At 32.6% G+C, this 119,324-nt stretch overlaps 13 protein-coding genes, 1 long non-coding RNA gene and 1 other non-coding gene across 16 annotated transcripts; 8 read left to right on the plus strand and 7 right to left on the minus strand.

Moving 5' to 3' along the window:
* Positions 1–13,043: 13,043 nt before the first annotated feature.
* LOC126667299 (agamous-like MADS-box protein AGL12) lies at positions 13,044–21,944 on the plus strand. Its single transcript, XM_050360269.1, has 7 exons — positions 13,044–13,415; positions 13,872–13,971; positions 15,586–15,647; positions 19,534–19,633; positions 20,474–20,515; positions 21,061–21,102; positions 21,651–21,944. Exons 1-7 carry the CDS (start codon positions 13,234–13,236, stop codon positions 21,741–21,743), a joined length of 621 nt encoding a protein of 206 aa, XP_050216226.1. The 5' UTR covers positions 13,044–13,233; the 3' UTR covers positions 21,744–21,944.
* A 1,282-nt stretch (positions 21,945–23,226) lies between these two features.
* LOC126669879 (uncharacterized) lies at positions 23,227–30,524 on the minus strand. Its single transcript, XM_050363515.2, has 3 exons — positions 30,113–30,524; positions 24,764–24,915; positions 23,227–24,123 (listed from the first exon to the last, which is right to left on the minus strand). Exons 1-3 carry the CDS (start codon positions 30,327–30,329, stop codon positions 23,455–23,457), a joined length of 1,038 nt encoding a protein of 345 aa, XP_050219472.1. The 5' UTR covers positions 30,330–30,524; the 3' UTR covers positions 23,227–23,454.
* Positions 30,525–32,666: 2,142 nt separating this feature from the next.
* On the plus strand, positions 32,667–42,318 carry LOC126667924 (rRNA (cytosine-C(5))-methyltransferase NOP2C). Of its 2 annotated transcripts, XM_050361065.2 has the most exons (12): positions 32,668–32,952; positions 33,091–33,394; positions 33,914–34,061; positions 35,839–35,976; positions 36,965–37,027; positions 37,825–37,946; positions 38,339–38,543; positions 39,742–39,953; positions 40,224–40,324; positions 40,665–40,746; positions 41,370–41,431; positions 41,813–42,318. In XM_050361065.2, the coding sequence occupies exons 1-12, from the start codon at positions 32,711–32,713 to the stop codon at positions 41,925–41,927; spliced, it is 1,794 nt and encodes a 597-aa protein (XP_050217022.1). In that variant the 5' UTR covers positions 32,668–32,710; the 3' UTR covers positions 41,928–42,318. The 2 variants fall into 2 exon arrangements, with proteins under 2 accessions (XP_050217023.1, XP_050217022.1); XM_050361066.1 differs by lacking the exons at positions 40,665–40,746; positions 41,370–41,431; positions 41,813–42,318 and adding an exon at positions 40,418–40,539 and having other exon boundaries at positions 32,667–32,952.
* A 450-nt stretch (positions 42,319–42,768) lies between these two features.
* LOC126667925 (putative methyltransferase At1g22800, mitochondrial) lies at positions 42,769–48,140 on the minus strand. Its single transcript, XM_050361068.2, has 11 exons — positions 47,803–48,140; positions 47,643–47,723; positions 47,442–47,520; positions 46,199–46,337; positions 46,027–46,096; positions 44,612–44,676; positions 44,435–44,513; positions 44,065–44,152; positions 43,607–43,671; positions 43,423–43,512; positions 42,769–43,119 (listed from the first exon to the last, which is right to left on the minus strand). The coding sequence occupies exons 1-11, from the start codon at positions 47,956–47,958 to the stop codon at positions 43,015–43,017; spliced, it is 1,017 nt and encodes a 338-aa protein (XP_050217025.1). The 5' UTR covers positions 47,959–48,140; the 3' UTR covers positions 42,769–43,014.
* A 2,656-nt stretch (positions 48,141–50,796) lies between these two features.
* Positions 50,797–52,084, minus strand: LOC126668613 (uncharacterized). The gene is made up of 3 exons (XM_050361802.2): positions 51,669–52,084; positions 51,364–51,598; positions 50,797–51,290 (listed from the first exon to the last, which is right to left on the minus strand). The coding sequence occupies exons 1-3, from the start codon at positions 51,975–51,977 to the stop codon at positions 50,797–50,799; spliced, it is 1,038 nt and encodes a 345-aa protein (XP_050217759.1). The 5' UTR covers positions 51,978–52,084.
* Positions 52,085–53,194: 1,110 nt separating this feature from the next.
* LOC126670156 (uncharacterized) lies at positions 53,195–54,717 on the minus strand. Its single transcript, XR_008790035.1, has 3 exons — positions 54,375–54,717; positions 54,192–54,267; positions 53,195–53,510 (listed from the first exon to the last, which is right to left on the minus strand). It is a non-coding gene; the product is annotated as an uncharacterized LOC126670156 (long non-coding RNA).
* Positions 54,718–56,242: 1,525 nt separating this feature from the next.
* Positions 56,243–57,004, plus strand: LOC126666813 (17.1 kDa class II heat shock protein-like). The gene has a single exon (XM_050359686.2). It carries the CDS (start codon positions 56,415–56,417, stop codon positions 56,889–56,891), a length of 477 nt encoding a protein of 158 aa, XP_050215643.1. The 5' UTR covers positions 56,243–56,414; the 3' UTR covers positions 56,892–57,004.
* A 2,845-nt stretch (positions 57,005–59,849) lies between these two features.
* LOC130014757 (17.1 kDa class II heat shock protein-like) lies at positions 59,850–60,617 on the plus strand. The gene has a single exon (XM_056104768.1). The coding sequence runs from the start codon at positions 60,014–60,016 to the stop codon at positions 60,488–60,490; it is 477 nt and encodes a 158-aa protein (XP_055960743.1). The 5' UTR covers positions 59,850–60,013; the 3' UTR covers positions 60,491–60,617.
* A 2,364-nt stretch (positions 60,618–62,981) lies between these two features.
* Positions 62,982–63,663, plus strand: LOC126666814 (17.1 kDa class II heat shock protein-like). Its single transcript, XM_050359688.2, has one exon. The coding sequence runs from the start codon at positions 63,137–63,139 to the stop codon at positions 63,611–63,613; it is 477 nt and encodes a 158-aa protein (XP_050215645.1). The 5' UTR covers positions 62,982–63,136; the 3' UTR covers positions 63,614–63,663.
* Positions 63,664–66,740: 3,077 nt separating this feature from the next.
* LOC126668614 (uncharacterized) lies at positions 66,741–70,158 on the minus strand. The gene is made up of 6 exons (XM_056104682.1): positions 70,065–70,158; positions 67,622–67,852; positions 67,471–67,535; positions 67,265–67,373; positions 67,098–67,169; positions 66,741–66,997 (listed from the first exon to the last, which is right to left on the minus strand). Exons 1-6 carry the CDS (start codon positions 70,156–70,158, stop codon positions 66,741–66,743), a joined length of 828 nt encoding a protein of 275 aa, XP_055960657.1.
* LOC126670791 (wall-associated receptor kinase 4-like) lies at positions 69,683–77,105 on the plus strand. The gene is made up of 2 exons (XM_050364617.2): positions 69,683–70,902; positions 75,723–77,105. The coding sequence occupies exons 1-2, from the start codon at positions 70,839–70,841 to the stop codon at positions 76,934–76,936; spliced, it is 1,278 nt and encodes a 425-aa protein (XP_050220574.1). The 5' UTR covers positions 69,683–70,838; the 3' UTR covers positions 76,937–77,105.
* Positions 77,106–77,586: 481 nt separating this feature from the next.
* LOC126668615 (uncharacterized) lies at positions 77,587–79,289 on the minus strand. The gene is made up of 5 exons (XM_050361804.2): positions 79,146–79,289; positions 78,733–79,107; positions 78,553–78,651; positions 78,379–78,471; positions 77,587–78,302 (listed from the first exon to the last, which is right to left on the minus strand). Exons 1-5 carry the CDS (start codon positions 79,287–79,289, stop codon positions 77,697–77,699), a joined length of 1,317 nt encoding a protein of 438 aa, XP_050217761.2. The 3' UTR covers positions 77,587–77,696.
* A 2,397-nt stretch (positions 79,290–81,686) lies between these two features.
* Positions 81,687–88,162, plus strand: LOC126670789 (wall-associated receptor kinase 2-like). Its single transcript, XM_050364616.2, has 3 exons — positions 81,687–82,192; positions 83,767–84,096; positions 88,122–88,162. Exons 1-3 carry the CDS (start codon positions 82,105–82,107, stop codon positions 88,160–88,162), a joined length of 459 nt encoding a protein of 152 aa, XP_050220573.2. The 5' UTR covers positions 81,687–82,104.
* Positions 88,163–90,086: 1,924 nt separating this feature from the next.
* On the plus strand, positions 90,087–92,630 carry LOC130015123 (wall-associated receptor kinase 5-like). Its single transcript, XM_056104683.1, has 3 exons — positions 90,087–90,096; positions 90,454–90,609; positions 91,398–92,630. Exons 1-3 carry the CDS (start codon positions 90,087–90,089, stop codon positions 92,609–92,611), a joined length of 1,380 nt encoding a protein of 459 aa, XP_055960658.1. The 3' UTR covers positions 92,612–92,630.
* A 7,852-nt stretch (positions 92,631–100,482) lies between these two features.
* Positions 100,483–100,590, minus strand: LOC126670897 (small nucleolar RNA R71). The gene has a single exon (XR_007638886.1). It is a non-coding gene; the product is annotated as a small nucleolar RNA R71 (small nucleolar RNA).
* Between the last annotated feature and the right edge of the window lie 18,734 nt (positions 100,591–119,324).

Consider the following 119,324-nt stretch of genomic DNA (forward strand, 5'->3'; position numbering starts at 1 on the left):
AGTTCGGAATTTTATAGCTGTGCAGTTTCATTTGTTTTATATATAATTTGAGGAGAGGAGAGAGCTTGTGGGAGGATTCGAACCCACGACCTAACAGTTTGTTACTTAGCGTTTATACCCTTTGAGTTATAACTTTTTTTTTTTGAGAATTCATCAAACTTCATTAATCGAATATGAAACAGTTACATTTGTAAGAAATTCGGGAAAATTCGAAAACTAAACCCGATGACCTGACATGGAACAGACAACATGCTGCCTGATTCGCAGATCTACTTACGAAAATAAAAATAAATTATCTAACTGTTTCGCCAATAAAGTACCGTTCTTCGCTCAATCTTCACCATCACCCGCAAACTGATTTATAAAATCAGAAACTACAGCCATGACATCAGATACAACCAACACATGAAAACCCTTCATAAAAAAGGAACAACAACCTTTCACATAGAAAGGACAACAACCTTTCACATAGAAAGGACAACAAACCCTTCATATAGAAAGGACAAAATAGAATTCTCAAAACAAAATACAATATTAAAACAATAAAAAAAACTACTATAGCCCATGAATAATTTCATCTTTGTTGTTGAAAGATCTCCAATTTATCTTCAGTTCAATTGAATTTGCGCTTCGTCGATAAATGTTAATCCATTAAGAAAAAAATGAAAAACATTTGGCTACTTATTATACTATATAAAATTAAAATAACATAAAAGAAAAGATGGCTACTGTCAATGGCACTACCTAAATCACTGACGGCAGCCGAAGAAGAATTGAAAAAAAAATTATGGACGGCTAGGGTTTTTTCAGAGAAAAAAGAGAGAAGAGAGGCTAGGGTTTTTGTTGAGTTATAACTTATTGGTTCATTTTTTGATCTATATGTATACCAATTTTGGTGCCACATTTTAAATGCAAAATAAAAATTAAAACATATATAATTATAAATTAAAATTTTAATAAAGGTACACAAGATAAGAGATTATTATGGGATTTATTCATACTTTATTTATGGCTGTTGAATATATAAAAATAGATTGAAATATAATTTTAAAATCTATAAATAAATTTTATTATTTAAATATTTTTATAGTTTAATAATAAAATAAAGATTATTTAAGAATAAAGTATTTTTTCATCTAAAATGTCATAATCATTTCCTTAACTTAACAATTTTTTTATAATTGTCACATAACGAGATTATTTGAATAACTGATTTTTTTTTTCAATTCTTGATGAGTTTTATCATTTATAATGTCTCAACATAATTTACCAAGTATTATAAAAAGTACATACATAAATAAAATTATTAATTAATTATTGAATACAATTTAATAAATCACTAAATAAAAGATATAAGTAACATATTAAATTTTCAATGAAATTTATAATAATTTCAACTTGTTAATTTTTAATAAAATGTAAAAAAAGAAAGAAAATTATTTCCATATTACTGTTGCTTTTTTTTTATTGTCAAAGTTGTAATTATAAATTTTAAGACATAGATGCCGGAACTCTAGATTATTAAGGTTTTGTTAATGTTTTAGTTTTGTTAAGCTCACCTATATGCATTATTATAGATAATCTTTTGTTTTAGAAAAAGGAACTCCACCCTATAAACAATGCATCTGCCACTAAGCCAACATAATTAAAGAACTTAATCAGTCCTGCTTTCTCATACTTATCGTGAGAGTAACAAATGTGTTAATCTGATTAGTGAAGGGATGATTTCATATTCTATTGTCTATTTTCAAGCAAGTTGTTTATAAGAAAATTAGTTCTGAAAAGTTAACTTTCATTTAAAATGATATAAGGGGCTGTTTGGTTGGGTAAAAAAAGGGGGGAATATAAAAAATTTAAAAAAATAATTTTATTAAATAAATAATAAATAATTTTTTTATTAAATTTACCCATTCCCATTCCTACAGTTTGAACCAAACAAAAAATAAAATCAATCATTCTCATTCCCATTCCGATTCCCATTTCCCAACCTTGAACCAAACGGCCCCTAAGTTTAATAAAAATAAATATTTAATCATTAAAAATAACTATCGAGCTATTTATAATTAAGAATCAATTACGAGAAAGTGAATCGGTGATTCTATATTCAATAAGTTTGTTTAATAACTCCAGTAATATTGATTAGTAGAATGTTTGTTGGTTATGCAAGAGTGAATTAAATGTTTAATAGTCAATGAAATTAGAATTTTACTAGTTAATGGCTTGAAAAAGAATGTAATTAATACTTTAAAATAACCTGGATCATTAAATAGTTCATAATATAGAATTTGATTAAGTATACAAAAGAATCCCTCATTGTCTTTAATATATGTTTTAAACTCTTTAATTTTTTTACTATGTTTTTTTTTTTTTGCCAGAGAATTTCTTTACTATGTTAATAATTTCAGTTTTTGCTTAAATCAAAATTAACGCTTTATTATTAAACAGACGAAAGTAAACTGAGTGATAGTTAACTAAATAGTTAATTTATCTTGGTCAATAACTATACTTTTATCTATATCACATAAGACAACTTTATATTCTTAGGAACTTTTTTCAACAAATTTTTAGCATCGTTATAGTGATTAATTTTATTTAACATCATAATTAGTTAAATTTTGTTGGATTTAGGAGTTTTCAATGTATTATGATGATCTATATGTGTATGCAAATTCAACCTTAAAAATAAAATTTTGATATCTTATGATGTTTTTTTAACTATAATTCTAACTCTATAACTCCAGGAGGAACATAAGTTGATGACTTATCGCTATACCCCTCAGAGAAAGAAATGGTCGTAGAAAACAACATGAATAGTGTGTAAAAAAAAGAGATAGAGGAAAAAAGAAGACAGATAAGAAGAAACACAAAAAAGGAAGCAAATTTACTTATCATTGATGAAGGATGAAAGCTTTGCTGGAAAAGAAAAACAAAAACAGAGTAGTAATAGATGAGAAGAAATATTTAAAACGATGAGATGCGGATAAAAGAAAAAAACAGAAGAATGCAAGTTATTTACCTCCTTTCATAACGACAAATAGCGGTTAAGCACTCGAGTGCTGGACAGCGTGGCGCAACTTTTTAGACAAAGCATTTATTACAGAAAATGAAATCTGTAACCTTTTATATTATGAGTAATTGTTAAAAAGTTTGAAATTCAAACGAGTTCAAATTTCAAAATTTGAAATTTGATGAAATTCGAAACGACGAAAGAACCGCCAAAAGTCTTTAACTAGGCCAATCTAGAAGCGCATCTAATATCGACCTAAAATTGTCTGAATCTCAGGCTTCACCCTCTAATCTGATTTACCTATAGGTCTTCAGACCGCCTTTTGTTTAGATCCTCCCCGGCTTATAGGGAGGCTTCGCCTTTTCTACCTAGACTTCGCCCGTTGGATCGAAGTTGTCACGACCGAAAATATTGAGCTGAGACCGGCGCTAGGGAACGGGAGTGGTAGCTCCGGAATCCGTAGCAAGCCTAAAACCACTATAAATTTTTCACAATATAATTCAATACATGCACCAACGGAAGCAAACATATACATACAAATATTTACACTAGTTATCTGATATCCACGTGGGCTCTAGTTACTGTACCTCGTACAAACTGGCCTCACGGGATCATATACATACTAGTGTATCAGACATATCACCGGCATCTGGTGCCGTGAACAAAACATACCATATGTAGCCTATAAAAATATATAAACAAAGACAACAAGTAAAACACATAACCAAGATGTATTGTTGTCAAGGCTACGACTCTGTCGACACAGGACCACTACTGCAGCATTATGGAAATCGAGAACCATACATGTGGGGCTGACTTCCCAAACTCCAAAAGTTGACCTCTAGCTAGGTCCAAACACTAAGTACCTGAAAGACATCAAAAGTGAGGGGTCAGTATTGGAAAAATACTGAGTGAGTTTGCATTTACTAACGGTATTATTATATAAAAACATGACATCGCATTTCAAATAAACATTAATATAAAGATACATATAAACAAGTATTTGATCCGTTCGAAACTAAAATCCTGAAACTCGACACGACTTACAAATATTCAAATCAGACTAATCCAAATGGTCCGACGGGAGTTTTCACACTCAACCACGTCAGCCGCGACCAATCTCTTAATCCCAAAGTGTGGGTCCAACCCACTAGATACGGGGCTCGGGTTACTTTAACCGAGTTCACGCTCGTATCGAATTCATATATCCAACTTCGAAATTCATATTCATATCATGCATATATATATATCAAATCATTTCTCATAGTCAGACACACTAGACTAACTCAATACTGGTGATCACACAGCCTATTGACACCCAATAGGTAGCTAGTTTCTTCGGATCGTATACTAAAATCTCAGTTCAAAACAATCATTCAAATCATCGAATCATATAAATGCGATGTATAAAATCTTAATATTAATAATATATGAAAATAACTTTTATAAATAATACGCGAAAGTAAAATTGCAACTCACAGTGACCGCTATCCAATCTATGATGAAGTCAATATGATGGTATGCTCGTACTAAACCATTTCTGCTGACCCCACCGTTTGCTGACACGTCTGATACATATATAGAGGTCAAATACATGTTTAGTACATAAACGTGAACCTTATAAACCTAAAATCCTAGGTTATAGATTAAGGTTATCACCATTTTGTTTCGTATTCGGTTTCTCAATTTCGATAACTTCTTAATCGGATTCTTACTCAATCGATATACTTATCTTCATTATTCATCATGCTAATGTTCATTTCTATAATGTCTTATTAATATTTATTTCGAGACATTACCAGAGTTCCACATCCATATCAGGCTATCGGAGGTCCTTTTGCAATCCCGGAAGTCCCCCGGAAATTGGGGTAGAGTTAGGGCACGTCGTGCCCTTCACTGGTTCACGTCGTGCATCCCCTGGTGGTGCACGTCGTGCACCCCCTAGTGGTGCACGTCGTGCACTAGCACGTCGTGCCCCTTCGGGTACGACGTTTTCGACGTCTCCGGACCATTTTCGAAGTCCCAAAACACTCAAAATCCACATTAGCATATACCCAATTCATTTTAATCCATAACTTATCATTGTATACTTCAAAAACCTCAAAAACAACTCGATTCCTAACCGTACTATTCGAACGCAACTTTCTATACAAAACAGCCCATAAAAACACCATTTCACCACCAAAACCCGAAATCATACCTTGATATGATGCTTAAGATCAGTAGAGCTTCCAATTACGAAGAGATTGCCGTAAAAATCATCCGAAACAGACTCCGAACGGCGAAACAGCGAGCAACCGAACTTGATCGATGTAAATGTGGAGTTTTGGATCCTTCTTTACCTTCTCTGATTCAATTCCTCTATTATATATAGTATGGCTAAAATGCAACTTTGATCCTTGCTTTTTTTATTTGTTACCATCCATCCTTTAAACAATTAAACTTTTCTTTAGTTCAATTTAGTCCATAACTAAATCAATTAATACTTTAATCATAACATATACGTATTATTTATATCCAATAAATAATACGACTCGAGAATTTATATTTTCCCGTCGAAACTTAAAATTTCCATTCTTGAGACGTCATTGGCTAAATTACCAATTTAGTCCCTGAACTTTATTTTGGGACTTTTGTTGACATTTTTCCTTTTAATTCCAATTCCAACTTTCTAGCTAGTAGGGGTGAGCATCGGTCGGTTCGGTCCGGTTCGGTTCCAGAATCTTCAAAACCGGTCATACCGAAGTTAGTTAATTTAGACACCGGACCGTTTGTTTTTTCACCAGACACCGAAATATTTTTTAACCGAAAATTTCGGTCGGTTCGGTTCGGTATCGGTTATTTAAAACGGTTTGGGCCATTTAAAAAGCCCATTTATTTTTTGGGCCACATTCAATAAAGCCTTAAAAAATACAAGGAAAAATTCATTCATTTCAAAAAAATTCATTTACATTGAATAATGAAACATAATTAACAATAGTTCAAAATTGAATAATGAAAAATAACATCACAATTCACAAATTCATAAGTCTACTCTTAACTGAATTAGCAAAAGGTAAAAACTAAGCAGCTAAATATTACATTCATCCAATTAACTACTGAAGTAGCAAAAATAATAATGAACAGCTAAATATTACATTCATCCAAAAATAACTTAAGTAGCAAAAACTAATGAACTATATAGATTACATTCATCCAAAAATTAAATTATATGTGAAAGTTATCAAAAAATATAACTGAACTATGCAGTATATTATGCACACTGCCGGCCTATAGCATTCAAAAATAGCCATTTCCAGCACCCAAGCAGAACAGGAGCTCAGGAATGAAGAATCACAGAATTCAGAACAAGAACATTTCCTGAATTGAGGCAATTAAAACTAATTGAAAAACTTGAAAAGAGTATATTTTATACTGAAAAAGAAGTATTTACACTTTAAAATCAGAGAAAAATGAAATTTGCTTACGTTTTTTATCAACTGGTTTACCTCCAGTAGCAGCAGGATTAGCATCTTCTTGTTGCTGCTGAGAAGGCTCAGATGAGCCCTCAGCAGCAGCAACAGGTTGCTCCTGCTGAGTTGAAGGGGGTAACTCAGGAGATGAGCCATCAACCCCCTCAACATCAACAAGAGCAACTTGCTGTTGGTCAAGGTTTGACATCTGTGTGAGCAAAGAACCACATTCAATCAATACAGAGGCATCAAGCAACCACTTATTCACTTAGATAAATAGCAAACCACTTTTTCATTTTAAGTTTTAAACATTTCATTCTTGAAAAATCACTTTTATTTAGGCACAGAAGACAACAATTGACCAAAATATAACATTGAACCAATACAGAGGCATGAGGCATCACTTAATAGCTTCCAAACCACTTTCATTTTGTATGTTTTAAACATGACAGGCTAAGATCATACAAAGTACAAACCAACAAACACACAGAAAATCATAGAATACAAACCATTAAACCAATCCACCATACAATTATAACTACTAATTAAATACATTAGAAGGAATGCACATACCCAGCAGCAGATGCAATCCAAGCAATAGGTAAGCAAATTAGGTATTAGATCAAGTGATTCAAGTCACTGAGTCTCAGATTTGGGGCCACGAATCCAACAGACAGTGAAGGGCTTCCACCACAAAAGATTCACTCATTCACTTAGTGAGTGAATCTTTTCATTTTTTGCAGACAGCCAGACATGCCATGAAGACAAAGCAAAAGACAAAATTCATTAGATTAAATCAAGACAAAGAAATAAGTAACTAGTAACTAGTTCACAAATAAAAACCCTAAAATATAATTACCTGTTCTTATAAAATCAAAGCCAAATCCGAAGGAGTTTCCAGAAATCCCCAGTTCAGAACATGGAGGAAAGAAATAAATCATATCAGTTACAGAGATAATCACAAAATCAGAACAAACAACCATATAAGAACAAGAACAAACTGAAAAATAGAGATGTATTACCTGATAATTGCATGAATCCCACGTTTTGCACATGAAAAGGAAAAAAAATAATCAAATAGGGCAGAAATCAAAACCTAAAACATAAATATTGAAACTAAACCTCTATGACAGAGGATAATCGATCATATACTCACATAATCTTTAACAAACTCAGTGAGATACTGAGACTTTCAGAGATTAGTTTAATCTCGTTTAGGATCGAATCGAAGGTTCAAACTTTTCATTTTCTTCGATTAAAAGCACAGAACAGTTGATGAATACACAAATTATGGCTAAACGAAGACTGTATCAGGGTGAGAAACTGAGAGAATCAGTGAGAAACTGAGAGAATCAGAGAGAAAATATGATTTAGGGTTAGGGTTTTCAGAGGAAAGTTCGAGAGAGAGAGGCTGTGAGTGAATCTGAAAAGAGAGGGTAAATGATTTTAGGGTTAGGGAAAATTATAAGGTGGTTTATATATGCAGGGGTAGGCGGTGTCGTTTTAGGGCAGATTAGGGAGAAATTAAAACGACGTAGTTTTGGCTTCTCGGTTTAATCGGTTTTTCGGTCGGTTCGGTTATACAAACCCTCAAACCAAATCATAAACCAAACTCCATACTTCCCTTATTTTCAAACCAAATCAGTCCCGAATCACCAAACAACCGAGCACCAAAGTCAATTTCGGTTCGGTCCGGTCCGGTTTCTCGGTTTGGTTCGGTTTATGCTCACCCCTACCAGCTAGGATATAATATTAAATACCTCGTCGTTAACTTCTCGAAACCGACCGACTTAGATTTTATTTATCTCGATTCCTCGGAAATCTTTATGATATTGCCACTCCGACAACTCAAACTGGACACGTGATCCAATTAAATAATTTAATCTTTTGGGGTATTACAGAAGTAGAGAGGTGCACCAGCCCCTCTCTTTCACTAAGCGGATTTAGCCTATTAATCACCCATGGCCCCTAACCTTTGAGGGTCCGTGCACAAAACCCCCTAATGTTTAAAAACGGGCACAAAATCCCCTGATCTTCGTGAAGGCGCTCACAAAACCCCCTGAGATCAAAAAATCGGCGATTTTTGAAAAAATGCTGACGTAGGGACGAGTTTGTTGTGTCAGATCCAACAAAAATCTGACCCATGTCAGGTGTCAGGTGACACCTCACCAAAAAATCCAAAAAAATAAGATACCGCCAAAAATTCAATTAAAAAAAAACAACCCAACCCAAATCAAATTAAATCAAACCCAATTAAATTCAACCTAACTAATACACTCCTAACCACCTATCTCCGGCACCACCGCCTCAGTGGCCATAATTTATTTATTTTGCCATCTTCTTCTTCCACATGTTCTTCATCAAAAAGAACAAACCCGATGTGGCTTTGTTCTTCTTGATGAAGAACTGGGCTGTTCTTCTTGATAAAAACAGATAATTTGTTCTTCATCAAGAAAAAGGTGAAAGAAGAAGATGGTGGCCGAAAAAAAGTTCCGGTCGTGGAGGCGGCGGGAGGGTGGTGATGACCGGAAGATGGTAGGATGGTGGGTGGTGGTTATGGGAGAGTTGTCTAGTCATGTTTAATTAGGTTTGATTTGAATGGTTCGGTTGGATTGGATTTGGGTTGGGTTGGATTTTTTTTTTAATTGAATTTTTGGGGGTATTTTTTTTTTGGATTTTTTGGTGAGGTGTCACCTAACACCTGACATGGGTCAGATTTTTGTTGGGTCTGACACAAAACACTCACCGCCACGTCAGTATTTTTTTAAAAATTGCCGATTTTTTGTTATCAGGGGATTTTGTGACCGCCGCCACTAATATCAGGGGATTTTGTGCCCGTTTTTAAACATCATGACATTTTGTGCATATACCCTTAAAAATTAGAGATCATGGGTGATTAATAGCTCGGATTTATGAGTTACCAATTAATACTAATAAACTACTCCCTCCGTCCCATTTAAACAGTTCCATATGCTTTTACACACAGATTAAGAAAACATTTATTATTATTGTCTTTTCATTTTTTTCATATTTTACCCTATTAATTGTAGTGGAATTCTTCAAATTGTTCTTTTAAGATAACTAAAAAAAGGGTAAAATAGAGTATTCAATGGAAAATATTCCAAAGATAGTAATGGGACTTTTTAAATAGGACATTGCAAAATAGAATATGAGACTTCTTAAACGGAACGGAGGGAGTACTTAAAAGAGATATTCTTACAAAAAAAATTTAAAAATGGGTTATTTTTTAGAAAAGCTCTAACAATAATATGTAAATAAACATGGCAGGCCAACCATTGGTTAATGTTTAAGGAAGAAGATGGTGTGCACGTGAAAAAGCAAAATGCCCAACGTACTAAATTTCCCAATGAAAGAGCCCATTCAGTCATGTGGGAGCACATCGAAAAGAAGAGTGCTTAGGGTTTACTCTCCACCAATGATATTGCTGCACAAGTAATACATGCATTAGTTGTACTAATAAGAATTGATGAACTACTCTCGTCCTGAAGTTGTGTTTTTTTTTTATTTATAAAATAATTTTAAAGTTATTTATGTGAACTTTAAAATTATTCAAGATTTCTCAATTTTTTTCCGAGTTTAAAATTCAAAATTTTCAAAACTACAATGAAGTATTATATTAAAATGAAATATAGATTTTTTTACATATGTAAATGATGCATGAGATTTTTTTTGTTTATTTTGTACTATTAAAATTTCCTCGTATAGTTTTTACACTATTTGTTTTATTTACTGTTCAATATATCAAATGTTAGGTAATTTAAATTTTTTGATTTTTTGATGTTTGATTTATTTTTATATATATACTTCAACTTTACCTTAACATAATTTAAGTTTTGATTTTAAAAAATAGAGACTAAAAAATTTAATCAGACCGGTCAGTTAAAATGGTTTATTGTGAATCGGACAGCTAGCCAATTTAATTTGCCCGAAAAATTGAAAATCTGGTTGAATCGAGTTAAACTGTTCGACCTTAATCGAATTGACAGTTGAATCGGTGCTTGACTCGGTTGAACCGCCAGTTCATCCAGGTAGACCTAACCCATGTCTAAAAGAAATTATACATAATTTACTCGATCGATTGAACCTGGAAACTGGTAGCTTTATTGTTCAACTGCAAGTTCGGTTTAAGACACTGTTAACAAAAAAAATTATATTTCCATATGCATATGTGAATTGGCAAGGAAGCTCTTCTGATTTAAGTAAAATCACATATTCAAACTGGCCTCATATTTAAAATTTGAGATTAAAACTTTGCCTCTTACAAAAGATTTACCCAGTTCGAGTGAAGATTAATATGGATGTGAAAGATTTGAAGGTGGCATTCTATAGTTGGAACTCATTCAAAACATCACAGTATTTTTTACCAAAAATAAAATGATTTTTATGAGTTTGTATATTATTTATTAATATAAACTAAATAAATATTAAATATATTCATATTCTATAAATTTATATATTTATATATTTTTTTTATTTATAACTTTTAACATTTAATTGATTGAATTAATAAATGAAATAGAAATCTGAGTCTCAATTAAAAATTCTCAAACAAACTAATTATTTAGTTCTATCAATATTAGAAATTTTAATATTATAAAAATCAATATGATAATTAAGAAAAATTGAGTGAATTCATCCTTTGATATATCACCATAGCTTCTTCTATGATAAAAAAAATTTAGACTCAATACTTTTTTGTGAATGAATTTGAATTAAGAACGGCCATAAAAGGTGGCAAAAACTGGATATTAAACTCCGTAGATCATTAGACTTTACTCAAATTACAGAAAGATCACTAAAAATTTTTTTGTTACAAAATGGTCATTGAACTTTACATTTTATTACAAAAATGTTTATGTTGTTACACAAACAACACTAAACTTTTCGTGAATTACAAAAATGTCACTAGATAATACCTCTTATTACAAAAAGATCACTCAACTATGTTCCTTTTTGTAATTTTGGCATGCCACGTCAGCAAAAATGTTGCGTTTTTGCTTAAAACGCAACGTTTTAGATGGCTGAACCCCTTTGTAATAAAAAGTATAGTTTAATGACTATTTTGTAACAAAAGTTTTTTTAGTGACCTTTCTGTAATTTGAGGAAAGCTTAGTGATCTACAGAGTTTAATATCCGGCAAAAACTCTACGATTCACGAGCTTATACAAAAGGCTACAATTCAGAGGTAAGAGGAAAACAGTCAACAAAATATAATATATTCTGGATTTCTAAAATAATCCGAATAAGAATACGGAAAAGAAGAATTACAAAACTTGAAAGAGTTATATATTTTTATGAAGCAGTTATCAATTAATTAAAACCTCCAAATTAATTTGTTTTATTTGATATAATTTCTTATTTTTGCAAATGCAGAAATTCCAACAACTGAGTTCCATAAACAATACCAAAGTCTCAAGTATGCTGAACCCGGAACTGAGGTTTTGCACTTAACGAAGAAATCATCAAAGGAATACGGCATGACCCGCAGCAAGCCAAACTTCAATAAAATTCTATCTCAAATTGTTTATTATTTTTTCTTTTGTTAAAAATGGTAAACGACTCTTTTAAATCTTAATTATTAGTTGTTAGTTATGGAGCCGTAGTTCGAACCCACAATCTTTTAATGCGTTTAGAGATATTTTAACCATTCAAGTTAGGCCCACATCGTCCCGATTTAGCAAAACCACAATATATAAATATATTCTTAACATATAAGGCGATAGAATCGAGGGATAATTTATATTGCCTATATATGTTTAGACCCAAACTATTATCTCCCCCATGAGTTTAAAATATTATTTATTTATCTTATATTTAGTTTTTTTTTAACTAAAATCGCCATTTATAAGAAGCTTTTAGTTATATAAAACATAAATGTGAGGAGATGGTAATTTTTTAAAATTAAAAGAAGAAACAATAGTTCAAAGTTAAATTCATGGGATAATAATAATTGTTCCTGAAATCAATTAAAGGGAAGTTTGGCAAGATACCTAAAAAACTAAAAATATTTGCAAAATTTAACTCACAAACTGAAAGTTTGCAAACGTACCTAAAAATTTAAATATTTATTTTTTTACTATGCAGTTTCAAACAGTTGCAAACAGTTTCAAAAAACACAATGTGAATACATTTCAAAAATAGTTTCGAATGCAGTTTCAAACAGTTTTAAATGGAATTTTAAACAGTTTATAACGGTTTCTTATAAAATAATTTTAAAAAACGGTTTCTATTACAGTTTCAAAAAGTTTCTAACTTTATATTTTGAAACCGTTTATAATACAGTTTAAAACAGTTTAGAAAAAACAGAGTATTTTTACAAATTTTTAGAGTAAAAAAATAAATTTTTGAAAAAAAAAAAGTAGAAAAATAAATATTCAAAAACGGAATATTTTTACAAATAATTTTAAAAAATGGAGTATTTTCTGCAATTTCTCTTAATTAAATAGAGCTAACATTAAAAACAAAGTTGGTGGAGGAGTAAAGGCAAAAGCAGTGGCCTCCTTTATTCTGATGGGGAGAGAGATGAGAAAGAATATAAAGTATATAATATATGTATATAGACTATAGTATAAGAAGCTGAAGCTGACAAACTTAGAGAAGCAAAGTCTTAAACTTCTTTGGAGATTAGGGCACCAGAATTGCATCAACCTCGAAGCTAGTTCAAACTAGTGGAAGGTTGTTTGCACCAAAGCTTGCAACAACAACAATAATTTTTTCTAAAAGAAAAACACAAAGTTTTGTTACTATTAAGCAATGGCTAGAGGAAAGGTTCAGATGAAACGGATAGAAAATCCGGTACACAGACAGGTTACGTTCTGCAAGCGCCGATCTGGTCTTCTGAAGAAGGCGAAGGAGCTCTCCGTGTTATGCGATGCTGAAATTGGAATGTTCATTTTCTCCGCTCATGGAAAGCTTTATGACCTTGCCACCACAGGGTACCACCTTTCTCCTTCTGTCTCCTTAATTATTCGTTTGTACGGAAATTTATCGAGTTTTATTCATTGATATTTCATTTTATTTTCGGAAACACTTCTCATATTTTGAAACGTTAATCTTATAAAAATATGATTGTCATTTTCCGTTTCAATATTTTCGTTTTGTGGCACACGCACTCACGAAAACATCCTTATGATAAAAATATTATTACGAAAACATAGTTTATTGTCGATAAAACTTAGTTTCAGAATAAAATATGGTGTACTCGTGACCGTCATTTAAATATATATATCTTATAAAAATGATTAAAAATAACTGCCACTAAAACTTAATTTAGTGCCGTTGAAGCAACATCTATATTACGCATAGCGTGATTTAAAATAAATCTTATAAAATATTTTAAAATACATACTATTTAGTAAGTAATAAGTTGTTATTTTATTGATTTGTTATAGAACTATGGAGGGGCTTATTGAGAAGTACATGAACGCTACTGGAAGTGGTTCATTAGTGCAGTCTGGTGAGGTGAAAAGAGCCAAAGAGATGCAGGCTATGGTAAGTAAATATCAAAACTGTAGAGTACATATATATTCTTAGAGATAGAAAAGGAATCTCCCAATCCAATATGATTATTAATTGCATATACAATACATATATTATATGTATGGGTGCAGTATCTAATGCTATTCAAAATGCTCCTCAAATGTAGTGGACTAATTACTTAATTTCTTGACACTTGTGCTATAATTATCAAACCACTGTTCTTGTTGACACTCACAATTAGTAGTATTTTTGAAGAGGGAAATTAGGGCTCTTGTCAAATAAATTTGAAAAACTAAGATACGATTCAAAGCTTGGTTTGAATGAAATTAATTGTTTGATCAAATTTCTGAATTTTAAATCCAAACGGTGATTGGTACTTATAAGAATCCTAATTTGTATGAAATAGTAGTTTTTATTAATAATATAATTTTAGCCTAATCAAACAAATACTAACCTTAATTTAATCAACTAATTATAATTAACTCTCATCCGTGGTGGATCTAGACATATAAATTTAAAAGGGGCCAATTTATAATCTTTGTAGTATGGATGCAAATACGAAAAATGACACTTAAATATACCGAAAAAGTGTTGTTTTGAGATTTTTTTTTTATGTTGAAAATGAAATTTTATATTGAAATGTTAAAATTTCAACATATGTAGGTACGGGACATTAGTTTAATTGTCTGTGCTATTTAGCTTATAACTAAAGTTTATTATAAACAAATTTTAAGATTTTTTTATAAATTAAATTTTGAATAATTTAAAAGTAATATTTTATGATACCATGTCATCATATTATAATAAAAGACTAATAACCAATTAAGTAGGTGTATACAAATTAAGGGTGTAAATGAATCGAGATGAACTCTAAATAAGTCAAATTCAAGCTCGATCTCGAATGTGTTATTTAAGCTCGAGTTTGAATGAGTTTAAATTCTTAAAATTAAGCTCAAGCTCAAATGATATATCGGCAGTTCGAGCTCGAGGTCAATTCGAGTTCAATAAAGAATAAAAATAATTTCTTAAAAATACGACATTTGATTTATATAAAAAAATAAAATCATTATAAAATTAATATGAAATTTAATCAACTAAAATGATATAATATTTAAATTTAGAGTTAGAAATAGAAAAACTCAATTTAGTAAAAGTATATAATTAAGATTTTATATGTGTAAGGAAGTTTAGGCTCGCGGGACTCACGAGTTTGTTTAATTGATATTAAAACTCTCCTCGAGTAGTTTGCGTTTGAAGTTCTTGAGTCGATCTCGAGTAAATTATGAGTAGTCCCACTTGTTTATATTCCTAATACAGTTATAATTCTTTTTTAAAAAATTAAAGTTAAAAAATAAATTTTACGTATAAACTTCTGTTTTAATTTGTTTGAAGAGGCCATATTGTCCTCTTCTGTCTTAATAAGGGTTCATACCTGACTCTCATCAATCAATAGACTATTGCTCAAATGATATATCTGGTGAAAAGCATTCTGTTAAAATCGTAAAATAGAATTTTCTAGCAAACATTAAAAATACCTCATCTCCGATAATAAAAAAAAAAGTAAACAAAAAACTCTCATCAATATCAATATGTATTGATAGTAATATATTTTGCTATTTTTCTTAGCAAGCGAAAGAAGAGACCACTATGCTAAAGCAGGAGATTGAGATGCTCCAGAAAGGGCTGAGGTATTATCAATTTCAATCATTATTTTTTTAACTAAATACGTAAGTGCCTAAATATTTGTTATTTTTTTCTTCAATTCTTGACTGATTTATCAATAAAAATAAGTTAAATGGTTAAAATATATTTTATTATTAATTAGATTTTTCATTTTTATTTACTATTTGAATATAATTATCAGAACTCTAAAATCTAATAAATCAGACAGTTGAAATTAACAATGTATTATAGCTTAAATGTACGTATAAGTGCTAAGCAGTAATCTGTTAGGTCGCGTTTCGGTTCTTCTCACAAGTGTTTTTTTTTTTAATTATTGAAAAAAGACACTCGAAATTATTTTTAATTATTTTTTTATGAGTTTAGTTATAGTTATCGAATAAATACAATTGTTTTACTATTTATCTATTGTAACGTAAAACTAAAAATGTTTATTAAATCACTTTTATCACTAAACCACGTTTACGTAATAATTTAATACAAATCTCTCTGTTATACACTTATACTTTCAGGCTGTCCGCCTTTTTGTTTTAATAATGTGATCTAACAGCCACACATTTTTGGTATAAATATTTGGCCTAATCACTCAAAAACCCCTCACCTTTAAACTTTTTTTCAATTCCATCCCGACGTTGAAAATTTGTCAATTTTACCCACTTTTGAATTTTTCATTTTCAATTGTACCCCAATATTTTAATTTTTGTTAATTTTTTTACTTAAATGATAAAATCATTCAATTAATTAAGTCTAAACATGAAATTAAATTCTTTTTTATTAAAAAAAGTACAAATAAGTTCTTTATTTTTAAAAACTAACTAAAAACCATAATCAAATTAACACTAATTTAAATTCTTAATTAATTTAACTAAATTTAAATAAATTTTAAAAATATACAATTAATATATGCGAGACATGGAGAATGTTTTAAACAAATTTCCAAACGCAAAAGACGTTAATTTAATTTTTCAGGGTACAACTGAAACACAAAAATACAAAATAGGATAAAATTGACAAATTTTCAACGTCAGAGTATGATTGAAAAGGGGCTAAAAGGTCGGGGTTTAAGACATTTGGCCTAAATATTTTATCTTTCAACTTTTGATTTCATTTTTCAAAAAATTAAACCACTACTCGAGGAGATTGTGGAAGGCAGTACCAAATATACTTTATTTTGTTTATGATTCAAGTTTTAAAAATTGTTAATATTAATCCTTTTTTAGTTTTTAGTTTTTTGAGAGAATTTTAATTGCTAATTTTAATTGTAGTTATTTAATTACATTACAGTACAACAATTCATATATATCATACATACTGATTTGTATTGTTGCAATTTACCTTTTTACCATCAATAATTTCAATTTGAAAAAAAAAACTTTTCTTAAAAAATTATAATAACAAAAAAATTTAATAGTAACACATGAATTTTTAGAACTAGATTGGTAAGCTTTTAAATTTTATTGTTATTATTATTACTATTTAATTATAGATTAATTTATCATAAAAGGGTTAACGACCAAACATATTCTATTGTTATTAATCATCTCATTCAGTTTTTTATTTGCTGTTATGATATAACTTTGAGGACTCATAAAATTAACGAAACGACTATTAAATTAAGTTTTAGGGATTTTGAATAATTTGTTTATAGCTATGGATGGAAAATAATTTAAATTTAAATCTTGAGATTTTTTAAGGACAATAACCAAACAAATCCAAATGTTTGGTAAAAAAAAATTAGTTATCTTCAAAATTTTCAGTTATATTAATTATTATCAATATTGATTTATTATATTTCAATTGTAGTTAATTTTATTCAAACATTTAAATTTATTTTGCAAATCCTAATAAATTATGAAAATTACTGATGAGCTGTATTTTTAAGTGGTATGGCGATGGGCAGAATTTTATTAAAATTTTGATTTTCTTACAAGTGCCAAAAAATTCCTTTTCCAATGATAAAAAGAGGGTGGAGATTTTTGCACTCCGGTATTTAATAATTGCACTTTATTTTTACCTTTTTAATTTAGGCTTAAATGCATAAAAAATCACCAACTTTCGCGTGTTTTTGGTATTTAACACGAACTTTTATTTTTGGCATAAAAATACACGAACTATCTGATTTTTGCAATAATAACACGAACATCATTTTGGACATAAAACGGCACCGTTTATCGTTTTTTGAAAAAAATGCAAGATTGGTCTTATATGCAAAAATTTGATAGTTCATGTATTTTTACGCCAAAATTAAAAGTTCATGTTAAATACCAAAAACACGCGAAAGTTGGTGATTTTTTGTGCATTTAAGCCTTTAATTTATACTATGTTGTCTTTAACAATTACTTATTCTTCTATTAATTTACATCTCTTTCTAACACTGTTTATTTTTTTTACTTTTTAATTTTATATAATTAATTAGATAACTAATTTTTAGTTCCAATAACTCTATTTTTTTTATTATGTGATTTTACTATCCATTTATTCTAAACTATCATTTCTAAAAAGTATTGACAATTTAATATAAAAAATTAAAAAATATACAAATTTATTTATACAAATATAGGAAAATTAAGACTAATTTATAAAATAAAATAAGTGATCAAAAGTTGAATGCGTATTTAATAATAGATATAATTTATTTTATAAAATGAAAACAATGTGATCATCTAATATTTTAAAATGTTTCTATAAATTTTATTTCAATATCAAATAATTTATATCTTTTAAGTAATTTAAATTTATAATAGTCATATAGTATTTATGGATCCTTCATTTATCTATAAATATATTATAAATATTAAAAAAACATCAAAAATATAAAATTATATGTAATTACAAATAATTATAAAATACATATATAAATTTTCAAATAAATGAAAACTCCTAAAAATTTAATTTTCCATATTGAATTATGTCTGCCATTGTTTGTTTGTGAACTTTTGGGTGTTAATATGCATACGTCAGGAATTTTGGACAAAAAATAGCAATAAAACTAGTTAAAATTAATTATAATCATGAAAACCAAAATAAATGATTCTTAATAAAGGATAATACAAACATTTACACTTAAAAAGAGTGCAATTATAAATAGTGGAGTGTAAATATCTCTACCCTAAAAAGAAGGTAAAATAAATTTATCTATCCATAACTTTATTTTTATCAAATATGTTATGATCTTTAAACTTTATCAGTTTAATTCATTATCTATTAAATTTTTATTAAATATATTCAAAACTCATTTGTAGCTGACAGGGCGGAAGGTTATATACACCACGTAAAATAATATTTGCGCATGTAGACGAATAATATTGTGCCACGTCAGCTAAAAACGAGTTTTTATCTAGACCCGGTCCATGAAAAAATTATGGACCTATCCAATGAGATTTTAAGAAAATGAGAAGAAAGAGAAAATTAGGGGATAAAAGAGAAAATCAGGTTAGATTTTCTAACACTTCATTGAATAGGTCTATGGAAAATTAATGGATCAGGTCTAGGTTAGAATTTCTCGAAATTCAAATGCATGTTCCGGCATTTTATTAGCATATATATCCCATTCTCTACAAATTAAATTTCCAAATTGTATAATTAAATTTAAAAAAATATTTTTAATGTTTGTCTCTAAAATAAATAATCTCTTTTGAATATTATATTATTAGATTTTTAAAAACGGTTCAATTTTATCTATGTGAAACATCTTGAATAGCATTTCACAAAAAAATATAATGGAACTGTTTTTAGAAATTGATGCATGAGAGACGAATAATTTAAAAGAGATTTATTTAGTTTTTTAGATGAACATTAAGGACACATTTATCCTTTTCTCTTGAGTTAATTAAGCAGACAGTTAATAAGAAATTTTTATGACAACAATAACTAATTAGTGTAAGATTTAATTAGGTACTTGCTTGGAGGAGGATCTGCAGAAATGGCATTCAATGAATTAATGATGCTTGAAAAAAATCTTGAACTTTGGATTTATCACATACGATCCACAAAGGTATATCAACATTAAATTTTCATTCTAATAATATTGATGTAGGACAGTCGTTAATTCGCATTCCTTCGGTCTTGTTTTATTTTATAGAATTTTAAATTTATTTTAACAAATAATTTTTTCTTATGATATATTTTTCAAATCTCTTTTAAGTTGTTGTTTATTGAGATACAATTTTTTTTAAATGTAAGAAGCAAAATATTTTGATAATAAAAAGTAAAATTTTTAATTTTAATTTTTAAAAAATAATAACATATAGAAGTAGTTTAGGTTTAATTGTTTTAAAAATCACAATCTTTAACGTATTTGATAACAATAAAAATATCGAATAATTATTTCTATTATTAAATATAAGTTAGATGATAAATAATAAAAATAGTATCAATATAATAGAATTTTTATAAAAATTAATACATTATTATTATTTAAAAATACAATTTAAGTAATTAATTTATAGCATATTATACAAAAAATATAAAATTAATTTAAATTTCATTATTTTTTCAATATTTTTTTATTATATATATTGAAATTCAAAAATAATATTATTTTTTATTAAAGTTATTTATTAAAAATGTATATTCTAATATTTAATGAGTAATAATTAATAAAATTTAAATTTAATTGAAATTTTTAAAAAATATTTTACATTTCTTGCATAAAAAATAAAAATCAATACAAAATTAGAAGTTTGTCATTTAATATAACAATGTGTATCGGAGTTAAACTTTAAATCTTATATTATATTTAACGTTCTGTAATATTTTGTGCTTAAAATAGTATAAGTTATGGCATATACAATGGAAATGCTATTATATGTGAACATGTTTTTATGAAACACAGATGGAGATGATGTCTAAAGAGATTCAGCTTTTGAGGAATAAGGTTTGATTTTTATAATGATGATTATGATTTTAGTATTTTTTTTATATTAATTTGTTGGCTTATAAATATCGGAATTTTGAAAATGTTGTCCATATTATAATATATTATTAAATGATATGAATAATATAATTTAATTAATTAAAAATAATTATATAATCACAATCGTTGTTATGATAAAAAAATAATTAAAGTTGTCATTTTTTATTCTAATTTATTAAGACTATATTGCTAATTTTTAAAAAGTTTAAATCTAAACTATTATTTATATTCATATTTTGTTATTCAGATAGATATGCTATCCATTAAAGATCCAAAATAATAATAAAATAATTTAACTTAATTTCTATAAAGAATTTCACTCTTATTATAAATAATCACAATTGCTATTAGTCAGTTTGTTTTAAGGATTAAGTTAAGAGTATAATAGAAAGTTAATAAAAAATTATTAACTTACTTTTTTAATTTTTATAAAAACATATTTTTCCGTGTTTATTTTTCTCAAAATTATTACTTATTTTTTCACATATATCCTTAATATTTTATAGGAAGGAATATTGAAAGCCGCAAATCAGCATCTTCAAGATAAGGTAATATATATATAGTTATCAACTGTTTTCATCACATTCTTTTATATCCCGAGAAATTTTCATATACTACTCATTTGTGGAAAATATTAACAATATAATGATATATTATTAAAATAATATCAGTAGTTTAGTTAATTAGAATATTCATGCAATTAATATTAGGCTTAAACGCATAACAAAATCATTAACTTTTGCGTGTTTTTGGTATTTGACACAAACTTTTAATTTTGGCATATAAATACACGAATTATTAATTTTTTGCATATATGACCAAATTTCCGTTTTAGGTGAAAAACGGTGCCGTTTTAAGTCAAAAACGGTGTCGTTTTATGTCAAAAAATAGTGCCCGTGTTATATATGCAAAAAATTGATAGTTCGTGTATTAATATACCAAAATTAAAAGTTCGTGTTAAATACCAAAAACACGCGAAATTTGGTGATTTTGGCGCAATTAAGCCTTAATATTATGTAGCCTTTATATATTATTATTTTTTGCTTTTTTTGTTTATATAATTTTTTTTTTTTTTTGCTTTTTTTTTTTTTTACAGATAGAAGAAAATGTTGATACTACTAACTTTGCACCAATGGCAACTAATATGACATATCCACTAACCATACTCAATGAGATATTTCAGTTTTAGCTGTATAGGATTAGTGTGGTGACCATATTTATATGCTTATAATTATATTTGTGAGACATGTTCTTAAAGAGTGTTTAGCTTCATGGTTTGTTGCCCCATCACTTCTGTTTATTAAATTGCTTCTGAGATGGGAAATTTGCTAATAATATTGTCCTTAAACCCATATGTAATTGTCTTCATCTATTATATCTTTTTTGCTTATGTTTCCTTTATTTACCCTTGTTCTTTTAATACAAAAGTTGCTTTTTGTCTTAATTTTTATTTACAATAAAAAAAACTTTTATTTGAAAGTCTAGCAAAAATCTTTAATAATCTATTATGAGCATATTTTTGTAAACAAAAACAAAAATAGATATATAATTTTATAAACAATCTCAAAGAGGTAGTCGTTGAATAAAAAAAATTAATATAAAATTTGCTTTTTGTCTTAATTTTTATTCAAAAAAAAACTTTTTTTTGAAAGTCTAGCAAAAATCTATTGATAATCTATTATGAGCGTATTTTTGTAAAAAAAAACAAAAATATATATATATAATTTTATAAGGGCTAATCCCCTGAAAAACCCCCCACCTTTCAACCCCCTTTCATTTGCACCCTCACCTTTCAAAATCTCCAATTTTACCCAAATTTCCACCTTTCATTTTCAATTGTACCCTAAAAATATTAAATTAACTCTTTTTCACTATAAAAAAGTTCAAATCGATAATTTATATTTTAATTCATATTCTAAATAGTCCTTAATGTTTAAATTTAAACAATAAAACCATATTTCCTAAAATTTTAAAAGTTAAATTTTTTATATAAAATATAAATCAATTAAAAGTATCATTAAATATGGTTTTGTTGTTGAAATTTAAACATTAAGAACTATTTAGAACATGAATTAAAATATAAAGTATTGATTTCAACTTTTTTTTAGTGACAAAAGCCCACTTTAATACTTCTAGGGTGCAATTGAAAATAAAAGGTGATAATTTGGGTAAAATTGGAGATTTTGAAAGGTGAGGGTGCAAACGAAGGGGGGTCGAAAGGTGGGGGGTTTTTCAGGGGTTAAGCCATTTTATAAACAATCTCAAAAAGGTACCCGTAGAATAAAAAAAATTGAATATTAATTTAGCCCGTGAGGAAGGCTAGACCACTCTGATGTACATACCTAAGGTTAGGAGTTCGATACTGGCCTCTATAAAAAATTCATTTAATTAAATCTATATGTGTTGCTTTTTTTTTTATTTGTTATGCATAGTTCATAGAACTGAAATAACATAGTAATGAGTATAAAACAATATTTCTGAAATAGATATAAGATAAGGAAATTCAAATTAAACCTCCTGACCTGAAAACTGATCATCAGAACACCACGTCAATAATTTAATAACAATCAAATGTTTTAACTATCAAGTTAAATAAAAAAGTCTCAAAAAAAAAAGTCTGCTGCTACTATATGCCTGTTATTTGCTCATGTCAGTAGAGAAATTTTACAAAATTAACGAGCAAAAGACAAACTTGCTTTACTTCATTAACATAGGCCGTACTATTACATACAGCAACCATTACTGCCAAGGTTATTAAGATTAAATAATAAGACAATAAAACGGAAAATCTGTTCTGTTGCGAGACTAATCCGAGACAGTGGGATAGATTCTGTACATTTTGGCTGCATAACTTCCACCTCCGTTCCTTCATTCTATCGATATTTATAACTCATTATTACCTATATGTCTTGCTTCGGCTTTCTGCTCAGTTCGGAATAATGACCGCCCATTAGCTGCAAAATCTCCTCCCACAAACTCTCTGATGAAGAATTCCCACAAATCGAGTTTAAACTACATGAAGCAACATACCAATAGTCGGATTCAATCTCCTCCCTCAATTGATCCAACTGCCAACCAGCGTAGCCGACGAAGAATCTGAAATCTTGAGGCTTCAGCAATCCTTTCTTTACAAGTACTGCTGCTTCCTCCAAACTATTTCTTGCACCGAAGCACAAGCCAGGGATCACCTCTTCAAAACCAGGAAGCTTTGCCTCTTCTCCCGTTTGTAACAAAAACATGCTCGCCTCAAGTGGTCCGCCAAAATGCAAAGAACAATCGGCAAACGTTGTTGCAAGTTTATTATTTGTGGGCTTCATGTGTTTGATCTTTTTGTTCAGTGGCCGATTAATTACAACTCCGAATGGCCCTTCCTGCGGATGTCTAGTTCCTGATCTTAGAAGGAGAACAACGGTTCTCTCAAATGTGCGAACTCCATCAAGTTTTTCTGTGGCAACTAGGACGCATCCAGTCTCAGGCACAGAGATGGGATGGGCCCATTTCAGGCCAAGTGGTCTCGCCTCTCGGGGTACCCCACCTTGGTTAGCAGCATCAATTTCTCCAGTCCCTGCCTGTTAAAACTGTAGATTTTCAGTTTTGAAGTTCTTAAGCAATCAAAAGCAAAATCTACCATAAATGGAAAAGACTATGAAATCTAACTCTTCATAAAGCAGCCAATGCACGTTGTGCACTTGGGACACCTTTTAAGGCACGGTGCTTAAAACTTCTTAAGTCGACCAAAACAGATGTCCAGCTCCAAGTCTAACAGAAAAAGACCAGACAGATCTGATGATAAGTAGGTAAGGAATACCTAGGCCAAACCAAACTTTACGTATTCCCTCTAGCTACAGGGATTATGGAGTTAGCCATTGCATTACTTTCCTATTGTTATATTAACATTAGTAGGTATTTCATTTCTACTTTCATTTGTCCAGTACCTGAGACTCCCCAACAAGGAGAAAAAATTAAAGTTTTCTCACTAAACTATAAAACAATAGCATGCTGTCCTCCAAATGCAAACCCTCCGCCACATAATAGAGGCTGGAGGATAGCAACAAATGGGCGTGATCCCTAAACCTACTTTTTAAAGATCTCACAAAAAATTAAAGAATATATAAAATTAATATAAGGGGAAGTAGGCCCTTCATTATCAAAGTTTTCATAACCAATAAAGATCATATGTATAAAACACCAACACTAAAACATATTCACCTGTTCTTGAATAACCATTTTTGCTCTGAATTCTCTCCAGTCTAAATTTACACGATGGGACTTCTGGGAAGCATTGTCATTAGACTTTTTGTTATCAGAGGAGTTGCTTCCTTTGGAACTGTCTCCTTCTGGAATAAGACAATCTCCATTTCCTGTAAAGAGTCACAAATAAACAAAATTTAGTTCTTGAAACTCAAGTGCAAGATTAAAGATCCAGTATGCTACCATTCAATCAAACTCTTGAAATTTCACTTTTTCAATTGATCATACAAGACGATGATCATTAGTGATCTCATGCAAAACAGACTAGTCCCACTTTCTGCAATTTGAGAGATTAATTCAAGTTGTGACAGATAAACTTCAAAAACTTCAGGCATCATACAACATACTAGAGGAGCTGCATTGGCAGACTGGCAATTACCCGTGGTCTTGTATCAAAAGCACTAGTCAAAGGTGCAGGCACAGATACATGGAGTTACTTGGGGACACCAAGGTAACAACCAAGCACCGAGAGATAATATGGTTAAGCTTGCTGTGGGGAGACACTTCTAGAGAATCCTACATTCGAAGCCACTGTAGTGTGGATTTATATAAAATGCACAAAGTTTATATGTTCAATATGCACTCTAAATGGTTATCTTTCCCCTTCAGGACAAGCAAGAAATTAAAACCAAAGGCATCAAGTGGCGATACAACACGCCAGAGGGAGGAGGAATTAATAAAGAAAGTACCAACTGAACACAATGTTTTTTTCCACAAACTGTTATCATTGAAGCCAAAAAGTTCTAAGAAATTCAGCAACCCACCAGCCTGCCTAAGAGCAATAATTTCTTCCTCCACACAAATGCCTATAAAGGTATTCCCTTTATATTGAATTGTAAGAGCACAGTTCCATATCGTGTTCGGTTTTTGGAATAGTGGTGAGTGGACTATCTCAAGTAACAAAGAAGTACCATCCCTGCCTTTGTAAACTATAGCATAAAGGAAGAAAAGAATGACGGAGAAAAAGATATAACATGATTCTGAAGGATACAATTACAAAGTCCTCCCAAACACCTTATAAAAAGGAGATGCACTGGTTTAACTACAATTTCGCAATTATAACACCTAGAAACCATAATTACATTTTATCTTTTCTTTAGGAAGTCATTAGTCACAAAGAAAAAAAGAGCAAACTCGCTAGTGTTCGGAGCTACTCTTGAAAACATACTACTCATTCCTACATTTTCCCTGACATGAGAAAAATAAACCTTAAACTAAAAAATTGCTTTGCTCATTCCATTTTACAGTCACTAAGGTAACTCCCATGAAATTAGCTATACTTCAATTCAACCTCATTCTCCAAGAATTTTGCAACTGGATGACATACACATTTCATATGGTGAGAGTTAACAGCATATTCAGCACTCGGCATTGCTCTTCTGTGTACTTTTCATGGTGCTATTGTAGAAGCAATTTGTAAATTGGTCATGGTGCAAACAAAAATTATGTTCGTTTAAGTCAAATACTGCTGAAGAGTTTAATTTCAAGGTAGCTGTTAATTGCTCTAACGCCAATGGGCAAAGGCCAAATTGTCTAACCCATAGACATCTCATAGAAACATATGCATTGGCTTAATCGCATATGCATGTTTCTAGTCATTTACCAAGAAATGAATGATTAATATATCGAGAATTATATTCCAAAGGTCCCCTCATGTATACTCTGCTTTACAATGTTGTCTACAAGTTAAGCATAGCGATTGACTTTAAATTAGAAACAAAGAAATGCATCAACATATAACAGCCCAAGCAAACAGTGGCATTTACAACATAATGTCACAACAATGACAGAGACCACACAGGGAGAAGGAAAACAAAAATAAAGGTAATGACTATGTAGGCAGTAGCCATATTGATAGCCTGGAGCTTTGGCTAATTGTTCACACGATGCAGACCGAAAAAAGATAGCTCCAATATCAATTTTTATGCATAAATATGCTGAAATAGAATTAGCGACAAAAAAAGAAAAGAAGATGCATGACCTGAATGCATTCAGTGGGTGACAGCCAGCACTAACAGAGAAAGGGCAAACAAATGCTGACATATTGTAAGAAGCATCTGGAATTGCAATCAACACTATCTCATTCAAATTAATGCAACACTAGGATGCCAATATAAGTAGAACACTTAAAATAAAAATAAAAATAAAAATTTATACTCCAAACAGTCGCAAACTGCAATCATTCATTAGATGGTGAAAAGTGGCATGAAAGAATTTCTGTAACCATCCCTTACTGAATAGTGCCATATCCAGGGGCTAGGCAAGGAATATTTTTAAAAGGGCGGGGGGACAAAAAATTTATACAGGTAATAAAGGTGGGCAATGTATTATATAAATAAAAATAAATATATACAAAGAAAATAAATACATAATAAAAAATCAAAAAAAAAAGTTAAAAGTGGTCAATTGAACTGTGTAAATCACAAGAACAAGAATAACAAGGATAGAGTAAAAATCATAGGGAAGAAGAAGGCAGAGAAGAAGAACTCGGAGAGGGAAAACATATTTCAATTCATATTTTGCATAGGTTAATGTAAAAAAAAATCACGAATTTTACACGTTTTCTCATTTTAATCACATAGTTTAAATTTTCTCATTTTTATGCACGAACTACCACTTTTTCTCAAATTCATGCACGGTGCTGAGGTGGCACTCATTCATTGGTATAAAATGACATCCACCTCAGCGAATTACACCAATGGAGCCGTGACACCTCAGCACTATGCATGAATTTGAGAAAAAGTGATAGTTCATACATGAAAATGAGAAAATTTAAACTACGTGATTAAAATGAGAAAACATGTAAAGTTGGTGAATTTTTATGACATTAACCCTTTTGCATACCTATATCACCATAAGAACTGGCAATTGACAGCTCATCCATTATCTAATCAGCTAGTAAGAAATAACAGCAGTAATATAAAAACACAGTAATTGTAATTTTACTCATAACATCAATTGATCACCAAAAGCACAAGGTAGCTTCGCCTATGGTCATATCATATAATTACTTCATGAGTTTGCAATAGTAGAAGAGGATTGACATCACAGCTACAAATTTTACCAAACAAAAGCAACAAAACTTGCAATTAACCACCAATCTCAAAATCGTGTGATGTAAACAATGGGGTCTGTCTGTTCATGAGAATTAAATTTCAGTATCACTGTAATAAGTATACTCTGAATTCAATATAGCAGCACGTAAACATTTGAGTGTTAGGTTTTTGTTTCATGTAGGTTTCCTTACTACAATAAGTGTGTAAAGTAGCCTTCAGCTTATATTTTGACTTGGATTACTGGATCCTGAACTGAATCGAATGTATCGTTGAGATCGAAGCTCTTAATTTTTAACAGCACTAATGTGACCATGTTGTTGTCACTTAAACCAAAAAAATGTTGCCCGAAATCAAATTTGTCAAGCACATAACTGGAAATTGAACTCTACCAATGTTGGTACAATCAGATGCACGCAATATATCATCACAAACAGAAAAGAATGTCTGCATGAAGCAAGTATAGGACAGTGGCTATCTAAATTCATCCAGGGTTACAGCTGCCACCTAAAGCTACTTCATTTATAGGGTACAAGAATGAAATATCTAATTCAAAGAATTCTGGCAACCGATGCCTTTGATTCCAGGTGTACAATCTAAATATCTAAGGTTCTCTAGGAGAATTTCTTTTCCATGCCAACAATCTGCTATTGAGCAACAAAAACTGCATTGATAAGCGGAAAATGAAGGGTGTGAAAAGTTGTTCTCATCCTCATATGAAGATAACTTACTCCAACATATCCACATGATATAAGGGCCTTGCTGAAAGAAATCACCACACTGATCCATGATCAATTAACCAAGCAAAACATAGAATTATCCAATCCAGCTCTTTCTTTTTGTGAACATCTATTCAATAGCAAACCAGCTGTGTAGAGTACGCATTTATTCCTATAAATGCAAGAGATAAAAGGCATTTGTTGAAAACTGAACTCAATCCTACAGGATACAGCTCACTTATTAGGAACTTCAGACCTATAATTGTACTTTTGTCAAATTCAAAAACAATTATCAGTAGAAAGAAAAAATGTTCTGCAAATTCTTAGGATAAAAATAAATAACAGCTTTCCAAGCTGAAGATAGTCGCAATAAAAAATTATAACCTCCAAAAATTCAGGTTATCACACTCAGACCGTCATTCAACTTCTTAGCTCGTGAAGTTTAATAAACAAGAGCATATCTTCGTAAAAGATGTCTAAACAACCAAGAATCTTTCAGAACCATAACACTTAAAAAGTTCAAAGGCTAAGCCGAGGAGATCTCTCAGTCACACATCAAAAAACCACTCCAAAATCTCAAGCTTTTATTTGATGCTATTTAAATGCAATAACGAGCCTGAAAAATGTTAATCATCCCAAAACTCGACAAAAGATGCAGTAGGAAACTCTTTCAAATAAAAGATCAATGAGTATAACCGAGAACACCTAAACAAAAGCAGGTAACTACATTTAGACCTAATAAACATGAAAATAAGAGGAAAAGGCTACTTCTTGCAGCCTCACTATAAAATTCAGGTGTGACATTAAATCAACACAAAAAGAAGATACACTACAACCACCATGACTCCTGCATCACCTTAGCAAAATGGCCATTAAGACAACATTTTCAACCCAATCTTCACTACTAATATCTCCTTAAGAATATCATAGGATCATAAATTTTCTAACACCAATTCTTGTGTATTTCTCATTATCGAGGATTATATTTCTCAAATTTTTAAAAGTAACCTTTTGGAATAAAAACAATTGTTGTTCAAAGAGATGCAAGAATTGGGTGTTTCTTTAACTATGACACGCCTTGCTTACGGTCTAAACAGGAAGATACAATCTCAAAGATCATATCTGCTATTTGCTATATGTTGGTACACTTTTCAAGTGAACATTAACATTTAATTTAAAAAGCTATTAAAGAGCAACTAAAGCTAATTCCATTATTTCTCCTCCTAAAAGTAGCACTGAATAAACATAAAAAAACATCAAGAAATTCAGACAGCAAGCAAGTAAAGTACTATGATCCAACTCAAAAACAGGTCATCCTAAATAGGCTTATTGCACGTTACATTATGCTCCTTGTCCCTCAATTATAACAGATAAATTTATAATCTTTTACCCAAATATAAAAAAATAACAAAACAAAAAAAACTTCAAATCATAAATCTTTATGTACCCATTCTAAATTCACAATTGGTCCAAAAAATAAATTCCCTGAATTCCCAATTAAAGCAGAATAATTTGAAAGACAATGAAAATGTTACCGTTGTTATTATTGTTATTCTTCTTAGACATGGCTCTGATATACCCAGGGTTGCGGCGAAAAAGCTTGATCTCCAGTAAACGAAATTTAGCTCCGAAAATAGCGGAATTGAAATGATGATGATCAGTCATCATCATTGAAGAATAATTTCTTACACATAATGGATTAAAATGATTAGTATGATTCCAATTCTTCACTCCCAGTCCCCACCTCTCCATTCTATGATATGCTGATCCAGTAAAGCTTTAACGAATTTACCCTCGGCGATGACTCAGTGAGTGACTCGGTAAAATTCTGATTTTATGGAATTGTGAGACTTTTTCTTTCTAGTTCTAATTTCTGTTTTCGACGTTAGAAACGATGATGATGATGACGATGATGACGAAAAGGAAAGAAAGGGTGAGAAATTATTGGCATTATATATTTTTCATTTTTTGAGTTTTTTTATAAATACTTTTGAGTGATAAAATTGAAAATAAATATAAAATGAACAGAAAAAGGACAATAATGAAAAGCGAGAGAGGAAAATGACAGTGACTCTAGTAAGTGAACAGAATATGCTTTCCACTAACCGAATTATTTTCTTTAATTTATATAATATCTATGTTTTATACTTATTTGGGACTTTACTCATACCCCCTAAGGTTTGGATCATGGATCAAGTAAGCGCTTAAAATTCTGTTAATGTGATCCTACATGGCAGAGATAAAAGAATCATTTATGCCCCTAAAATTTGGATCGGGATCAAATGAGCCCTGAACATTTAAAAAAGGTTCACTTATGCCCCCAACTTTTGAAAAGGTTCACTTATTCCTCCAATGTTTGAAAAATGAACAGTTAGGCCCTCAGTTTAACACTGTCGCATTGCTTCCCAGATTTCGTTAGTGTGATCTTTCGTGGCTATTTTTCACTGTCAAATTTTTCTAAGGTGATGATCTTTCTCTCATCAACAATAATTCGCCGTTGCAAAGTCATTTTATTATAAGACCGAGTTAAATCGATAGACTGTGCTTCTCCAACAATCGAATAAGAAATTCTTTTCATTAATCGGTATAATTTACGTTTCATTATTAATTACGTTTAATCGTCTTCAATGATAGCGGGCAGTTATTACCGATTAATGTTCGACGTCGGTCGCCTATGATTCGATTAATTGAAAACACTAAAAATTAGCCACGTAGGATCACACTAATGGAGTTTGGGAAGCAATAATACAGTATTAAAGTGGGGGTCTAACTGTTCATTTTTTTCAAATGTTGGGGGCATGAGTGAACCTTTTCAAACGTTAGGAGCATAAGTGAACCTTTTTCAAACGTTCAGGACTTATTTGATTCCGGATCCAAACATCAGAGACATAAATGATCCTTTTATCTCTGCCACATATGATCACACTAATGGAGTCTTAGGAGCAATAAAACGGTGTTAAACTGAGGGGTGTTGACAACTTTCCGCAAATATACGGAATCACAAGTAGTAAAGGACTATGAAGTCCGAGTTATCAATCCTACGAAGAGTGATTGAGCAATGATGATAATGAACTTAGATGTTATTCAATTCATTTAACAAAGAGATAGTCTTTGTTTGATTAACTACAATTAATTAGGCTTAATTACTTAAAAAAACTCCCACCTTATAACATTTTTTCGTGTATACCCTCACGTAGGAAAAAGTTCATTTGTACCCTTTTTTTGATTTTTCGGTTCCATCTCTACCCTAAAATTTAAATTTTTGACAATTAAATTAATTAAAGGATGAAAACATTATAAATGGTTAATAATATTAATGTTTAATTAGAATATAAGCTAAATATAAAGGATCATTTTGAATATTTTTTTTCAAATAAAAAGAGGTCAAATTAGCTCTTTAGGGTAGAGACGAAAATGAAAAATAAAAAAAAATGTACAAATGAACTTTTTCTTAGGTCAGGGTATAAACGAATAAATGTTATAAGGTGGGGTTTTTTAAATAATTAGCCCAATTAATTAAGTATTGGAAATTGATTTACCAAACTAACTAAGAATCAAGTTATTCAAAAAGCCCTAAGTTCCGCTCTTTCGAATTTAAAACTAGGAGTCGGGATTGTTGGATGGCGCCGGTTTTGGATCAAGTTATTCAAAACCCTCAAGTTCCGCTCTTTCGAGTCTAAAACTAGGAAAATTGCAATAAATTACTACTAATTGAAGGAGTGACTTTATACTATAATACAAAATTCGCTCAATAAAAAAAGGCTTTAATGCACTAAAAAAACACCAATTTTTATATGTTTTGCAAATTTTAACATAAATTTTTAATTTTGGCTAAAAAGTATATGAACTTTTTAATTTTTGTAATTAAATACCGACACTGTTTTGGATGTAAAACAATGCCATTTGAATTGTAAAAAATTAAAAAATTCATTTATGTTTTTGTCAAAATTAAAAATTTATGTTAAATATACAAAACACGTGAAAATTGATGATTTTTAACTAATGTAGAAGAATATCTTATGCTAAAAAAATTAGTAGAGTTTTGAATTTGTTAAAATCTTGTTTATTGGTACCGACGTCGAATCGAAATGGGAAACAAAGAGTGGGCAGTGACTAGTGAGCAGTGAGTTTGAATGAAGAAAGGCAGGGCGTTGCTCAACAAAACCATAATTATTCGCAGAGCCTTCTTCTCCACTTCTTCTTCCTTTTCTTCCCAACCTCAACAATCACTGTTCGACTCTTTTCTTCAGATGGACCCATCAGACTCAGACCGCTACTCTTTCAATCCCAAATTGCAATGGAACCCTCAAGTTCAAGACTACTTCTCAAAGGCTTATGGACCTGAGCAATTCTCTCACATTTCTCATGCCCTCACGTAATCTTCTCAACTTTGTAATTTTTGTTTTAGTTATCTGTTTTAGCTTCTGGGTTTTTGTTATTACTGTTTTTAACTTCTGGGTTCTCAAGCATAAGCATGGTAGTGTCTGATTTTTGTTGCTTTGCTTCTGTTTAGGCGGCCTCCCAGTTATTCTTGTGTTCGTGTGAACACACTTAAGACAACAACTGATGCTGTTGTTAAAAAGTTGATGGCTATTGTTGGCTTTGAAGATGGTAGTGATGGAAGTTGTAAGCATTTTGAGGACAATGTGCAAGCTAATCCCATTTCTAAGTGCGAAATTCCGGGGATGGATTATGTATTGTTTGTGAAGGGTTCAGGGCCGCATAAAGTTGATTATGGTTTTGTACCTGGATCACCACCTCCTAAGGAAGTCATTGTGAGTAGAAAATGTGCCGAAGCAGTTCTTCGAGGTGCTCAGGTATACAGCTCTTTTAGTATCCTTATAAACTCGGTATGCTATGTAGGTAGGCGTAAATAATCATAGAGTCACAAACACAGCTGTGGGGTCAATTGCTTTTAGTGTCCCAAATGTTAGATAAGATCATGTTGTTTACTCTCTATTTGGATATCATGTTTAAATCTAATCAGTTACTTGGTTGTTTTATGCTATCAAAATGCACGCCTTTTAATGATTTATTTTGGTTTAGTAATATCTTTGTTTAGCTTTTTGATCACTGATTATGCTTAGTTGCTATTCCTTTGTCTTTGTTTTAAAGTCACATATAGCCTAACTGCATTTTAGACCCTATTTAGAATATGCGGATTGTATATTTTTAAGCAGATTTGAGCCTTAGTGATCAAATGAAGTTGATCTTTCTGAAAACAAAACAATAATGTGACACTTTTCAAATCTTTAATTCTGCCTTTTTGTTAGAACAGGTATTCAGTAATTACTAGATCTGCTTTCTCTTGTTTTCTTGTGGTAATTTACATGTAGGTATTTGTTCCTGGTGTATTGGCTTGTAGTGCACATGTTGAAGAAGGAGATGCAGTTGCAGTTTCTGTTGCTATCGAGCAACACAGTCCTGATGGTGGATGGGCTGTAGGTATGACACGTGGGACTGTTCTACAAGGACTTCCAACTGGTAAGAAGGAGTTTTGTTCTCCCACATAAAACTGAAAGCTACTTAGGCCTTTTCTTTTGGCTTCTTTTTCCCTTTATTTTTAATGTAAAAACTGTTCTTATGGTGCATTTCCTTGTACGATTGTTAATATTTAATGCTCACATCGTTGATAGGATGGAGAGTGCAATTTAAATGTTTTCTTCTTAAATTATGGAGGAGTAAGCCTTTAAAATACCAAATCAACTTGTTGTACCCCTTGTAGCTTTTTGTGTGTGTATATATACATATACCCTTATCCATGAATGCCAATTGTTTAAATCATTCTAAACGCTCCTTATGCAGAACCCCATGAAGAAGCTAGAAAATCTACCTTGATGTCTAGTAATTGCATATGCACCTATGGCTATCTCTTTCGTGTTGATTTTGTAGATAAATTAAGATAGTATATTGAACTTCCATAAATGGAGATATAGGTCTTGGATTTTTGTGAAACATATGCCATTTTGGCATATATTTGGGATAGGCAGCTGTAAATGGTGAATAATACTTACTTTAAGCACTGCTTAATGAGAAGTCTGCTGATTTAAAATTTGAATTAAGGATTACCAGATGTGACCACAGAGCAGAAAATTCAAATACCTGTCCTTAAGTTAATGTGTACATTAACTGTGAGGTAGATTCCTTATATTTCCTTCTTTGTTGCTGCAGTAAAGTAATATTGGCAAAGTTTCGTACCCAAGTATGGATTTAAACTTTATGCATTGCTACTACAGGTTTAGAAATGTTGAAGTGCCTCTTCAGATGAATCAATTGCAATCTGGTCATATATTACCTTGGGCAGATATATAAAATGAACAACCAAGATTCTCTGTATAAAAACTTGGGTGCAATTAACTAAGGGGAATGTTATCAATTTTAATGGGGACACTGAGTTATCAGTTTCATAAACTAGTACAATTTATCTGACTTGGATCAGTTTAAATTATGTTTAGTGGATACATAGTTTAGGATGGACTTTTGTTATTATTGAAAGCTTATGATTAGGTTAACTTTTGAAGTGATTATAGATATATCTTACATCAAATAATTTTCTTTTGTTTTATGTTGCTTATATCATATCAGTCATTCTGATGATTCCTATATGATTATGTATATGATACCATGTATACTGATATAAAACCTGATCTTATTATTTTCCTTAGTAATTTGTTATGCAATTTTTATGCAAAAGTTTCATATCTATAATCTAGTACAAGCAATGGTTAGTGATTAGCTTACTATTTAATTATGTTGCAGCTAAAATTGCAAGTAAAGATGTATTCACCTTTCCTTTTTTGGTTCTACACTTCTATCTGATACATTACTTGTAAAAGACTATTTTGCATAGTAAGGGAGATAAACATAGAACATTAAAGAATGCACACCGGCAGCCTTACCAAAAAGTTTATGTACCGATTTTATGGTCTAGCCTTTAGCATTATACAGTACGAAGACACGGCCGACCTCCATAATACCTAGATTCGTGCTTGTAGCTTTAATTGGTCATGTTGAGAACCTTCTTGTTTAGCGTACTCCATTTTTGAACTTTTAAAGAATATAATATCTGGTAAGTGGGTTCTGGCATAATTGTTCTATACTTTGTCAAGTTTAAGAAGATATCATGGCTAGTGTACTATGGTTTCTTACACTAAAGTCGATTGGTAAAGTTGATGCGATCTCCTTATGAAGATGCTAATAACATAATTCCTATGGAGACTTTTAGGTATTGAGGGTTGACAAGTTTTTTCATTTGCTGTAGATCCTCATTATTCTGAAAGGAATGGCTTGTATATTGGCCAAGGGACAACAACAATGTCAAGAGCTGGCTTATTCCGTGTTTTGAAAGGAATTGCTGTGGATATGAGCAATCGCGTATTTAAACTTCCTTCTTTTCATGGTACAGTTCACTGCTTATCATATCCTTTTTTTACCTCTACAGTAGAAATATTTTATCATCATTTGAATGTTTGAGTCACGGCTTCTATGGAAAAGCTGTAACATGTTTTTCTTTTGTGAAAGTTGTTACTGGTATATGTATCCTTTTTGCAACATAGTAAGTTGCATGCAATTTTATTATTCTCTTTATCATTTTAAATGCTATGGATAATGGAATGCAAACATTCTAATTGTGTTGCAGTAAAACTATAATGGCCTAATCACTCAAAAAACCCTCACCTTTAAACTTTTTTTCAATTCCACCCCGACGTTGAAAATTTGTCAATTTTACCCACTTTTGAATTTTCCGTTTTCAATTGTACCCCAATATTTTAATTTTTGTTAATTTTTTTACTTAAATGATGAAATCATTCAATTAATTAAGTCTAAACATGAAACTAAATTCTTTTTTATTCAAAAAAGTACAAATAAGTCCTTTATTTTTAAAAACTAACTAAAAACCATAATCAAATTAACACTAATTTAAATTCTTAATTAATTTAACTAAATTTAAATAAATTTAAAAATATACAATCAATATATGCGAGACATGGAGAATGTTTTAAACAAATTTCCAAACGCAAAAGACGTTAATTTAATTTTTCAGGGTACAATTGAAACACAAAAATGCAAAATAGGGTAAAATTGACAAATTTTCAACGTCAGGGTATGATTGAAAAGGGACTAAAAGGTCGGGGTTTTTTAAGACATTAGGCCAACTATAATTAATAATCCTTATATTTAACATCTATTAGCAACATTTCATTTATTTGGTAAATAACTTTGGATACAGTTTTTTTAAATGCCGAATTCACGGTCTAGATGGCTAATTATGCTCATCATTATGCATAATATGCTTCAAAATTCGTGTTTAGCAATTCTTTTATGTCTGTGATTGCTCGCCATTTTTTTCTACTTATCCTTCATTAGTTTTCTTTTTGGAATCACAGATGTGCTTGAGGGGGAAATATTTCTTCAAAACTTTCCAAGCATCGTTACTGCTCATGCCCTAGGTATTTATCATATTTATGATGCTATGTAACAAAATTCACCTCTTTTATTGCTTTAGTTCAAGCTGTTAGGTGAGATTCCAAGAATGATTTTATCTATAACACACACCCCGCATGTGAATATTTATTGTGCATGAAGCGTGAACAAGCACAGACTTAGTTTACCTTGTTCAAATATCTAAATAAACAAATGGGATTATCAAGGATCAAATATATTATGTCAAATAATGAATCCACCCAAAAGTTAAAACTGTTAGGTCAATGATTTTATTGTTATTTTTAATTAAACCTAATATATTGAGATTGGCAGACAACTAAAGAATAGCTATTAGGGTGGATTAGTACACCATATGTCTCATTTGGATATCAATTAGCTGATGCTTCAACTATTGGACTTACTGCGCCAAAGTTTCAGGAAATTACAGTCAAGCTAGGAATGGAAAGTATCCATTGTCTAGCTTGAGGGGGAGCATTAGAAATTCTTAAATCTCTCAAATATTCTCTTTTTATCATATAAGCTAGATGTGTAAATCACTGTATATCCTAGGAATTTATGATATGATTTTCTTTAATATTTTTGTCTCTTGATATTAGGGATCTCATTTGTTTTTAGATCATGGTCTTCATGTATCTATACTAGAACTTCTGTTCAGTAAACTAATGGAAACAATTTCCATTTTCTTCATTTTCTTTGTAAGTAACATCAACATTCTTTATGAAAGTCGTATACAGTAGTTTAATAGCTGCATAACTTACATTAGCCTCTGTTTTGCTGATATCTATGTTGTTTGTTGTCTTAGATCCTCAAAAAGGCGAACGGGTATTAGACATGTGCGCAGCACCGGGAGGAAAAACAACTGCTATTGCCCTCCTTATGAAGAATGAAGGAGAAGTTATTGCATGTGATAGATCTCATAATAAGGTACATATGAAAACAGTAGATGCAATAACATGATGATACTGGCATTTGTTGTCATTGTAGCCAAATTAATCTTTGTTTATACATTTCCTGATATATATTTGGGTTTATGTGCATATATTAACTTTATGATAGATAGTCTTTGTTCTACACCAAAGTAATGATGAATTTTTGAAGCTGACTTCAATTTAATATGAAGCCTGTTTTGGTCCTTATTAGTTATGTAGATGCGCTACCTTTATGTATGCATCTGATAATGGTATGTTTGTTGATGTTGTAAACTAAATTTGGCTTTGTCAGCTGGGGTTGTTAATGGTGATTGGCTAGAAAGATGCTTAATTTTATTTAAGGATGTTAAGATAATAAAATTATTCTGGTTTCTTGTATGTATCTAGGTTCTGGATATTCAAAAAGTGGCTGCGGAAATGAGCTTGACATGTATAACGACTTATAAGCTGGATGCTCTCAAAGCAGTTCGGCGAGTACAAGAACACGATGAAATTGTCACTATTCAAAGTGCGGAACCAATAAGCATCCAAGAGGAGAAAACATCTTCTGCTGATCAAGAGTGCAATTCTTATAAGGCATGCAATGGATCTGGTTGGTACATTGTACTTATTTTTGATATTCTGTACTTTTTAAATACTTAGTAGTAACTTGATGAATTGTTTCACTGCCTCATGTGATTTTTTGAAGTACCTAGTAATGTGGTATCATATAAATGATTGCTTCTATTACTCTGCTAAGTTCTGGTTGTTGACCTTATCTTTTCATACTCCTTCCTGAAGAAGACTTGGTGGTTCTCCAATTATGGCTATGCTATATCTAGTCAAATAATTATTTTGGTTCATATTTTGTAACCGGTCATCACTGCACGAAGTTAGGTTCACATCATTATCGTCATTTCATTTTGATACTTTTGGCCAGTTTAAGAATTTAACATAAATCATGACCTCTCCTTGAGCACTTTTTATTTTATGAACTAAGTAACAAACTCTTTGAAGGTCCTTGTAGATACTCAGGAATTACCAGCTTTGAATATTTTTCTACTAACATCACCGCTTTTTGTACCATCAGTTATTTGTGCATCCATGACTTTTCTAGTTTTCTTATACCTTTATCCACCTTTTGGCAACTTGGACAACTTAGAACCATGTTCATTCTTCCATCCCTTGTTTGCATGATTGCTGGAAACCACCAAACATAATGGAGTTACTTATTTGGTTCTTCTGTAAATAGCTTTAAAGAACCTGTGGTTCTGAACTTTACAAAAAAATGACTTGTTTTTCAACCTTGTCGTGGTGTTACCGCCAGTTAACATAATTTCCCTTGTGGATTGAGGAAAGCTTTGATCAAGTGTTCAATAATTTCCTTGCTTGGTGAATGAGAACAATGTTATATTTCGGTGTAAGTTAGATATTGGCATTAATCAGTTTTTCAGGAGACAATGTCAGTCCGAAAAGTGATAGTTCATAGTTTGCCATACAATCTTCTGGTAAGGGTGAATTCAGAACACTGATCAGCACGCCAAACATTCATCAAATGTTTGGTGACTTGGTCTTGCATGGAATTGGTTTCAGCAAATTGTTGAATTTATATTAGAATATTTTCATTCCCAAGAGATGCTCAGTCCATGCTTGGTAATCATCCACTTTTGAACAGTTCCAATTTTAGAGATTTTTGTTTTGCATCAGATCTCCTACTTGGGATTATCTTGCCTTTTTCTTCATGTCTGCTATGCACTCTCTACAATTTTTTTATTTACAATTACATATTTATTAAATTTTCAACATTATAGTTAGCATTGAAAAAGAGAATGAGAGAACTTATGTTAGCAAAGCTGACATCAGGAAGGAGAGGCGAAGAATGAAAAATGGGCCTGGAAGGAATCAGTGTGTAGGTGGCAGAGTTGATAACTCGAAAGGTTTTGATCCTGACAGCTTTGATCGAGTTCTCCTTGATGCTCCATGTTCAGCTCTAGGTTTGAGACCTAGACTTTTCGCTGGAGAGGTACAACAATTTGAAATAAACTTATTTCTTGTATGTACTAGTAATGAAGTATTTATCCTCTTGCATAATCTCTTTCCATTTTCTACCAGTTTACTCTGCTTCATTGTTTTTTCCCCCAAAATTATGTACTTGCTTATGCACGATTGTTGGGATTTTGTAGGGTTTTTTTGTGCACTATTGCATGTTTAATTTCCTGAATTTTTTTTCTTTTAGCTTATTATCGCATTTCTTTCATGTAAAAGTCTAAATTGACTCATTTTGTTTTTCCAGGATACTATAAAATCTTTAAGAAACCAGGCAGTGTACCAAAGGCGAATGTTTGACCAGGCTGTTAAACTCGTTCGCCCTGGTGGAGTTATTGTGTATTCAACGTTAGTATTTAATGCTTTGACTTGTTCATCGTTTTGTTATGCTTGCGTTCCTTATTTGCTCTCTTCTGAACTTGAGACCTCTTGATGGAGAAGGTTGTGTCACTTGGGGATATAGCACCTTTATTCTCAGAATCTGAAGTTAGGTTTTATCTATCATAATAATGATGTATGTGGCCCATTTGATATCTGGGTCAAAGCTTACAGGCCTTCTCCATCTGTCGGTGACAAATTTTATTGGGTACTGTGCCCCAAAATCCACACATTTTTGTCTTCATGCATTGACGATAACTTGTGAATTGCTTTTGCATAATAAAACTGAACTGCTCATTTTTTTTCTTAGATGCACAATAAACCCTGGTGAGAATGAAGCTCTGGTACGATACGCTCTTGACACATATAAGTTCCTCGCCTTGGCACCACAGGTGAGATTCTACAAGTTACAGTTCTTCTCGACTATTCACTCTTCGCCGTCCCCCAAAGTTTAAGAGAATGGTTAGATTTTGATGAACAAGGTGCAATTCTCTTAGATATAACTTGCTGCTTTGCAGCATTAATGAACATTTATGACTCTTGGGAGTACCGAGTGTCCGCATCCTGAATCTCAGGAACTTGCTCTTCTCCTAGTGAGGTCAGAGTAGGAAGAGATTCTCAGAAAGAATGTCAAGCAGTTCATGCTATTCTAAGAATTAAGAAGCTATTAAAATGTATATTCTCAAAATCATTTGTTAATTTCTAAAATAAAGAAGTCATTTATTATGTATCCATACATACTATTGTATTCATGTTCCATAATGTTGCCACATTTTATTTTATCTTCTTTTAGAGGCTAACACGGCTATGTCTATGAGCTGCGGCTAAGCTACAAAGGGTAGTTCTCCTTCTAATTCCCATCAATATTTGTGAATGAGGAGACTTGAACTTGACCCATGAGGAGGCTTGTGCACAAATATTTATCAAGAAATGACATACATAATTATGTGCACGCCCTGACGATTATATTAATACTTGATTAGATATGGAATTAACTGTGCTCTTATTGTTTCAGCATCCAAGAGTTGGAGGACCTGGCCTTGTTGGTCGTTGCGAATTTCCTGATGGATATATTGAGTAAGTACTGCAATCCTTTCATTGTTTTGTTGTTGAATTTTTAAGAGTTGTTTCCAGTCTCTGGTGCCGTAAATTTTCTGTAACTGCCTGTCATTTGACTTTACGCCTGATAAGCATTGCTGTCAATTTGGTATAGCTTTATTTTCACTTTCCTGAATCATTGCCATTGTAGGCGTTCTTTTAGAAGGTATTATATCTAATCTGAAAGGGAAGGCACAAATCTGAGTTTAGCATCATATTTCTCTTATTCAATGTGGTGTAGCTAGAAATGAGTTTTTTTATATATATACATTAGGCTTTATGTTCATTATCTTCTATCACAATTCATATCGTATTTGCTATGTTCTCATTACTATAAAATTCTGGCGCTTGGCTCTACAGGGAGTGGCTAAGACCTGGCGAGGAAGAGCTGGTTCAGAGGTTCGACCCATCATCTTCCCTTGACACAATTGGGTTTTTCATAGCCAAGTTTACAGTTGGCTCCAAAAATATCTAAAAAATCTGCAGAAAAACAAAGAATATTCTGATTAGAATCAGTTAGGATAATATAGAAATATCACCTGAAATCAGGGATGGATTTACCCTGATGGATTCGTGGTTCAAGGGTCATAGATAGAATATCGTCAAGTACAATTCTGCATCTTCTTTCTTGGGGCCATTTTTCCTAATCGATGGTGGTAAAACCAGCCGTACTTTTTTTTACTATCTACTTATTTGAAGCAAAACAGATTAGATTAGTATTGTCTGAGATGCATACATGCAATAGGTTCAGGTAAATGGCTAACATCTATTTGATAGTTCATGGTTCTAAATTTTTGTATCAGATTTGTTAAAATTGCTGTTCTGACACAAAAAATAATTGATTGATATGACTCTTTGTTTTAGCATTTTGATTCGCTGTGACGGTATTAGCAAATATGCTTCAGTTAACACTTTGTAAAAATTGTTGAAGTATAAGTAGTATAATAAGATAGAAATTATTATTAATTTTTCTCTGTTAAGGTGAGATAAAATAAAATATGGTTTTTGATGTGGTTCAAGGTAAGGTACAATAAAACTTTACTTCCTAGATCTACTAATCTGCTGTTGAGATGAGAATTTGGAAAAATTTATTAACCTTTAAAACATTTTAATTCCCAATAGTTAACTCCTTAACATTAACTGATAGGCACCAAAATTTATAAAACTTTAAAATTTTCATTTCTTGTCTGATAAAAACTTCTTCAGTCAATCGTGGATCCATAGTTTTTTTATTAAGATTTACCAATTGAAGAAGCGAACTATTAATATTTTACAATTAACACCACTAAATAATTTCTGCTAAAAGAATATTAATGTGAATACTAAAATAATCTACATTTTATTGTGCATATCAGCATTTATTTAGTGAAAAATTGCTTAAAGTTTAAAATTGCTAAAAATTGCCTCCCTTTTTTTATCTGGTCCGTATTTACTGAATCCTCTCTTTTCACCAACTTAAACAACATTAAAGCTAATAATCTGGAGAAAGAACATGACAGGATGCAAGATGCTTCTGACACTCCAGACTGTTACTGATCTAATTTTCCAAATATGTGACGGTATTAGCCGAATTGTTTCTGGATGTCCGAGAATGATATATTGCCAGAACCCCTTCTTTTCGCTTTCTGCTGAGACGGATGTTCCCTCCACCCCGTCATGTATATAACCTACATAGTGTAAGCACAAAACATAATTATGCCAGAGTCTATAATTTATTTAATTATTTCTGGTTTTTCGTCATCTGTTTGCAATAAAATGTAAAATATTGAACAGGTGATCTAGAAATTGTTCATCACAGATTGTCATGCTACTATATAATCCCTCATTAAAAAACAAAATTTAATCCGCGCTAAAATTTATGCTGACTAAATGATACTATTAATCCTATAGTCTTTGAATTAATATAATTTGCAAGAACCATGTTCATTTCCCTTAAGAAACTAAATGCTAAGATATTCCTCAATGCTCACCTGGAATGTTGCAGGTACCGAGCCATCTTCGGCAGCAAACATTGAATCATAAATTGCTGCGGCTGCCAGTGCTGTTTCTCGCTTTAGGATCTGCTTTCATTTATCAAAAATCAAAAACTTTCGAATAAGAAAAGAATCATAAATACATGAAACAAGATGGAAGATATATAGTCACAAGCCTTACAGTATTCCTTTGTAGAAGAGCATTAGTTTCACCCATTGCACGCAGATGCTCTATTAGCTCTAGAGCTATAGTAGAGACATAAAAAGAAAAAGTTAACAAATAAATAAATTTTTAGAAGATAAAACATAATCCAACATGTTATCAGTGATGACTTATCCCACAATCCAACATGCCGTTTACATTTCCATCGCAGCACGGCACATTTTCTATCAAATATATAGCAATAAAATGGAAACTCAAGTTAAGCCCAACTTCTAGTAATAAACAAATTGGCGTCAAAATCATGCACCATCTCCAAAAAAAGATGACCTAATGCGGCACTAAAGTTTGCAATTTCATTCAGCAAATATTCCAGATAAAGGAACACGTGAAATCTTTTCAATTTAGCAAGCATTATTATAGTAAAATAGAAGCCTCAGCAAGTTGAACACATGAAAGAAAAAAAGTTAACTTCTCACCACTTTTATACCTAACTACATATTCATCAACATCAACTCCTGGAAGGGTGAAACCTGCTCTGGTCAAAAGATTGCCTGCATCACGGACCTGAATGATACAATAAAAACTTGGTTTATACCATCCATTAGAGATTCAGGGGTTATGACATAGGGATGTACAGTGGTCAAGAGCGCGAAATAAACATAATTTCAATTACCCACACACAGCCACTACTATGACCCCTACATGTATCAGTGTCAGAAATATAAATTGTAGATTTAGCTAACACGATATGCATGCGCACATCTATTTGTTTTAGTTTCAGTTCACAAAACAACTATGCAGTATTTTCCCGGAGAAGGGATGATTACCATGCAAGAATATACATACTTGTGCCAATGGTGATATTCGAGGAGTGATACCTCCTTCCCGCTCGATTTGAGCTGCAGTGCATGCTATTCTCAGCTCCCTGGATGTGATGCAAATAGAGAAATGACTAAGTAAATTAATTAAAGAAATTTTGGAGTTCGAAAACAAGATGGAAAGGAAAACAAATAGATCGACAACTTCAAGGTTTCGCCACCCAGAATAGCTGCTAAAAATAGGCCATCTGGCTTCAAGGCCAATTTACACTGCAACAAATTCGACAAAATGAACAAGCATCAGGCATGTCCTCATTGGAATTGCACGTTAAACACTAAAATAAACAGAGATTTGTAAGAGTGATTCATTGAGGAAGCAGAACAAAGGAATGTTACACTTGGAAACAATAGAACTGAACAATAGCCCAGGCAACTTTATATTGATGGAGATCAAAGTCTATTAAAAGAAGTTACAGAGAGAATAATCCAGCTTTTAGTCAAATGCTTCTCAAGTTTCAGTTAGGAAACGTTCCTCAAATTCTGTAATTGGAGCTTCTATCGGTCTTCTTATTGTCAATGACCAATCTACCCAAGTGTTCAGTCAGACTATTAGGTGATGCTTCAAAGTTCAAATATTCCAACTATGATAGTATTATTACCTCTAGCACACCTTTTCACACTAATGTCATTGGACTTGAAGCGTGAACAAGCACATAAACGTATCTTACCTTGTGCTCAAATATTTTATAAATCACGTGAGATTACCAAAGTTCCAACTTTAGACCTTTAGATCATAGAAGCTCTGGTACCATATTAAATAATCAATCTTGCCACTCAAAAATAAATTAAAATTAAATTATTTTGGAAAGGGACTGTCTTCTAAGCTATACATTAAGGGATGTTCAAATTTAGTTTATGGGGGTTGTGAACTTTTAAAAGTCCAATTTTGTGGCCCAACATATGTTAAAAAATTTAAATGATCAATATTGCACTCAAAATATCATCTCATTCAAAGTTCGTAACCTCATAAACCATATTGAACACCCCTATATAGTATATAGATTGTAATATTTTATTATTTTCTCCCCCACACTTAATTTTCCTCTTAAGTCCACATATACGTACTCAAATCCTGATAGTCAAATGCATACTCCAAGAGACACCGGATTAAACAAATATTTTACAGCGCATTGCATTCATTGGGTAAGCGAGCAAGAGAATTGTCAACAGTCTAACCATATCAGGGCACAAACTCAAACAATGCAGAAGTAAGCTTAGCATCACAAAGCTCTATAAAATTAAATATCCATCCATTTCTCTTTTCCGCACACCAAATAATGCATTTTCCTTTTAGTGGTAATATTTTTGGGCATTTTTTATGGGGAAACTATTTGTGCAGTGAAAACTGACATAAATTTGCTAAATTTCATTCTCTTTTCTTTTTAGATTGATTCGGTTGTCTTTTAAAAACAAAATTTTTGAGGTAGAAACTCATGGCACTTATATTGCTACTACACTACAATTATGTTTCTGTCTATTTAGACTTTTTCATGCAAATTTTCATCAATTGAAAAAGATGAAAAGATATTCCGAACAGAGCCACAGTTAATTGGCACAAACCTGAATCATGGCTCCAGGAAGGTCATTTGTCCAGTGAAGTCCCAAGCAGCTTATTACCAAATCTAACGAGCTTCACATTCAAAACACAATATTTTTATTTCAAACTGAAAACTTCTATTGATATCTCTTTTTAAAAAAAGAAAAGAAAATTAGTCATATTCTACATCCAGACCTTTCTTTTACAGGCAGAAATTCTTCATCACCAACAATATAGGATGTTTCTATATTTTCATTTGACTCAAATTCTGCATCTTTACACAATTTTATCATGTCGTAGGATGTGTCCATCATAATAAGCTTTTCAATGGAGCCTGAAATGAAGAGACTCTAAGTGAGTAATTCTGCTGTTCACTACAGGAAAACGTGCAATATTCCACAAACAATTTTGTAGGATCATTTTAGGTAATATTAGTTCAGATATTTAAAAGAGACCAGTAACAGCCTTCTGTATGTATACATGCAGATAAGACAGCTATATCAATGTTAACAGTACTTGAAACAAGTTCAGTGCTCATCAAACAGAAACTATAGTTGATATCTAATTACTAATTTATAGACAGACATATATGACTGCTCTCAGACATGTTTATATCTCCCTAGGGCACACAACCGGAAGTTTCTCCTTTTCTTCAACTATTTAAGTAAAAAGTTAAATTTGCATTCATACGGGGAATGCCCAGTCCATTTACAAAATGATTAAATCAAACATTTGGTTTAAAACTCTGCCAATTGCATCTTAAAATGACACTTAAGACATTTAGTTTATAAACTATCCAGTGTCCAATGATGAAAATTATAACTCAATACTCTCAAAAGCAATTTCTTCTTCTTTATCTTCTAAAAAAAGTGAGAGTAACAACAGAATGTTATAATTATTTTCCACCTAGTACTAGAGTAAATATTTCCGACAACAATGACAGATAGTGAATCCGCCCAATGAAAACTTAGGGTATCCACACAACAGCACAATGGTTACAAGAAACGATTGCTACAGAAAAATATCTATTGAACAACATTTTCCCATCGTCCATGTGATGGTATCGCCACCCCACAGAGAAAACCTTATGCAAGACTTAATTCTCTCTATTATCAACATGACCACTACACGAGCTAATATTAATGCAAAGATGTCTAAGATTCAGCCAATTTATCCAACATATGTTGTCCTAATATAAAGTCTCATACACAATACAACTGTTAGCTTATTAAGTTCCAAACATTCTGTAAAATAATTAACCTCATCAACCTCAAGAGAAACAAGACATAGCCTCATATTAAGAATTTTGTTCATAAGCTTGTGAAACTTTAAGGCCAATTACAAACCAACAGAGATAAAACATAGAAACTGCACGAGCACAGCGAACTACATTAAGAAGCAGAATCGGAAGAAAGTAGTTACAGAACCAAAAACTTACCACGACCGCGTAACGAACGCCTTACAGCATTCAATGAACCGCCCAAAAATAATGCTGATGGAAATATTTTCTTACAATCCTACATACAGAAACTGAACTATCAATAGGTGTTATAGAAGTTGTACAACGTCTATGCCTAAATTTACCGTTTTCAATTACAAAAGGGAACATAAAAATGTGAAAAAACAAAGGGGTAACAACCTCTAACCGATCCAAAAGATTATCAGCAACAGCATTAACAAAAGAATCATCAGCACGCATTAACCAAGAAGCTCGATCACGCTGCCACACAAAAGCAATTACACCAACAATTGAAACAAATGAGCAATTGGGTGTTGAAATTTGAGTGAAAGATCGTTACTTGTTTGCGTTTGAGGTGGCGATCGAAAATATTGACCCTTGCATTGATGGTGTCTGTGCAGTATGAATTGCAGTGGAACAAATCATGAAATGGCGGAGCATTTGATGTTCTGCTTAAATTTATGAATCTCTTTCCGTACCCATAAACTCTTTTCATTTCTCCTTTTCTTCGTCTATTCCTGTTCTTGTTATGTAATTGAAATATTAAAGTTGATTTTTACTCCGGATTTGAACTTTTTTGAATGGATTATTTGTTTTCACCGACAAAAAAATAAAGTGGATAATTTAATTAGCTCTAATTAACCTAAATGAGTCTTTGCCTTGTTTTCTGGTGATCTGGATGTGCATCTATTTGATTGATTAAAGCGTTCTTAACTTGTTTGATGGACTGGTATGCGTGTGTGTTTGGTATGCATGGTTCGGCCAATTAAGAAAACTCTAAGGTTTGATTATGTGTTTTTGTGCTTCAGATTTGACCGGTTCGACCTTTAACTAGACTGTACTAGTAGTCTATTATAAAGGTTAGATTATGATTTATAGAGTTAAAATTGAGTTGAATGTCTACAATTGAGTGAATGGATTATTCTAGAAGTCTAATTAGGATTAGGAGGGTTCAAGTGAGTGTTTCGATTACGATTGGATGTCTATCCTAAATAATTGCAATATTAAATTCGTATTAGTTAGCATATGGCATGAAAAATGAGTTAAAAGGCCATTTTAGTATCCGGAAGTATTAAAAAAGATTTTTTAGGATTCTAAAAGTTTGAGTATGGTCAATTTAATCCGCCAAATTTGCAAATTGGCCTATAAAATTCTAAAATATTACAATTAGTCCAATTTCTTAGACGTAACAATCTCTTTGGATTAATAGGCTATTCGCGGCCAAATACGTTTCATTCCTTAAAATTTGCAAATGCGCACTGATTTAGTCCGCTTGAATTCAAACAAACGGATCACAAGCTCGTCACTTAGACGAATTTCTCTGACAATCATCATTGGATACTTCAGTCGCTTATCACTTTTCATACGTCTGAAAAATAGGTGTACATAACCGTAATTAACTAATTGTATGAAACGACGACATTTTATACCTAAAAGAAATACATGTGTATAAAATAAATAGTTGAAGGATCACTTAAATGTATAAAATTTGCAGAAGACCAAGTAAAATAAAACACAATAGTATAAAATATAGGATGAACTTAACCTTAATTTTTTTTAAATATCACTACTAGAAAACAGCCTTTTAGCAGCAGATATTTTCGTCGGTAAAAGGTTGAAATCCGTCGTTAAATCAGAATTTTTCCGTCGGTAATTTGTTGTTTTCTAGTAGTGTATATTTTAAAATTTTAGACCAGAAACATATTTGTAACTTTAAAATTTAGTCATGTAGACACTTGCACACTAAAAATTATATATGCGGAGAAAAATGAACTGAGACGAGCCGAATTTTGACGTGTTTATGTTCGGGTAGTTCAATGAACGAGGTGTTAATGTTCGGTTTATACTTATGCAAACTTTGAACGATATGCTCATATTCATTTCATTTAAAATTTGTAGTGTTCATATTTAATTCGTATTTAACTCGTGTTTGTTTGTTTCGGTGTTAAATGACGGACTCGTGAAAGAGCTTGTTCAAAAACTCATTCATTTATCACTTAAACAAATGAACATGAAAACAAACTGAAACAAACGAACATGAAGGAACATGATGTTATAATGAACTTTTAAAGTACATACAAACTATCTAAAAAAACAAATGTTAACGTACAACCAAAATTTTATACGAGCTATTTTGCGAACTTTCTATAGAGCTCTTATACTTGTTAGTTTACGAACTCTTTATGGAATTTCTATACTAATCAGTTCATGAACTCTTTATCAAATTCCTACACAAGCTCGTTCACGAACAATTAAACGGGTTGTTCAAGCTGAACATCATTATATTCATGTTCAGCTTGTTTAAATAAATGAACATACAATCAAGTTTATCCTCGATTTATTTAGGTTACAAACCGAATTTTTATCAAATTGAACGTCGAGCAGCTCGGTTCGTTTACCGTCCTACTTAAATGATAATTATTTTAACATTTGAGTTTGATAACTTGTTTAAGTTGTTGGATAAAAATTTAATTAGCTCCATTGGCTTAAAAAATACAAAATTGGTGAAATTTTTAGCTTTTTTGAATAAACTAACTTGAACAATTATTTTGTTATATCTCATATCTAAAGTTATTCAACTATTTTGTGCTACTGTATTTGAAACAAAATAAATTTCGTGTTTTTTTTATTCTAGACCAAAATTATTTAAACTTTTAAGCTCACTAATAATATAAAATTAAAAAAACTAAAGTTTAACATGAACAACTATTTATATAAATTTATTCCTATAAAATATTGTGATATATTAAAATTGGTGAAGTGTTTATAAATTTTATTATTTATATATGCTAATTATTTTATTAATTAATTTTAAATTATTTGTATTTTTGAAATATACAATTAAACTCTAAAAACCGTATATATTTTAAAAATATTAGTTAAAAAAGTTATTTAGTTTCCAAATATCTTTTAAATTAATTAATTTAAAACTTTTAAATTAATTTCTCAAAATATATAAACTGATTTAGTTTGTAAATACAACTTTAAGGGTCTAATTGAGTTATTTTTTAACAGATACGAGCATGTTACTCTCAGCTTAAAACCACCCATCGTTCCTGATTTTAGTCCCTCCAATCACGAACATTTCTAAACTTCATTTATAATCATAAAAACCCCATGATTTTTGATTTCAAAATCACAAAACTCTTTTGCCTAAAAAATGGCTAAAATACCCTAAACACTAATTAAAAATAATCTAATTCGATCAAAGCCAATAAAATCAAATCTAAATCCACCTATAGTCAAATCTAAAACTATCTAATCAAACACGCTATCACACACCCACCGGAAACTACCTTTGCTACCTCCAATTTACGCCACCACCCACCAACCGTTAATTTTTTTCCGACGGTGGTGGAGCAACTGCTCCTCCTCTTCCAAGGAACAATAGCTTCTCGGAAGGAGGACCAGATTCCGAGGAGCAAATCTGCTCCTCGGATCGTCGGAAAGTTTGTGTGCCTTCTTGCGCAAAGTTTCTATGAGGTTGTTGAAAGATCACCTCGGCTCTGTCAAATTGCTCAAAAAAGTCATCCATAACTTTCATCCCGCGAAGATAGTTATGCACAGCAACACAAGCAATAACAATGTTTCTTTGCACATTAAATGGATACGGTGGCATTATCTTCAAAATAGGAAATCTTGCTTTTAAAACTCCAAAAGATCGCTCAATGACATTTCTTAATTTAGCATGAGCATGATTAAACTTTTCTTCTCTTGTTCTTGCACGACGATCATTTCGAAAATCCGATAACCAATATCGCGTGTTGCGATGAGGAGCCATAAATCCTCTAGTATTTGGATATGCAGCATCACATAAATAATATTTATCTAAAAAAATAAATTATTAATAAACATCATATAAAAATGCTTAAATATTAATTATATAACTTTGAAAGCTTACCAGGGGGAGGAAAAGGAAAATTATTATTTGGATCTCGCATAGTTTCAGTTAATACCCGTGAGTCATGTGCTACTCCTTCCCATCCAGCCCAAACAAATGTAAAAATCATATCAAAATCACATATAGCAAGCACATTTTGATAGCAATCTCCTCTTCCTCTACCTCGATATGGTGTTTGTTGGGCAGGTGGTATAGAAGCGCGGATAAGAGTTCCATCAAGTGCACCAACAGCACCCTTTAAAAAATACTTAACTTTATCAATATGTAAAATAATTGAAAATCTTATTTATTTTATTTTATTTTACCTTGAATATTTTTCGAAGTCGTTGATGATACGTGACTTGATCCAAGTCTGGATTAAAAGTAGTAGGTACCACCATTTCTCTTGCGAACTTCAGCATTGCCCTTAAAACCTCGTGAAAATAAAAATGTACAGTTTGAGTTGAATGGTTGAATCTTCGTTTCATGGCACGATTTCGATGATTTTGACTGAGAGTAAACAAAAATATTCCCATTTTTTCCTCTACTGAAATATAGCGACTGTCTTGCAACCATCCTTTAGCTTTAAAATTATCACATAATGCCAAAAACGCTTCTTTTTTCATCCTTAACATTTCTAGAGAATGAGCGGAATTTCCATCCAATATTTCTTGTATATATTCACTTCCGCTAAGAGACGAGTTTGTATCTGGCCTTCTTCCAATACGACGTCTTGTAAACTTTTTATATATAAGAAGTATTGCAAGCAGTTTTTAACTTTTTCTTTGTTTGTCGGTTAACATGCTGCCATATAGTGTAAAACATAAAATAAAGTAAACATTAATAATAAAAAATATAGACATAATGTATTCGTGTTTTACATAATGTCATTTTATCCATATAAATGACTAAACTACAATAAAATGGTAAAAGAAGTCGAGACACCATTTAATCCAGTAATCCCCATCTATGCCTTCTAGATACATACGATTAGATTCTATAATTACATTTGTGAATTTAATAGACAGGGAGATAAAATACACCATCATATCCTAACAATTTATATTTTTGTATCTTGGCAGTTCATATTTTTTTCTTTTCTATGATACATTATAAATCAACAAAATATAAATAAATAATATATTATAATTAAAATTTAATTGTATCTTCCACATGTTTCTCCAATAAAACAAAAATAAAATAAGTCAAATCTACACGTTGAACATTCAAAGTAATCCTAATTTCTTAGCAACTATCTTTATCCAATTAATTCTAACGTCTTCAGACTTCTTTGAAAGAATCAACCATTGCTCTCGATATGCCTTACTTTCACAAAAGATACTACAAGCAATAACATATAAAGGATCATCCATTGTCAATGTCATCATCTCATCCAATTTCATATTGCACTCTTCAATTGTAGGTCCATCAGACTCACCTAGAGTTTTGAGAACGGCCATCAATTGTTCGTCAATATCATCAACTTTACCTTTTTTATGACGTTTTCCATTTTTCTTTTCAAGAAATCCGGCTGAATTGGGTGAATCAAGATCAACATCAATAGGTGACTCTAGATTTACTGGCGTTGGTTCATTAGCCAATGAAGGTTCTACGTCATCTAAATTAACCGTTTCAGGCATAGTTTCTCTAGAAGGACCCCAACCATCTTTACCAGTTGCTGTTATACCATCAAACAATGATTTCATCTCATCCCCATATTGCAATCCAACATATCGAAATTGTTTTGCGTCCGGAACTCTCTGTTACATGATAAAATTAATATTAATTTTATTAACCACTTCATATTTAAAATTTAAATTACTAATAGAAATAAATTAAGTAGTACCTTTAAATATTCATCCCATTCTTCAGAACTCCAATTAACTGTATTTGTTACAGGATCGAATCCATGTCCGCTTTTTCCTACTATATTCGACCATATAGTATATTTTTGTCTCAAGTAGTTCCATTGATTTTTCATTTGTTTTTGATTTAACTTGAGATTCTTTTTTTCTTCAAATGCTTTTATAATTTTTAGCCAGAAATCTTTCTTTAAACTACTCCCTTGTTTTCCAGCATCACTCACTTGTTCAATGCATAAGTCCAAATTTTTTTTAACTAAAACAGGATCCTTCCAATTGGCTCTAGTATAATCATCGGATGCCATTCTATATATGAAATATTAACAATAATCAATCCAAGACTCAATAAAATTCTACTGTATGATCTGGAATCTTGTGAGCACTTAATAGTAAACTGTTATTTAATAGGTTGTGTTTAAGAAAAATGTAAATACGAGCAATGTCCACTGAATTTGGCAGGTGTCCAAAAACTTGCTAAAGAAACATATAATCATAATAACCCCCCATTTATAGTATTGCAGTAGTAATCTTTTTCCAAACTAGTAATGTATATATGGTTAAATCAATCTTGTAATAAGAATAGTAAATACGTAATCATAGTTTCTACATGTATAAACATCATGCATCACATTTTCATCATGATCGAATCATAGTTATTATCCCATACAACACTAATTAGCATAGGTAATGAATTAATTCAATTAATTTCAGCTCTAACTTTTCCATTATCATCATAATTAATGATTAGAAATCTGGTTTTCAGTTCTATCCCCGCAATACTAATTATAATTAATTCGACAATCATCTATTAAATACCCAATTTATTGTCCAATGCAAACATAGAAAAACCCTTAAATAATCTCTCAAATTATAATAATTAGATTAACAAATATGGCGAATTCAATTTAATTTTCAAAATATAAAATACAGATAATTAGTATTTGAACATGTAAAGTAAAAAAATATAAAAGGAACCAAATAATATACCTTATTATCAATTGAATCAACCCAATAAAGCTTGAGACGAAAGAGATGATGGAGCCTTCTAATTTTTTTTAATATACTGAACACCAAAAACAATTCAATGATTTCAATATTAAATATGAACGAGAAAGAAAATCATATTTCAGAAGGAGTACATAACAACAATTTTGATAACAATACTAATACCTGTAGTAAAAGGATTTGAAGTGATTAATACTAGTTGAGTGTCTTCAATTCAATCACACGTTGTTTATGAGAAAAAAAATAGGGTTGTGATGGAGAAGAGAACAGATTTGTACGTGGGTAATAATTTGAGGGTAATGAGGATATTAAAGTCAGTTTAATTTCAAACTTTCAAAATCTTACAACTTAGCGTGTTAAGTAGAAATTTTAAGTCAAAATTTCAAACTTATTATTTTAAGTGACTTTTAGCTTAATTGAATAAGTTAAGTTGGTATATTTGTGATTATCAAATGGACTTAAAACAATTAAGTGCTGAATTAATTAATTTAATCAATAAGTAGGGTTATCAAACACCCCCTTAGTCATTTTTTAGAAATGTAAAAGAAGTTTAGTGATTTTAAATTAAAGTTAGAAACATTAGTAATTGAAGGAACTAATATCAGGGAGCTTGGATGGTTTTAAGCCATTTCTCTCGCATGGGTCTTTTTATTTTTTTCACTAGAACAAAAAAAAAATATGTGAAATAGTAATTAACTTTAGATGTTAAAACTATTATCGCTTAAATCTGAGTGTACAAGGGACCAAAAACATAAACTTTTGAGGCATACAAATAATTTTGACCTTAATTTTTTGAAATTATATTTTTTGAATGATTTTATAAAATTTTGATTTTATTTTTATAATTTTGAATAAAATAAATAAATAAATATTAATCATCAATAATTATATCTATTAATGTAAATTAAAGTAATTTAAAATTTATAGACAAAAAAAAATATTGCAAATTAACATAAATATTTAATATCATTAAAAAGACGAGGACGTTGAATAACTTACATATAATTTTTATTCTTGTTTAATTTATAAACATAAATTTTTATTTTTAACGACTATTAAAATATAAATCAAATTTTAAAATTTTAAAATTAAATTAATGATAATACTAAACACCAACCGTTTTATTTTATTAATTCATTTTTGGAATTATTTTCCAAATACCTGTTTTTGGTAAAGTATTTACAACATTTTGACCCATATTTCCCTTATTTCCTACGCTACTTATTTTTTTTAACTTATTTACAAAAGTACCCACTGTATATAGAAGTTTTATCTCATTTTAGGTTAAAATTTTACATATTCACTTTTTTTTCTCTCCTTCTCTCGCAAAATTCTCTCTTTCTTTCTTCTTATTTTTCATTTGAATCAGTTTGTCTCCTCCGGTTACCTTTCTGTTCGTCTTTTCCGTTTGCTTTTCCGTTCGCGCTTCCGTTCGTCTACTTCCGATGGATTTCTCGTTGTTTTCGGTCGTTTTTCCGTTCGAGGTATAAATTTCTCGACTCGTTTTTAGATTTGTATAATTTTTTAGGTTTTCTGTAATGATTTTAATATTTTGTAAATAAATTATTATAGATTTACAATTTTTATTTATAAAATTGTTTTATTATTCATATAATTGTTTATTTTATCTTTTTTTTATTCATAAATTTGTTTATTACTACTGATTTTGTAAAGAAAATATTAATTTATGATACATTTGTAGTAATTTTATAATATATTTACGTTTTAGTGTATTTTTGGTGTATTTATAGTGTATTTCTGATGTTTTTCGGAATATCTATGTTTTTTTTGTATTTTTACCGTTTTTTAATATATTTTTAATATATTTATAGTGTTTATGTTACATTTGTAGTATTTATGATGTATTTATAATGTTTTTATGGTATAGAACACAAAAAAACATTACAATTTTAATTATTTGCTTAAAAGTTTCTGATGGGTTTGAAATGTACTCATCAGAAAGGTCTTATTTCTGTTCAAAAACTTCTACATTCTTCCATAACATTCCGGGGCCCACAACTATTACAACTTCACGAACCTCTTGAAAACTCTGGAATTTTCACACATCCATCTCCAGAAACTTCCTGATCCGCCATTTATAAATAGCCCATCACCACCCCCGCTCTCCATCATCAACAACAGAAAAAAAAACCTTCAGCAAAAACAATCTCAAGCCAAGAAGAAAAACTTAATAATCAGAAGAAAATGGATTTGAGGCTAATGGGCATCGATGCACCTCTCTTCCAAACCCTCCACCACATGATGGACGTTACCGGCGATGAATCCGACAAGACATTGAACGCTCCGATACGGTGTTACGTAAGAGATGCGAAGGCAATGGCCTCCACCCCAGCTGATGTGAAGGAGACTGCGGATTCCTATGTGTTCATCATAGACATGCCGGGATTGAAGTCGGGTGATATCAAAGTGCAGGTGGAAGACGACAATGTGCTGTTGATCGCCGGTGAACGGAAGCGTGAAGAAGAGAAAGAAGGAGGTGCTAAGTATGTGAGAATGGAGCGTAGAGTTGGTAAGTTTATGAGGAAATTTGTGTTGCCGGAGAATGCTAATGTCGAAGCTATTTCTGCTGTTTGTCAAGATGGGGTTTTGACCGTCACTATTGAGAAGCTGCCGCCGCCGCAGCCCAAGAAGCCTAAGACTATTGAAGTTAAGATTGCTTGAAAATGTTAATTTTTGTGTTACTGAAAAATGATGAATGATTGAGAATGTGTTTATTGTAATGTCTGCTTTTAATTGTAATGTTCTACTTGAAATGTTAATTGTTATGTCTCTGCATTTCAAAACTTTATTGTTTGAGCAAATTTCACATGTGTCATTGTTAATTTTTAAGCTCTTCATTTTGTTTCCATTCAGTTTAGTTTTACCCAATTGTGTTTTTAATTTGGAGTCAGTTGACAGTTTCATTTAAGAGTTGTAATACAGTTAAATACGAATTTTTGGTTTATGTTTTGGATTCCAGTTATATTGATCGAGTTGTTTTTCTTAAGATACTGGTATATATTACTGCATTTAATTTTCCTATACATGCTGTTCTGCATATGCAAATCAATCACTAATGCATTTTCTGTACAGTTCTTAATCAACTTTAAACTGAGATTGTCATCAAAATGTTACTTAACGTCTACCTGAGATACTTTTGTGGGTGGAAAAGTATCTTTCTTTTCTCATGATGTAACTGTGCATCTTTTGGATGGTTAACATAATCATCCACTCTGAGAATTAACTAAAACAATAACTCATTCAAAAAGTTGAAAGTGATAAATGCATATCCGTTGGTAATGATGAAAATGAAAACATCGTCGACGGACCATCCATCGGTAAATTAAGATGCCACGGACCGTTGGTAATCTAATATGTTTGAAATCCGTCGATTATAAAAGTTCCTCAGTTTTGTCGATAATTCGTAGCCATTGATAATTTGTTGAATTTATAATAGACTTTGTTCTGTTGGTAGATTCCGTTATACTCCTTCCGTCCCATTCTAATTGACCAAATTTTTTATTTTGAGTGTCTCATTTTATTTGTAAACTTCTATTTATGGAATATTTTTCACATCTCTTTTTTTCTTTTATCCTCATCAATTAATTTAAAAGCATTTTTTTTAAAAAAATGATAAAATATTTAACGTAATATGAGGATATAAAAGTAAAATTAAAATTTCTTAAACAATGTGTGCTGGAAATTTTCTCAATTAAAATGAGACAGAGGGAGTAAAAGACTTCAGTCTATCGGTAGATTCTGTCGTAGATAAGCTGTTTTTTAGTTCTGCCTTATATAGGGATTTAAATTTTAGTTTTCTAGATATCAGAATCATTTTTACATTTTGGTGCAGATAAGTCATTTTGCGTCTAAACCTTTTTGCTCCTCGGTAACAATGGGGTTATTTTTGTACCTTTTCTCTTTTTTAAATGGTCAAATATCGTAAAAAAATCAAATCTTTTATAAAAGTTTTATAAAAGTCATGACCTTTCAATTTTGTTGATGTTGGCCAAAAATAGATTATTTGGTTTTAGTTGTGGCCAACTCTCAATTTGATTTCAATTTGCCTATGTGGCGCCTACGTGGCATGCACATATATTGAAAGGTCAGAAATTTTGTGAAACCAAATAATTCATTTTTGGCCAAAATCGACAAAATTGAAAGGTAAGAACTTTTGTGAAATCAAATAATCAGTTTTTGGCTAAAATCGATAAAATTGAAAGGTCGGAATTTTTGTAAAACTTTTGTGAAAGATTTGGCATTTTTACGACATTTGGCATTTTTAAAATGGTGTTTAGTCATGAAACTGCTAAGTTGTCTAATTTTTATTTATTTACACATAAGTAACTTAATATTTTATGACTAATAGAGGGTAAGGGCTAATTTGAATTACTTCAAAACGTTGAAGGTTTAAATAATAAATAAAATCAAAAGACATTTTAATTTTTGAAGTTGGACCAAAATTTACTCATTTTGATCTTTGAAGTTGACCAAGTTGATTCAATTATCATTTTGAGATTATTCAAATTGGTTCACATAACACCGAAAATTGATTCTGTTTATTTTTTTCGTCTATATGATTTTTTTTAAAAAATATCTTTAATATTTAAAACAATTATTAATTTTATATTTATAATTTTTTAACCATTTTACCCTCTTCTTCATTTAAATATCAAAAATTAAATAATATTTAAAACTAAAATATTTATCAATACAATTAAAACTCAATTAAACACTTCGAAATCTAATTAAAATAATCAAAATTCAACTAAACAAATTGAAATTAATTAAAAAAATTAAACCAATCAAAATTCAATTAAACCAATCAAAAATAAAATTAAATCTAATTAAATCAACTAAAATTAAAATTAAATATTCCAAAATCACCTACGATCTTTACCGAATCAATTTCCAAATTTAATTAAAAAATATTTGATATTTTTGTATCAGAAAAGACGAACGGAACGACCCGTTTCGTCGTCCCCGACTCACCAGAGTGAGGAACAGACCCACGGATTTGTTCTTCTCAAGTGAACAAACCTCGTGGGTCTGCTCTTCACTTCGGTGAGGAAAGAATAGACCCACGGCGATCCGTTCGTCTTTTCTGATGCAAAAAAAATTATTTGTTTAATTAAATTTGAAATTAGAGATGGGAAAAAGCAGGCGATAGAAATAATTAATTTAATTATATTTAATTTAAATTTTGATTGGTCTAATTGAATTTTAATTTGTTTAATTGTATTTTGAAGTGTTTAATTAAATTTTGAAGTGTTTAATTGAGTTTCGATTGTTTTAATAAACATTTTCATTTAAATGTTATTTAATTATAGATATTTAAATGAAGAAAAGGACGTAAATGGTTAAAAATGCTATAAATATAAAATTGGTAAGTATTTTGATATGATGTGAACCATTTTATACAGTTTTAAGGATCAAAATGAGCAGATTTCGACCTGAGGATCTTATCAATTCTTTTGGTCCGACCTCAAAAGCTAAAATGAACTTTTTGCCACAAATAAAAGGTTTTAAGTGTTCTTTCAATAAAACTTAGGAGTTTTTTTTATTCTTTCTGCCGTTAAAAAACTTCTACATTCTTCCACAACAATCCGGTCCCACAGCTACTGCAACTTCAGAACATCCTGAAAATTCTGGAATTTTCTCTCCATAAACATCCTCTTCCATCACCTATAAATCGCCCATCACCACCCCCATCTTCCATCATCAACAATAGAAAAAAAGCACATTCAGCAAAAACAAACAATCTCAAGCCAATCAGATTTAACAATCTCAACCCAAGAAAGAAAATGGATTTGAGGCTAATGGGCATCGATGCACCTCTCTTCCAAACCCTCCACCACATGATGGACGTCACCGGCGATGACTCCGACAAGTCGCTGAACGCTCCGACCCGGTGTTACGTAAGAGATGCGAAGGCGATGGCCTCCACCCCAGCTGATGTGAAGGAGACTGCGGATTCCTATGTGTTCATCATAGACATGCCGGGGTTGAAGTCGGGTGATATCAAAGTGCAGGTAGAAGACGACAATGTGCTGTTGATCGCCGGTGAACGGAAGCGTGAAGAAGAGAAAGAAGGAGGTGCTAAGTATGTGAGAATGGAGCGGAGAGTTGGTAAGTTTATGAGGAAATTTGTGTTGCCGGAGAATGCTAATGTCGAAGCTATTTCTGCTGTTTGTCAAGATGGGGTTTTGACCGTCACGATCGAGAAGCTGCCGCCGCCGCAGCCGAAGAAGCCTAAGACTGTTGAAGTTAAGATTGCTTGAAATGTTAATTTTTGTGTTACTGGAAAATGATGAATGATTGAGAATGTATCTGGTTTATTGTGATGTCTCTGCTTTTAACTGTAATGTTCTACTTGAAATTTTAATTGATATTTCTCTGCTTTTGTTATATTTTTTATGAGATGTTTGGTTTCATGTTACGTGGTGGAAATGAATGTACTCGTAAGATTAAATTTTTTTATGAACTGATCAGACGCTGTAACGCCTATGATGAATTTCAAAACTTTATTTTTTGAGCAAATTTCTCATGTCATTATTATGTGTTTTAGCTCTTTATTTTGTTTCCATTCAGTTTAGTTTTACCCAATTGTGTTTTCCATTTGGAGTCTAAAAAGTCTGGTTTATTCTTTTAGATACTCGTATATATTTGTGCATTTAATTTTCCTATACATGCTGTTCTGCATATGCAAATCAATCTGCAAATCAATCGCCAATTCAGTGCTGCATTTTCTGTATAGTTCTTAATCAACTTAAAACTGAGATGGTCATCAAAATGTTACTTAACATCTACAAAAGTATATTTCTTTTCTCATGATGTAACTGGACATCTTTTAGATGGTTAACATAATCATCCACTGTGAGAATTAACTAAAAGAATAACTTATTCAAAATGTTGGAAGTAATAAATGCATATCAGTTGGTAATGATGAAAATGAGAACATCGTTTCATTGTTTACATTACCGACGGACTATCTGTCGGTAAATTAAGGTGCCAAGGATCGTTGGTAATCTAACATGTTGGAAATCCGGCGATAATAAAAATTTCTTGATTTTGTTGGTAATTCGTAGCTACGCCGTTGCTAATTGTTGAGTTTATAATAGACTTTGGTACGACGGTGAATACCGTTTTTTAATAAATGTTTCTAGTAGTAATTTAACTCTGTCTAATAGGGCTTTAAATATTAGTTTTCTAGATATCAAGGTCATTTTTGCTCCTCGTTGATAGCAATAGGGTCATTTCTATATCTTTTCTTTTTTTAAAATGGTGTTTAGTCATGAAACTAGCTCTCCGATGAAGTGTTATTTTTATGTTTAATTTAGCATGAAAAAATAGCAAAATTACTATATTTAGCATAACATTTGAATTTTATCTTCAACGCAAAATGCAAAAAAAATGTTATAATTATTTACGATGATGATTATTTATTATCTTCTTTATTTATTATTTTTCAATCACATATTTTAATATTTTAATTAATAGTTTATTTGTCATATTTGATATACTAATAAGTCTTTTTAATAAAATTTTATTTAACAAATCTTATTTATGGTCAATTAAATCGAAAAACACTACAATATATTTGTGGAGACACCTTATTAAAAAATCGACGGATTATATAAAAAATAATTAATCATATATTTTCTTATTATATTGGAGTGTGTTTAATTATTATTAAACAAATTAATCTATCGAGATTCTAAAAATGAATAGAGGAAGCACAAATTTAATTTTTTATTAAAAAAAATAATATGTTAAAATAATAAATGTAAAAAGAATTAATAGTGGTAAAACTGTAATTAATAATAAATTGATATTGGTTGTTAAAATTTAACCCCAAACTTACTTACTCGTGGCAACCTTCCGGCCGCCCAACGACCTACATATGCTATAGTAGGTGTTAAATTTAACACATGATATAGTATATGCTAAATTTAGCATTAACTATAGCATTGTATTAGATTTTTTTTAAAAAAATGAAATGTTAAATTATAGCATTAACACCTCATTTTAATATTACATTGGAAATATTCTAAGATTTTAAATTAAATTATTTAAATTTTATTTATTTACACATAAAAAACTTAACATTTTATGACTTACAGAGGCTAACGTTGGGGTAATTTGCACTACATTAAAAACATTGAAGATTTTAAAAATAAAATAAAATAATGACAAAAGGTATAAAAAGGTCTGTTACAAACAGACATACCTTAAAAGGTCTGTTACACACAGACAAAGGTCTGTGTTACAAAATTTCGAAGTTCTGTAACAAACAGGCACAAACCTTTAAAGGTTTGTTTGCCTCTGGGCAGCGAAGGTCGTTTTTTTTAATTTTTTTTAATAAAAAAATTAATTAGAGTTAATTGGAAAGAAGAGGGTGAAATAATATAAAAAAAAATAAGAAATATAAAATTAGAAAATATATTAAACATTAAGAGTGTATTTGAATCTTATCCCTACGTGAGCTACTTAATGTCTGTTAGTTAAAGTCATGGACGGAGGGACTTTTTTGTTCAATTTAAAGACAATAAGGGTTTTTTGTGTCAAAAAAGTTTAAGGGATGATTCGTATTTTTGAGAAAACTTGAAAGGGTTTTTTTTTTTGTACCTTTTGCCTAAAATAAATAAAGGACTTAAGTGCCCTTTCAAAAAAAACCTCAGGAGTTTTTTATTCTTTCTACCATTAAAAAACTTCTACATTCTTCCATAACATTCCGAGCCCACAGCTAGTGCAGCTTCAGAACCTCCTGAAAATTCTGGATTTTTCTCTCCATAAACATCCTCTTCATCACCTATAAATGGCCCATCACCACCCATATCTTCCATCATAAACAACCAGAAGAAAATCTTCAGCGAAAAAAATAAATCTCAAGCCAATCAAGTAACAATCTCAACCCAAGAAAAAAAATGGATTTGAGGCTAATGGGCATCGATGCACCTCTCTTCCAAACCCTCCACCACATGATGGACGTCACCGGCGATGACTCCGACAAGTCGCTGAACGCTCCGACACGGTGTTACGTAAGAGATGCAAAGGCAATGGCCTCCACACCAGCTGACGTGAAGGAGACTGCAGATTCCTATGTGTTCATCATAGACATGCCGGGGTTGAAGTCGGGTGATATCAAAGTGCAGGTGGAAGACGACAATGTGCTGTTGATCGCCGGTGAACGGAAGCGTGAAGAAGAGAAAGAAGGAGGTGCTAAGTACGTGAGAATGGAGCGGAGAGTTGGTAAGTTTATGAGGAAATTTGTGTTGCCGGAGAATGCTAATGTCGAAGCTATTTCTGCTGCTTGTCAAGATGGGGTTTTGACCGTCACGATCGAGAAATTGCCGCCGCCGCAGCCGAAGAAGCCTAAGACTATTGAAGTTAAAATTGCTTGAAATGTTTTAATTTGTGTTCTGTTTTTATGAATAAATATGGATTTAGTTTATGTCTCTGTTTTTATCAGTTGTTTAATGGGTTTGTTTATGCTGTTTCTGAGTGATGCATTCGTAAAATTGAAAAAGAAATTATGAATTAAGATGCTGTAGAGATGTTCTGATTATCTCTAATTATGTCTGCAAAATAAGGGAATTAATCATAAGTGAAAAACAATGGTTAGAACAGGGACATATCTAAATTGAAGCATCCTTATTTACTCAACGATTAGGAAAAAAATTAACAAAAAAGGAGTAAAAAATTATATATTTTGTATTGATAATAATTTTTTTGATGAAATGTATCTTAATTTTCTTATAATTCTGGATGTATGAAATTATTTTGTTTATAGATTATATCTGTACTGGAAATTATAAATTATTTAACAAATTTAATTTGAATAAAAATATTAATTGTCACTATTGTCGTAAGGTAATATGGGTTACAAGCAAAATAGTTACTCCCTCCGTCCCGTTTAAGAAGGGACATATCCCATTTTTATTTGTCCCATCTAAGAAGGCCATATCGTGTTTTCTGTGCCAATTTATATTGAACTTCCACTTTTATCCCTTTAGTTATTTCAATATGTATTAAATGCAACTTAAGTTACAATAAATCTATACTATTATTAGGAGAAACTATACTAATAAATAGGGGTAGACATGACAAAATAAAATATTGTCTTATTTTATTAATTTTTGTGCAAAACTCATTTGTCCCTTCTTAAACGGGACGGAGGGAGTATAAAAAAGTTCACCAATAATATTAAAAGGTCAACAATTACATAACCTGCGTGTATTGACATTTTATTATTTTTTGTAATTTGTATGAAATTGTGTTCCAAATTTTAATACTATTAAAAGGTCAACAATTAGTATTACAACACATACATTTCTGGCTAAAAAGTGGGCAAAACCCATGCTAAGACCCTCGTACTATACCATTTTTATTCCGGAAGCCCCTACTCCAAACTTGTTCACATTCGAGTCCCTGTACTTTGCAAAGTCGAATTTTAACACCCTTATTCGGACGGAATTTGGCAAGTGTGCCTCACTCGCTGTTATGTGAGAGTGTAAAATAAAATCGCCTGGTTTTTTTAACTTTTCACCCTTATAAACTAATGGATAAAATATACATAAAATATAAGGACTTCTAACTTAATTTTTCCCTTTCTTCCTCACCTCATCTTCTTCACCTGTAAATTTCCACTTCAACATAATACTATTTATTTCATCTTTATCCCAACAAAATCTTAATTCCTATAATTCACTCTGTTTTAATAAAACCCATTTTAAATCTTCTTTTATAATCTCAAAACCCGGTAACCATTTATGAAACCCTCTCATGTGTTCTGTACATCAATGAATAAAGATCTGTTTCTGATTTCTTCATCTGAAAATCAGATTTAATTCTTGTTTTATTGAGACAGAAGAAAAAAATTGGAAGTCAAGCTTATTTCTTCACATGTAATCATTATCATTCATTCAAGAAATCTCAAACATCATAGCTCCAATCCCCAACAAACTTTAATGTTGTAGTGCAAAAACTTGAAACCTAATATTACTGCATATTTATAATTATGGTGTAAAAATAAACAAAAGAAAGTTGGAGTTGAAACAGACCAAACAACTCCCAAAAAAAAACGGATTCAAAAGAAATGTCGAAATGAGCTTATCATATGTGGTAATTTTAAAAATCGACCAAGAACACATTCAGACATTTCAATTTTGAATTTTGGTTAACGATTCTGGTTGCGGAAAGGAGAACAACGATAGATGGGTTCAAGAAAGGAGAAGCAGTTGGCGATGGATGGGTCCATGAAAGAAAAACGACGTCTATTAAAATCTCAGAGTTTGTTAATTAAAATTGGGAGAGAAGATGATGGTCAAATGATAGTTTTGCCATCAAACTTATTTAATTTTACAGTTTTTCTATTAAGTTATAATTTTATATGAGATAAGTCTTTAAAATTGATGCCGCGTAGACCTCAACATATGGAAAGAAATGCCAAGTCATATTTTTCTGTTAACTAACGGAGAGTGAGGCACACTTGCCAAATTCCGTCCAATTAAGGGTGTTAAAATTCGATTTTGCAAAGTACATGGACTCGTACGTGAGCAAGTTTGGAGTAGGGGTTTTCGGAATAAAAATGGTATAGTACGAGGACCTTAGCATGGGTTTTGCCTAAAAAGTGAGACATGGAATTTTCATGGAAAACATACCCCATGTTATATACTCCATCTAAAAGTTATAAATTAAATAGATGTTAATTTTTATCCCATTATAAGATATATGTACATACAATTACTTTAAAGTAAATTGGTGTGAGACTTCTACACATATATTATAATTTACAGTGTGATATTTTTTATAATTCTTTTACATAATAACCTCTTTTTTATCAATTCCGTTAATGATTATGGTCTTGTGTTAAATTCATTAATGGTTTAATACTCACTTGTAAAGAGATGTAGTATCTCACTTTCACTTCCGTTAACGATTGGTATATTACATTCAATTCTATTAACAATTTGGTACAAACAACTAACATAAACCTCTGATTGTTTATATAATTGAAAATGAGGAGCCTTTAAATAGAATTTTTCAAATAAGGGATATCAAATTATAAATTATGTTATACGTGGTAAAGTATTATGGAAGAAAAACAGCTTCTCGAATCTGGTCTGCTTTGGCCTGTGGAGAATGGTCAGAATGTGGATGTGGGCGGAATAACTAGATTGCCACTGCAAATAATATGAAACTGATGAGGGTGTTGAACATTCAAGCATGGTCGCCAGACCCGACTCGGCTGGCGGAATACCCGCGAACCAGAAAAGGAATCGGGTCTAAATATCTATAAAACCCATTTTGCTGTAAACTCTCTTTAAATCCGTTGAACCGGTCGGGTAACCGTTGACCCGCATGACCCGTATTCGGTTAAACAAGGTTTAAAAGGTTATTCCTTTTTCACTTTCCAATAAAAATAAAAAGAGTGGGAGTCAAACTCACACCACAGTCAACATTTGGTTAACATTTAACCATTGAACTAATTTAATTTTTATGTTTGATACTTCTTTTTGTGTAATATATTTATTTATTGTTACTATTCGTTCTCCCACCTGCAGGAGAAAACATAATACTCTTCCACAAAACCAAATAAGATTTAAATTGCTCCGCCACATGATCCCAGGCTCCACACGGAAGCTTAAACGTAGCCGGAGGTAAACCCAAATACATAATTGGAATGAAATCAACCTTACATCCAACCATTTCTGCCGCTACTAACAGATCATCCTCGGTAACATTAATACCCAAAATAGAGCTTTTATAAAAATTAATAGTCAATCCTGAAATTAACTCATAACTTCGAAGAATCTGAGTTGAATTCATTAACTGCTCTAAGTCAAAAGGAAGAATTAGTGTTCGAAGTATCATACACAAACTAACGTAGTGAGATAGATTCATGATCTGCTGCATAAGAATAACCATCGTAGACCCCAAATGATCTATCAAGAATGCCTTTCAACCACTCGTAGCAGTCACAAATAGAAAAGGCGAATTCGGGTTACCCTGACGAACACCTCCCCTCAAATTAATTAGATCAATTAGACTACCATTAACTGAAACTGCTGTAGTCGCCGTGGACAGACCCATAGACATCCATTCACTTAACTTGAAAATTTCATACAACTCATAACAGAAAGCAAGTAGTCCCAATGAATGCTGTCAAAAGTTTTGTGAAAATCAAGTTTAAGAACAAGTAGCTTCTTCTTCCTCATATTTGCAAAATGAATAATCTCATTAGCTATCATATAACAACCAGAATGGTTATACCTTTCATGAAAGCATGTTGACTATCTAAAACCATCTTAGTTAGCAAAGGAGCTAATATAAAAAAAGAGTCTTCAAAAGAAGTTTAAAGAGACCATTTACTAAGCTAATGGGTATATAATCCTTAATATTCGCCAAACCTGCCACTTCAGGGACCAAAATCATGAAAGAAGTGTTAACATCTTTGGAGATGACATTTGAATTATGGAATTCCTTAACATGGAACGCTTTTTTCATAAAAGACCAAGTACGCCTATAGAAATAAAAATTAAAACCATCCGGTTCCGGAGCCTTCCTTTCCCCACAAGAAGAAAGAGCTCTGAAATTTTTTGAATCATTAAAAGGAACAACCATAGAATCGGCTTCCTCCTCTGAAATGCACAAAAAAATTCAGCCTAGATAAGTCAAACCCGACACTATCCTTTCGACTATACAGAGATTTTTTAAAAAACCTCCTATGAAGAATCTAATATGATTGGGCTCAGAGAACAAGTTACATCGACTTTAATATATGATATGTGATTATTTCTACAGTGTTTGGAAGTTACACTAAGAAAAAAACTTGTATTTCTGTCTCCTTCTGCATTCCACTTAAATCTTGATTTTTGTACCCATAAAGATTCAACCCGCTTTTTAGCTGACTAGAGATAAAATTTAAGCTGCATAATCTGCAACTTCTCCTCTTCAATTGACGGGTTCATATTAGCTAAGACTTCCAACAAAAAAATCTCACCTGTAAGATCTTTGACTCTCTTATTCCGATCACTGAAAATATTAAGAAAAATTTGCGCAAACCGAGACCCAACTATCCTCAACAAATTTAGCAAAATTCTCATGCTCCCACCAAACATTGACCGAAAAGGTTTTGAATTAAAAATATTGTCTAAATGAAAACAAATTGGAATATGGTTTGAATGGCCCCCAAACAAGACAGTCAAAGACATACGGGGCTATAAAACGCCTGTCGCATCAGAGACCAAACATCTGTTAATCCGCGATTTCGAATAGGGATTTCGCTAAGTAAATAATCTACCCTACATAGGTAATTCCAAGAATTCTGAATTGTTAACAGAATCACGAAAAGCTAACATGGAAGGTGAACACCCCGACACATTCAGCCTATCCTTCTAAAGCAAAATTTCATTAAAATCTCCACTGATAATAACTGAACCCATAAAGCTCAATAAGGTACTCAAATCATTCCATAACAACAATCTCTCTACAACATAGTTACTTGCATATAAAAGAATATGACAACAACAAAAATTTTGAAGATCAAAATCCATGACAATCCATCTATTACCCTTAGAGATAACAATATTCTATAACAACACATGATTCCAAATTAATAATAATCCTCTCGAAGAACCCATAGATGGAATCCAATCATAAGAAAAATCAAGGTACAAATTTCTAACAAAAAAATTAGGCCTAATGTCTTAAAAAACCCCGACCTTTTAGCCCCTTTTCAATCATACCCTGACGTTGAAAATTTGTCAATTTTACCCTATTTTGCATTTTTGTTTTTCAATTGTACCCTGAAAAATTAAATTAACGTCTTTTGCGTTTGGAAATTTGTTTAAAACATTCTTCATGTCTCGCATATATTGATTGTATATTTTTAAAATTTATTTAAATTTAGTTAAATTAATTAAAAATTTAAATTAGTGTTAATTTGATTATGGTTTTTAGTTAGTTTTTAAAAATAAAGGAATTATTTGTATTTTTTTGAATAAAAAAGAATTTAATTTCATGTTTAGACTTAATTAATTGAATGATTTCATTATTTAAGTAAAAAAAATTAACAAAAATTAAAAATTAGGTAATTTGAAAAACAATCTACAAATGATTTAATGACTCTTTACAACAGCTCTAAATATGCCCTTAATAAAACTGATATGTCTAGATGGTCTTTTTCTAATTATATTTGAGCAATGATCTTCATTTGTTTTTCATTATCGATAATTTTTAATTTGGTTCAGATGTTGATGAATGTTTGGATCCTCATTTGAATAGATGCTTGGAAAAGAAGTCCTGTAAGAACACAATTGGAAATTACACATGTTCTTGCCCTAAGGGTCTTCACGGAGATGGTAAAATAGGCGGACATGGTTGCTCTAAGAATCAACAACTAAACAAACAAATCGTTCTTGGTAAATCTATCTAATTGTCTATTTTTTTCATACTTTATTACATTGGATTAAGAAAAGTTGATTTTTTTTTGTTTTTTTAAAAGTGGGAGAGAAGAAAATGGTTGTGAGAAAAATTGAAACACTTATACCATTGAGAAATAATTCATTGATATCTGAACTGAATTTTATTTTAGGCTATTATTCATTAATATTATATTTAAAATAAAAAACTTTTATTCCTAAAAAACTTGTAAATTTAATTAATAATTTTTTATTTAATACAAATAAATATTATTATTCTATAAAAATCCAGATCGCCTTCAATTGACTTCGCCTCCTTGACTCAACAAGATTAATTCCAAAATTTGGATATATAATTAATATTTTCTAATTAATTATAATTACAGATTAATTTTAAATTTTATTAAAAATTAAAATAAATAATTTAAACCTCCGGAATCCACCACCTCCACTTTGACAGCCTTGCTCTCCACCACTCCGGTAGTGGCCGGAGTGTTAGAGTTCATTTGAGAAGACGAACCCATCAAGGTTCTTCTAAGGATGAACCCAACTCAGGTCATCAGATCTGAGGACGAACCACATGTGGGTTCGTCCTCAAATGAACACGGGTACGTCTGAGAAGACTAACTCAAAAGTGATACGTCTTCTCAGATGAAGAACGCGTGTTCTTTGAACCCGCGTTCATCTGAGGACGAATCCAGATAGGGTTCATCCAGGTTCGTCTTCTCAGGCGAACTCTAACACTCTGTCCACTGCTGGACTGGTGGTAGAGGGGGCTATCAACGAGGATTCAACAAAGGCAGTAGATTTTGATGCTGCGTTTAGATTATTTAATTTTATTTGTTTTAATAAAATTTAAAAATAATTACACACACACACACACACATATATATATATATATAAAGAACTATATATCTATATAATTAGGATAAATTAAAAAATATTGATTATATAGATTTAAACGGGACAAGTATAAAATTTGAGATGAATATTTAAAATTTACTTTTTATCAATAAATATGCTTGGTTTGTTTTTAAATTTTAAGAAAGATGAGTTTTTTTTGTGTTAATTATAACATTAGTGATTATCTAAAATATTTATTAAAATATGCATTATTGAAAAAGAAGTCAATTTGATGCTCGGGGGTGCAATTGAAACCAAAAGGTGTGGAAATTGATATTTGAGGGTGGAATTGAAATCAAAGATGCGGATTTGGGTGAAATCGACAATTTTACAACGTGAGGGTGCAAATAAAAAAGGACTAAAAGGTGAATGTTTATTCAGAACATTAGCCAAAAATGAATTTTTTTTTGACTTTTTATAAATGTATTCTGGAGGCAAGTTTACATGGACTAACAGACGTAAGGATGACAATCTCATTCAAATCCGCTTGAACAGATTTCTTGCTAATCTGAGATGGCAGGAGGTGTATCCTGGCTGGAAGGTAGTTCATTTAACGAGATATAGTTCTGACCATAATCCTGTGTTGCTTACCACTGCGGTTCCGCCTCAAATGGGGAGTAAGCCTGCTCGGATTTATCGGTTTGAACAAATGTGGATGGCTCACGAACAGTTCGACGATGTGGTGGTCTCGGCGTGGGGGGAAAACAATGACTCTTCTTTGGATTTTATGACCAAGATGGAAGGTTGTGGTGCTCATCTTAAATCCTGGGCATATAATAATTTCGGTAACCTGTCAAAACAGCTCAAAGAGAAGTTGGCAGAGCTGCACGTTATTCAGTCCAGTATTGGATGTGAGGCCAATTATAGGAGGGCGGGCATGGTATCAGCTGAACTTGACGACCTCCTCTCAAAAGAAGAGATCATGTGGAAGCAGCGTTCTCGAGCGGATTGGCTTAGGGAAGGTGACCGCAACACGAAATTCTTTCACCATAAAGCATCCAATCGAAAGAAGAATAATGCGATTCATCGCATTCGGGACAGCAGTGGTAGTTGGCGTAACGGTAAGGAGGTGAATGCTGTGATTGAGGATTACTTTCGTCATCTATTCACCACTTCCGATCCCACAAACCAATCGGTGGTTATTGATTGTATTGACACGGTTCTTTCAGCAGACCAAATTTCCGAGATGCAAAGACCCTTTCGGGAAGATGACATTAAAATAGCTCTGCAGCAAATGGGTTCTCTTAAGGCTCCGGGTCCTGACGGTATGCCTGTCCTGTTTTATAATTCGTATTGGCATGTGATTGGTCGAGATGTTACGAGGTGTGTCCTTGATTTCTTGCGCACGGGTATGATGCCGAGCAGAGTGAACCACACGTTCCTCACGTTGATTCCGAAGACGGCAGCTCCTGAGTCAATGAAGGATCTCCGTCCTATTAGTCTCTGCAACGTCATTTATAAAATTATTGCTAAAGTCATAGCAAATAGGTTGAAGGGTGTGCTATCAGATATTATTGACGAGTCCCAAAGTGCGTTTGTGCCAGACAGATTAATTACAGACAACGCTATGATTGCGTTTGAAATGTTCCATTCGATGGCTAAGCGCTCGCAAGGAAAAGCGGGGACTGTCGCGCTTAAGTTGGATATGAGTAAAGCATATGATAGGGTTGAATGGAGTTTTCTAAAATTGGTTATGGAAAAAACCGGTTTCCCTAGCCATTTTATTAATTTAATTATGGCCTGTATCTCAACTGTCTCTTTTACGTTTTTGGCTAATGGTTCCCCGTTTGGCTTGTTGATTCCGCAGCGCGGTCTTCGTCAGGGAGATCCCCTCTCGCCGTATTTGTTCCTTCTTTGTTCGGAAGGATTTTCGGCTATCCTGCGTAGAGGTGTTCGGGATAAGGAGCTTTCAGGGGGTAGAGTCTGCAGAGGCGGCCCCAGAATCAACCATCTCTTTTTTGCTGACGATAGCGTTTTGTTCATTAAAGCATCTGTGCGTGAAGGACGAGCGTTAAAGCGCATAATTATGGCATATGAACGTGCGTCTGGGCAGGTTGTCAACACTGACAAATCAGAAATGTTCTTTAGTGATGGAGTCGGGTTGGAGAGCAAGGTTGCGTTGGAGGAAATTTTGGGTTTTCGCATGGTTAATTCATTCAAGAGGTACCTTGGTATGCCAACCATGGTAGGTCGCTCTAAAAAACCCATTTTCGCTTTTCTTCGCGATCGGCTTCATAAAAGAATTATGGGTTGGAAAGAAAGATTTTTATCTAAGGCAGGGAGAGAAGTCCTTATTAAGTCGATTGCTCAATCCATCCCAACATATATAATGAGTTGCTTCGCCCTTCCGATCTCGTTTTGTAATGAGATGAGAAGTATTATCTCAAAATATTGGTGGAGCGGGTCTGATGACAAGAAAAAGATTCCGTGGGTGAGTTGGAATTCTATTTGCAAACCTAAGAAGGAGGGTGGTCTTGGGTTCCGAAATCTTCGAGCTTTCAATCTTGCAATGTTAGCTAAGCAAGCATGGAAGTTATTACAAAACCCGCACTCTTTGTGTGCTAGAGTTTTTAAGGCAAAATACCATCCGACTATGGACTTTGCTCAGGCGGGGTTGCGTCGTCGTGCTAGCTTCGTGTGGCAGAGTATTATGGAGGGCAAAACGGTTCTTGATTCTGGGTTAGCTTGGAGAATTGGGAATGGAGAATCTGTGAAAGCTTTGAAGGACAACTGGATCACATCCACAGCATTCATGAAACCCGTCGGCAGCTTGCTTGTTCCTACGGATTGCTTGGTGAGTTACTTTATTGCTAATGGTCGCTGGGATGAAGTGAAGCTTGTTAACTCGTTCTCTCCTACCGATGTGGCTAATATCATCAAGATCCCTCTTAGTAGAAGACTACCTCCGGATAAGTTATTCTGGTTTCCTAACAAGAACGGTTTTTACTCTGTGAAGTCCGGATATCACCAAGCTTGTAAGTTGATGAACAAGCACCATGCGTCTTCATCTTCGAACTCACCAGGTCCTGACATTTGGGGTAAGATTTGGAGGTGTCCGGTCCCTCCTAAGGTGCGCCATTTTCTTTGGAGAATAGTTCATAACTCGTTACCTTGTAACGTAAATCTTGCTACCCGGATAGCTGAGGCCGACAAAATATGTCCGAGGTGCAGGTTAGTAGAGGAAAATCAGATTCATGCTCTCAAGGAGTGTGATGGTGTGCGTGGTTTGTGGTTATTATCTCCTCTCAGCTTGCGTGTAGATTCCTATAATTGCAGGACGATGACTGAGTGGCTATCTCAAATGTTCAGCTCGTTGAAAACGGAGGACCTTAGTACTTTCATTCTCAGCATGTGGACGATATGGAACGATAGGAACAATATAGTGTTTGGGAACAACAGATTGGCCCCTTCGCTACTATTCCAACACGTTAATTTAGCTTCATGCAGCAAGGCCTCATCTGATAGGACTTCATATGGTCTCAGACCTGCTGCAGCTCCAAACTGGATCCCACCTGCGCTGCACTCAGTTAAAATCAACACCGACGCAGCTATCTCTGTTCAGAACAACTTAGCTGTGGTCAGCGGCATTTGTCGAGATGCCTCCGGTGCAGTCCTGCGTTGGGGAGTGTCAGTTTTGCGCGGTATTACTGATGTAGAAGTTGCCGAAGCCAAGGCGGTCTTGTTCGGTCTCCAGATTGCTTCTGAGATTCCAAGCGAAGGTCTTATTGTGGAATCGGATGCATCTAATGTTATCAACAGGCTTATTCACCCTGATAGTGCTATTGATCCTATTCAAGTAATTATTGATGATTGCTTGGCGGAGACGGTGTCTCGGAGGATTCAGTTTCAGCACGTCCGAAGACATTGCAACCAAGTTGCACATGCTTTAGCTAAATGGGGCGTTTTTATTAATAAAGATTGTATCAGTGACGGAGAAGTTCCTTTTCCGGTCAATGAACTTGTTAATTCCTTTTAATTAATAAAGTTCAATCTTTCTTCTCAAAAAAAAAAAAAAAATTTCGTTAAAAAGTATGTAAGTTTTTTTCCATTACATTTTCCATTTGCCTTTTCAGTTCACTTTAAGTTTCGAACTTGTTTTTTTTTTTCAAATATAGAAAGGTAGAAAATTTAGAGTTTAATTTTGCTATTATTTTCAAATTTTTTGAATTAGAAGTTAAAATTTGCAAATCTGAAAATTGAGTTTTGCTAACTAAGAAAATATGACTAAGAATTTAGAAAATTAAACTGATTGGAAAAAATTGAAAAAATTTAGAAAGAAATTATTAAATTGAAATAGATTTACAAAATTTTGAAAGTTTTTGGATAAATTTAGCAAAAATTAAAAATATATTTATATTTTCATTTTATTCTAATTATAGCCTAATGGTGCTAAAAAGACAAACATTTTTAATCTTTTATAAATCTATACAAAACTTTTAAAATTTATAAATCTATTTCAATTCGATAATTTAGTCAAAAATCTATCTAATTTTTCCAATTTTTCAACCTCATTACAATACTTATTTGCTTTCTATTTTGAGTTTCAAATTTGTTTTTTTTTTTTTTGCTTCAATTGCTGAAATTATATAATCTAGAATTTAATTTTGCTATTGTTTTTTTATTTATTTTTTGACCTAATTATTTAAAATCACCCACCTTATAACTTTTTTTTATTTATACCATGACCTAGGAAAATTTTCAATTGTACCCTATTTTTGATTTTTATGTTTCATATCTGCCCTAATGAGTTAAATTGACCTATTTTCTTTTAAGAAAGAGTTTAATTTACTCCTTCATTTTTAACCTATATTTTGATAAAACGTTAATGTTAATCATTTATGTATTTTGTTTTAATATTTTCATCCTTAAATTAATTAAATTATCAAAAAATTTAATTTTGGGGTACAAATGAAACATAAAAATCGAAAATAGGATACAATTGAAAATTTTCCTAAGTCATGGTATAAATGAAAAAAAATTATAAGGTGGGTGGTTTTTAAATAATTAAGCCTTTTTTTTAATTAGGAGGTAAATTTTCCGATTCTGAAAAATGAATTTTAGTAATTAAGAAGTGAATATGAAAATGCAGTTAAAAAATTAGAATAATTAAATTGGTCATTTAAGAATTGCAATTGTTTAAACTAAAACCTTATTTGTTATTTGTTTTAAACGGTTTTGTTTGTAGGTGTAAGTATAGGCATCCTTGTCCTTCTTTTGGCAGTATCTTGGCTGTACTTTGGATTAAGAAAAGCGAGACTTATAAAACTTAAAGAAAAATATTTTAAAGAAAATGGTGGTAACTTGTTTATGCAAAAAAATTCAGAACACGGTCCAAACTCTACAAAAGCAGCTAAAATATATACTGAAAATGACCTGAAAAAAGCAACAAATAACTTTCACGAAAGCCGAATTTTAGGTAAAGGTGGACAAGGTACAGTCTACAAAGGTACACTACCAGATAATCAGATTGTCGCTGTCAAGAAATCAAAAATTGGAGATGACACCCAAGTTGAAGGATTTATTAATGAAGTTATAATTCTATCTCAAATCAATCATAGAAATATTGTCAAACTGCTGGGTTGCTGCTTGGAGACTCGAGTCCCATTGTTGGTCTATGAATTTGTGATGAACGGGACCCTATTTGATCATATCCATAGTAACAATGGTACCGATGGAAGAATTTTAATTCCTTGGGAAACACGTTTAAGAATAGCGACGGAAGTTGCAGAAGCACTTTCTTATATGCATTCTTCGGCTTCTATTCCTATTATTCACCGCGATATTAAGTCTGCAAATATACTTTTAGACAAGAATTACACTGCAAAGGTATCCGATTTTGGAGCTTCAAAGCTAATCCCTTTAGACAAAACTGAGCTGACAACACTGGTGCAAGGAACCCTTGGATATTTAGATCCTGAATACTTGCATTCGAGCCAACTGACCGAAAAAAGCGATGTGTATAGTTTCGGAGTTGTTCTTATAGAGCTATTGACGAGAAAGAGACCGATATCTTTTACGAGGATAGAAGAAGAGAGGAATTTGGCAATGTATTTTGTTACTTCAATTCAAAAAGATCGGTTGCTCCAAGTTGTGGATTATCTCCTGATAAATGAGAAGAATACTGATGACATTAAGAGAGTGTCAATGTTGGCAAAAAGGTGCGTGAGTGTAAAAGGGGATGAAAGGCCTACCATGAAAGATGTGGCAATTGAATTAAGAAGTTTATGCTCAACAACAAAAAATCCATGTGAGAAGAATGATGTATTATGTGAGCAAGAAACTCAAAGTTCTCTTCCAAATTCATCTGCATGTTTCATTATGGATGCTACCAGTAACAGCATTGCTATGAACGACAGTGTAATGAATTCTGCTATATTCGAAATTGGAAGTGGGCGTTGACTGTGGTTTGTTATCAAAGTATGGTGTGGAATTTATATTTTATATATTTTGTTTAAAATTAACAGATTTGTGTTTAAGCTATCGATATTATTGTTGTGGGTTTGTTTTAAATGAATTCTGTAAATTTTGATGACATTCATATGTAAATGATTACAGTTGTACTCATAAATTCATTTTGATAACTCTATTTTAAAAAAAAATGATATAACTAATTAATGTTATGTGAAATAAGTTCTTTTTTTTTGAAACTATGTGAAATAAGTTATTAAATTAATTAATTTACAAATGAAAGTCAATCAAATAAAGGGGTATTATTTTAGTGGGGTTTTTTCCCAAATAATTGCCCTATAAAAACAATATTCCCAAATGGTGTCTCTTGCTTGAATCCGCAAGTCATACTTGCGGATTGACCCATGAATCCGCAAGTCTGACTTGCGGATTCAAGCAAGAAACCCTTAATCACCCGATTAAGGGTGATTAACCCTTAATCGAGTGATTAAGGGCTGACACCAATCATTGGGAGACAATTTTGTCTCCCAATGATTGGTGATTGGAATTAATGATTGGGCATTTAGTGCCCAATCATTAATCCCAATATATCAATTAAAAAAAATTAATTTATATATTATTCTATTTTAACAAATACCTACTAATTTAAAATTGATAAAAATATTAAACATTAAAAATTAAATACAAATTATAACATTTGTAATAATTTAAAATAACAATATTATTTTAAAATTGTTTACAAGTACTAAAACTAGTCACGATATCGAGCCGGTTTCCGCATGCGGGTTCTCATGTCATAACCCTGCTGAGTGCGTCGGTGACGTGAGGTATCAGTCACAGGGTTATAGTCGCCACTGTCACCCTCGTCACTGGTATCAGAATCGTCGTTGTCTTCTGAATCGTCACTGTCTTCGTCTGTAGGCTGGTGTGGCTGTTCAATAACCGGAGCTGGAGTAGTGTCTCGCAGATCCTGCGAGGTGATGTCCGGATACAGGGTAAAACTAGGAGGCGTAAAATGCTGAAACCGATCACCGGAAAACGGATCAGCAGACAGATCTGCACCAGAGCACCACGGCTCCGTAGTCGAGAAATACATCTGCGAAGGATCTTGAGCCTGAGGCGACCCAGAAGGTGGTACCTGATGTGACGATGACGCCTGTCCTGCAGTAGGTGCGGCGGGATAGTAGAACAACTGTTCAATGAAATCCGACTCTGTCGACGTACGCCATGGGACATCTGAATGCGTCGGCGGTGCAGGCCATGACTGATCTGACTCTGGCTGAGCCGGCGTACCTAGTGGAGTATATCCCATCTCTCCCAGATATGAATGGAAAGACGGAATCGGCGGCTGGCGAACCTGAATAATGAATTGATTAGATTTATAAACTAAAATAGAAGATTATAAATTACAAATATAATAAAATAGGTCGAACCTGTGAATCAGATGGCGCAAAAGGATCTCGAGTGTTGGCAAATGTCGTATGTCTAAAAGATGAGTCACTATACGGCATCGGCGCCGGGGGGACCTGAACAACGTAACTTATTAAATTGTAAACTAAAAATGTAAATTATAAATTAACTACAATAATAATAAAAGTAACTCAAACCTGTGACTCAGATGGCCCTGGTCGATCCTGAGTGGTCGTAAAGGTCGTATCTCCAAAAAATGAGTCAACATACGGCATCGATGCAGGCGGGACCTGAAACTATAACATCGGGTAGCACTAAGCGTAAGAGCATAAAATACGAGTTAATCAAGTGAAATAGTATATTAAATTGTCTCAAACCTGTGGATATGATGCTTGGGGTGTCGCCCCGGAGGTTGACCCGTAATGTTGTCTTTCCCAGTAGTCCGGCTGCGGTATGTCTGAGGTACCCGCCACCTCTTTGTGAAAAAATAATGGCTCTGGGATAGGGTACACATGCTCTGGACGGGGCTGTGGAGGCATTCTGCGTGGCTGTCGACGCCGTCCTCTAATAGAGCTTAAATCGACCTGACAGGGAGGGAGCGGAGGCAGCTGGTATGGTTGGTCGGCTGGCTCAGGAGGGGGAAGTGTGACGTCCCTGCGATCCTCCATGGTAGCAAGCTGAGAACTTCGTGCACCAAACCTAATCCTGCGAGCGGCACTCGAACTGGCCTCCCCCGTAACATGGGTTCTCTCCTGCAAATCATTGTGGTCATGTCATACGGCTGGACAACATGAGTACGAGACTTGTCTCCTGCTTTTCGCAATATTTGGATGCAGATTGGCGTGTACTCAATGTTCTTGTCGATCAATGACTTATAAAATTTCCAACGGGAAATGTATTTTTCGACAAGCTTACGGAAAATAGCTTCAATCATTGCGGTGATAGGCAGCCCTCTAATATTTGTCCATAAATTAAGATAACAATTTCAAATACAAAGCATCTTTTAATCACATTTTACTAGCACTAAATAATTATAACAATTATTTCTAATATTTAACTAACAATATAAAAATGAGTTCACTTTTAACTATTATAATTTTTTAATATTTTTAAAAGTTAAATAAAATAGAAAAATTCTTCTAAAAATTACTAATCCCTAACATTTTACTAAAATGTAATTAATTTTTATTATTATCCATTATACTATTTCTTTAAATCATGCCATTTTTTAAAATTATACTTGATTCTAGTATTTTATTTAATAATGATAATACTTACTTACCATTTTACATTATAAATACTATATAATAAATCAATAAATTCACAAATAGGATTTTCTAATTTTTTTAAACATTAAACTAACATACTAAAATTTTGTTTATTATTTGACTAATTTTTAATTTTAATATTCACAGTTATAATAAATACTCTAAAAATATCAATTGAAATTAATTATTAACATCTAATTAACAATTTATATTTAAATTAAAATAAAATATTTACTAACCTCTTGTAGTCCACAAGCAATAATACACTATCCGTTATTAACGCTTAGCTCCGATACGCTGTCCGTCGTTAACGCCTAGCTCCGATACGTTGTTAATTCCTAGCTCCGATATTTGTAAATTATAGAATTGTAAATTTAAATCAAAAAATTAAAAAGGTTTTAAAAAAAAAAAAAAGGTGGGTGTGGCATCCGGGTGTGCTGAAAATGCACACCCGGGGTGCTTATATAGCTAAATGTATCCACAAGTCATACTTGCGGATACATTTAGTCTGATTCCCATGTGGGAATCAGACATGTCTGATTCCCGCATGGGAATCAGACAGGTCTGATTCCCATGCGGGAATCATAACTGATTCCCTGTGGGAATCAGTTTGACCCTTGACTCGTCAGGGGTCAAACTGATTCCCACAGGGAATCAGTTAATGACCTCCTTAATGGTAATTAAGGAGGTTTTTGCTTGAATCCGCAAGTATGACTTGCGGATTCAAGCGGGAGGCACTAAATGGGAAATTCTTTTTTAAGCAGGAATTATTTGGGAAAAAACCCTATTTTAGTGTGATCTTGGATGAATGACATTTCAGTTTGATAGCCATTGCCCGATGTTGATTTTTTTTTTGATAATTTGGAGAGGGGGAGCGTTTGTGGAAGAAATCGAATTTACGATCTAACCGTTTGATACTCAGCTCTTATACTATTTGAACTATAACTCATTGCCCGATGCTGATTTGCTGACGCTTATGTGAAAACGAAAGCTAAAGTGGCTGAATTAGGAGAAAATGGATGGCATCTACCTGATGCTTCTTATCAGTTGGACTAGATTTTTAGAATTCTTGAGATATTCTAAAACAAAGCTGTCATGACCCGATTTCACAGCTAGCAATTGGAGATAGGAAATAAGAGTGGTAGCTACAAAACTCGTAATAAACTTTAATTTTTTTTTTTATAGTAGTCATCCATCACTTGCATACACGTGAGAGCTCACCAGCGACTCATTTTTAATATACTCCTTAATCATTTTATAAAGAGTTTCAAACCACACACATATATATATATATATATATATATATATATATATATATATATATATATATATATATATATTAATATAACATAGGCAAAACACATATACATATCCATTCTCTGTTACAAAAATAAGACAGTAAGACTACAGGGGATTCTAGAATTCAAATCTTCTTGCTTACTAATTATAAAGCAGACTTCCGAGAAAAACCAACCTCAACCAACAATATTTTCCTGAATAGTGGAAAAGTTATGGGGGTCCGTATGAAACTGGGGAGTTCATATTATTTCTAGGCTTAATTACTTAAAAAACCCTCACCTTTAATCTTTATTTCGTTTATACCCTGACCTAGGAAAACTGTCACATATACCCTTGACGTTGTTATTATGTTTCGCCATTGATTAAAGGGTATATGTGACAGTTTTCCTAGGTCAGGGTATAAACGAAATAAAGATTAAAGGTGAGGGTTTTTTAAGTAATTAAGCCCTTATTTCTAATAAGTAATAAGTATTAAAATACAAAGCTGAAATCTCTTTCGCAAAGTACACACATACAGAATGTATCATTTACAGAAGTCCTATTCGAAATTTTTCTTTTTACTTCTAAATTTCAGAGAATATAAACAATTAATCCCATTGACTTTTAAGTTTATTAAAAGCATTCGGGTCCTTTTCAAGGCCATCCGCTTACACAATTTAATTGATTCCATTTACATCACACTATTGTCTATATATATATATATATATATATATATATATATATATTCACATTAGTTACCAATTCAATCAAAAACCAAAATGAAAACTGGAGGGCAAATTATGGTGTATTACAGAGTTTTGGTACTTTTAGTGCTGATATCTGTTTTATCAGATGCATCCCTAGCTCAAACAAAGCCCGGTTGCCCTAACCATTGTGGTGAAGTCAGCATTCCATATCCATTTGGTGTTGGAGAAGGGTGTTACCTTGATGAAAGTTTCAAAGTAACCTGTAACTCCCCTTCCAACAAACCATTCTTAGATTATATCAATTCAACTCTTCTTTCCATTTCAATCCAAACTGGAGAGCTCGACGTTTTATCATCAATGGTGTCCGATTGCCAATTCGATTATACTCGATTTCTATCCTTTCACAATTTCAAGCACCAGAAATAAAGTGGTTGCTGTCGGATGTGATACGATTGCTGTTGTCAGCGGATTGGAATTTTATAACTTGACCGGTTGTATGTCTCGGTGTTCTGATGTGAATGATGTTATTGTTACCAATAGTTCTTGCATTGGTAAAGGTTGCTGCGAAACCGCCATATCTAAAGGTAATATTACAAATTCATATTTCAATTTATTTTGCATATATCATAGGTCTAGCTCTAATTCATAAGGCCTTATAAAAATAATAATATCTTTATCTAGTTTCTATAATTAATTTATTTTAAATTTTGATCTTTTACTGGACGGAAAAAAGTGTAAGGCGTTAAAATTTACAGTAGAAGGCGTGAAACTAAATTTAAATATCGGCCTAATATGCAGGCAAAATAAGCACATCATCAAATTTGGAGGAAGGACTGAAAAACAAATTTCTTCTAAAAGATTAATGTCTATTGATAAAAAGTAGAATTTTTTTGTCATTTTTTACGTGGAAATATTAATCACTTGGCGGGGATTGAGTGACACAGTCTCAACTTTCATTCATAAAAAAACACATTAAATATAAAACAAATAATATATAAACCTATTGAGTAACAGGTTTTAAAGAGAGATCATATAAATAAAATTTAAAAATACAAGGTATGTTGATAGGTTAAGTTTATACCATATTATAATATTGCCATCACTTGGAAATAGAACTGGTAAAGCTGAATTGATCAATAGGTAGAACATTAATTGATTATTGAACTCATTTAAGATATATAAATTCCTTGTCAAGGTGTAAGTGTGTCTAGAATCATAGATTGACTCGTTTGATGACAAGAGAAAATTGATCTTTATTAATATTTTTAAAGATATTACAAAGACTAACTGCTTATACTTTTATATTACAAGTATTTCACAGAAAGCCAACTGACTATAACAGAATATACTATTCTGTTAAAATAACTACCTCTTCCTAACTAACACTACTAACAGCTGCTAACACCATCAACTAACAGAAGCAATCTTAGCTGGCACACCTGTCATCAATCCACATGCTCCTCTTGTGTTATGATGAGCTGGAATTACACACGAGCTAACATACCTCCACTGATGTGTGACTTGCTGACTTGGATGAAAGTAACTTCTGAGCTAAGTTACTTTGCATAGACATTCGCTTGTCATTTGAAATTGACACTCTCCCTAAAATTAAAACTTTTTGATTTAACAAGCAGCGGCAGCACCGGACCGGACTGCTGGGAATGAACATCCAGACGGACAACCGGAAAATTAAGAATTCGGGCCAGACCCACTGAAATTTTTAATTTAATACGCAGCAGTAGCACCGGACCGGGCCGCTGGGACTGGACATCCAGACGGACAACCAGCAAATTAAGAATCCGGGCCAGACTCGCTCTGATACCATATTAGAAATATTGGTGGGAGTAATTAATTATAAAATTGGTAATAATGTGACAACCCACATGCTTATAAGAGTATTTAGGTGGTTGAACCTTCACACTTATAAATTCATATATATTTGTTCTCCTAACAATGTGAGATTATCAGCACAAGCATATAAATTCTGAACACAGCCTAAATTCTTGTCATTTATATAATTTTTAAAAAGTCAATTGTTTACCAACTAAAAAAACATACGCAAATTTAGAAGTATGCAATACTCTCATATGAGCACATAGCCTAAATTCGTGTCATTTATATTGATATTAAAGTTGGTTGTGGGGAAATATCTGAACAGGTAATACAGCGATTGTTATTGCAACCAATAGCTATCAAAATTACACAAATGTATCAACCTTCAGTCCATGTAGCTACGCATTTATGGTTGAACAGGGAAAATACAGCTTCTCTTCTACTGATTTTTTGAGTTTGAAAAAGGGAAAAGAATTTCCGGTGATTCTTGAGTGGGGTATTGGAAATACAACTTGCGAAGAAGGTCGAAGAAACAAAGAAATGTACGCTTGTAAACACAACAGTGAGTGCTATGATCTTGATTACGATTTTGGCTATCGATGCAACTGTTCTGTCGGTTATCAAGGGAATCCCTATCTACCATATGGCTGCAAAGGTACGCAAATCAAATTTGAATATTTTTTTTTTTGACCTAATAATGAAAAAAATTTAAATCCTTACGACTTAATATAACTTAATCCGATTTTTTAATTTTTGTAATAATAGCCAAATTGTATTTTTTTATTATAATAATAGCCAAATTGGCGGCCAAACTTGTTATTTTCAATTAAGCTATTATGCTATTATTATTATTTTTTGATGAATCAAAAAGTAATAAAAAAACTCAAAACTATTGGTAATCTATAGTATTACATAAGGGATAATTCCGTTGAAAATATTGGGTTTAGTTGGAATTGTTCAAACAGTTTTTTAATTATGTAAAATGGTTATTATCATAAATGATCAGTTGAAATGTATGAAAATACGCTGACATTTTCAACTATAGAGTTTTTTTTTGAAAGATTCAACTATAGAGTTTAAAACATCATTAAAATACAGAAATAGTTTGAAGGAGCTGACATTAAAATAAATTGAAAGAAACTATTATCAATTATATACATGTATGTGTGCTTAGGCAATCTAAATTATCTACCAATTTATAAGGGATTATATTCATTTAAATGTTATTGAATAAGTTTAATTTATTTTTTTATTCATAAAAAAGTTTAATTTTATCCTTTTAATACAATATTGAATCGCATACCATAGAGGCATAGATCCCTTTTTTTAATGTGTGTGATTAGTTGAAAGAAAGACCCGAATTTAACAATTGATAAATTCAAATATAAAATAATTAGATCAAATCAATTTAAGGTGCGTTTCACGATGAATTTAAGAAAATTGTTTTTCTAAAAAAACATACATGATTTTATTTTAGTTTTGAACAATGTTGGTGAAAAAAAGAAGTAAAAAGTTGCTTTTTAAAAATTATTGTTTGAAAGAAACAATTAAAAAAATCAAATAATTAATTTAAAAAAAATCTAAAATACTTTTCTGACTCTACACAACCACTTTAAATATGCACTCAATAAAATTAATATGACTAGGTCTTTCTCTACTGATATTCGACAATTAATCCTTTTTTTTTTAAATAATAAAAAAAATCATAAATAACAATTACTTTTCACCAGTTGCCATTTTAGAGGTGTTTGATAACTAAACTTATTACTTAAATTAATATATTAAACACTTAATTGTTTTAAGTTGTTTTGATAACACAAAAAGGTCCAATTTAACTTATTCAGTTAAGTTAAAAACCACTCAAAATAATAAGTCGAAAATTTTGACTTATTTTTTTTACTGAAAATATTTAGTTATTAAATATTAGTTTTTATCATTGAATAAATTTCATATCCTATTATTTTCAATTATCACTCACGAATAAAAATATTTTATCTCACATACATTCTTTTTTTTTTAATTTTTTTTAATATCACAGTGAGTGTATTATATTTATATCAACACTAAAATTACAAATTATTATATTTTTTATTATAAATATTTTATTTTCTATCTTTATTTTTCTTTTTATAGTCTATATTTCATTTATTTAATATATTCGCTCTTTAATATTATTTGAATTTCAGTTTATAACACACAACATTGATTATCAAATTTAAACGGCTTTTTTGACTTTTAAAAAGTAGTATTTTATTTTAAGGATTAATTTTCAAATTAAAAGGGAGCATCATTATAATATTTAAAAACTAATTATCAACATATACAACTAAAATTTATGATTTCTATGTATGATATATGTAATATTCATAATATATTTTAAAAATATTTTTATTTATATTTTAAAAATTTAAATAATATATAATTTGTATATAGTAATTTATTTTTAAAATAGTTAATCTTTAAATATTTAATATGAAAATATAATAATTTCTATAATATTTAGTAATTGTAGACTTGTAGTTATCAAACAGACTTATTTAATTCAACACTTAAAATAAATCAGCAATTATTATTTACAGCACTTAAAATTCAACAATTAATTTTCAGTTTTATTAAACGTCATCTTAGTTATTTCTTTGTTACTATTATTATTTCAATTAATAGCACAAAACCCATTTAGTTTTCATTTACTGTCATCTTCTTCAAGTTTACACATGTCCAAGAATAAATACATGTTTTTTTTATATTAACCCATTACCATCCCTATCAATAGCCTGCACGTGTCCCATTTTCTCTCTCATGTATCCCTCTTTTCTTTCTTATGTGGTCCCCCTTCTCTCTTTCTCTTTTATCATTTGTTCTCTCTCTTTTTGTCTCTCCCACGGGGTGTCCTTTTATGAAGAAAATGAGAAGGAAAAAATGACAAATGCTCACTCACTACTTAACAAATTATATTTTAAAATTTAGTCTTTTTTCTTTAATTTTTAAGTAGTCATATTAATTACTATTAATGACCAGATTTACATTTCCCTCTAATCAACCATTCTACGAATTAATTATTCGTTTTTTTATTTCTAATCACCAGTTAAACAACTTAATAAAAATAAATATTTGTGGCCTTTTTAATAGTTCGGTAGTTGAAAATATTGCTAAAAGCAGTTGTATGAAATTAAACGTAAATATTCTAGAGCGGATACATGTATGATACATTTCAGATATATTTTTAGTATACCCACGTGGGATTGAGTCTAAAAATTGATAAAGAAGCAGATCGAATATTTTTATATTTTGAAGTTTTATTTATTTAATTTATATTTAAAAATCTGAAATATTTTACTTTGTTTTTTAAATATAATTCAAATCTCGTAATTAAAAAATGGATACATCTGCGATACATATTTGATACGCCTGCGATACATCTGCGGTACACCTGTGATACATATTTGATACATCTACGATACATACTTGATACATCTAGGATACACATTTGATACATCTCCCAACATATATGATACATATTCGATCGTCAAAACCTTTTTTCCTTGTTTTTTGTACGTCTTGTTTTTAGGTAATATTGCATATATTTTTATTCATGTTTCATACATCTCTGATACATATTTAATATATAATTTATAGTTAATAATTATCTCGGATATTTTTAATGTAATTCAGATCTCGTAATAATTAATGGATACACCTTTAATACATATTTGATACATATATGATACATAATTAATCTATATATATATATCTGATATATAATTATATATGACATGAAAATTATATCAGACCCGTATTCGATATGTATTGATAATATATCGATAAATAATTTATAAAAATTGTATTATTTATGTATTTTTTAAAATTAAATAAATTATATAAATTTAAGTTTTAAAAATTAAAAGTAATATTATTTTCAAAATTTATGTTATATAAATGAATTATTTAGGCATATGGTGTGTGTGTGTGTATGAGAAAGGGGGACCACGTGGTAAGAGAGGGAGAGAGAAAGAGAAACACATGAGAGAGAAAAGCGGACCACGTGATAAGAAAGAGCGAAAAAAAAGGGGGAACCACGTGATAAGAAAGAGAGAGAAAGAGAGGAAGGGGACCACATGAATAAAAAAAGAAGGGACACATGAGAAAAAAAAGGAGAGCACGTGAGAAAGAGAAAGAAGGACCACCTGTCTTCTTTTTATTGGGATGACATGAATGTAAAGTTTTGGTGTTTTGTGATATGAATGTAAAATAAATGAAGTAAATGACAATTAGTGTAATTGGAGCCCATTTTTTTGATAATTTTGTTATTCTCTTTTTTTAATGTTTAGGCATAATCCCTATAAATTGTTATTTATTTATTTATATTTCAACCTTTAAAAAGCGACATTAATTTCGATAAATATATTTCTGTCGTAGTTAATTATTAATTTTTTTTAAAAACAAACATTTTAGATTTTTATTTTTCAATTATGGCACAAACTTTTCCTTTTCAACAGAAATACATTGATCAAAACAAAAATCGGAAAAGTTTGTTTTTTTTTTCTGAAAAATGAAGTAATAGGTTATGTCAATTTTTTTTTTCTAAATTAAAATATAAACAAAAGAAATCAAATATTTTTAAATAATTAAGCTTTATTTTTATTAATTTTAATATAGGTAATTGTATTTTATTTGATTCAGATGTTGATGAATGTTTGGACCCTCATCTATACTATATATAAAAGCACGGATGGGGGGGGGGGGACAGGCACATTTACGTTAATGTCCTTAATATTATTTAAATTATTATTCAATAATAATTACTTTACCTAAATATTAGCTAATTTAAACTACTTGCAATACAATTAAAATACTCACTTATTTTATAGAATTTTATACCATGTCTACTACTACAAGCTTTTGAAAAATTAAAAAATTTCCTAAATTAATTTTTTGCAACTTAAACAGTTTGTAAACTTAAGGAGAAAAACAAAATTGTTGTTTTTAATAATTTAATTTAAGTGTTTTATACAAACTAAACTACTAACATGATTCACGATTAATTATAAGTAATAGAGTGCCATTAGAGATAGGAATTCAAGAATGTAACCTAAACTAGAAAACTAATTAGAGAATTATTTCTCAGTGACCAATATTTTGTGACATTTGCCTTTAAACTTCATTAGAGGAAGAGTGAGTTTCTCCTTCTCTAGATATAGTTTATCAAGTCAAATAATTATATAATACATTATTCATTAAAAAAAATTATATAATACATTTAGTTGTATGTTTCTTTATCTTTTGAAAAACAATTTAATTTATTAGTATTAGTTCATTTAAATTTTAGACTAATAATCTTATTTTATTATTATTTATCTAAGTATAAAAATAATATACTATTTATATAATTGATATTACTATCTTCTAATATATTGCAATATTTCCTTAACAAAATTGATTTTTAGTTTGAAAAAGGAATATAAAAAATTATCCTTAAAAAGTGTACAATCCATATTAGAATCCCGATCCATATTAGAATCCTAATTATAGTAAAATATCACAGTATATTATACGAATAGAAATATTATAATTAGCTAGCATTAAATTATTTTCTAATAAATGAATTTCTGTTAAACATTAAATTAGATATATATTCTTTTCACCGACAAAGATAGACAAGATTGATTTTACACAAGGATTAAAAAGTAATTGTTAAATTAGTGACGTTTTTATGAATTTCCCATTACACTCTTAATTTAATTATACATAAATTACATTGATATAATTATAATAAATTTAATTAATATAATAAATTATAAATAAATTTTATCAATGTCAATTAATTTTAAATTAATAAATCGAAGTATTATATATATTTATATATTTTATGTTGATTGCAAATAAAATAAATTTGTATAATGGTAATGGATATAATTAATACATAAATTGACGTGAATTTTATACCATGTCTACTACTACAAGCTTTTGAAAAATTAAAAATTTTCCTAAATTAATTTTTTGCAACTTAAACAGTTTGTAAACTTAAGGAGAAAAACAAAATTGTTGTTTTTAATAATTTAATTTAAGTGTTTTATACAAACTAAACTACTAACATGATTCACGATTAATTATAAGTAATAGAGTGCCATTAGAGATAGGAATTCAAGAATGTAACCTAAACTAGAAAACTAATTAGAGAATTATTTCTCAGTGACCAATATTTTGTGACATTTGCCTTTAAACTTCATTAGAGGAAGAGTGAGTTTCTCCTTCTCTAGATATAGTTTATCAAGTCAAATAATTATATAATACATTATTCATTAAAAAAAATTATATAATACATTTAGTTGTATGTTTCTTTATCTTTTGAAAAACAATTTAATTTATTAGTATTAGTTCATTTAAATTTTAGACTAATAATCTTATTTTATTATTATTTATCTAAGTATAAAAATAATATACTATTTATATAATTGATATTACTATCTTCTAATATATTGCAATATTTCCTTAACAAAATTGATTTTTAGTTTGAAAAAGGAATATAAAAAATTATCCTTAAAAAGTGTACAATCCATATTAGAATCCTAATTATAGTAAAATATCACAGTATATTATACGAATAGAAATATTATAATTAGCTAGCATTAAATTATTTTCTAATAAATGAATTTCTGTTAAACATTAAATTAGATATATATTCTTTTCACCGACAAAGATAGACAAGATTGATTTTACACAAGGATTAAAAAGTAATTGTTAAATTAGTGACGTTTTTATGAATTTCCCATTACACTCTTAATTTAATTATACATAAATTACATTGATATAATTATAATAAATTTAATTAATATAATAAATTATAAATAAATTTTATCAATGCCAATTAATTTTAAATTAATAAATCGAAGTATTATATATATTTATATATTTTATGTTGATTGCAAATAAAATAAATTTGTATAATGGTAATGGATATAATTAATGCATAAATTGACGTGTCACGTTACGAGCCACGTGCGTAGCACGTAAGGCAAAACTAGTCTTAATAAATGCTTGGAAAAGAAGTCTTGTAAGAACACAATTGGAAATTACACATGTTCTTGCCCTAAGGGACATCAAGGAGATGGTAAAATAGGAGGACAGGGTTGCTCTAATGATCAACAACTAGGCAAACAGATCATTCTCGGTAAATCTAACTCTATCTAATCCTCTCTTTCTTTCCTTTTTTAACCAATACTTCAATACATTAAGACTATGTTTAGTTCATGCAGTAGGTGCGGAATGGAATAGCTATTTCGTATTTTTAACTATAGATAAGAAAAATGTTTTTTGATATAAAATCTCGACTTTTATCATTTACAGTTATTGAAAGCACATTCGCTAAAATATGGCATCTCACATCCCATTCTTGTAAAAGTTGACATTTTTTTTAGCCTATTGCCGTTTTCACGGCTGTTTAAAGCATGTGTCGCAAAACGGAACAGAAATTGCATGCCAACTCAGCGACATTTTGTCATCACTATTTGGAGTTATTTGCATATTAAAATTTGATCTTCTATGTTTGTAGATTTAAGCACATAATTTTAAATTTAACAACTCGATGTCAAACCCCGTTTGCCACATTGACTTCTAATAGTCGGAAAACTACAATGGACTATTACACAATGCATAATTTAAAAAGAATTGATGCGGGATGCGAAATTTTAAATAATGTGCTTAAATCGCTACAAACGTTAAAAATGAGGATATTTTATACAAATAACCCTAAAAATAAATATAATTAGTTAGATCAATATAAAAATGAGGATATTTTAAATAATGTGCTTAAATCGCTTCTATGAATTCTTATTTGAATGCTAAATTCAATTGCACTAAGTGCATCAAATTTCAGAAATAGAATTTCAAAAAAAAAAAATGAATACTAATTTTAGCTACAATAATTCCTTTTTGTTTTGAATGATTTTGTGTTTGTAGGGGTAAGCATAGGCATCCTTGTTCTTCTTATGGCAGTGTCTTGGTTCTACTTAGGTTTTAGAAAAATGAGACTTATTAAACTGAAGGAAAAACATTTTCAAGAAAATGGTGGTCAATTGTTCCTGCAAAAAAATTCTGATCATGGCCAAACCTCTACCAAAGCAGCTAAAATTTATACTGAAAATGATCTGAAAAAAGCAACAGATAACTTCCATGACAGTCTAATTTTAGGTAAAGGTGGACAAGGTACAGTCTACAAAGGTACACTACCAGATAATCAAATAGTTGCTGTCAAGAAATCAAAAATAGGAGATGACACCCAAGTTGAAGGGTTCATTAATGAAGTTATGATTTTATCTCAAATCAATCATAGAAATATAGTCAAACTGTTGGGTTGCTGCTTAGAGACTCGAGTCCCATTGCTCGTTTATGAGTTCGTGACAAACGGAACTCTATTTGATCATATTCATAGTAATAATGGTGCAGATGGAAGAATTTTAATTCCTTGGGAAACACGTTTAAGAATAGCGACTGAAGTTGCGGAAGCACTTTCTTACATGCATTCGGCTGCTTCTACCCCAATTATTCATCGCGATATTAAGTCTGCAAACATACTCTTAGACAAGAATTACACTGCAAAAGTATCCGATTTTGGAGCTTCGAAGTTAATTCCTTTAGACAAAAGTGAGTTGACAACACTAGTGCAAGGAACTTTTGGATATTTAGATCCGGAGTACTTTTATTCGAGCCAGTTAACCGAAAAGAGCGATGTTTATAGTTTCGGAGTTGTTCTTATAGAACTATTGACAAGAAAGAGGCCGATATCTTTTACGAGGATAGAAGAAGAGAGGAATTTGGCAATGTATTTTGTTACTTCAATTCAAGAAAATCGATTGCTTCAAGTTGTTGATTATCTATTAATAAATGAGAAGAATAATGAGGACATAAAGAGAGTGGCAATGTTGGCAAAAAAGTGTGTAAGTTTAAAAGGAGATGAAAGGCCTAAAATGAAGGACGTGGCAATCGAGTTAAGAGGTTTGTGCTCAATAGAGAAACATCCATGGGAGAAGAATGATCTATTATGTGAACAAGAAACACAACGTTTGCTTCCAAATTCACCTAATTATTTTAATACGGATGCTACCATTCATAGCATTGCTATGAACGATAGTGTAGTGAATTCAGCCATGTTCGAAATCGGAAGTGGGCGTTGATTGTGGTTTGATACCAAAGTATGGTATACTTCTATCTTAAATATTTTGTTTGATATAAATACGTTTTTGTTAAAGCTATTAATATCATTGTTATGAGTTTGTTTTAAATGAATTATATAAAATTTTATGATATTCATTTTTAAGTAATTATAATTTGTATTTGGTTTACTGGGACATTCATTTGTAGGTGATTATAGTTGCATGCATTTGATTCACTCAGAAATTCGTTTACTAACTATATTTTTTAAAATTTTATATAATTAATTAATATTTATGTGAAATAAATAATTAAATAAATTAATTTACAAATGAAATTTAATCAAATAAAGGGCTTCAAGTTTGGTTTGATCCTTAGATGAATGATATTTCAATTAGACATTTTTCCTGATATTAATTTTATTAAAGCTGATGTAAAAAAGAAAGCTAAAGTTATTAAATTATGAAAAAGAAAGGGAGATGGGATCTACCTGATAATTCTCATAAGAAAATAGCTGGAGTCTTAACAAATTGAGAGGGATTTACTCTCAACGATTCAGCTAATGATTCCATTAATTGGAATTTTGTTGGGTTTTCTAGGTTCACAATGCAGCGGAATTTTAAAAAATTTATCTAAAATCCAAACCAAAATTCATATAATTCGAATAAATAAATTAACAATAGAATTAATACTTACTTGTATGTCGAATTCAACAACAATGTAGGAAGGAAGGAGGTGGTTCACTTTGGTGATACCTAGCCTCGGATCAGAAACGCCTCCAAAAAAATGCGTCCTCTACGAGTATCCACACAAACAGACTTTAGCCAAAACTAGTGATTGTGTGCTAGCACTATTGCTTCACAAGCAATTTCGAATTTTAGTGATTTAGTGAATAATGAATTTCGTTATCCTCAAACCCACATTTTAATGTATATTTATAGTCATATAAGAACACTAGGGTTTAAGACAAATTCGTATATCAATCTAATTGTGACTCTTAAAAGTTTATGTTTATCAAAAACTCTTTTTTTATAATCATCCATATATATTAATTATTATAATTATTATCTTCAAAAATAATAAATTAAGAAAAACGCTTGTCCTTAAATTTCGAATTAATATATATTTATTAATATATATATTACGAATTATATATATATATATATATATAAAATAATAATAATAATAATAATAATAATAATAATAATAATAATAATAATAATAATTAATCACTTAATCACATTGGGATTATACAACCCATAACTGTTTTGGGCCTTTTCTTAGTGTGCGACCCTGTAGGTTCATATAACGTTGGCAGTAGGCCCGAAATCCATATTTTAGCCCACAAGTCATAAGTGGCCTCTAGCAAGACATTATGACTAACCAAGTTGTACGAATATCGACAATCCAATTTAACCATTTACAATAATATTTTAATCCCTTTGTCTCTCGATATCCAGATTGAATATATAAGGCATAGTCCTGTCATCCTTATAATATTCAATCATTAGTTTCCTGATTTTAAGTAGACTGAAAATGATAACTCTTGATTAATTCATTTAGCATGGCCATGCATTTCCTTCAGTCTATCTTCTTCAAGGGGCTCATAGATATCTTACTCAAATAAATGAGGGACAAATTCCTTCTCAGTCACTCACATTTCTCGCATAGTTACTTTCATATCCAATGACAATCTATTCCATTATCTTGTTAAAGATAATGTAAGACTGTATCAAAATATGAAATAGTTATGTAGAAATCCATGATGATTTTAACGTCAAAGGATTATATAGAACTGTAATGCGAATTACTTATGACAGTGATCTATGCAGTATTCTCATAGCGGATCTGCCTTATTTCTCAAATAGCACATATGATTTGACTTAATATCTCATATACATGATTAGTAAAACATAATCATCAGTCAACATCATACTAGTTTCAATGTTCTATTAAGACTAGGGATAGATGAAATATAATTCTTTTATAAAACCTAAGGGTTCTACTATCAAGTCACATACTTGATGACTTTAGAAAGAATTAACTATTCAAGTATTTTAATCATTAATATAAAATGATAAAAACTGCCAATCAATAAATAACAAAATGATAAAGTTAAAACATGGTCAAACATGATTGACCTAGTGCATATCACTAACAAATTTAACTTCAGATGACGAATTTGACAGCAATTGGAAAGCTCTAATTAATAGTAAGATTGGGTGTATGATCGAGCTGGAGCAAATTTATAGGATTCTTAAAGTATTTCAAAGTATAGTTCCATAGTTTCCTAAGCTATGACTATTCATTTTCTCGACGACTCTTCATTTTCTCGTTTTATTTTATCAGTCAACATGTGTTCATGATGGATTATGGATCTTCAACGTGTGTCACTTTGATTACCACGTGTCTTTTATCCTAAAAATGGTCCTAATCTTCTTCCTTTCTTTTTCTTCATTTTTTGGTTAGAGTACTATTTTTCATGCACTTTTCCCTTTAAATCTGAATATTGCTTTTCATTTTCGAATTTTGTTTAATTTCTTACTTTTACCCTGCTCCTTATCTTCCATTTGATCCACTTTATTTCCACGTATATAGTTGTTTCTGCTTGCGATTTTTCCTTTAAATTTGTAATCTGTGCATCATTCCTTATTGCGTTTTTGATGTTCTGCATCTTTCTTTTTGTATTTTCTAGTTTTGATTTGCTCATTTTTTTAGTTGAAGCTTGTTTGTTTATTTCTATCCCCCCCCCCCAAAATTTCTCAAAATGGCGAATACGAAAGAAAAGCGCGAGATCGCTATGATGTAATAGTCCGTATTTTTATAAGTGTCTATTTACCCACGTGTCAGATTTTAGTTTAACCGAGACTATGGAAAAATAACTTTTCAATTCAGGAAGTGAATTTTTTTTGAATTTAAATATGTGTTTATGTGTTTTGAGGTATGTATGGCCCTGATATTTTTTTTTGAGAATTTTAGGTATTTATATTGATTTTTGAGATTTTAAAGAAAAATCGCTAAAATAATTAATTTTAATTATTTTAAAAGTCCAAAAATATTTGCTTCAAGCCCAATGTATATAAACTAATGTCTAGAAGTAATTTTAGAGGATTATTTTCAGAAATGAGAAAAAGTTTATTTTGCCCCTAAAATTCGAATTATTTACGAAAATGCCATAATCGCAAACTTATAAATAACCCAAACTTACCAAAATATCTAGATATTCTCTACTTACCTTCTTCTTCATCTTACGACTCACAATTCACTCTCCATTAGACAAAAAAGCCGAAGCTCTCAACCAAAGCACAACACCACTTTCTTTTATTTTTTTTACAAAATTCTCTAAACAAATAACGTTGGAAATCACCCGCTGATAGGATTATAAATACTCCTATTTTCCTAGTCATTTTACTATGTAATTTTGCATATTTGTTTATATTTTTGAGCATCAATGTTTTATTATTTTGCTTGAGCTATTTCAGGGTCATTTGTGCCAGATCAAGGTGTTTAAGGGCTTAATTAAAGTGTTTTAAAGCTTCGGGGATCAACCGGGAACAAGCGAAGGCAGTGAGAGCACAATCGGTGACTTATAATCCTGACCCCGGTGCATTAAGTGACGATTTTGGGATTTTTAGAGGCTTCTATTGAATTTATATTCTTCACAAGAAATGAAGTAGACATCCTAAGCTTTCAATAGAGTCAAGAACCAACTTATTCCGATGTGTACTGATATTTATGAAGTTCCAAAGTCGGGCACTATTGAAGGTGTTGTGCTCGCACCATCCTTGGTGCGAGCATAGCTTAATTTCTGGGTTACTCGCACCATTTAGAGCGAGCTTGACAGAGAGCTATTAGAAAAAGTGGTGCGAACGCACCACTCTTGGGGTGCTCGCATCACTTTGAGACCAGCTCCAAAAGGTGTCAGAAATTGTGTCTTTTGGTCCCCCTAACCTCTACATTTGAGGGAATTTCGGTCTATCGTCATGTAAGCCCTAATTCCTAGGTTGTAGAGCTATATAAAGCCTTCTTTTTAAGCTCCAACATCACCACCTACCTCCACCAACATTATTTCAACACCATTTTTACTAGTTTAGGAAGCTTTTATTTTCATTATCCTTTTGTATCCTCCATATTTGGGAGTTGAACAAAATTATTGTGGATGTTTATTTTCACTTGGGTATTAATATTGTTGTGGATTGAAGCTTCATTATGTTCTTAATCTTCTCTTATTTCTTGGGGTTTACTCCAAAGATAATGTATGGATAAATTCCTTTGATTGGGTTATCATAATGTATGTCTAATGCTTGTTATTGATGATTGGATTGTTGGGTAGGGTTTGTATGTTGTTAATTAATGCCTAATGTTAGGATTAAACTCATGACTTAATTCTTGATTTTGGTTGTTAGATATGACTCTAAGGATGTTATCTTAAATTAATATAATTAACAATAAACTAAAACCTAATAACATGAGAATGAGTTAGGGATCAGTTGCTCCTAGGTTTGCTTAATAAGTGTTAATTGGATAGCTAATCGAGATAGTAATTATGCTAGGGTGAGTTACTATGAAAGTTAATTATCCTATTTGATGATTTAGTTAGATTATTGACTCGAGAGAGCTTGATTTGACGCCTTCGAATAGCCGAGCCTCAAATCCGTCCTTCGTCCTTTCATCGATAACATGTCATTAGGATATGTGCGTTTGTTGAGATTATGATTATTAGTTGTTGGTATTAGTTTATTGTGTAATCATGATTGCAACACAATTTTGAATGATATTCTCCAATCGTTTTACTTAATTGTTTGAAATCCGTATTTTCTTAGTTAATTTATAGTTTTAATTCATGTTATTTGATATTTTTATTTTCCATCTACTTTTAGTTACCAAAACAAAACCTTTCAATTTCTATGCAAATCGAATTCGACTAAATTCAGTGATTAGAACATTGCTTTCTCCGTGGGATCGACAACCCGGACTTAATAATCCCTTTATTACTTGCGAACCGTATACTTGCGGAAATCGACCAACACATCCTACGCCACGTACGTGGTTTTTCTCGGGGCTCCCCAATCAATTACCAAGTTTCCCTCAAAGTGTATGGGGTTGAGGGGACCAAAAAAACCGTTTTTTGAAAAGGTTTGGGCCCGTCTGGGAGGTGGTGCAGTCAGTCAAAAGGTGGTGCAACAGCACTACCTAAAACAGAAGCAAAATAGCTACTTTGGTACGACTGCACTAGCTATGGTGCGATCGCACCACAACCCGTGCGCGCTAGACACAAATTCAAAAGTCCATAACTCCTTGTAGACATGTTGGAATGAGTCAGTTCTTAATTCTAAGGAAACTTTATGATATCTACTTTAATTCTTGTGAAGAACACAAATTCAATAAACGTCTTTAAATATCCCAGAATCTGCAATCTGTCCGAAGGCGTCAAAATTAAAATTATGGAACTTATGCTCTATTCAAAAGTCTCTAATTATCTGTACACATCTCGGAATGAGTTTCTTCTTGATATTTTTTGGAAATATTAGTGTCTAGTTCATTTTTCATGAAGATGATAGGAGTAGAATACTCCTAGTATTTAGATAGTTTTCGCATCGCTTTATTGCGTTTTGACATGTGTTTTTAGGTGTTTCGATTCCTTATTATGTGTGTTGGCGTTTCAGGTGATTTGGAGTGTTTGCGGAACTATTTGGGCTAAAAAGAGTGAAGAATTAAAGAAATATCAAAGTCAGAAGCTAAAGCAAAGAGTTAAAGAGAAATCAAGTTTTTAAAGCATGTCTTGGAAGAGAAGTTCATGAGCGAAAGAGAAGCTGAGAAGCAAAAGAAACATGTGTAATTTAACACATGTCTCGACCAAGACATGGTGCTTCTCGACCAAGACATGAAGGACCATTTTGCACGAAGGGTCATCAAAGGAGCTTCTCGGTCGAGAAGCTCAACTTAAATGAGCTTCTCGACCAAGACATGGGAAAAAAGCTGAAGACGAAATTTGTTTGAAGAAAGAGCTTTAAGTGGCCCACTTCCCTCTTTAGCCCAACATCTCTTGTACTAGGGTGTTTTTATTTCCCTTTTTATCCAGACTATATAAGACACTTTATATTTTAGGTTAAGAATAATTCACTTTTGTAGACAACAATTTGGAATCAATCAATTCTTTCCTTTTGCTCTCTATTTTTAGATAGAATCTTCATAGTTCTTGCTGTTCTTCATTTAATTTCCAGATTTTGCTTTATTGGGAAACTTATTAAATACAAGTATTGGTCTTTTAATTCAAGCTTCATTATCTTATTCATGTGTTTAAAGTTCATTTATCACTCCAAGGTATTTATTCTTTACTCTATGCCTAATCTTTACTATTGCTTAATTAGTTATGCCATGATGATGATTAGTAGCTAAACCCCTTGTTTGGGGATTGTTATGATTGCCCTGATTGATTAAATAGGTGATTAGGGTGAGGGTTTTTGGGTGATGTTGGTTGTTGTGCTTCTTGAGCTTAATGCTTAGAATAGGTTGGCCTCTTATTCTTTGCTTTGTGGTTTAATTAGGAGGACGAGAGTTAACTAATTATATTATACCTAGGGGAGTACATGCTTTAGACCTAGATGCATTAGCATGATCTAGGGCTATCTTGGTTGTGGAGTTTGCTTGATTAGTTGGCTTTATTAACTCTCTCGAAATCTATGAGCACGAGAGTGGATTAGATTTCGGAATTGTTAATCAAGTTTCGACTCTTCCACTTCCGGCTCGAGAGAGCGGAATTGGTTCCGTAGAATAGCTTGACCCGACCTTAGTTCCCATCACCTTAACCCAAACTACTTAGATATGACTTTGGCATGACTAGCAACCTCTAAACGCTTTACCCTTTTGTTTAAATCGCGTGTTAATTAGTTGATTGTTGATTAATTGTTTTAGTTAAGTAGCGTGTTTAAGTATTAGTTGTTTGCAAGTTATTTAACGTGAAATTCAACCATTCGTATTGTTGCTAGACGAATTGAATCGTAACCAAATTTCATTCTCATCAATTGCTCCTAGCACACTCTCCGTGGGATCGATCTCGTATTTACCGAGTATTACGAGTTGGGTTTTTACTCAACAAGTTTTTGGCGCCGTTGCCGGGGAGTGTCGAGTATTGATTGATTGATTGAAATAAGTTGTTGTTCGGTCGAGTTAGCTTTATTTTCTGTTTTTATCACTTTTGTTGTTTTTGCTTCTTTCCGGATTTACGCGTGGTTTGTTTGTTGTTGTTTGTGTAGGAGATCGACTATAGTGTATGCACAATACACGAAGGGCCAATCTTCCGCTAGAACCGTTCCAAGACAACCTCGGGAGATTTGAAAGAAGTGTGAGAAGGGAGAATCGTAGACCCGTTATCATGGAACATGGGGAAGATAATTATGAGGAGGAGCAATATCACCCTCAAGACGGTGGAGTGAGGCAACATCCGCCTCCTCCACTCGATGAAAGAAATCGGCAAGAGCAACAAGGGGACAATCACCCTCAAGTTCAAGGCCATCAAGCACAAAGACAAACTTTGGGGGATTTCTTCCTCCCGGATGTGGATAATGCCACCTATGGGTGCTTTGCAAGACCGGTCACCGCGGCTACTTTTGAAATCAAGCCTAGCACGATTCAACTCCTAGAGAATCGGTGCCAATTCTTTGGGTTAGCAAGTGAGGATCTGAACGAACACATAGCCAAGTTCTTGGGAGTGTTGGACACATTCAAGCTCCATAATGTCACCTCCGATCAAATCAAGCTTCGGATGTTTCCATTCTCACTAAGAGATAAGGCAAACTTGTGGCTTCGGTCATTACCTAATGCATCAATCCACAATTGGCGGGATCTTGCTCAAGCTTTCCTTCACAAGTATTTCCCGATGGGGAGAACCGCAAAGTTGACAAAGGACATCATTGATTATTACCAATATGAGGGGGAATCTCTCTATGAAACTTGGGAGAGGTTCAAGGATCTCCAAAGGCACGTACCTCATCATCGACTTGTAAGGGAGCATGTGCTTCAAATATTCTATAATGGCTTGGGTGAGATTACAAGATCTACCATTGATTCGGTCGCGGGAGGTTCTTTGATGCAAAAGACGCTTGATGAGGCTAATGAGTTGATTGAAAAATTGGCTATGGTTAGTAGCACTTGGTCCTCGGAAAGGAGAAGACCACCGGCTCAAAAGGCATTAATGACACTTGACCAATCCAAGGAGTTTGAGGCGATGAAAGCCATGAATGCCTCTTTACAAAGTCAAGTTGATGCCTTGAAGAAGCAAGTGGGTCCACAGAATGCTCCGGTTGCGTATGTCCAAGTAGGTTGTGAGCATTGTGGGAATTTCAATCATGGAAGTAGTGAGTGCTATGCCACGGGTCAAGCGTGGAGCGAACAAGTGAATTATGTGGGAGGTCAACGCCAAGGGAATGATCCTTACTCAAATACTTATAATCCGGGTTGGAGAAACCATCCTAACTTCGGATGGAGGAATCAAGAGGGCCAAGGCAATGTGCAAGCAAATCAACAAGCGGGTCCTAGTTTCCAAGGAGGAAATAGGCCTCAACAACAAGGTCCTTATCAAGGCCCTTATCATAATAATCAAGGACAAGGAAACAACTATGGTGGTAGACCTCAACACCCTCCGGGATTTCAACCACAAAAGAATACGGATGAGGGAAATGTGCTTTCTAAGGTACTAGAGAAGCTAGAAAAAATGGAGCAAAGGGAGAAGAATCAAGCTTCTACTATCCATCATTTGGAAACTCAAATTTCTCAAATGGCCATTTCGCTTCAAGGAAGACCTCAAGGAGGGTTGCCATCTACTACGGAGAACAACCCTAGAGAGCATGTTAAGGCGGTAGAGCTCCGAAGCGGGAGGAATCTTGAGAAAGCCAATGGAAAAAAACAAGTGGTTGAGGAGGATGAGCCTCAAGTTGTTGTTGATATAGCAAGCTCAAGTCGCGAGATACCAAGGGATGGTGAGGAAGTGTTTATTGAGGTTGAAGAGCCTTATGTGAGACCACCACCACCACCGTTTGTACCACCGGTTCCGTTCCCAAGCCGGTTAAGGAAAGCTCAAGGGAACGAAAAGTTTCATAAGTTCCTTGAGATTTTCAAGAAATTGCAAATCAATCTTAGCTTGGCGGATGCACTCCGGGAGATGCCGCAATATGCCAAGTTCTTGAAGGACATCATTACCAACAAACGGAGTTGGGATAGCGGTGCAACGGTTCCTATTCCGGAAGTGTGTAGCTCAATCATCTTGAATGATCTACCGGCTAAGTTGAAGGACCCAGGGAGTTTCTCTATACCTTGCACTATAGGAAACATGAGTTCCATTAATTGCTTATGTGATCTAGGTGCTAGCATCAATCTTATGCCTTTAACTCTTTTCAGGAAGCTTTGTGGAGATCAAACCGTGAAAAGCACATCGATGGTACTCCAACTAGCGGATCATTCGTTAAAAAGGCCGTTTGGGATTGTTGAGGATGTGCTTGTCAAGGTAGATAAATTTATCTTCCCCGTTGATTTTGTTATATTGGACTATGCGGTTGATAAGGAGTGCCCAATGATCTTGGGGCGACCCTTCATGAACACCGGAAGGGCTTTAATTGATGTGCATGGTGGGAAATTGACCTTGCGAATCGATGAGGAAACGGTTGAGTTTGACATGAAGAAGGTCATGAGGGGTACCATCGAGGAAGAGGATTGTATGAGGGTTGATTTCGTGGATAATCTTGTGAAGGATCAACTTGAAGCAAATGTGGAAGCAATGAATAGGGGAAATGTGCGAAAAATTGATGATTTTGAGCTCCCAGACTCATGTCTTGGTCGAGAAGCAAGAGTCAGTGCATGTCTTGGTCGAGAAGCAAGGTTTGAAATTGCTTCGTGCAAAAATGACCTTCATGTCTCGACCAAGACATCCTCTTCTCGATCAAGACAAGGCAAAAATTTGCCATGTCTTGATCGAGAAGCTCATGTCTTGACCAAGACATGTTCTGTTGAGCCCAAAGTTGATTTTTCAACCGTTTCTAAGGTCACTTTCGATTCTAAAGAGCTTGATGATGAATACACGGAGGAGGATGAACCTAAGCCGGAGAATTTGAACAAGAATAATGGTGTGACTCCACCATCTTCCGAGCTACCGCCAAATGTTGAAATGAAACCACTTCCGTCTCATCTCCGGTATACTTTTGTTGGGGAGAATGAGACCTTGCCGATAATCATCTCGAACAAGCTCTCCAAGGAGCAAGAAAGGAGGGTTGTGCAAGTGGTAAAAGAACATGTGTTAGCCATGGGGTGGCAAATCTCCGAGATTCGAGGCATAAGTCCTCAAGTGGTGATGCACAAGATCCACCTTGAGGATGAAGCCAAGAAGTGTACTCAAAGGCAAAGGAGATTGAACCCTAACATGAAGGAGGTTGTGCACAAAGAGATCGTCAAGCTCCTCGACGCCGGGATAATTTATCCGATTTCGGATAGTGAATGGGTTAGTCCCATACAATGTGTGCCTAAAAAGGGAGGTATGACAATGGTGGAGAATGAAAAAGGCGAGCAAATCTCCACTAGAACGGTAACCGGTTGGAGAGTATGCATCGATTATCGGAAGCTCAACGAGGTAACCCGAAAAGATCACTTTCCGCTACCATTTATCGATCAAATGTTAGAAAGGGTGGCGGGACACAAGTTTTATTGTTTCCTTGATGGGTACTCGGGTTACAATCAAATATTAATCCTCCCGGAAGATCAAGAGAAGACGACCTTCACATGCCCCTACGGTACCTTTGCATACCGGCGAATGCCCTTCGGACTATGCAACGCACCCGCCACATTTCAAAGATGTATGACCTCAATTTTCAACGACATGATTGAGGATATAATGGAGGTGTTCATGGATGATTTCTCCGTATTTGGCGATTCGTTCGACAGTTGTTTAGCAAATTTAAGGCGGGTGTTAGCACGATGTGTCGAGACTAATTTAGTACTCAATTGGGAGAAATGCCATTTTATGGTTGTAATATCCCGTATTTTTCTGTCATTATTTTTTTTAAATTATTTTAAATGTTATTTTATTTTATTTTACATTCCGCCAAACTTTAGGTAATTTATTATTATTTTTATTAAATATTTTAATTTAATTTAATTGGAATCACTCGTTGATTCGGTCAGGATTCGATTCATATTGCGTTGGTATTATTAAATCTTAAAAGAAATAAAAACAAAAGAAAAAGAGGAGTTAAAATGAAATAAGATTCATGCATGATATCCATGCAATTCACGTTGTCCATTTTCCTTCTTAAGGCTTAATTAAGCCCATTTTTTTTGTTTTAACATAACAAGCCCATTCTTATTTTTAACCTTCAATATAAGAACCAGAAACAATGCCGCTACACCTGAGACCCTCATATTCTGTTACTGAATTTCTTTTCTTTTCCAACCCTATAAGTACGTAATACTCCACGATTCATCCATTCCTTATTTTCATAAACCCTAGCCATCATTATTCATTCGATTCTCCGAGAATTTACACTACAATTATTCTCCAAATTTCTTGGTTTTCATCGGTAAGTTTTCTATCTTTAATTTCAGTTTAAGCCTTATAACGGCAACTCCGTATAATTGAATCGTACTCATTCGTTTCTAGGTCGAAATCAAAACTGTTTGATCTCAGGCGTCCTAGACTCGTATACCTTCGATTCGATTCGTTCGCTTCGCTTAACGGTACGCCGTTGATCTCGTTATTTTGCCGTTCGATTTATCGCTTTTAGTTTTCCATTTACTGTTCTTGATTTCTCTTGGTTTCTGCCGAATGTTTCTATCTTCCTTTGGCCATGGGTTTGATTGTTTGGATTAAAATCTCTTAGTATGTTAGTCTTATATCATTTTGAGCTATTGGTTGTGGTTTGAATCCACCATTTTGGATTCATCGACGTTTGAGGATTCTCGGTTTTGTGGTTTATCAATTGCCGTGTTGTGAAACTAGGGTATATTGTGTTGATCTTGATAAGTTATGTTTGTTAAAGGTTTTGAGATTGTTATTTGAAGGTTGATTGTTCATGTCTCTGTTTTTGGGTTTTGAAGTTTGGAAATTAATTGGTGTTTTGGCTTCTGCATTTGGTTTGGGCATGGCGGGTACTGTTTGTTTAAATTAGGAAGATGATTGGCCAAATAACCATTTTAATCACCAAAGACTTTAACTTAAATCAACTTAATCCTTAAGGTTAAACTTTAAATTAATAACTTGATTTTTATTTTGATTTGAAATTAAATAGTGATAACGATAGATAATTATTATTTAATTAATATAATTACTCGGGTAATTATAATTGCCTTCAAATGTCGTTTTGTCAAAAGTTGGCTAAATTTACAATTTAGTCCCTGAACTTATTGTATAACGTAATTAAGTGGATCATTGGTTGATTATTCTAAATTTTGTCTTAAGTATAAACAAAAGCAATTAAATTGAATTCAAATATCAAATTGGCAAAAGTACCGTTTAGTCCCTAATTGGCTAAAGTGCAGTTTAGTCCCTAAACTTTTATTTGACTTATTTAATTAAGTTTTTGGGTTGTAACTTAGGTTATTTGATTTCGAAGTTGTTGAGTTCTGTTTTAATGATTTATTATTTTATTTATTATTTTTATAAATATAAACTCGGGTTTATATTTGATAAATGTTTTGGGTCGGGTTAGACTTGGGTCACTCGACAAGTGAGGTTAACTTGGTAGTTACTAGTAACTCGGTTAACCCACTATTTGGAAATTAATTATTATTTAAAAATTAGTAAATAATATATTTTTAAATTGGATTTTTAAGCGAGAACTCAATGGACTTGTAATTAATTGTGCATTGTTGCCTTTGGGTATTTTTGTGTTGTTTTGGATTATTTATTCCGACGTGTTATTTGTGCTAGTCCTATGTGGTGTCTAGTACTCTCTAGAGTTAGGGTCTGATTTTAATAATTATTTTATTTGTCTAGACTCGTCTACTGTTCGTGCTTCAGAGGCGAACCACAGTTAGTTGCTTGCCGGTATTCACGTGGATTAGCAAGCAGTGAGTTTATATTTACTATTTACCGCTTTATTAAGTAAATTGTTATTTTAATATTAAATATATATATACTGTACGTATATTTCGAACTGTTTTTATATTATGGCTCTTAGTTGGAACATGCTACCTAATGGGCATCATTAGGACTGCGTGCGCACCGGTAATGATCTGGGAAAGGTAATTATGGTAATGTGGTAACTCGGTGTGAGCATAGCTCTCGGGACCAAGTAGAGTAACTCGGTGTAGCTCAGCTCTCGGGACTCTGGTATAAGTGTGGTCAGTGGTAACTCGGTGTAGCTCAGCTCTCGGGACCAGACCTATTGGATTATGGTTATATTTAGAATTGTGGATTAGGGTTCCAACTATTATCTGTAATATCGTTATTAAATGTTTTAAACGTTTTAAAGGTTTTCTACTTAATAAATGTAAATAGTGGTATGAACTCATCTCAGTATATCTGACCCCGTTGATTTCCTAATTTTCCCCAGGGTTATGATCTGAGAGAGTCTGGTGATCTCCGCATTTACTTTTACTCGGAGGTTCCATTTATTTTAGTAAAACTGTAAAACTGTTTTATTCTTAGACCGCAGTAGTAACTAGACGTTTTTATTGTTATTATATCTTTGTCGGATTGGTTCGACTGGTTTTATTGCTTTGGCATGTTATATCATTTACTTGGATTTATGATAAATCTATTTTAGACTCGGAATTGGATAAGCATGTTATATTAACTGATGAATATTATAACTGCTAGATTTAGGCTGAAGTCTCGTTTGCCCCCGAGCATTGGTTTTCTGCAGGTATAATTGAATTGTATGTTTAGAGAAGGCTAGCTACGGGTTTCGGTACTACATTACCCATACCCTAGCGCCGGTCGCGATTCATGAAAATGGGTCGTGACAAACTTGGTATCAGAGCTTTGGTTTCAAACCAAGGCCATTGCTTGCTATGTGTTTACTCTGTTAAGTATTGTTGTGTCTTAGGAACTACTGCGGAATTAGGATTCGTGTCTTGTCTTTTAAACGTCATCATTTGTTTTCAAACCTTCAGCCTACATCCTATAGGTGATGTCTGTCAGTCCTTATTTGGTCTTGATGCTTTGATTGACAATTTATTTCACTTGGATGTTAATTGCTGTGTTTTATCATGTTGAGATTATTTTACTTGGGTGATTATAATTGCTTTTGATTTCTCGGGAAATCATAGGTTGGTAAATTTTCCTAAAGACTCATACTTGGGTATGATGTTTGATAAAATTTATGGTAATGTTACAGTTATTTTACGTGATGCGTTGAACTGCTTTTGCCTTGTTAATAAAGTACATCTTGGCTTTGGCCTCAATTGTTGATGTTATATGTGATCGTATGTTGGACGTTAGCCTTATTTTTCAATTAAAGAGATTTTGGGTTAAACCTTAAAAACGTGTTTGATGGTCATGCATTGTTTGACCACATGTTGATTTAGAGATTTTTATCGAGAATATTGTTTTATCCGATTTGTATTTCGGCATAGAATTATAAGAGAAGTTTAAATTTAAATTCTTAAAAAGATGGTTTTTGGTTCAGTTGCCAGTAAATATTTTGAAATATTATGTTTGGTCTGGTGTTAACAAGCGATGGTTTCAAATGATGTTTTATGAGATAAGTCATTGTTTTAAGAATTTAACGTTGAAGTTATTTTATCATGCTGTAGTATGCCAGCATTTTAAATTTTTGGGATTTACAGAATAGATGTTTGAAATCAAAGATTTCTCACTTGAGTTTTAAATTACCGTTTAGCGGTTGGTTTAAATTGAGCTCCCAAAATTTGAAGGGATGGAAATTTTATTAAAATACTTTTCCGGATTTATAAATATTTTAAATACGTTTTATAAACGATTGTTTTGGGTTCGACTTGGGTCACCCAAATTTAGGAGTTGAGCTTGATAGTTGTAATGACTCGGCTAGCTCGATAATTTTATTGTCTGAAATTCTTGGGTATCCGTTTTAAAGCAACTGATTAATAAGAAGAGATTTTTACAAAATGTGATTTTGTTTTAAACTTGGGGCTCAGCAAAATTTGGAAGTTTTCGTATTTGTTTTTAATTTCAAAACGAATTTTGAAGCGTACTATTAAAGGACGATATATTTACATGGTAAATTTATAATGAGATTTCAAGGAAATGTTGTGGCATATCCTGATTTGTTTTAAGAATGCTTGAGTAAATTGTGTTCAATGGCATGGTTTCGTGGTTTTCGATTTTCAGATTTGTTATCTTGTGAACATTATTTGTGTTTTATAACTCGCTTGTCTGTTGGACTAAGTTGATTGTTTTAGTTTTGTCTCTTCGTGCGGTGTAGCACGTGAGATGATCTAATCATGTGGTTATGGTTGCCTTACCTCGATGTATAGTTTTGACCTTTGAGTAAGATCTTCTTTTAGATCTTCTTTCTCTTTTGTTCGGTTTTGGGTTGCGTCGGGCTTTGCTGTTTCTGTTTCGTGGATCGAAACCTTGGGGTTTCGATATCGAGGAATACGAGGGAAGTACTTCCTTCGGATTGGCTGATGATATCTGATTATCCTAGATCGGATATTGAAAACTCTGAACCGAGAAGATAGATCGGTGTATTAATGCACTGGTGTTCCATCAAGTCTGATGATGCGATGCGGGAGCTGGCGGTAGATTTGGTAAGAACGTTTGATGTGTTATTTCTTTGGGAATGAGTTTCAATTAGGGTTTAGGGTAGTGTGATATTTATGCAGGAGAGTTGTAACAGAATTTTAGGTTGAATTATTTTATAGCATCGAATGTTGCTAGGGTGCAAGGAATTTTGAGAAATATTTGAGGTTATCGAGTGCACATCTCACAGAGTGCAACGTCTAGCAAATGTTTTATTAAGAAATGGATTTCAAAGATTGATTTGCTGAAATTTGAAATATTTTCAACACGTAATTGTGCCCAGACATATCATGAACATGCATGTTGAATGTCATGAATAGGGTTGCATTGAACACAGAGTATGTTCACTAAACTATAAGATAAATTAATAATTAATACATGCACAATAGTACATGCATCACGTGCATAGAAATTATTAGGGTTGGATGCAACTCTTTGGGGATGAGAGATGTCATCACCCTGGCGCACAATTATGTAAAATAGATTTTATCGATAAAGTGTTTTTAGAAAGATGTCTTAGAACAAACTCGCGAGTCCCTTTGGGGTAAATGTATTTATAAAGCTGTGGAATTTCAAATGATTTTGAAACTGTTACCGGAAGGTAGCTAGACAAATACTCTGTGATGATGATGATGGTTATTAGATGTTTTTGCTGTGAGATTATGGTCTGTAGAATCAGAATCTTGTGGTGGTGAGTAAGAATGATTTTGAGGTTGCGCTCGAGACATAGTTGTGCCAAGTGTGGTTTATGGTTAGAGTCAGAGTAGGAAGAGTTCATGATAATTTTCGATTCGTGATTTAAGGATTTGTGAATTAAGGATATTGGTTTTGCTCATGTGTGTGTATACACTGTATTTTTAAAAGAAACCTTATCTTTCCAGATTGAAATTGTCCAAAGTATTTTGGTGTACTGATATAAGGTAGGTTTATAAACAAGAGATTTACATTGCTGATTTTATCTTTCTGAGAAAAGGGAGAAGTTTTGTCAAAATTGATTTAAAAGAGATAATAAATTTTTTCGCTTAAGCGATGTCTTCATATGGTGTTTTGTTTGAGAAAATTTAGAAGCGCTTTAAAATTTTGGTATGTTTGAAACATCAATGTGTATTTTGAATACGGAAAATTCTGCCACAGTTGGCTTTTTAAGTATAAATTATTTAAAGAGTGTTTTAACGAGTTTGATTTAAGAGAACATAAATTTTGACAGTCGAACTGTTTATAAATTTGCAAATATATTAGAAGTAAGAAAAAAAAAAAAAAAAAAAAAATTCAGATTTTAAAATGTGGAGGTTTTGAAATTTTTTCAAGGGTTTGCTAAACCGATGGTTTTTGAATGATAAAAGTATCCCGTTTTTTTTTTGAATGCAAAAGAAGGTGTAAGACGTTGAGTCTTTTAAATAGGGTGGAAAATTTTCTGTATATAAAATATTAGTATTAAAAGATTTTATAGGTTTTGAGCATAACTAACTATCCGGTCGAAGTAAACTAGTCGTTTTGATCTCTCGTTGTATACGAGACTGTAGTCAATTGATTGAATAATTTTGAGGATTTGAGTTCGATTTGGTTATATGAGATAGTTGATTTAAAAAGATCGAAATCGCGGTTAATAGGTTTCGACAACCATGATTGGTTGATCGATTTTGTTATAGAGGGTATTATCGTAATGATGGATATCGTTGGGTCAGTTGTTGAACCCTTGGTTGGCGACAAAATTTTATGTTGTCAGATGCAGTCAATGTTTAGAGTAGTCGTGGCGTTATGTTTCTGAGTGATTGGAAGAATCATTATGATGGATATTGGCTATCATTGAAATATAATTTATTTTGTTATCATGAGAGAGGTTCGCTTTTCTCTGAATTGCGATATGAGTTTTTGTGTTGTCGTTTCACAAGTTAATAGTATTATCGAGCTGGTACCAATCGTTAAGATTAGATGATTATTATAATGTTTGTTTGGGAACCGAAATATTATCTGAAGTTATTGGGTTTTGATGTCGGTCATTTTGATGTCGAGATATTATAAGAGGATATAAGAAATTATTTTAGAACGATAGATTCTGACAGCTATGTTGCAGTGTTATTGTTTTGTTAAGGCTAAAGAGTTTAGATTTTGGAGAACAACAGTTGAGTTAGCGCTTAGTCTTATAGTGGACACTGGAAATTTTATAATAGTTAGGTCTCGAACTGGTTTTGGAAACCACTCCGGTATATAGTAATTGTGGCTCCCAGTTGAATAATTGTTGATTATTCACATTGTATTGATCGAGTGATTGTTGGAGCACCGAATTGATAGGATCCAAATTTTACGCTTATGTGTGTTGTAATCGTTATATTGCAAAGGGAAAAGGTGCAAAAATGACCCTAATGTATAGCCCGCGTCTCATGTTGGCACCTTATGTATTTCGGATCTCAAATATGACCCTAACGTCTTGAAAAAGTATCAAAAATGACCCTTCCGTTAACATTTCCGTTTAACGCCGTACACATTTCTGTTTAACGGTGTCTATTTTTTGTGTTTTTTTGATACTTTTTCACAACGTTAGGGTCATATTTGAGATCCGAAATACATGAAGTGCCAACAAGAGACACGTGGTATACATGAGGGTCATTTTTATACCTTTTCCCTATTGCAAATCAGTTTCAGATTTGGGATTAGAGGTTCGTTTTGGCGTTAAGGAAAGTTGGCGCCGAGGTATATTGGCCCTTATGAGATTTTAGAGAGGATAGGAGCTGTGGCTTATCGTCTGGTTCTGCCGCCAGACATGTCGTTAGTACATCCTGTGTTTCATGTTTCTATGTTGAGAAAGTGCATTTCTGATCCTTCGCACGTGATTGTGCCTCAGAGTGTTGAGATTGACCAGGAGCTGTCCTATGAGGAGCAGCCAGTTGAGATTGTTGATACGCAAGTGCGTAAATTGCGGAACAAGGAGATTCCGATGGTCAAAGTTCTCTGGCGCAATCATTCTGTAGAGGAGTGCACTTGGGAGACCGAGTCGGATATGCGGAAACGTTATCCTTTCCTTTTTCCTTGAGGTATGTGTGTCCTTGCTTATGTGTCTATAGTTACTTGTTTCTATGTGCTTTATGTGTTGTTATGATTTTAGATAGTTACGTTTTAATTCGAGGACGAATTTTTATTAAGTTGGGGAGAATGTAATATCCCGTATTTTTCTGTCATTATTTTTTTTTAAATTATTTTAAATGTTATTTTATTTTATTTTACATTCCGCCAAACTTTAGGTAATTTATTATTATTTTTATTAAATATTTTAATTTAATTTAATTGGAATCACTCGTTGATTCGGTCAGGATTCGATTCATATTGCGTTGGTATTATTAAATCTTAAAAGAAATAAAAACAAAATAAAAACAAAAGAAAAAGAGGAGTTAAAATGAAATAAGATTCATGCATGATATCCATGCAATTCACGTTGTCCATTTTCCTTCTTAAGGCTTAATTAAGCCCATTTTTTTGTTTTAACATAACAAGCCCATTTTTATTTTTAACCTTCAATATAAGAACCAGAAACAATGCCGCTACACCTGAGACCCTCATATTCTGTTACTGAATTTCTTTTCTTTTCCAACCCTATAAGTACGTAATACTCCACGATTCATCCATTCCTTATTTTCATAAACCCTAGCCATCATTATTCATTCGATTCTCCGAGAATTTACACTACAATTATTCTCCAAATTTCTTGGTTTTCATCGGTAAGTTTTCTATCTTTAATTTCAGTTTAAGCCTTATAACGGCAACTCCGTATAATTGAATCGTACTCATTCGTTTCTAGGTCGAAATCAAAACTGTTTGATCTCAGGCGTCCTAGACTCGTATACCTTCGATTCGATTCGTTCGCTTCGCTTAACGGTACGCCGTTGATCTCGTTATTTTGCCGTTCGATTTATCGCTTTTAGTTTTCCATTTACTGTTCTTGATTTCTCTTGGTTTCTGCCGAATGTTTCTATCTTCCTTTGGCCATGGGTTTGATTGTTTGGATTAAAATCTCTTAGTATGTTAGTCTTATATCATTTTGAGCTATTGGTTGTGGTTTGAATCCACCATTTTGGATTCATCGACGTTTGAGGATTCTCGGTTTTGTGGTTTATCAATTGCTGTGTTGTGAAACTAGGGTATATTGTGTTGATCTTGATAAGTTATGTTTGTTAAAGGTTTTGAGATTGTTATTTGAAGGTTGATTGTTCATGTCTCTGTTTTTGGGTTTTGAAGTTTGGAAATTAATTGGTGTTTTGGCTTCTGCATTTGGTTTGGGCATGGCGGGTACTGTTTGTTTAAATTAGGAAGATGATTGGCCAAATAACCATTTTAATCACCAAAGACTTTAACTTAAATCAACTTAATCCTTAAGGTTAAACTTTAAATTAATAACTTGATTTTTATTTTGATTTGAAATTAAATAGTGATAACGATAGATAATTATTATTTAATTAATATAATTACTCGGGTAATTATAATTGCCTTCAAATGTCGTTTTGTCAAAAGTTGGCTAAATTTACAATTTAGTCCCTGAACTTATTGTATAACGTAATTAAGTGGATCATTGGTTGATTATTCTAAATTTTGTCTTAAGTATAAACAAAAGCAATTAAATTGAATTCAAATATCAAATTGGCAAAAGTACCGTTTAGTCCCTAATTGGCTAAAGTGCAGTTTAGTCCCTAAACTTTTATTTGACTTATTTAATTAAGTTTTTGGGTTGTAACTTAGGTTATTTGATTTCGAAGTTGTTGAGTTCTGTTTTAATGATTTATTATTTTATTTATTATTTTTATAAATATAAACTCGGGTTTATATTTGATAAATGTTTTGGGTCGGGTTAGACTTGGGTCACTCGACAAGTGAGGTTAACTTGGTAGTTACTAGTAACTCGGTTAACCCACTATTTGGAAATTAATTATTATTTAAAAATTAGTAAATAATATATTTTTAAATAGGATTTTTAAGCGAGAACTCAATGGACTTGTAATTAATTGTGCATTGTTGCCTTTGGGTATTTTTGTGTTGTTTTGGATTATTTATTCCGACGTGTTATTTGTGCTAGTCCTATGTGGTGTCTAGTACTCTCTAGAGTTAGGGTCTGATTTTAATAATTATTTTATTTGTCTAGACTCGTCTACTGTTCGTGCTTCAGAGGCGAACCACAGTTAGTTGCTTGCCGGTATTCACGTGGATTAGCAAGCAGTGAGTTTATATTTACTATTTACCGCTTTATTAAGTAAATTGTTATTTTAATATTAAATATATATATACTGTACGTATATTTCGAACTGTTTTTATATTATGGCTCTTAGTTGGAACATGCTACCTAATGGGCATCATTAGGACTGCGTGCGCACCGGTAATGATCTGGGAAAGGTAATTATGGTAATGTGGTAACTCGGTGTGAGCATAGCTCTCGGGACCAAGTAGAGTAACTCGGTGTAGCTCAGCTCTCGGGTCTCTGGTATAAGTGTGGTCAGTGGTAACTCGGTGTAGCTCAGCTCTCGGGACCAGACCTATTGGATTATGGTTATATTTAGAATTGTGGATTAGGGTTCCAACTATTATCTGTAATATCGTTATTAAATGTTTTAAACGTTTTAAAGGTTTTCTACTTAATAAATGTAAATAGTGGTATGAACTCATCTCAGTATATCTGACCCCGTTGATTTCCTAATTTTCCCCAGGGTTATGATCTGAGAGAGTCTGGTGATCTCCGCATTTACTTTTACTCGGAGGTTCCATTTATTTTAGTAAAACTGTAAAACTGTTTTATTCTTAGACCGCAGTAGTAACTAGACGTTTTTATTGTTATTATATCTTTGTCGGATTGGTTCGACTGGTTTTATTGCTTTGGCATGTTATATCATTTACTTGGATTTATGATAAATCTATTTTAGACTCGGAATTGGATAAGCATGTTATATTAACTGATGAATATTATAACTGCTAGATTTAGGCTGAAGTCTCGTTTGCCCCCGAGCATTGGTTTTCTGCAGGTATAATTGAATTGTATGTTTAGAGAAGGCTAGCTACGGGTTTCGGTACTACATTACCCATACCCTAGCGCCGGTCGCGATTCATGAAAATGGGTCGTGACAATGGTGGATGAGGGCATTGTACTCGGGCATCGGATATCGGAAGCGGGAATCGAAGTGGATAGGGCAAAGACATCGGTTATTGAGAAATTAGTCGCTCCGGCTACGGTTAAGGGAGTCCGGGCATTCTTGGGCCATGCGGGGTTTTATCGGCGTTTATCAAAGATTTTTCATCTATTGCAAGGCCCCTAACGAGTTTGTTAGTAAAGGATGCTTCCTTTGATTTTACCAAGGAATGTCACGAGGCCTTCGAGAAATTGAAAGAGGCTCTTGTGACCGCACCTATTATCTCATCTCCGGATTGGAGTTTGCCCTTTGAGCTTATGTGTGATGCAAGCGACCAAGCTTTGGGGTGCGTATTGGGTCAAAGAAAGGACAAGAAGGTGCATGTGATATACTATGCTAGCCGAACCATGGCGGGAGCTCAACTCAATTATACCACTACCGAGAAGGAGATGTTGGCGGTAGTCTTTGCTCTAGATAAGTTTCGGCAATACTTGCTCGGCTCCAAGTGCATTATTTACACCGACCATGCCGCCTTGAAGTACCTATTCACAAAGCAAGATGCCAAACCAAGACTCATCCGATGGATCCTTCTCATGCAAGAGTTTGATATAGAAATCCGGGATAAAAAGGGCACGGAAAATGTGGTGGCGGACCACCTATCGAGATTTGAAAATCCGGAGCCTATTCCTATTGGCATGGAGATTAATGAGTGGTTTCCGGATGAGACACTTATGGTGATTCGGGAGGTAGAAACACCGTGGTATGCCGATATAGCTAACTTTCTTGCCTCTAATGTCATGCCTCCGGATTTGACACACCACCAAAGGAAGAAATTCCTCTCCGATGCTAAGAGATTTCTTTGGGATGAGCCATATTTGTTTAAGGAATGTGGAGACGGGATGTTGAGGCGATGTGTCGCTTTGAAGGAGATGATGCCTATTTTGGAGGCTTGTCACACATCCGATTATGCCGGTCACTACGGAGTGGCGAGAACCGCCGCTAAGGTTTTGGAGAGCGGATTCTTTTGGCCCACATTATTCTGCGATGCCAAAGACTTTGTGAGCCATTGTGATAGGTGTCAACGGGTTGGCAATATTTCAAAGAGGGATGAGATGCCATTGACCTCCGTGCAAGAGGTAGAGATATTTGATGTATGGGGGATTGACTTCATGGGGCCGTTTCCAATGTCGCATGGGAACCTATATATCTTAGTCGGCGTGTGCTATGTTTCGAAGTGGGTAAAAGCGGAGGCCTTGCCTACAAATGATGCCAAAGTGGTTTTGAAGTTAAGCGTTTGATGAATAGGTTTGGCACCCCGAGAATTATCATTAGTGACGGTGGCTCACATTTTTGCAACCGGCAATTCGATGCCTTGATGAAGAAATACAATGTGTACCATCGGGTTGCTACCCCCTATCACCCACAAACGAGCGGGCAAGTTGAGGTCTCCAACCGAGAGTTGAAACGGATACTCGAGAAGACGGTGAATGGCACTCGTAAGGATTGGAGCTTGAAGCTTGATGATGCACTATGGGCATATCGCACGGCATTCAAAACGCCTTTAGGGATGACCCCCTATCGCATTGTGTATGGTAAGGCGTGCCATTTGCCTTTGGAATTGGAGCACCGGGCTTATTGGGCGATTAAAAAGTTGAACTTTGACCTTAAGGCGGCGGGGGAAAAACGTTTGTTGCAATTGAACGAATTGGAAGAATTCCGGTTCTCGGCATATGAAAATGCAAAACTCTATAAGGAGAAGACCAAGCGTTGGCATGACGCCCACATTTCCCCCAAAAGCTTTGAGGTAGGAGCTTATGTTTTAGTGTACAATTCACGGTTGAGGCTATTTCCGGGCAAGCTTAAGTCCCGATGGAGTGGGCCATTCAAAATTCGGAGCGTGGCAAGTCACGGAGCCATCGAGTTAGAAAACCAAGGAGGTGAAACGTTTAAGTTCAACGGACACCGTTGCAAGCCTTACTTGGGACCTTTGACGGATCAAATTGGGGAGCAATGTTACCTCGACCCACCCACTTGAGTTCGCCATGTGATAGTCGAGCTTTCGACTTTAAACAAGCGCACTCGGGAGGCAATCCCGAGAGGTTCGATTTCCTTTCTCGTTTAGTTTTCATCTTGTTAGTATTTTAATTTTAGTATTTTTATTTGAGTTATTTATGTCTTTTTGTTCGAGATAACTTCGGGGTATTTTCATTGTTTGTGATGTGTAGGAATTCATTTTTTTGAGATTTGTGAAAAAAATTCAGTTTTTGGCATGTCTTGATCGAGAAGCACTTTTAAGTGGTGCTTCTCGACCAAGACATGAAGGCCACTTTTCGACGAAGCCAATTCATCATTGCTTCTCGATCGAGAAGCACCACTTAAAGAGCTTCTCGATCGAGAAGCACACTGCAGTGCCAAATTGAATTTTTTTCTCACAAATTTCGAAATTCAACTAGTCAAAGCACATGGATTGATGACGTGGCAACAATCCAAGCCATTCACAAGAAGCACACTTCACATGGATCACCAAAACAAGAAAATCTCATCCATTGAAATCCAAAGGAGAATTTTTTGCCTTTTAAGAACACCTCCCGTTCCATCTTCTTCCCCACTTTTTACCTAAATTAGAAAAAACAAATACTCCATAGCTTTCTTCTCCAAAAATCCGGCCTCCACCATCAACTCCGACCACCATCACCCTCCTAAGCATCAATCTACCCACTTTTCTTCACCAAATCATGAAGAAAGCCACCAAACCAAGCGGGTCTCACCAAGCCCCAAGTTCCGCTCAAGAACCACGACCACAACGTGCTTCACGCCGGAAAGCAGCCGCCGCCGGACCAAATTCCACCACGGCTTTAACTCGCCAATTTAATGCTCCCTTTGAAATCCGTAGTGCCGAAGAAGGGAAAAAGTATGAAGCTTTGAAGGAACGCGGTTTGGCAATCCCATTCGGAATTTGTTGGAATTCCATGAGGGATTTGGGTTTAGAAGAAGAAGTGAAGCGTCACTTGGCGGTGTTGGGTTTGCAATTCATGGCGAAACTCTCTCATGATGTCTTTGAAGAATTGGTATATGAATTTTTCACCACCTTGGAACCCCTCCCTCAATGCCCGGGAGACATGAGATTTCGATTGCGAAATGAGAGTTGGAGTCTCACTAAGGGTGACTTGACTAGGTATTTCCGCTTGCGGAATTCGGGTTTGAAGGCGACACCATCATGGTTTGATTGGGACGCGGCATGGCGTGAGTTATCCGATAAAGAGGTGTTCCGGGCAAGGGTGTCGAAGGTAAACGACATAAAAGATACGGCTTTGGTGGTGGTAATCAAGTGGTTAGGCCACACTTTTGGGGGGCGAACCGAGTACAACAAGGTGGGCGAAAGCGAGTTATTCATGTTGAACGCGATTATGCACCCCGAGGTGGAAGCATATCAAGTGGATTCGGCGGAAATGCTTTATCGGAAGTTGCAAGCGGTCCCGGACAATACCACACCTCTTGGGTTTGCTTCACTCGTGTATTTTTTGGCACAACGCAAAGGCTTAACCGATACCTCCGACTACACCTACACGGCTCCGAGAATGATTAACACGGAGCATTTGGAGCGGGCTAAGTATGTTCACAATGGTGTAGTCCTTCCTTACTACAAGCATCCGGCTTGGGTTAAGGAGCATGGAGCGGAGGCGGCTCGTAGAGCGGAATTTGGGGAGGAAGCCGAGTTTGTGCCCGAGGAAATCCCACCGCCGGCTCCGAGAAGGCAAAAGGAGCAACCACGAAGGAAAGGCAAGGGAGTCGAGCAATCTAGCGCTCAAGGCGAAGAAGAGGCACCGCAAGGAGGTTTTGCGGAAGCAAGTTATGGGGGGGCCGAGGCCCAATGGTCCGCTTTTGACCATCGATTTAATGAAATGGCGGATTACAACCGCCAAGCTTGGGCGGAGCAAAAAGAAATTTTGGAGCGAATGGAAACGGCCCAAAGGCGGGGAATGGCAAGAATTGAATATAAGCAAGGGCGGTTGAAAGATAAAATCGAGCGCCAAAGGACGGATTTCCGAAATTATGTGAATGGTCAAGGCATCATTGAGTGGATTGACACTCCACCTCAATCCCCCGCTACTCTGGAGTTCGACTAGCGAGATTTGCACTTTCTAACTCTCTCATACAATTTCGTGCTTTCTTTTATTTCTATGCTTTAGGGACTAAGCTAGAAATAGTGTGAGGAGGGTTGTGAAATTGTATCTCGTGTTTTATCTTGTTTATTGCTTTATGTCTTTTACTTTATGTCGTGTGTTTAGGATTGTTTAGTTTTGATTAGTTGTTTTGTGGCACCTCTAGCTCTAAATCATTGGCTTAGTATGTTGAGAGCATGATTAGTAACTTTGGTGTACGTATGAAAGTTGTCAACAATTGTTATGTCCCGATCAATGAATTTATTCAAATGTGTTTTCTAGTTTAATCAATCGAATGTCGATGCTTGCCTAATGAAATGCAATTTGTATGACATGTTTCGATAAGATTAGGGTGAATTTGAGTAATGGCTTGTGTGAATTTCGAATTTTAAGAGGTTACTTAATGCGGATTCATGATTTGTACCAAAAAGTTGAAAGAAATTTAAGTTGTGAAAATTCAGTTTTTGGCATGTCTTGATCGAGAAGCACTTTTAAGTGTTGTTTCTCGACCAAGACATGAAGGCCACTTTTCGACGAAGAGAATTTAAAATAGCTTCTCGATCGAGAAGCACTTTAAGTGGTGCTTCTCGATCGAGAAGCACACTGCTGAGACAAAAGAAACCTTACAAAAACTGAATTCTTTTTCACATTTTGGCACGTATTCATGAGAGTTAAGTTTTTGGGCATGACACCACTTTCATTTGAGCATGTTTTGAGCCTAATTGTCTTTTGTGAGTGTCCGTTGCATGCCTAATTCCTA

Source organism: Mercurialis annua, linkage group LG2, assembly GCF_937616625.2.
Source record: "Mercurialis annua linkage group LG2, ddMerAnnu1.2, whole genome shotgun sequence".
Lineage (NCBI taxonomy): Eukaryota > Viridiplantae > Streptophyta > Magnoliopsida > Malpighiales > Euphorbiaceae > Mercurialis > Mercurialis annua.

Coding starts and splice junctions, on each gene's coding strand:
- LOC126670791 (XM_050364617.2), top strand. CDS start 70,839: ATGCGGATTTGGGTGAAATCGACAATTTTACAACGTGAGGGTGCAAAT. Junction 70,903..75,722: donor AAATAAAAAAGGACTAAAAG/GTGAATGTTTAT, acceptor TTTTGTTTGTAG/GTGTAAGTATAGGCATCCTT.
- LOC126667299 (XM_050360269.1), top strand. CDS start 13,234: ATGGCTAGAGGAAAGGTTCAGATGAAACGGATAGAAAATCCGGTACAC. Junction 15,648..19,533: donor ATGCTCCAGAAAGGGCTGAG/GTATTATCAATT, acceptor AGATTTAATTAG/GTACTTGCTTGGAGGAGGAT. Junction 21,103..21,650: donor ATCAGCATCTTCAAGATAAG/GTAATATATATA, acceptor TTTTTTTTACAG/ATAGAAGAAAATGTTGATAC.
- LOC126668615 (XM_050361804.2), bottom strand. CDS start 79,289: ATGATTGAAGCTATTTTCCGTAAGCTTGTCGAAAAATACATTTCCCGT. Junction 79,108..79,145: donor GAGACAAGTCTCGTACTCAT/GTTGTCCAGCCG, acceptor AATGATTTGCAG/GAGAGAACCCATGTTACGGG. Junction 78,652..78,732: donor CCCAAGCATCATATCCACAG/GTTTGAGACAAT, acceptor CCGATGTTATAG/TTTCAGGTCCCGCCTGCATC.
- LOC130015123 (XM_056104683.1), top strand. Junction 90,610..91,397: donor AGGCAAACAGATCATTCTCG/GTAAATCTAACT, acceptor TTGTGTTTGTAG/GGGTAAGCATAGGCATCCTT.
- LOC126667924 (XM_050361065.2), top strand. CDS start 32,711: ATGAAGAAAGGCAGGGCGTTGCTCAACAAAACCATAATTATTCGCAGA. Junction 40,325..40,664: donor GGAGTTATTGTGTATTCAAC/GTTAGTATTTAA, acceptor TTTTTTTCTTAG/ATGCACAATAAACCCTGGTG. Junction 41,432..41,812: donor TTTCCTGATGGATATATTGA/GTAAGTACTGCA, acceptor TTGGCTCTACAG/GGAGTGGCTAAGACCTGGCG.
- LOC126666814 (XM_050359688.2), top strand. CDS start 63,137: ATGGATTTGAGGCTAATGGGCATCGATGCACCTCTCTTCCAAACCCTC.
- LOC126666813 (XM_050359686.2), top strand. CDS start 56,415: ATGGATTTGAGGCTAATGGGCATCGATGCACCTCTCTTCCAAACCCTC.
- LOC130014757 (XM_056104768.1), top strand. CDS start 60,014: ATGGATTTGAGGCTAATGGGCATCGATGCACCTCTCTTCCAAACCCTC.
- LOC126668614 (XM_056104682.1), bottom strand. CDS start 70,158: ATGGGTTCGTCTTCTCAAATGAACTCTAACACTCCGGCCACTACCGGA. Junction 67,853..70,064: donor GGAGGTGGTGGATTCCGGAG/GTTTAAATTATT, acceptor TGTGCATTTCAG/AGGAGGAAGCCGATTCTATG. Junction 67,536..67,621: donor TTTGGTCCCTGAAGTGGCAG/GTTTGGCGAATA, acceptor TTTTTATATTAG/CTCCTTTGCTAACTAAGATG.
- LOC126667925 (XM_050361068.2), bottom strand. CDS start 47,958: ATGAAAAGAGTTTATGGGTACGGAAAGAGATTCATAAATTTAAGCAGA. Junction 47,724..47,802: donor GCCACCTCAAACGCAAACAA/GTAACGATCTTT, acceptor TTTGTGTGGCAG/CGTGATCGAGCTTCTTGGTT. Junction 44,153..44,434: donor GAATATCACCATTGGCACAA/GTATGTATATTC, acceptor TGTATCATTCAG/GTCCGTGATGCAGGCAATCT.
- LOC126669879 (XM_050363515.2), bottom strand. CDS start 30,329: ATGGAGAGGTGGGGACTGGGAGTGAAGAATTGGAATCATACTAATCAT. Junction 24,916..30,112: donor GAATAACAATAATAACAACG/GTAACATTTTCA, acceptor GACTCTTTACAG/GAAATGGAGATTGTCTTATT. Junction 24,124..24,763: donor AAATGGTTATTCAAGAACAG/GTGAATATGTTT, acceptor CAGTTTTAACAG/GCAGGGACTGGAGAAATTGA.
- LOC126668613 (XM_050361802.2), bottom strand. CDS start 51,977: ATGTTAAGGATGAAAAAAGAAGCGTTTTTGGCATTATGTGATAATTTT. Junction 51,599..51,668: donor GACTTCGAAAAATATTCAAG/GTAAAATAAAAT, acceptor TATTTTTTAAAG/GGTGCTGTTGGTGCACTTGA. Junction 51,291..51,363: donor TTTTCCTTTTCCTCCCCCTG/GTAAGCTTTCAA, acceptor TTATTTTTTTAG/ATAAATATTATTTATGTGAT.
- LOC126670789 (XM_050364616.2), top strand. CDS start 82,105: ATGTCTCGGTGTTCTGATGTGAATGATGTTATTGTTACCAATAGTTCT. Junction 82,193..83,766: donor CGAAACCGCCATATCTAAAG/GTAATATTACAA, acceptor ATATCTGAACAG/GTAATACAGCGATTGTTATT. Junction 84,097..88,121: donor TCTACCATATGGCTGCAAAG/GTACGCAAATCA, acceptor TATTTGATTCAG/ATGTTGATGAATGTTTGGAC.